At 51.3% G+C, this 138,795-nt stretch overlaps 6 protein-coding genes and 2 long non-coding RNA genes across 15 annotated transcripts in view; 5 read left to right on the top strand and 3 right to left on the bottom strand.

The window, feature by feature from the left end:
* Positions 1 to 15,849, top strand: part of TEF (TEF transcription factor, PAR bZIP family member) — a 23,306-nt gene extending 7,457 nt beyond the window's left edge. Inside the window, exons 1-4 of one of the 5 annotated variants that reach the window (XM_040490718.1) lie at positions 1,721 to 1,904; positions 5,892 to 6,209; positions 10,724 to 10,944; positions 12,158 to 15,849. In XM_040490718.1, the coding sequence (XP_040346652.1) occupies positions 1,760 to 1,904; positions 5,892 to 6,209; positions 10,724 to 10,944; positions 12,158 to 12,373 (900 nt within the window). In that variant the 5' untranslated portion in view covers positions 1,721 to 1,759 and the 3' untranslated portion in view covers positions 12,374 to 15,849. Of the gene's footprint in view, positions 1 to 1,720; positions 1,905 to 2,224; positions 2,411 to 5,876; positions 6,210 to 10,723; positions 10,945 to 12,157 lie in introns of those variants that run through there. The other 4 variants (XM_040490717.1, XM_040490716.1, XM_040490719.1 and 1 more) reach the window with 4 other exon arrangements.
* Positions 15,850 to 17,318: 1,469 nt separating this feature from the next.
* Positions 17,319 to 21,146, top strand: LOC121040276 (uncharacterized). Its single transcript, XR_005795220.1, has 2 exons — positions 17,319 to 18,299; positions 20,979 to 21,146. It is a non-coding gene; the product is annotated as an uncharacterized LOC121040276 (long non-coding RNA).
* Positions 21,147 to 40,738: 19,592 nt separating this feature from the next.
* On the bottom strand, positions 40,739 to 49,607 carry TOB2 (transducer of ERBB2, 2). The gene is made up of 2 exons (XM_040490714.1): positions 49,092 to 49,607; positions 40,739 to 42,091 (listed from the first exon to the last, which is right to left on the bottom strand). The coding sequence occupies exon 2, from the start codon at positions 41,988 to 41,990 to the stop codon at positions 40,983 to 40,985; it is 1,008 nt and encodes a 335-aa protein (XP_040346648.1). The 5' UTR covers positions 41,991 to 42,091; positions 49,092 to 49,607; the 3' UTR covers positions 40,739 to 40,982.
* A 1,490-nt stretch (positions 49,608 to 51,097) lies between these two features.
* On the top strand, positions 51,098 to 63,878 carry LOC121040273 (uncharacterized). The gene is made up of 4 exons (XR_005795219.1): positions 51,098 to 51,557; positions 52,773 to 52,880; positions 61,333 to 61,434; positions 63,701 to 63,878. It is a non-coding gene; the product is annotated as an uncharacterized LOC121040273 (long non-coding RNA).
* On the bottom strand, positions 58,206 to 67,084 carry PHF5A (PHD finger protein 5A). Its single transcript, XM_040490713.1, has 4 exons — positions 66,913 to 67,084; positions 66,492 to 66,515; positions 65,815 to 65,981; positions 58,206 to 58,862 (listed from the first exon to the last, which is right to left on the bottom strand). Exons 1-4 carry the CDS (start codon positions 66,962 to 66,964, stop codon positions 58,773 to 58,775), a joined length of 333 nt encoding a protein of 110 aa, XP_040346647.1. The 5' UTR covers positions 66,965 to 67,084; the 3' UTR covers positions 58,206 to 58,772.
* Positions 67,085 to 67,354: 270 nt separating this feature from the next.
* On the top strand, positions 67,355 to 106,878 carry ACO2 (aconitase 2). 2 transcript variants are annotated; one of them, XM_040490709.1, is made up of 18 exons: positions 67,355 to 67,504; positions 84,351 to 84,487; positions 88,512 to 88,770; positions 92,021 to 92,113; positions 95,578 to 95,736; positions 95,960 to 96,110; positions 97,344 to 97,448; positions 98,438 to 98,529; positions 99,542 to 99,647; positions 101,068 to 101,225; positions 101,450 to 101,523; positions 101,991 to 102,102; positions 103,165 to 103,287; positions 103,529 to 103,684; positions 104,624 to 104,815; positions 105,256 to 105,388; positions 105,866 to 105,987; positions 106,414 to 106,878. In XM_040490709.1, the coding sequence occupies exons 1-18, from the start codon at positions 67,469 to 67,471 to the stop codon at positions 106,549 to 106,551; spliced, it is 2,346 nt and encodes a 781-aa protein (XP_040346643.1). In that variant the 5' UTR covers positions 67,355 to 67,468; the 3' UTR covers positions 106,552 to 106,878. The 2 variants fall into 2 exon arrangements, with proteins under 2 accessions (XP_040346643.1, XP_040346644.1); XM_040490710.1 differs by lacking the exon at positions 92,021 to 92,113.
* On the bottom strand, positions 106,830 to 120,658 carry POLR3H (RNA polymerase III subunit H). Of its 2 annotated transcripts, none has more exons than XM_040490711.1 (7): positions 120,551 to 120,658; positions 120,156 to 120,285; positions 117,450 to 117,546; positions 111,472 to 111,558; positions 110,976 to 111,039; positions 109,264 to 109,465; positions 106,830 to 108,297 (listed from the first exon to the last, which is right to left on the bottom strand). In XM_040490711.1, the coding sequence occupies exons 2-7, from the start codon at positions 120,264 to 120,266 to the stop codon at positions 108,244 to 108,246; spliced, it is 615 nt and encodes a 204-aa protein (XP_040346645.1). In that variant the 5' UTR covers positions 120,267 to 120,285; positions 120,551 to 120,658; the 3' UTR covers positions 106,830 to 108,243. The 2 variants fall into 2 exon arrangements, with proteins under 2 accessions (XP_040346645.1, XP_040346646.1); XM_040490712.1 differs by having other exon boundaries at positions 120,156 to 120,450; positions 120,551 to 120,572.
* Positions 120,659 to 131,747: 11,089 nt separating this feature from the next.
* Positions 131,748 to 138,795, top strand: part of CSDC2 (cold shock domain containing C2) — a 13,101-nt gene continuing 6,053 nt past the window's right edge. Inside the window, exon 1 of one of the 2 annotated variants that reach the window (XM_040490707.1) lies at positions 131,748 to 131,922. The gene's annotated coding sequence lies outside the window, so the exon portion shown is untranslated. Of the gene's footprint in view, positions 131,923 to 137,643; positions 137,761 to 138,795 lie in introns of those variants that run through there. The other variant, XM_040490708.1, reaches the window with a different exon arrangement.

Raw genomic sequence — 138,795 nt, 5'->3', positions numbered from 1 at the left:
TTATTTTTAAGGATTTTATTTGTAAGTAATCTATACACCCAACCTGGAGTTTACAATCCTGACATTAAGAGTCCCATGCTCCACCAACTGAGCCAGCTGGGTGCCCCCTAAAGATTCCTTTGCTCGGCCACACTCAGAACTCTCACGAAAAAGTCTCCAACACAACAGATTTTCTGTGCACAATTTTGGTATTTCTACTAAACAGAGAATCACATGGGCATACATCAAGCAGTAGAGTTGTACCCAAGAGTTTTAGTAAAATTACGAAAAATACCAGTTGTTGCAGGGTTACAGTTGTGCTAGTGCATTGGCTTATGGAAACCCCACAAGGTAGATCCTGTCCTATCTCCATTTGATATATTAGGAAAGGAGGCCTGGCGAGGTGAAGCAATTGGCTGGAGGTATGAGCCAGAAAGTGACCGAAGTCTAATGAGCATGGCAGTCAGAACTTGAATTTGGAGTCAAATTCCATCACCCTGTCCCAACCATCCCCCAGAGGCCCTTCAAACCTCCTGCTTTCCAGGCCTGCTCAGGGGCCCAACTTCTTTCCTCAACTCCCAGCAAAATTCTGATTGCATCAGCTTGACAGCTTTCAGCTAGCTGAGTGTTGCTCCTACACCTAGCCCCAAGGACTGCAAGCTGCCATTCCCCAGCCTGACTACTGGAAGGCCCAGGCTCACTGGTGAGAAACGGGATAAACGGGCCAAAGCACCCCCTCCCCACCCACTCCTACCCGGCTCTGGGAGTTTAGACAGGGAGAGTGTAGTACTGTTTGGGTGCAAAGCAGAGCATCATTTACACTTTCATGAGATGCAAAGTTCCTGGGCGCTGTATAGGAGCAGCTTCCTCTACCGCCTCCACACTTTGTGGACCCTCTCACATATTACATTTTTACGTGTTTCCGGAAGAAGTCCCGGGGAGTTTTTGTGTTTTAAGGGGGGAAAAAAAGGAGGTTCTCCCACAAAGCGTGTAACCGGTACCCTGTGTAAAAGAATATTGTTTTGCTTCGCTTTTCCCCAGGAAAAGGAAGGAAAGGTCCTGCAGAGGAACAGAATTTCAGAGCTGTATAGGATTTTACAGATTAGCCCAACTCCTGAATTGTATGGATGAGGAAACAGGCTCTGAGTGAAGCCACGCGACTTTCCCAAGGTCATAAGCTAGTAAGTGGGAGGGCGGAAGCGTGTACCCGGGCCCCGGCTCGGGGCCGGCCCTTTCTCTCCACCCGCGGGCCTCAAGAATGCTCCCTCCACGCTAGTGTTTATCTGGCCGCCACACCCGCACCAGAAACCCGGATCAGCGGGGAACCTGACACCTCCCCCGCCCCAACCCCCCAGCAGCGGCCAAGCTAGCTCTGGCCAACCGTACGGGCAGGGCAGGTCGCCGTCTGCGGCCCTGCCCTCAGCCAACCTCTGGGTCGCGGGGGAGGAGGGGGTGCCACCGCGCTGGTTTTGCGTTCTTATCCCACGACCCTGGGCAGAGTCCCCGGAACAAAAAAGCCCGCCCCTCCCCTCCGGGCCGCAGCCCCGCACGTGCTGCGCCTCGTGCAACGCCCCGGACCCCGCCCCCGCCCTCCATTGGCTGCTCGGTGCCTTCCTCTTCTTTCCCCTCCCCCCACTAGACTAGGGCTGCGGCTCCACGTGACCCGCGGGGGGACGGCCGTGCGGCCCGAGCGGGCGATTTGATAGGCTCCCTCGGCCGGCCTGGCCACTCCCAGCCCAGCCTGTCTTCAGTGGCGCGTCGGGAAGGTGGCGAGATTGCGATGAGAGTGAAGGGGAAACGATTACGGTGGTCTAGGAGGAGAGCGGGGGTTATGAAGAGGGAGGCGATGGTGAAACCACTGGTAGAGGGTAAGGGGCTGCGGCGGAAGAGGGCACGTGACACCGACTCCGGCAGGCGCCAATCAGGTGACACGGGCGGACGGGGCGGGGCCTCCGGCGTTACTCCTCACCTGGCCCCACACGTGCCTCGCTTACCCCGGCGGCCTAACCAATCACGGCCCAGAAGGCTACGCCTGCCCTCCTCACAGGGTGGACCAATCCAAAGCTGCGATCCGGGGATGCTGGCCTGGCCTCATGAATAATTAATGTGCTAGAGCCAGTCTGCAGGCGGGGTCGGGATGGAGGGAGGTGGGGGTGCCGCTGGGCGCCTGCGCAGTAGGTGCCCGTGTCGGCAGCTGCGGCGGGTCGCACGGCTCCGGCCCATCTCGGGGGGCGGGCGGGGGAGGCGAGGCGCGCGAGCAGAGCGCGGGGCACGATGTCGGACGCGGGCGGTGGAAAGAAGCCGCCTGTGGAGCCGCAGGCGGGGCCGGGACCGGGACCGGGGCGCACCACTGGAGAAAGGGGCCTGCCGGGCTCCTTCCCACTGGTCCTGAAGAAGCTGATGGAGAACCCCCCGCGAGAGGCGCGCCTCGGTGAGGGGAGGGGGTCCGCGCGCGCCTGGGGGCGGGGTTTCCGCAGGGGCGGGGCCCTGTGAGGGCGGGACCGGGAGGTCGGAGGTCAGGTCCTAGCTGTTCTGCGGAGGGGGCCTGGAGGGCGAGGCAAGGGGGTTGGGAAGAGAAGGTCGGGGTGAGTCGAGAGAGGCTAGGGCAGATGGGGGTTGGCGGGGAAGGGGCAGGAGGGAGAGGGTGGGGTGGGGGTCACGGTGAGGAGGTTCATTCGGGCAGCCTCACGGCGCGCGACGTGGAAGGGTTACTGAGAAGGCTGATGGGGGTCGTAGCAGCCACTTAAAGGACGCTCCAGGGCGCCTTCCCTGAGGATGCCTGCACCAGAATCAGTTGGGATGCTAGTTTAAAATGCTGGTTCCGGGGCCCCACCCATCGCCCACCCAATCTGTGGCTGTTGGGACAGGAATCTGCATTTGAAGGAGCACCCCACCTCTGTGATTCCAAAGTCCACTAAAGTTTGAGAAGCGCCAATTGTCTTTGTGTATGGACTTCCCCGATCCTGGGAGCAGGACCTTACTTCGTCCCTGCGTGTGCCTATCCCCGGCTACTAGGTACACGCGGGAGCTTTTCTGATGCTGAGGTGGGGGAGGGGTGTCAGGAGAGGGGATGCGAGGCGCTCTCCCAGGGGGAGAATGGGGCCAGGCAGGAGGCAGGTAGAGGGACGAGGGTCAGAATGAGGCCACTGTGGCCCTTCACCTGGTTGTTTGGGGCTGAGTCTAGACTTCAGGGCCACTATAGCAGGGCTGGGCTTCTTCTGGTTTCCTAGGCCACAAAGGTCCCTGGGGCCTGTGTGGAAAGCAGGTTTGGCCCTGTTTTTCGGCCTGAGAACAGGAGGTTCAAGGCACAGAAGGAGTGCCACCTATTGTGAGGTTTTAGGGGCACTGAGGTATGCTTTCTATCTGAGATCTTTCCATTTCTAAGAACCATCAGTGTAGTTCAAGAATTTGGGAAGGAAAATAAGCCCTCTGTGAATGACCTGTCTTGAGTTTATTTTCTTCTTAAAAATGCCATTTCTCTTGTTTTTCTGGGTGTGTTCTGAGGCTCCCATCTCTATGGCTGTCATTGTTGGGTTATAAATAGATTCAGCACATCAGGTAAAGCCAGGCTCCCCCCTCCTGCTTTGGAACCTCATATGCACAGACCCTTTTCTTTGTTTTGAAGGCACTGCATTATCCCGGATGTGAGGATGAGACAGGCTGCTGGAACAGGTGTACACATCTCTCAGGTTCTTATTCAAGATTACCAAGTAACAATCATCCATAACAATAATTCTGTCTTACATTTGTATAATGCTTACAAAGCACTTTGACATAATCTTACTTAGTCTAACATACTAGTCCTGTAAGGTATTATCCCCACTTCCCAGATGAGGAAAGCTGAGGCTCAGAAGTGAGGCTGCTTCCTCAAGGTCACCTAGCTAGGCCTTACAACTCGCAGTCTGGCCTGGTGCTTTTTACTGTATCACTGGCAATCAGTGATGTCAATCCCTGTGACCTGAGTGATGGGCCTAGTTCTTTATTATCTCTTATAATTAAAAGTCCATCTTATAAAAACACTGATTAAAAGTATCCTTGGGGCTCCTGGCTGGCTCAGTCAGTGGAGCATGCAACTCTTGATAGTGGGGTCCTGAGTTCAAGCCTCACGTTGGGCACAGAGCTTACGTAACAATAAATTTAAAAATAAATAAACTTAAAAAGTAAAAACTGAAAAAGGTATCTATTCGTAATTGCTTAGGCCAGGTAAAACCTCGAATTTATTGTTACTTGTCCTTCAGTATAGCTGTTTTTCTACTTCTTTCCTTTTCCTACCTCCTTTGATCCCCATGATCCCACCCAGCACTGGTCACAGTTATTTCTGAACAGAATGTAGAGTCAGGATTTCAGAGGAGGAGAACAGGGAGGCCATCTGGCCCACCCAGCCCACCAAAGCTTGGCTTTCTTACTTCCCATTTGGTTTTAAACCAAAGCTTGGTACAGAAGGCAGTTGCAACAATTCACGTTAGAAACCATGACCAAATTCTGTTTGTTAAAACCTCCACCTTTTTAACACACTGGGTGTGTCCATTTTTATTGGACCAACAGGCTGCTTTTTGACTGACTGTGGCCTAGGAGTCCATGCATGACTGCTTTATTTCCAACATAATCATATTTGATTTCTCTTTTTCACTTCAGAATCCAGAGTTCAAAGTTGTCTCCCTCAATTTGAAAGCCCATTATGAACTTGTCATGATTTTATCTCCTACTTCCCTGATTAGCCTCCCTGTCACTTTGATTTCCTTCTAACCTTGTCATGTTTCTTTCATCTTTTTTTCTTAATTTGCCCTTTCTTGGATATCTACGTGCATAACTTTTGGGCTGAGACAATTAGGTGGGATCCGGTCTCCACTAATTGATTAGCTTTGTTTTGAATGGAAACAAGCTTTTCTTCTTCAGCTCCAGCCTCTCCTCCTTCCCAGAAAACCTGCCTTCAGTCTTCTCAGCTTATTCAGGGATAGAGGTCTCTTGAAACGGTTGCTCTGAAAAAGGTCCTGAAAAGACAGCTCTAGGCTCTCTCTATCCAATAAACCTAAAGGGAGGCAGGCAGTTCGCAAACCCAGCATTTTTCATTCAGTATGCTCATTTTCCCTCCGCTTGCTCCTGTAGTGGCCCTTGAGATCTAGAAACGAGTCAGACATAGTTCCTGCCCTCAATGAGCTCACAGTAATAGCAGATGCCTGCTGTGTGCCGGGAGCCCTACAGGACACATATCTCTAGGGGCACCTGGCTGTCTCAGTCGATGGAGCATGCAACTCTTGATCTTGGGGTTGTAAGTTCAAGCCCTACATTGGGTGGAGAGACTACTTAAAAACCAAAACCTTAAAAAAAAAAAAAGTTACCTCTAGTCTTCACCAAAGAGTCTGCTTTATCCTTACCGTGGAGTCCACTGAGGCCAGGAGAGGTTCGGTAACATGGCTAAAATCACACATCATAGCAAGTGGGTGGCAGAGCTGGGATTCAAGCCCTATTCTGGGTTGCTGTGGAGAAGAATAGCTGGAGGGGACAGGACAGGAGAACACAAAAGTTCTTGGCCTGAAGAATCCTAAAATATCCTTTCCTAAAATATCACTAAGATACCAGAAACTCCCATTTTTTTCCCTGAAACCTGTCCCCTGCAGATGCCAGTCCCACAGCCTATTCTGAATTAAACCTGGGACCACATCAGGCCCTGGAACTTGTGAACATTCTGGCAAGCCCAAGCATGGATGAGGTCATGCAGCCATCTCTAAAGGAGGCCAGTGGGCCTGGGTCAAACAACAGGTTATAACTAGAAGGCAGAGGGGGCTCTTGAAATTGATGGGATGGATCAGGGCTCTGAGAGAGAGGAGTCAGCCCAGGGAGGCCCACTGCTTGCCTCCTGGGATTGAGTTACCCTCTTGTGTGGTGTCTCATCACAGATTCTGTGTCTGCAGATAAAGAAAAAGGGAAGGAAAAGCTGGAGGAAGATGAGGCTGCAGCAGCCAGCACCATGGCCGTCTCAGCCTCCCTCATGCCGCCCATCTGGGACAAGACCATTCCGTACGATGGCGAGTCTTTCCACCTGGAGTACATGGACCTGGATGAGTTCCTGCTGGAGAACGGCATCCCCGCCAGCCCCACCCACCTGGCCCAGAACCTGCTGCTGCCCGTGGCCGAGCTAGAAGGGAAGGAGTCAGCCAGCTCTTCCACAGCATCCCCACCATCCTCCTCCACTGCTGTCTTTCAGCCTTCTGAAACCGCGTCCAGCACAGGTTAGTGCCTGGCCACCTGTCCCAGCCCAAGAAGCCCAGTTCCCACTGAGGGCTGCTCAAGTCCACACACCCAGGGAGGCCTTTCTCTCAGAGCAGGTCCTAGGGGGCTTGCCGTGTGGAGAAATCCTCTGCTCCCCACCCTTCAGCGCAGTCCGCTAAGGCTGGGGATAAAAATAGAAGTTCCTCAGCGCAGTTGCTGCCTTTCTGTTGGTTGGTGTGCTGCAGATGGTTAGGACAGTGGAGTGAGCCCTTCCAGTCTGAGCCTTACAAGACACAGACCCCATCCTGCATCTCCTTAGCACTGCTCTTTACCTCTGCGTGCACTTGGCCACAGCTTATTGGGAAGCTCAGGCAGGAGTAATAATAGTAGTAGTTGTAACACTGGTAATAACAACAACAAGATCAACAACAACAACAACATCAACTAACATTTATTTACCACTTACTCTGTACCAGGCATTAACACATAATTCTCACAAGAACCTTAAGAGATTGATACTCTAAAACCTGTGTTTTTAGGTGAGGAAACCAAGAAGTTAACTAACTTGCCCAAGGTCACACAGTTGGTAGGCAGCGGAGGCAAATACTTAAAGCCAGGATGCCTGACTCCATAGCCACGTACTGCTTAGGCCCTGGCACAAGGAAGGCATTCCTGCTGCCAGGACAGACATCACCTTCAGGACTCCTCCTTTATCCTCTTGTCCTTTTTCTGTTTTACCTCTGGGGATGGGTGGGTTGGTGGGTTGGTTGGTTGGTTTGTTTTCATGATACTTGGACATGAACCCTTCACAAGAGACATGGTCCCTGCCCCAGGGAGCCCTACAAAGGCATACAGACTAGTGGATCCCGGGAAGGATCCCAGGAGCCAGTATGGAACCCAGGGGACCCACACCCAAGGAAGTCTCATGCTCTATATTTATTTACTTTATTTTTTTACTTTTTATTACGGAAAAATTTTCAAATACAAAAGAGACAACTATAATGAACCTTCATGTAACCATCATTTGGCTTTCATAATTCTTAACTCATAATCAGTCTTGTTTTCTATAGCCTCTTCCATTCTCTCACCTGATGATTTAAAGTCAGATCCTAGATACTATATCATTTCACCTGTAAATATTTCAATATATATGTAAAATGTAAGGGTTCTTTCAAAAAACATAACAAAAATACCCGTTTTCCATATAAAATTGACCATAAATCCATCAGCATTCAAATTTCCAAAAAGTTGTCTCATAAATGTTACTGTTTTGCAGTTTGTCTGAATCAGGATCCAAACAAGACCCACACGTTTCATTTAGTTATGTCTCTAATCTTCTGTAATCTACAGGGTCCCCTCTCCTTTTTTTCTTGGCAATTTATTTGTTGAAGAAACTCAATCATTGGTCCTGTAGAGTTTTACACGTGCTAGATTTCTCTGACTGTATCCCCATAGTGCCATTTAACATGTTCCTCTGCCCCTTGTTTTTCTCCTGTAAAATTAGATCTAGAGGCTTCAGCTGATTGCAGCTGAATTCTTGCCTGAAGGCAGCTTATTTTGTGCTCCTCAGGTTATCCTGGAAGGCTGGGTCCGTGAGTGGGGAGGGGCAGATCTGTAAATGAGCCCACATTTTATACCGTAGGCAATCTAGGTAGCGAAGCATTTGCCTTTGTTTTGTTTTTAAGTTATCCTTCTTAACGAAATACGGCATACAGAAATGCCCATATCACAGCTCGGTGCATCTTCACAAAGTCAACCCACCCACGTAATTACCACACAGATCAGGTTATAGAGCACTGTTGGTATCCAAGAAATGTCTTGTGGCCCCATTCAGTCATTACTACCCAGAGATAATCACTGTCCTTATTTCCATCACCAAAGATGCATGGAATTGTGTATATCATACATGGAATTGTACATTAATGGAATATATGTGTATATTATATGTTATGTTTGTTTTTACCTATTATAAGTCAATTATGTTTATATTCTGGCATTTATAGGTGCTTATAGCTAGCTTGATAATACACATACAAATTATGTGGGCATCAAAATCTTTTTTTTTTTTAAGCTTTATTTATTTTGAGAGAGAGCATGAGCAGGGGAGGGGAAGAGAGAGGGAGAAAGAGAATCCCAAGTAGGCTCCGCGCTCTCAGCACATAGCCCAAGGCAGGGCTCAAACTCACCAACCGTGAGATCGTGACCTGATTCGAAATCAGGAGTCGGATGCTTTACCGACTGAGCCACCCAGACACCTCAGAGGTTTTTTTTTTTATTTTATCTATTATTTTTTGAGAGAGAGGATCCCAAATAGGCTCCATGCTGTCAGCATGGCATCCAGCATGGGAATCAAACTCACAAACCATGAGATCATGACCTGAGCCAAAATCAAGAGTCTGACACTTGACCAACTAACTCACCCAGGTGCCCCCAGAATCTCTTTACACTAACAAAATATATTTACAAAACATGCTTATGGAATAGCTCTGTGGCAGAAGAAAACCACAATACAGGTAAAGTAAGATTGATATTGAAGAATTGTACACGTGGTAGAAATGAAAGTAGCATTTCCTCTTCTGATTTTTCAGTTCCTTCTGTTAAAAGACATCAGTGGTATGTGTGCTCTGTCTCGCTTCTTTTCTCAGATTTGTGAGAATCGTGCCTATGGCAGTTTGTTCATTTTCATTGCTTGGATGATATTCCATTGTATGATCACACCACAGCTTATCCATTTTGAGGCTGATGGACATTGGAGGTGTTCCTAGTTTTAGGTTATGCGTGGCACTGCTGTGAACATTTATGTGTGTGTCTTTTGATAAATACATCTGTGCATCTCTGTGGGGCATTTACCTAGGAGTGGTATGGCCGGGTCATCAGACATGTATACTTTCAGCTTTTGTAGATCCCTCCAAATAGTGTACAAAGTGGTTGTAGCCATGTCTGCTCCTCCCAGCAGGGAGTGGGAGTTCTAGTTGTTAGTCTTTGGCACCTTGGCTCTTTGTTTTACAGGTGTAGAATTTGAGGGCTGCACTATTCTCATAGTTACCACATTGGTCCCTGGTCATTTCACTCTCCTGATTACAATTCTTTGTAATTAACTTCCTCTAATAGGATCCAGTGAGTACATGATCTGGTGAAAACCTATCATGTGACACCTCCGCTCAGAACCCTCCAGTGGCTTCTCCCATCTCAGGACAAAAGTCAGAATCACTGGCACTATTGACATTTGGACCAGATAATTTTTTGTTGTTGTTGGGGGAGGGGGAGGGGGAGGGACTGTCCTGTGCATTATAGATGTTTAGCAGCATCCTTGGCTTCTACCCACTGGATGCCAGTAGAACACCCCCCCCCCCCTTCTTTTATGTGGACAGAATCGTCCCTGTTGAAAACCACTGCTTTATTGGGATTAAAAGCCCTATATTTTATGTTTTGGACCAGTCGTGTCAGTCTGTCCTCTCACCCTTTCGCTTCAGCCACATTGGCTTCCCTTCTGTTTCTTGAACATACCAGTGCTTGCCTGCGCACATCCTGGTACACTTGATGTTCATTCTTTCTGAAATGTTCTCCTTCCAAATAGCCACATGGCATCCAACACTTTTATAGATATTTTTAATTTATCTTGTGTAATGTCAGCCTTCCCCCGCTAGAATAACATTCCACGAAGGCAAGGATTTTTACTTGTTTTGTTCACTGGTTTGTCTTTGCAAGGACGGTACCTGGCATATGGTAGATATTTAACAAATATCTACTGACTGAATATTTTGTGTATTCCTATCAGTAGCATTGAATGAGCAAGCCAAAGATACAGTTTTTTTGTATATAACTTATTTCTAATAATACACAACTTTTGAATTCTGAAAGTGCCTTTAATCCAATGTCCACTCTAAAATGGTAGCCAGAAAGGGCAGAGAACAGGATTCAGAGTCAGCTAGACCTGGACCCAAATTGTAGTTGGGTCACCTACCTCTGTGTGACCCTGGGAAAACCAGGTTGTTTCTCTGAACCTCAGTTTCTTCATCTGTAAGATAAGGTTAACACTTGTTTGTCTTTCAGAGTTGTCCAAAGACTAAATGAGCACAGTGACTGATAATGTCTCAAGGGACTCAAAAATGGAAGCCATTTCATTGTTCAGTCTGTGTCCTTAGCTCATAGTATTTCACAGAGAAATTCGGCTGTTTCTCATTATTTGAGAACTTGAAACCACAGGAAGTAAAGGGGGTATAATGATTTAATGTTTTGCTTAACATTTCTGGGGGGGGAAACACAATCGGAAAGTCCTGTCTTTTTTGAGAACCTCTGTTTCCTTTTGAGCATTTTGTTCCTAAAGGAAAGAATTCTTTCCATATTTGTGTTGTTGAATTGAATCACTTCTGCCAGTCTGGCTTGGGAGTTGATGCTGCTGTGGTTTTTCTTCACTCCAAGTGGCAGTGGCTGGTGCAACCTTGAGATTCAAGCAGGTGTCTGGGTGTGTGACATGAGTGAGTCTTTCTGTCCAGCGGGCTGCTCTGGGAACCCCTGCCTCTGTGTCTTTCAGAATCCTCCCTGGAAAAGGAGAGGGAGACACCCAGTCCCATTGACCCCAACTGTGTGGAGGTGGATGTGAACTTCAATCCTGACCCAGCTGACCTGGTCCTCTCCAGTGTTCCCGGTGGGGAGCTCTTCAACCCTCGGAAGCACAAGTTTGCAGAGGAGGACCTGAAGCCCCAGCCCATGATCAAAAAGGCCAAGAAGGTCTTTGTCCCCGATGAGCAGAAGGTAACCTGATATCTGTTATAAATGAAGGTACAGTGTTGGTTCAGGAGCCCAGGGGCTGTGTTTCTTCCCATTTGATTTTATGTGGAGAACCCTCTCTCCTCGCAGATACTATTTACAAAGGCATGAGTTCAGAGCATAGAGTCATATCCTGCAGCAGTTGGTAGAAAGAAAGGGAGTCAGGTAGCATTTGGCCCAGTGCGACTCCCTGTACCTTCTGTCTTTTCTTACCGGCCACCACTGTGTTGATGTTCCCACTTCCCTGGCTTTAGCCCAGCCTTCGGGCAAGAGCTCACCAGGCCACAGGAACTGGGGTTGAACGAGCCCTTGCTTTGAAGGACAAAAGATAGTTGTATGTTGCCATCCCCAGGGAGGAGCAAGCAGCTTTCAAGCTGATGCTTTTGTAGGAACTCAGAGAGGGGGAGAGAGAGGAGGATTTTGTAGTCTTTCCATCCTTTTTTATGAAAAACTCAAAGGAACGTATTTCATCCCAGGTTTGGAATCAGGCAGACCTAGGTTCAAACTCTACTTTGCCACCTAAGCCTAACTGAGTCTCAGAGTTCCATCTGTAAAATGGGAATAACCATACCTGTCTCTCAGGTTTCTGAGGCTTTAATAATAATGACAATGAAAATGGTAAACATTTGTATATATTTACCTTCTATGTTATGTAAACCTTACTATAAGCCAGGGACTGTTGTAAGCACCTTGTACATGTTAACTCATTTAATCCTCAAACAACTCAGTGAGGTAGTTACTGTTCTTATCCCCCATTGTAAAGATGAAGGACAGGAGACATTGAGAGGTTAAGGAACTCAAACAGTTCCACCACTGATAAGAGGCAGAGCCAAGATTTAAATTCAGGGGACCAGATGCAGGGATGCAGGCCCTTAGCCATAACCAAAATGCAAGGCAAGTGCGCATACAGCCAGTGCCTTACGTTGAAGTAGCACAGAGCAGGCTACCAGTGAACCCCCTTCCCTCCACCACATATCCTACCCAAGGACTTCTGTTTGTTATTCCACCTTCCTGGGGAAAGGTTAGGGCCCCTCCATGTCCTTGACACGTGCAACTCCTTCCCTGGGGTCCCAGCTTTCGTCTGGCCGCACCAGATGTGTTTTATGAGGAGCATGGAGCGTGGGGTGCGGCAGGAGGGGAAAGGTTGGGTTCCCTCCTGGGGAAAGAGGAGAGACCCACAGAGAACACTTTCCCACAGGATGAAAAGTACTGGACGAGACGCAAGAAGAACAATGTAGCAGCCAAACGGTCCCGGGATGCCCGGCGCCTGAAGGAGAACCAGATCACCATCCGGGCAGCCTTCCTGGAGAAGGAGAACACAGCGCTGCGGACGGAGGTGGCTGAGCTGCGCAAGGAAGTGGGCAAGTGCAAGACCATCGTGTCCAAGTATGAGACCAAGTACGGGCCCTTGTAACCCGTGCCCCTGCTTGGGCAGCACTGCCTGCACCTCAGACCTCTGCCTGGGGGCTCCCTGAAACCCCACACACGCGTGGAGACTTATGACTCGTCACGGTCGAATGGTGGCACACCTGCTCCAGGAGCGTTCACGTTCAAGCTTCATTATCACACGGCCAGCGCACGTGGCGACTTCTCTGGGGGGCCAGCCTCCTCACCAGTGGGGATGCGAGAGAATCTACGTAGACGGGTGAATCAGCCTTAGTTTCTATTCTTGGATGTCCCAGTTGAATCGGAAGGGGACCTCTGGGGTACAGATCTCCTTTCACAGGGCGCTCAGGCTTCCCTGACTCTCCCTCAGTCTCCGGCCTAGGCCATCGAGCCTTTCTCCACAGAATGAGTCGTGACCCTTGTCGCCCGATGTCTTCTCAGGTAGCAGGGCGCATTTCCAGGTGGGGTGTGTCTGTCATCCACCTCACCCTCCCCAGAAAGTCGTTGAGAAAGGCATCCGTTCCCATCCCCCTCAGAGGTAGAAAGACACAGCAGCTCCTCCATAGTGTCCACATGGGTGCCAGGCCACAGGAGCAGGGTCTCTGCACAACCTGGGATGGGGTGTGGGTCTGGGGCCTGCAACACAAGTGCACCCAGCTATTCTTAGCTCCCACACCCCTTTTCTCCTGTGGCTCTGAGGCCTGGAAGCCAGGGAGGAGGCCCTGGTGATGGTCTCTCTCCACTTTCCATTTGCTTTGGAGGAGGGACTCCCTGGGCGGCTGGTCTTTGAGTCTTGACCACAGTGCAGAGGGAGGCCTTCTCATTTCCTCTTCTCCAGGTCGGTCACTCATGGAGGCCACCTGAAACTTCTTTGTCCCACTACACTGGGCCTCTGGGCCTGCTGTTTCTTTTCACCCAGTGACCACGCTCAGATCTTGGATTTAAAAGGAAAACCCCCCTCGCCTAGGAAGCTTAACTTCCTGGAGCCAGGATGCACCTTCCGCATGGTGTTTAGAAAACCGGCCTCCATAGCCCCTTACACTGTGGGCGGAGAGCTGGGGCATGTTTCTCAAGAAGTTCCTGTTTTTTCTTGCTCTGCTCTCCAGTATGGGCCAGGCCAGAGTCCATTTTCCCTAAAAACAGAAGAGGGCTTCCCAGTTCTTGCTTCAGGACCCCTCCCCCGTGCTAGCTGCCCGGCGTGTCAGCCGGCAGGACCTGGTGAGGGATCACCAGGAGCACAGCTCAGCTCTTGCACGGAATAGCAGCCTCTTGGGCCGTGCAGTTGGGCTAGGGTCCCTTCTGTCTGCATCCCAGGAGACACGGGCCACCCACACAGGCCTGGCTGTGGTGTGGAGGGGAGGGGTCTTCGCAGCTGTGGCTCTGCTACCTCACAGCTGCTCCTTTCTCTTGTGTCGGCGGACTCAAGTCATCCTTTTTCTGTACCTGGAAGATTGAGGAAAGCCGTGGAACCCTCTGCTCACTGTGGTCAGCAGGGGTACCTGGAGATGGGTGTATTTATTTGCTCAGGGCGGGCAGCCTGTGGTAAAGAGGGGTCAGAGGTGAGAGGCGCACCTTGTCGTGCTTAACCACTGGCTTTATTTAAAGTGGTGGCCCCGAGTCCAGGCCCTGACCCTAAAAGACTTTTCATAACAGATGTTAAGACCAGGGGAAACCATGCACTGGCCATGGGCCACACCCCAGGAGAATGCCACGGCCCTCTGGGGACCTGCACACCTGCCCTTCCAGGGTACTTGACAAGGGTCCCCGAGGCCAAGGGAGGCCGTCCCCTCCCTCTTGATTTTTACTTTGTGGTTCTATAAAAACCGTGTTCACTTTCACTGTATTGTAACCACAACAGGGCCGTTGCATCCGGCATGTCCGTGTCCTGCCCCGGGCAGCTCGCCCGCCCGGGCACTCTCTCTCTGGTCTGGCTACCCACCAAGAGGGCAGTTCTCACTTTGTAATTGGTAGAAGAGCCTCCAGCTTAAAAGCTCTTCATTTTCTTTGGCCAGAAAGTATATGGCTCGTGTTTGTTTTGTTTTGTTTTGTATTTTTAAGGATGGACATTTAATCTCCGGATGGTGTCCATGTTCCGACCCCAGCGGGTGGAATGATGGCCTGGTGTCTCTCCTCTTTGTCTCACCTTCTGCCTGTTAATTGCCCTCCCTTTCTTCCCCGCCAGGCAGTGGGTGTCTGGTTCCTTCCCAAAGTGCTTACTTGGAAAGAGTGTGGCTGCTGACCTCTTTTAGAAGAGCTCCTTTGAGTTGGGAGCCTGGCAGGGACAAGAAGGAAGGGTCCACAGAGGTTGACATTTTGAGGAAGAGGAGTGCTCAGGTAAAGCATGTATCCTTCCCAGGCCTAAAAATCGGGTGCTTGGAGCAGGAGAGGCCTGCTGCCTGCTCAGTATCCCGTCAGGAATTGAGAGTCTCCTTGACTCTCTCCTGGACCCTTTCCGTCTTGGGGCTGACAGCCAAAGAGTGAGGCTCCTGTGCTCAGACCTTTGACGTCTTTTAAGAAGCACTGGAGGCTAGGGAAGCCAGCTAAACGGCTTTCCTTGGGTTTATGATAGCTTGGGGAGTGCATGCCTTCCTAAGCTCCCTGTCTTCAGCTTCATGGCAGCCTCATTGCAACCTCAGAACAGACAAACCAAGAATGAGCTAGAATGTTGAAAGAATATACATATAATAAATGTATATCTAGATATAGAAATATATATATATAAATATAAATATATATATATATTTATTTATATATATATATTTAGAGAGAGAGCTTTCATGATGGCTAGCACCTTGTGGAGGACCTGGGTAACTCGTACCCTTGGCCAAAGGAAGAGGTTTGCCTGTCCGGGTCCTGAGGTTGGGGAGGGCACTTGGCAGTGACCCTGGACTCTGGGTAAGCATTGCCCTGTGAAGGGGGCTGCTGTGGCCCCAGGCAGGCAGCTCATACAGTCCTCTAGCCTGAGGCGGGGTAGCAGGCCTGGGAACCAGCAGGGGAGAGCCCCTTCGTGCTGGGCAGCTCTCCATCCAGGCCCCTGGGGGCTCTGCTCCAGGTGACACAAAGGGCCAAGAACCCCTGGTTTTCGTGGCAGAGCCCCACCCCAGAGCTCCTTTGACATCTGTTAATTAAGTGCAATAAATTTTTCTAGAAAATGGCAAAGATGACTTCCAGGTGGATATTGCTATCATATGGTGTTGGGATGCCAGAACACCACTTGGTTTTATTTTTCTAAGTGCATGTGACAGAGTGTGTGGGGCTCTGCACCCTCCCCTGGGAACTGGCATTCCAGCGGGCCCCTCGCCCCTTTACCTTTGGTGGGGGAAGGAGGCAAGGAGAAAACCCCTTCTTCCCAGTTGGAGAGGGCAGAAGCAGACTGTAGCCCATTGGCCTTATGTGCGTGTGTGCGTGCGAATGTGTCAGTGCTGGTGGGCCGGAGTGATGTGGCAGGGAGGGAAGCCGGGAATGTATCCTTTTCCAAACAAAATTAAATATTTTGAGATGAGAGTTGTGGGGCTGTCTCTTCTGTCCTCCTCCCTTCCCATGTTTCCTCTGGGTGCATTTCAGCCTAGGAACCTGAGGGACGTCCAGGCACCCATGTGTCACCAGCTGGGTACTCTCGGCCAGGTCACCCAACCACGCTGTGCCTCAGTTTCCTCATCTGTCAGATGGGAGTAATTCTGCCTGCTTACCTCACAGTTCATTGAGGAACAACAAATACCAGATAAGAAGCAGTTTGAACAAGTAAAAGTGCCGTACACATACTAGAAAGACAGGGAACTGCTCAGGAAGACTGCTCAGGGAGCAGTGGGCAGCAGCTCGGTAAAAAGGAAAAAAGCATAAAGACTGAGAGTTGGGTCCTGATGGTGGGATTCTGGGCGGTTTCCTTTTCTCCTCTTGCTGAATATTCTGTCTGTGGCCATCAGACCATCACAATTAAAAGGTAAGTTTATAGGGGCATCTGGGTGTCTCAGTTGGTTAAGCGTCCAACTTGTGATCTCAACTCAGGTCATGATCTTAGGGTCAGGGTCACTGAGCACTGTGCTCCGTGCTGGGTGTGGAGTATACTTAGAAAAGAAAGAAAAAGTAAACACAAGGGTGCAGCCACTTGGGACCCTTGTTGTCACCACTGATTTGCTCAGCATTGGTGTCCCCAGGTCCACATCCCCTGCTCAGGGCTGGCCTGGGGTCCCTGGGGGCCTTCATCGGGGGCGGGGGCAGAATAGGGTGCACCATCCAACTCAGAGCCTGCTGCAACTTCCCATCCTCCTCCTGCATCTCCGCCCTGTCCTTGCCCTTCTCCCTCGACCCCCTCTGTGCGCAGAGCTGGTGGCGCCTGCTTCCCCCAGGAGGCCTGCAGCTGCCTGTTTAAAACCAAGACTGTTCTGCCTTCTGCCTCCCCATGCTGCATGGTAGAAGTGCTGAGGGTCGCTGTGTCTTGAGGGACCAGGAACCAGCCCTAATTTTGTTTCTGAGGGGGAAAAGTTTGCATTTAGAGTTTGGAGACGGCAAGGTGGACTTTTAAAAATGGCCATTTTACAAATAGAAAAGCAAAGTGATATGCCCCAAATAATAGCAGTGGAGCTGAAATTCAAACCCAGAGTGGGTTTCAAATTTTCAAGTTCAAATTCCCTGAACAGTAAAGGGAGGCAGACTGTTGTTGGCCCTGGGGTCAGGGCAGTACCATATATCCTGTCTTTTAACCAACTGCACCCGTGGGTCTTCCTGCCTCCGCACAGCTTACAAAGGCCTTACAGCCCAGCCTCCTGCTCATGCCAGCTCCCAATATCTTGAGTATCTTCTAGTATCTTCTTTTAAACATTTTTTTAAATGTTTATTTTTGAGAGAGACAGAGTGTGAGCCAGGGGAAGGGCAGAGAGAGAGGGAGACACAGAATCCAAAGCAGGCTCCAGGCTCTGAGCTATCAGCACAGAGCTCAACATGGGGCTCGAACTCATGAACTGTGAGATCATGACCTGAGCTGAAGTTGGACACTCAACCAACTGAGCCACCCAGGTGCCCCACTTCTATAGCCTCAGCCAGGGCTTGGTGTTCTGAGATACTATCTTGTCTGAACTTCACTGGGGGTGGGAGGAATGTTCACCCCATTGTACAGAAGGGGAAACCAAAATTTAGAGAAACTTCATCCAACAAATATCTATTAAGTGTCTATTCTGTGTCAGCTCCCCTCCTGCCCTCACAGTCTGTTAGGAAAGACAAACATTCCACAGACGAAAATAGGGAATGATGGATTGTACTAAGTGATGTGGCTGTAAAGACTGGGGAACTATGAGAGAAACCAGTCCTACTGGAAGGGGTCAGGGAAGACCTGTCTGCAGGCAGCATTTAAGCTGAGACCAGAAGGGTGAATGGATGTGACTTGCCCTTAAGACTCACAAGTTGGGCACAGCTGAGTCCTGTGGGTGGTTTCTGACCTCTGTCTGTATGCCTGTTTCCTGGGCAGACACGGCCATCCTGCTGTCTAGAGGGGTGAGGCACAAAGAGACCAGTTAGGAGAAGACCCAAGGTGAGTGGAACCTTGACGCTCCCACCCTCTTGTCATTGAGGTTGGGAATGGGACACCAAGAAGCCTGGGAAAGCAGATGTAACTTAAACCGAAGCTCGGGTCCAGCGGCAGAATCCTCAGGCAAAGGCATTGTGTTGGCCTTTCCCCACCGCCTGAGCCACCTTGGGGTCTTCAGGGGGCTGCTACATGGTTACTGACCCAGCCCTGGACACAGTTCATTGGTCAACGAGTAAACATGTGACTAAACCGGGCCTATAGGGTAGTTCCCTGAAATCTGTTTCTCCCTGAAGGTGACCTGCCCTAACCCACTACTCTGTGCTCTCATAGGGATGCTCCCACCCAAAGCAGAGGTTTGTGCAGCCTTGGGAGTATAGGGGATTCGGGCTCAAAATATGGCAAAGCTACAAGATCTCTGCTGAGCATGTGGCAGGTAAGAACACAGGCTTTGGAGTTAGTCCTGGGCTCAAACCTTGCCTCCACCACCAATTCAGGGTGTGATCTTGGGCAAGTCACTGCCCCTGTCTGGGCTTCTGTTGTTTTGTTTTGTTTGCCTTCTTTCTTTTTCGGTTTCTTTTTTTTTGTCTTTTTTCAGCGCCCACAGGGGGGGGAGAGGCAGGGGGGGGGGGGGCAGAGGATCCAAAGTGGGCTCTGCATGCTGACAGGCTGACAAGCACTGGGCTTCTGGTTTTTTTTTTATCTGTAGAGTGGGACACCAGCTTCACAGGCACCTGGGAAGTGCTGACGCCACTGTAGCAATGGTATAGAAGGTGCGACACGGACCAGGCCTAGCAGCTGGTCAGTGTGGGATGCAGCCAGGCTCAGACCAGCTGTGTGGCCTGGGGTGAGTTATTCCACCTCCCCAGGTGATTTCTCTGTCTGCACAAGGTGAATGTGCTACACAGAGAATGTGTGAGTGCCTAACACCATGCATTTCTCCCTCCCACCTCACCGGAGGACAAACTTCCAAAGCTGGACACACACCCCCTTCCTTAACTGTACCCAACTACCAGACAGCCCTGGTACATCTCCCAAGGCTATGCCAGGCCAGCCCTGCTGGCAGCTCCTGACATCAGCTGCTAATCCGGGAAAGCTGCCAGCCAGAGGTAGGGGTGAACAGCAAAGGAAGTCAGAAACAGGTTAGAAGGTGGGTGCCCCCAGCCCCTGGCCCCCAGCCAGCCCTTCCTGTGCTCTCATCAGCTTCTTACTTCAGCAAACCCTCCCAGCCTCACAGACTGATGCCCGGACATGGTGGAGCAAGGGCCTCTTATCGTGAGCCACCGGCTCTGAGGCTGCAAGTATCTCCAAGCTGGGTAGGGGGCATTCTTTTTGGCCTGGGTTCCAGGCTGACTCTAGCTGGTGCCATGTGGGCTGCAGAGAAAGCAGAGGAAGGAGGAATCTCACCCAGTTCTCTGAGCCTAAGCCAGGGACACCATCCCTCATGCTCTCCTGTCATCTCAGCCTCACACCACCCAGGATGTGCATCGTTTTACAGAGGAGGACGCACTGAGGCTCAGCCAAGTCCTATGTGACTTGCGCAAGATCTCATAGCTACTAAGTATCAGAGCGAGATTCTAACCCAGACCAGGTGGTTCCTGAGTCCAAGCTCTTCCTCCGTCCCAGCCATCTCCTGGCCAAGGTGCACCTCCCTCGGGCCGGCGGAAGTCAGTCAGCCAAAGCAGCCAGACCAAGGCCTGGTCTGACATCTTCCCATGGACTGTCCAAGCCATCCTGGCCAGCAGTAGGGAGGCCAGGCCCAGCTACTGGTGAGGGGGAGGAAAGACTAATGTTTGTCCCACACGCTGGGCCAGGACCTTCACAGTGTCCCCCATTGGACAAATGTGGAAACCAGTTTGGAGAGGGGAAGTGACTTCCCTGAGGCGATTCTGCTTCTCCTCCCCACCCTCCTCCCAACCTCTTCCTTGGTCCTCACCCCCCGCCCCGCCCCAGACCAATGTATTTCCTTCTCCTTCCCTTACAGTATGTCCTCTCCTCCTCGGTGCCAGGGCCAGAGGCTCTGGACCACAAGGACCTTAGAAGTTATCCTATCCAGGCCCTCCTTGAATGGATGGGCGAGGGACCCAGAGAGAGAGAGAGAGGAGCTACCCAAGGCCCCAGAACAAAATGAGATTTGGGCTAAGGGATCTTGCATCTCCATGTTTCCTATCTCCCTGAGATCACATCGAAGCTGGTGACCCTTCACTCAGGAGGGCACTGGCTGTCCCTACTCGTACCCAACCACAAGGTGGTCACAAAAACCTGGGCTCACATGGAACCAGCCTCATCCCAGGTCCATCTCCAGCTTGCTGTGTGCCCTCCTGCAAGCCACATCCCTCTCTGAGCCCCTTCTTCATCAGTGCCATGGGATCAGAATCCCCTGTCCTGCTCACCTATCAGGGTTGCCATGAGGATCCTATGAGGTGCTGGATAGAAGCCCCTTGTAAATGGCAAGGGATGGGACATAGGACAGTGTCCCATCCCAACACATTTGGGACCCAGAATATGATAGATGCCTCACTCCACCCTTACCCCCACCTCACACACAAATCACTTCCCCATAGACTTGCCAACGTAGGCTAGTCCACCATTAGAAAAGCTGTCTGGAGGGCAGAGACAGGTAGGTAGAGGCAGGAGATAAGGCTGGAAATCAGCAGGGCCAGGCCACTCAGGGCTAAAGACCATGGCTGTCCTCCTGAGTCTGAGTCCACAACTGCTTTAACCACATCTGTGGCAGGCTAGGCTATACCCCCAAGCCTGTTACTCTGAGAAGCTGCTGGACTGAACTCAAATCACCTTGAAATCCTATCCTAGAACTTTGCTGAGGCCCCAAGTGCAAGCCTCAGGGGTGTGACCAGAGCAAGTGGAAGCACCCAAAGCTGGGACTGGAGTCCTGGGCCAGGAGCCAGTTCCCAGCCTACCAGTTACTCACTGAGGCCCTCCTTGCTCTGGGTGTCAGTTTCTCCATGTGCCCAAGGATACTGGAACTGTGGGTCTCAGCACTGATGTTCAGATTCTGCAATATAGCATCACCAGGCCTTTGTCCATACTTGGGCAAGCCCAGCCTTCCCTTCTGCCTTTTCTCTGCCTCACAAATTCCTACTCATCCCTCCAGGTCCCAGTCAGCAGTCACCTCCACCAGGAAGTCTTCACCAACACCCCTGGGGACAAGCTGCCCCTCCTGCATGATTCCACACCTTCTTCGGCAGGCCTCCAGTCAGACCCAGTCCTGCCCTCAGACTTGAGGTGAGGCTCCAATTAATTAAAACACATGAAATCTGAAGAGCCTGGTTACTTCCGTAGCTTAAGTGTCTGACTCTTGATTTCAGCTCAGGTCATCATCTCACAGATTTGTGAGTTCAAGCCCCAAGTCGGGCTCTGACAGCACAGAGATTGCTTGGGATTCTCTCTCTCTCTCTCTCTCTCTCTGTCTCCCTCGCTCCCTCTCTGCCCCTTCCCTGCTAATGTGCACACATGCACTCCTTCCCTCTCTCAAAATAAATAAACTTAAAAAACTAGACATGAAATCCTTAGAATAGAGTAACACAGAGCAAGCAGCCATACAGATCATCTATACCCCAGCAACCTGCCCTGTGTACCTCCACCCACATCCTCTCCCCTAAGCTCCACACACTAATCTGGCACCTCCATGTGGTCGTCTCACAGACATTTCCCCTTAGCCTGCCCAGAGGCTCCTGGTCTCCCCCAAACCTGCTCCTCCTATGTCTTCCCTTCAAAGTAAAGGGCCCACTGTTCCCCAGGTGCTTAGACCAAAACCTAATTCCCTGCTTTATCTCACAGCCCCATTCAATCCATCCACAAGTCCTATCAGCTCTAGAATCCAGTGGCTCCGTACTATCCCCACTGCCACCCCTGGTGTCTGAGCTGCTTCTGTGTCCTACCTGGATGGTGGCAGCACTCCCTCCCCCCAACTTCCTCTTTTTTCACTGCCCAGTTTGTCCCTCTCATGGCACCTTTCAACTATCCACCATATCCCATGGCTCCCATCACACTCAGAAACAAATCCCAACTCCTCACCACAGCCTGAAGGTCTCTGTGACACCTGCCTGTGACTCTTTCTTTCCTCCCCCTCCAGCTCCAGCACCAGGCTCCAGCCACTTTGCCCTTGGGCTCCTCCTGGGTCATGCCCAGCTCCTTCCCATCTCAGAGATAGTGCACTTGCTGTCCTGTGTGTTGGAGTGCCGTCCCCCAGATCTTCTGGGCCTGGTCTCATTCTCGTGCCTGGCCTGCCCAGTCCTTGGCACACGGCAGCTGCTCACTGAACGTCTGCCAAACCTACAGGGGATAGGGGACAGGAACAGGGCTGGCCCAGCAGGGCCGGGTGTCGGCTGGAGTGTGGTGTCACCACCAGGTGGCGCTGCAGACACATCTCCGGGCTGTGACCTGGGGTCCAGCCTCCAGATTTATTCTCTCAGCAAAGCCTCTGGGCCTCCTGTGCCAGGCGTGCCAGGCGGTGCTGTCGGGCACCAGCTGACTCGGCCCCCGCCCTGCCCGTCCTCCAGTGGCTGGCTACTGTCGGATGTGGTCCAGGGGTGTCCACAGAAGGCTGGGAGGAAGAGAGGGAGGGCTGGCTGCCCCCAGCTTCCTCATCTGTCAGCAGGGACAAGATGGGACCCAGGACTGAAACCCTGTGGCAGGGAGCCGAGGTGGGCTGCTCTAACACAATGAGGCTGAGGGGCTTTCTGAGGGGGCCTCCCCAATGATGCGTGAGTGGGTGGTGTGTGCATCTGGGGAAAAGGCAGGTGGACAGGAAACCAGCCGCCCCTGGGGCCTCACCCTCCTGCTGCATCAAACAGGGAAAGTCTCTAGGGCCTCCCCTGCCATGAGCCCTGTGACCTGAAGAGTGGGTGTGTGTGTATGAGAGAGAGAGAGAGAGAGAGAGAGAGAGCACGAGCGTCAGAGTCCCCAGATGTATGTGTTTGTCTATGCGTGTGTTTAAGCGAGTGAGTGTATGTCTGTGTGTGTCCACACCTAGGAGCCCCTGGGTGATGATGGGCTGCCTCTCACCTTGGCAGAGGAGGATCAGGGATTCCAGGGAACCAGGGGCTATCATCTCCCTGCCAAGAGGGGCCCTCAGGGCCTGGAGCACCTGCTCAGTCAGTACCAGGGCACCCGCTTCTGTTCCAGCCCCCAAGCACCTGGTAACTGAACCTTCTCTCTCCATTGTTCCCCAAGAGCACCTATGCTGCCTGATTTGCATGCATTTGCATTCAGACCCCCCCACCCCCGGTCCCCACTCTCAATCCTGTCAGCGCAGTCAAGGAGGCTGTAGACTTCCCGTGGGTGAGGAGCCCGGGGTGAAGTTGGAGAGGCCTGCCCCTAGCCTGCCCAGACCCAGAGAGTCAGCCTGGCTCTTTCCCTTCTCAAGAGATACAATGATTAAGCACGTACTGTGCCGAAGTAGGCCACCAGATACTTTATTCACCTATCCATTACATCTTCACAGCAGCCCTGGAGGGTATCTTTATGCCCATTTCACAGAGGAGAAAATTGAGGTTCAGAGAAATGAAGTGACTTGGCTAAGATCCCACGGTAAAAGGCATTGGAGCCCAGCCCTGGCAGACTTTCTGCCGGCACACTGGGGTGTGCGTATGGGAAGGGGGGGCACGGGCTCTCTTTCTTGGCTGAGGACTGGTGACAAGCCATCTGCCTGGCCACCTGGCTCTTACTACTTTTCACTCCAGTGACCCCCTGGGGAGATGAGGGTGGTGGTGGTGGTAGTGATGACAGAAGACAAAGGGGCTGCTGAGGTTTTGGGGGTTCCTGAGCTGATTCTGGCCTCCCTCCACACACCCACCCAGGTCCAGCCAGAAGGTTTTCTCTACAATTCTTCCTCCCAGACCAGCTGAGCTAGCTGTCCCCCAGCTCCTGGTGGCCCTGCCCAGACGCTGTCTGAAGAGTCCAACCTTTCAGGCCCAGCTTCGAGGTGAAGATTCAGTGACCATTTGCTTAGGAATAATAATAATGATGATAATAATAATAATAATAATAATAATATCTGCTGTCAGTTGAGTACTCACTAAGCATCCAGCCTTGTGCCCAGTGCTTTTCAGGCAGTCTCTCAAAGCAATATTTCACACAACTAGAATTGCATCATATTATTATCCACATTTTTCAGGGGAGGAAATAAGGCACAGAGAGGTGAAGTGACTTGCCCAAGATCACACAGCTAAGAAATACCATAAGCAGGTTTCAAACTGAGACTCCTTGGGTCCAGAGTCTGTGTTGCACTGAAGTGAACAGCCAAGAAATGGATATTCTATGGGCCTGTCCTGGCTAGTCACTGTGGGCTGCAGGGGTGTCTTAGACCACTGACTCTAGGCTGGGCTTTGTTGGGCAAAGTAGGCTCGCCTCACCTCATGTGAGCTAGAGGACAGAAGCTCCCTGGATTCCAGCCACTGCACAAGTCACTTTTCCCCTTCCAGCTTGGTTTTCCCCTTTGCTAAAGGAGGCCTCCGACCTTGCCCAGCCTCCCAGGGTAGCTGTGAGGATAGAGTCGTCAAAGCTGCCATTGTCAAATGGATTTTTCCAGTAGAATCTCATTTTCAACCACAATCTTACCCAGAAGGCCAACATATGGAACTGATAAAAAGGATGGTTCATCAGCATAAATTTCTAAGCTCAGGGTCCTGACAGATCCTTAGTCTAAAGTCACTCGAGGGGTGCCTTGGTGGCTCAGTCAGTTAAGTGTCCGACTTCAGCTTAGGTCATGATCTCGCCATTTGTGAGTTTGAGCCCCGCATAAGACTCTGTGCTGACCACTCGGAGCCCGGAGCCTGCTTTGGATTTTGTGTCTCCCTCTCTCTCTCTGCCCCTCCCCCACTTGTGCTCTGTCTCTCTCTCTCAAATAAATAAACATAAAAAAACACACTAAAGGGGCACCTGGGTGGCTCAGTCGGTTAAGCGGCCGACTTCAGCTCAGGTCATGATCTCATGGTCCGTGAGTTCGAGCCCCGCGTCAGGCTCTCTGCTGACAGCTCAGAGCCTGGAGCCTGTTTCAGATTCTGTGTCTCCCTCTCTCTCTGACCCTCCCCCGTTCATGCTCTGTCTCTCTGTCTCAAAAATAAATAAATGTTTAAAAAAAAAATCACATTGGGGCGCCTGGGTGGCGCAGTCGGTTAAGCGTCCGACTTCAGCCAGGTCACGATCTTGCGGTCCGGGAGTTCGAGCCCCGCGTCGGGCTCTGGGCTGATGGCTCAGAGCCTGGAGCCTGTTTCTGATTCTGTGTCTCCCTCTCTCTCTGCCCCTCCCCCGTTCATGCTCTGTCTCTCTCTGTCCCAAAAAAATAAATAAACGTTAAAAAAAAAATTAAAAAAAAAATCACATTAAAGTCACTTGAGAGGGTAAATGCGTGATGGACACACATCCTGCTTGGGGTGTTGGTGAGTGCCATGGTGCCAGGAGCTACCCCAGCACTCAGTCTATTCCTGCAGCTTGTCTGAGCTACATGGCATCGTTTTTAAAAAATGATAGCTCCGAGCCACCAGCACAGAACCTGACGCAGAGCTCGAACTCGTGAACCGTGAGATCATGACCTGAGCCAAAGTTGGCCACTCAACTGAGCCACCCGGGCGCCCCTAAACAATGAATTTAAATCAAGCTCTGGTGGCAGCTGTATGATCCAGCCAGGGGTTCCAGGTGTCTACGGAGCCCATCTGATGACTCCCAGCTCCAGCCGTGGCACCCCGGGCAAGTCTCTTGCCCCCTTTGGGCTTCAGGAGGTAAAGGAGGCTGGGGTCCACCTTCAGTGGCCCATCTGTTTACCTCAGCAGGTCTGAATTTGGCGATCAGAGACACTTGGCAGATGACCTGGCTCCCCACATCCCCTCAGAAGCCCAGTGGGTGCAGAAACAGAGTGTGTGGAGAAACCCTTCAAGGAGTGGCCTGGGGGCTCAGCTGGGATATGGGAGACAGCTAGGTGGGGTAAGGTGGGGTGGGATGGGGAGGGGACAGGGAGCTGACCTTGCTGAGAGTTTAAAAATAAATCCTGAGTGCTGTTAGCTCCAGCCAGCCCAGGCTCCCAGGGCCTGGTGACATCACCAGGGCACAGGATGTCCTTGGCAGGGCCTGGGGTGGCAGAGAGGAGGGCAGAGGGGGTCCCAAATTGCCCTTTCTGCTCTTTGTGTTTGGGGAGAGCCAGCCTGGGTTGTCTTGGGCAAGAGGGGCTGCCAGGGGTCCCTCCTCGCCCAACATTTGGGAGCATTCCATTTTGCACCTAAGAAAACTGAGGCTCCAACTTTAAGAGATTTGGCAGCTCCAGAACTTGAGGCCAGCAGTGCTAGCTCTCAGGTAGTGGTTCTTGAAGTCCGGTGGGCAAGGGATGAGGGAGCATTTGGGGAGAAGTCTCACCTGGATGGAGGGCAGGCGGAGGCACCAAATGAGCAAATGCTTAGCATTGTGCTTGACACTGCTCAAAATAAACACCCTCTTCCTGACCATCCTTTGCCTCTGCATCTCACTCTGACCCTGAGGAGAGACTGGCAGGGATTCATGCTGGCCCCATTTTATAGATGAGGAAACTGAGATCCAGGGAGACAGAATCACCTCCTCTAGTCCTCACAGCCAGCGTTACCATGCCCAGGTAGGATAGGGTCCAGTATCCCCTGGCAGTCCCCAGCTTGAGCTGCTGACAGAGAGCTAAGGTGAAGCCAGAGTGTGAGGGCTGGGGGACAGAAGGGCTGCCGCGAGGATACAGGGAGGGTCTGGAAAGGAGACCTCGCCACCTCTGTTCCCACCATTCGGTGGGCCTCCCTCCCATCCCTCCTCTACGGACTTCCTGGCCCCCTGCACTCAGGACAGTCAGGCCTCCTTGCCTGGTCAAGGCTTTTCCCGCACATCCAGCCTCATCAGCTTCGTACCTGATGTGCTCTAAGCCTCAGCCTCAAACCGCTCATAGATTCCTACAGCGATTGCTATTTCGGGCCTCTAGCCGTTGAACAAGCTGTTCTTGCTGCCTGGAATGCCCCCTCGTGTATCTTCCTGGGAAACTCCTATTCATCCTTCACAGTTCAGCTCTGAGCTGTCAGTGCTCATCAGACCACGACTGTGATCTTGATTGATTGCTGTGGTTGCTGCCCACCTCTCTTCTGGAGGGACAGCTCTTATAGGGCAGGAGCTGTATCGTATTCCCCTTTCTGTGCCAGTGCCTAGCTAGTGCTTGGATGAAGGAATTCAACTGGTCCTGACCCTGCTCATTTCTTGCCATGGACCTTATCCAAGTCACATCCCCTCTCTGAGCCTTGTCAAGTGGGGACGAGGCCCACTTTGCAAGGTTGCTGGAGAATGGTGGAAACTACTGTACCCCTTAGTAGGCATTAAAGGGCTTTACCGGTGTGTGGGGGCCACAATTCAGACAGTATCTGGCCACAGACCCTAGTCTAACCTCCCCCCAGAGTAGGCCCCTCACTTGCTCTGCCCTATCTTTGCATCCTGCTCATCAAATCAAAGCAGGGCAGTCCCAACTTGCCACCCTCCTGCTGTTTGCTCGCTCCCTCCCCGAAAAGCAAGCCTTAAGAAGCCCAAGATTCTCCTAGCGAGCCCGTTTCAAATGCTGATTCCCAGGCCTCGTCACCAGAAGGCCCACTCAGAGGGGACTGGTGTGGAATCCCAGAAGCAGCATTGTTAAGCAGCCGCCCAGTGACCACGATCCTGTTTTAGGAGCCTCCTGGATGCAGCATGGAAGTCCGAGATGACGCCCTGACCTGGGGCAGGGAGGGACAGCCAGTGCCATCCCGGAGGGGCCGTAGCTGCCCACAGCTGCCCGCAGCCTTTCCTCCTTTTCCCAGGCGGAGGCGAGCAGGCTAGGCTAGGGGCTTTGGCAAGGGGCTCCCTCCGTCTGCTGGCCAAAGGCGGACCCCTGGCCCGCCGGCATTTGCTGCACACGGCAGGCGTGCGGGCCCCCAGGCCGGCCCCGCTGTCGCCTCCCGTCACAGCCGTCTGCTGGGGAGCCAGACGCGGATATAAATAACAGCGAGGCCAGGCCGGATGAAGTAAGTGCGAGCGGAGGGAGGCGGGAACCGCCGCCGGGGAGCGGGGGAGGCAGACGCGCTCGGCGGGGAAGGGGCGGCGCGGGCCCGGAGGTCCCGTGGGTCCCGGGTGACCTTGGAGGAGGAGGGCGGGGGCTCCGGGCCGCGAGGTGTGACGTCACCTGACCCGCGGGAGCGCAGAAGGGCTGCGGGAGCCGGGACTTGGGAAGGAGGCTCGGGGCGCCGAACGCCGGTCCCGGGGAGCCAGCGGGGACCTCTGGGCTGGGAGGCTCGCCCGCCGGGGAGCAGCCTCGGCCCCTGCGCACGCGCCGCCGGCTCCCAGCCACGCTCTCCCCAGGTGTCCGCTCGTCCCCCGCCCCCACGCGCAGCACGCGCGGGCTGGACGGGCGCGGAGGGGGCTGTTCTGGTGACTGAGGACGGAACAGCCAGGCTATTCCTAGGAGGGGCCACCCCCATTGGCTGCCCTTCCCCGCCCCGCCCCCCGCGCCGCCCGTTACGTAACCCTCTCCCCTCCCCCTCCCGCCTCCGCTGGGGTTGGGGGCCAAGAAACCAGAGGCCCCGGTCCCTCCCTGGGTGCGGTCCTGCGTGGCCCCGCAACCTTCCCTTCTGCTCAAGGTCCAAGGGTAAACTGAGGCCGCTGTCTGGCGGGGCCCAGCGGAGTGGGTGCCTGCGGGGATGGGGGTGACCGAGCTGGCTAGGATCCTTGGGCTTACGGGGGAGTCCAGACTGTGTGGGAGGCGGTGACCTCCTCCTCTGTAAGGTTCTCTCCCTGGCCAGGGCTTTAGGGGCCCTGGAGGTGCCCTGCCCTTGGAGTCTTCCACAGCTGCTCCCCCCACTCCACTGTGCCTGGGCCACAATGTATCTTGAATTCTAAAGTCAGGCAATGGTACCTAATGGTGACTGGTTCCTCCCCCTACCCTCTGGGTGACCTTGGGTAGACTTCACATCTTAGAGCCTCAGTAATCCCACCTGTAAACTGGGGCTGCTCATGGGCCCTCCTTCTAGTGTTGTAGGGGAGGATGGAGGCATGTCAGCACCTGCTGAGTACTTAGCAAAGTAACTGTAAACTGTCCCAGTCCTCCCCTAATCCCCAAGACCTGGTTCAGTGCAGGACCTGAACCTAGCCTTGGGCTTCTAGGCAGTGCCCCACTGGGCCAGTCAGCTCCCTGTGGACCTTGGCATTTGTCCGGGGAACACATGGTCCATGCCTGCCCTCTGGCCTGGCCCACAGCTGCAGGCAGGACTGGTCCTGGAGGGCGGTGCAGCTCAGGGGGCCTTTTCTGGTACCTTCTAAGGTCAGACTTTGGGACAAGAGAAGTATCTGCCCAGGCCTCCTGTGTGCTGCTCAGATTCAGTGGGAGCCTCAGTCCCTTCATCTGCAAAACGGAGATGATCACACTTCCCTCCTTCGCCTCCCGCCTGGACTGTGGGTCCACGTCATTATGCTCATTTTACCTTCCAGCAGGTGAGAATTGGTGTCCTTTTACAGTTGAGGAAACCAGGAGGTGGAGTAAACTCTTCCAGGTAGGGTGACCCAACTGTCCTGGTTTGCCCTGAACAGAGGGGTTTCCTGGGACACAGCACTTTCATTGGGAAAACTGGGAGTCACCATACCTATAGGACACACACCTCACAGGTTATGTTATCTGAGTCCAAAGTCTGGCAGTCGGTCCAGACTGTATTTCCCTCTATCAATATTTGCTAAATGAATGAATACATCCCTCCCCACAACTGTCCTTTGCTGGGCATCTTGGCTCATATATCTGGACGTAGTTTGGACTCTGCCAAAGTGAGCATGGTCTCTGGGTTCAGCTGCTGAGTTCCTAGAACCCCCTCAGGCCCTCCCTGCTTCAGCTTGGCCTGAGGGATTTCCCATGGGTTTACTCATTGGACTCTTACCCTTTTTCCCACAGGGGTGGGGAGCTACTTACTCCTAATATCAGCTTGTGTTCCTTTGCTTCTTAAAGCTCAGTTTTCTCACATATAAAATGAGGGTGATAGGGCCGCCTGGGTGGCTCAGTCAGTTAAGCTCCCAACTTCAGCTTAGGTCATGATCTAGAAGTTCGTGAGTTCGAGCCCCGCGTTGGGCTCTGTGTTGACAGCTCAGAGCCTGGAGCCTGCTTCGGATTCTGTGTGTGTGTGTCTCTCTCTCTCCTCCTCCCGGGCTCGCGCTCTTTCTCTCTCAAAAATAGATAAGCATTAAAAAATAAAAAACTAAAATGAGGGTGATAAAACCTGCCTTCAGGGTTGCTGCAGGGTTCGGGGGAAATGTAGGTAAAGTTCCTGGCACACAGGAAGCCCTCAATACATAAAGGTTGTTATTGTAGCTTATTAATGTAATTGTAGCCAACTATTCCATCAAGTGCTTCTCTGTGAGGCATGAGGGTCACCATCCTAAATGCTCTCCCTGCGTTCCAGCCCAAAGAAGTAAGTGCCATTTTTTCAGGTGAAAATCTGAGTCTCAGAGAGGTGGTAACTGCCTGAGGTCACGGCAGGAAGGGGCAGGGCCAGCATTCCGCAGGGTTCTGTACTTAGGTAGGACTTAGTTCAAGTGATGGCAGCTGGGAATGGTGTGGGGAAACTAAGGCACGCGGTGGGGAAGGATGGCTGAGGTCCTCAACAGGGCACTGGGCCCCCGTGTCTCTCTCACAGACAAGCTGGTCCTCTCCTTGCCCAAGGTGGCAGGTCAGGTTGTATGAAGAAGCCCTTTGCTCAGGCCAGGCTGTTCCCCACCCCCAGTCGGCCGGCTGCCCGTACCCTCTGCCAGCTACTGTTCCCTGTCGGCCAGCCAAGTTGTGGAGCAGTCCAGGACATTGTGTCCAGAGAGAGGGCCAAGCAGGCCCCCCTACCGGTGGCTGATGACCTCCCGCCCTGCCCCTCTGGGCCTCAGGCCAACCTGGCCTGTCCTCCGCCCTGGCAGAAGCAAGAGGCCAGACCTGTCCTCCCAAAGGCCAGGACAGTGCCTCACCTCCTCCCGCCACCCCGCGAGCCCTGCTTGAGAGGGGTGCCCCCTGTTGCAACCCACGCCCTCTCTCCAAAAAGCAACCCTAAATCCAGAGGGGTGGGCCCTCCAGGGTGTCTATCAGGAGAAGCCAGCTGGGCTCCTGAGAAACCTGTTTTCCTACCATTGGCATTTCTCCTCTGCCTGTCTCCAAATCCGGCTGAGCCAACGCGAGAGGCCCCCTTGGGCAGGGCACTGACTGTGGGGGGGCTCAACCCTGTTTCCACACTTTATGGCTAAGAGAGCTGAGCTGCAGAGAGAGGCCTGGATTCTGGCAAAGCTGCACAACCCAGCTGAGGCTGCGCCATGCGGAGCAGGAAGGGGCTGGAGGGCAGCGACTGGGAGGGGCAGTCTCCGAGGGGCGGGGGCGCACAAGAGACAAGAGGGACCCCTCCAGTCTTAGTTTAACTGCCTTCTGCTCAGAGCCCCCTTCTCTCACTTCCCCCCACCTAGTGTTCCTGCCTTGTCGCCCGTTCTGTTTCCCTGAGGATATTTCTCCACATGGCTTCTGTTTGTTTATCAGGTTTATTGTGGGTCTTGCCCACCAGAACGTGAGCCTTGGTGAGGGCAGGGACTGTGTTGTCCCTGCTGCATCTCCAGTGCCAAGAACACAGGGTTTTGCGCACAGTAGGTCAATATATGTTTGTGGAGCAAGCAATTGAATATTGGCTGTGCCTTTTAGTCACCAGAAGCAAGATCATGAACATATCCATCGCCCCCAAGAGTTTTCTTGTTGCCGTTTTTAATCCCTTTCTCCTGTCTCTTTCCCTCTTCCTCTCCTGTCTCAGGCAACCACTAATCTGCTTTCTGTCACTACATGATTAGGTTCGCATTTTGTAGAATTTTCTACAAATGGATTCAAACAATATGTGGGTTTCTTTTTTTGGATCTTTCACCCATTTTAATAGTTTGAGGTTCATTCACGTTGTTGCATGCATCAGAAGTTCATTTCTTGGGGCGCCTGGACGGCTCAGTCGGTTAAGCGTCCGACCCTTGGTTTTGGCTCAGGTCATGATCTCGTGGTTTTGTGAGTTCGAACCCCGCATTTGTCTCTGCTGGCGTGCGGAGCCTGCTTGGGATTCTCTCTACCTCTCTGCCTGCCCCTTCCCCACTCATGCTATCTCTGTCTCTCTCAAAAATAACGAAAAACTTAACACCAAAAAAAGTTCGTTTCTTTTTATTGTTGTGGAGTATTACGTAGTGTGGTGTACTGGAGTTTGTTCACCATTTACCCCTTAAAGGACATCTGGGTCGGACAAATCCAATCTGGGGCTAACACATCAAGTGGCTGTGAACATTTGTGTACAAGTCTTTGTCCTGACATTCATCCCCTTTTCTTATGGGTAAATACTTAGGAACGGAATGGCTGGATCCCATTGTAGGAGTGTGTTTAACTTCTAAAGAAGCTTCCAAATTATTCTTCAAAGGGGTTGTACCATTTTACATGCCCACCAGCAGTGTATGAAAGTTACTGGTTCCTCCACATCTTCACTAACACTTGCTATCATCTTTTAAGTGTTAGCTGCTTTAGCAGGTGTGTTTATTATGGCTGTAGTTTGCATTTTTGTAATGACCAATGATGCTGAACAGCTTTTCATGTGTTTATTCACCATTCATGTATCTTCTTTGTAAAGTGCCTATTCAGATATTTTGCCCAATTTTTACTAGGGTTTTTTTTTAATTTTTAAATTAAAAAATTTTAATTTAATATAATTTTTTAAAAAGTAATCTCTACACTTGGGGTCCCTGGGTGGCTCAGTCTGTTAAGTGTCAGACTTTGGCTTAGGTCATGATCTCATGTTTTGTGGGTTCAAGCCCCACATTGAGCTCTCTGCTGTCAGTAAGGAGTCTGCTTTGAAACTTTGGTCTCCCTTGCTCTCTGCCCCTCCCCAACTCTCTTTCTCTCTTAAAAATAAACATTTGAAAAAAAATAATAAAGTGATCTCTACACCGAACATGGTCTCAAACTCATGACCCTGAGATCAAGAGTCACATGCTCTTCTGACTGAGCCAGCCAGGAACCCCTTGTTTGTTTTCTTATAATGGGGTTTTTTTTTCTTTTTTTTGAGATATAATTGACTTATAACATTATATTAGTTTCAGGTGTATGACATGATTAGATATTGGTATATATTGCAAAATGATATAATTGAGTTTTGAAAGTTTTTTATGGATTCTGTATAAAACATTTTTGGCATATACATATAATTTGCAAATATTTTCTCCCAGTCTGAGGCTTGTCTTTTTATTCTCTTACTAGTGTCTATGGAAAGTGTTTTGTTTTTTTTTAAATAAAGTCAATTTATCAGTTTTTTCTTTTATGGATCTTTTTTTTTTTTTTGGAGTCATATCTAAGAACTTTGGTCTAACTCGAGATCATGAAAATTTTGTTTTCTTTTAGAGGTCTTTAGTTTTAGTTTTATATTTCTGCCTTTGGGATACCTCTGTGGCCTTTTTCTTTTGAGAGAGAGAGAGTGCAAGCAGGGGAGGGGCAGAGAGAGGGAAACACAAGACTCCGAAGCAGGCTCCAGGCTCCGAGCTGTCAGCACAGAGCCCGACGCGGGACTTGAACCATCAAACCGAAAGATCACGACCTGAGCTGAAGTCAGACGCTTAACCGATTGGGCCACCCAGGCGCCCCTCTCTGTGGCTCCTTGAATGGGCCATCTTCATTTGCTGTGCCCGTGGCTTCACCTATCACCCATCTACTCCTGAGACCTGTCCTCTCCTCGCCTTGCCACCGACTGCCTGGAGCCCCCGGTTCTTAGTCTGGGTGTCATCTTACCAGCCCCCGCTGGAGCCCTTGGCCTGTGTTCTGTGCCGTAGCTCCTCACTCACTAGCTTCTGTCAGCCCTCTGAAGAGCCTTCCTGCTCTGGGTGGTAGCCTTCTCTGGGCACTTGTGGCTCCCTCTGCTTTCTTCTGTCGTGGACCTGACCAAGGTGTTGAAGTCATAATGACCTGGGTCTGTCTTCCACCACCAGACTTATCCACACTTCCTCTAGGAGGCCCACATGCCAGGCCTTTGTGTCCAGGTCAGGGCCTGGCACAAGGGAGGGGCTCTGGGAAGGTTCATCGACTGTGTGAGAGAGCAGGGTCTTACTCTGTCTGTCGCTGGCTACAGATGGGGCAACCTGGGGGTGAGAGACTTCAATCTAACATTTAAGATAAAATCCCAATTCCTCCTCTGGGCCACAGGGCCCATGATGTGGCCCTGAGGACTTCTTTGGCCTGAGCATACCACGCTTGTTCCCACCTTGCCCTTGGAAGTGGTTGACCCCTCTGCTGCTCCCTCTGCTAATTCTCTCGTAGTTCAGATCGTAAGTTGAGAGTCCCCCTCCTTGGGAAAGCCCCTTCTTCCCCTGACCAAGCTAAGGGAGCCACTTGGTAACTAGCTACCATCACTGGTTGCGATTGTCTTAACGGCTCATCCTCGATGTCTGACATTTTCTCATTTGTTTGTGGTTAATAGAACATCATCTTTATTTTTTTTTAATGTTTATTTATTTTTGAGAGAGAGAGAGAGAGAGAGAGAGACACGGAACACACGTGGGGGAGGGGCAGACAGGGAGAGGGAGACACGGGATCCGAAACAGGGTCCGGGCTCCGAGCAGTCAGCACAGAGCCCGATGCTTCGCCCGAACTCACAGACTGCAAGATCATGACCTGAGCCGAAGGCGGACACCTAACCAGCTGAGCTACTCAGGTGCCCCTAGAACATCACCTTTAGAAGAGCAGGGATTTTTTTCTGCTGTTTGCCCTTATTTTCCTCATGCCTGGAACAGTGTCCAGGACTTACGGAGGTTCCATGGTGTACGGTGAATATTACATGTTGAGTAGAGCGAGTCAGGGTCGAGCTAGCCAGAGGACGCAGCTGTTTGGGTGCCTGGGCCAGGTCTCTGCTCCACAGCCCTTCTCTTTACTCAGCCCTGACACCACCCAGCGGCGTTCTTATGTCCTTGTGCCTGCGAGCGGTGTGTGTCTCAGCCAGGAGCCATGCGGTCCTGCCCAGTACTCAGTCTATTCGTCTTCCCTCCCTCCCTGGGAAACATGCTATGGCATGGGGCCCTCCCTCGGGTCTTGGGAGCCACCGAGGCAGGAAGAAGAAGTGTTGACCCAGGGACCAGCCTGAGTGGCCTAAGTGGCCAGGGGCCTCGCTTTGCTATCCTTTGTTGTTGTTGTTAATTTTTTTTGCATTTATTTTTGAGAGAGAGAGACAGAGACAGAGACAGAGCACAAGTGGGGGAGGGGCAGAGAGAGAGGGAGACACAGAATCGGAAGCAGGCTCCAGGCTCCGAGCTGTCAGCACAGAGCCTGACGCAGGGCTTGAACCCACGAACCGTGAGATCATGACCTGAGCCGAAGTCAGTTGCTTAACTGACTGAGCCACCCAGGCGCCCCTTGCTATCCCTTGTTGTACAAGTGGGACAGCCGTCAAGAGGGAAGAGAGGTGTTCAAGGTTAAAAGGAAAGTGAGCAGCTGTGAGGTCTGAGAGCCCACTTCTCTTGCTGGCAGTGAAATTCCCCAAATTAAAAACCAGTGGATCAGTAGGTTGCTGTTGCCCAGAGGCTTGGAGACTTCCTGGCTGGTCCCAGCCTGTCTTAGGCCCTGCCCAGGCAGGACTTGGCCAAACTGGCCAGGCCCGGGGGCGGGGGGAGGGAGCGGGGGAGGGGGGGAGTGTGCCCCTCTGCCCCTGACTCACTCGGGGAGGTGGCAGTCGCGAGGACCAGACAGTGGCATCCCCTTGGCCTATGGGCGGGCACTGACTCAGGCAGGCAGTGACCAACAGAGCAGAGTTCTCCTGCCGCCATGACTCACACCCACCCGCCCATCTGTTCTCCAGAGAGAAACTCCCAGGAGGTTTCGGGATGCAGGTCAAAGGCCCGTCGCAGCCCAAGGCTGAAGGCTGGGTCCCCGGAGAGGATGAGGGGCAGTCAGCGTACTTTGTAGTATGGGGGAGAGGGACATCGCCAGGAGACAAGCAGCTTCCCACCTTGGCAGAGGGCAGAGCAGGGGCCGGCCTAGCCTCTGCTCCAAGGATGGAGTTTCCTTTTGTGCCCGAGCTGCCGGGTCCTGCTGCTGGCGGGGTTGGGTTCTGGCCTGTTTGCTGATGCAAAGAAGCCTCCGGGACTGGGCTGGCTGGCTGTGTTCGAGGATGGACAGTAATGGCCCCGATGGAGAAAGTGACACTTGCCATTTAGTCTGGGCCAGCCACTGTGCTTAGCATTTTCCACTCATTATTTCATTTAATTTTCACGGGTAGTATGATTATTATCCCCATTTTAGAAGTGAGGGAACTGAGGAGCCAGAGGAGGTGAAATGGTTTGGCTGGAGGTCCACCAGCGAGCGAGAAGCGCGGGCGGGAGTAGAACTTGCGTCTTCTAAAAGGGAGTAGAGGTGACTCTGCCCAGATGGTTCCCTGGGGAGGGGCCTGGCCTTGCTTTTCTCCTTCCTGGCTAACTTGTGCTTTCTTCGCCTCCTGATCCCTCAGCTCTCACCCACCCTGGGCTCACCTGTCCTGTAACTGTCTCACCTGTGCTCCCGGGGTGGACAGTGTGTGTTCACGGAAGGTTTGTCACGTGAATAAATGTGCCTTCTTTCCGAGGAGCTGAGTGTACCAGAATGAATGCTTTTTCTTTCTCTGTGGTAGGGCAGGGACCCCAGGCAGCCCTTTCCCCGCACTCCACCCCTCAAGAGCCAGTGAGCATTTAGTGAATAAATGAAGGCATGAATGTATGAAGAAATCCTTTCTTTGCCCGTGCCGTGGAGAATTTGGGGGGTTGTGTGAATCTGGAATTACCATTCTCTCGACCCAGAAGGCGGTCTCAGCACTGAGCCGGGGCTCCCTCAGGCAGGTCAGCTCTGGCACATGCGCAGGGAATGGAAATGGGGACCACGGGTACCTGCTATGGCAAGACCTGTGCTAGATGCTTTTTATCAGCATAAATAGAAATGAGTGTGCAAGGGGCCCCGGGGCCCCCAGGTAGATGGGTAGCCTGTACACAGGGTCAGAGGGAGAGGCTGGGCTTCTCCCAGCAGGAAAGTGGGACCCCTGGGAGTGGACTTCCGGCTGGCAAAGGCCTGGGCATCCTGAGCAGGGGCCTCCCTCTGCCTGACAGGCTCTGTGGAAAAGTGGCCCGTGAAGGGGCCAGACAGCAAGAGCTCCTGGGACCCCGTGTAGAGATTCGGGGTCTGGCCCGAGAGCTTCTAGGCCTAGTTCACACACTCAGGGAGGGATCAGTGCTGGCCAGTTTGGGAAGCAGGGCACCGGAGGAGACACCCATCCCACTGATGCCCCAGAACTGCCCGCCCCCGTCCCAGCCTTGAAGTGGCAAGGTCCACCCTCCTGTCCCCTCTACCAGTGTTACACTTCTATAGCAGTTCTCACGACTCTACGTGAAAATGTTACACACTATTCCAGCTTCCCATTGTACTAGTCTCGTGAATTGCGCAGGTAATCCACCTCGGAGCCCTGTTTTCAGTTGTACTGTGGAGGTAACACCTCTATCCCCAGGTTGCTATGAGGGTCAAAGATTCATTGAATACCTGGATGCCCTCTTCAACTTGGGGGCCACGGCCGGCCAGGGAGGTACCCAAAGGAAGTGGTTTCCCCGGTGATGCACGGCATTATATAGGCCGGCCCTGCGGCGGGGAGGTGGCTGAGTTCTTCCCCAGCCCCAGGCTCTGGAACTGCCCAGCCAAGAGAAGGGCCAGAATCCAAGAACCAGGTTTTTGGACAGAACCAGACTTAGGTGGCTCTTCTCATCCTTACCCACCTCTAAGGGTCTAGCGGTCTGAGGTCGGCAAATACTAGATCTAGAGCAGGCTGGAGGCCGATCCCTCCTTCGGCCTCCGAGGAATAGGCCATTCCTAAAAAAGCCACGAAGTTATCCTGTTCTCAGGGCTCTGTTGCCAGTACTGGCTCCGCAACCTATCAGCAGAGGGAGCCTGGGCAGTTCCCAACCTCGGGGAGCCTACTTCCAGTGGAAAAGAACCCTTGGAAGTGGGGACTCCACATCCTGGGTTGATGGGACAGGTGGTCAAAAGGGGCCTGTGGCACGTGGGCCCTCCTAAGGGGTCAGGTCAGGAGGACCAACGGTCTCTTGAAGCCAACGGAGGCTGGGTTGCTCCCACGTTCTCCATCCTAAGAGGGGCCCCCAAATAAAACAAGCCAGGAGCAAGCAGAAGGCTATTATATATCATGCTTTTAATACAAACTTAAAAAAATCTGGAACAATATAAACTGTACAGATTTGATCAATCTTTTTGTTTTGTTTTTAAACTAAATCTCTAAACACACCAATGTCCCATTCCAAAATATTGCACAACATTCTGAATACAAAACGCTTGATTGTATTCCTCCTTCACTAAAGAAAACAAGTTCATTACCCTGCTCCCCCAAGCTCCTCTCCACGTTGCCTCAATGCCCTCCTTCCCATCCCTAGGGGTCAAACTAGAGAATCTATAGCTCACTGCATCGAGAAAAATACATCATTCTGGACTAAGAGTTTACATTCTTTACAAGACGATCCACCTTTTGATTTATTCCTGGGAAAGAGGGACAGACAGAGAGAGGATGGGGAAAGGGGAGAAATAGGTTTAATTCTCCTCTTTTTTTATTTTAAAGTTTGTTTTTCCTGAAAAAATATCGTTTCTCTCCTCTTAAGAAAAAATCTTGAAAAGAAAAAAATTACGTTTTTTACGTTAGAAATATACATATATTAGATATACCTCTTACATTTTACAAATGTAGCAAATTATTCAATACAAACGGACACCAAAAAATGTAAAAAATAAAAAAAAAGTTTTCCTACGAAACCAGGTAAATTAGTGCAGAGTTTTGTTTTTGTTTCCTTAAAAAAAATAAAATTGAAGCAAAAATGCCTAGATTTGAGACGAGACAGACTGAACCGGGCCCAAGAGTCCAGCACTGGAGCCATGCTCCTGAACAAACATTTTTCTTCGTATTTCAAAAGACACTAAGGGGTCGGTCTCCCCCTCTCCCTAGATGTGGTGAGAAACAAGCTGACTGGGGGGTGGTAGGTACCTGTGCACGTGAGTGAGGGAAAGGGGGCTGGAAGAGGGCATAAATAAGGCAGCATCCAACCTTTCCCAGAGAGCAGCGATCTGCCTGGGCCTGTCACTTGCGCGGGAGCTGAGGGTGGAGGAGGGAGAGAGGGTGGCCCGGATGGGGCTGGCCCCTGAGAAGCATAGGGGACAGAGGATACCGGGCTGAGGAGCCAGGGCATTGCCCCGCTGGGGGAGGTAGAGCTGGTGCCCACTGCAAGGAGGGGAGGCTGGCAGTGTCTGTCTGGGCCGGACCCACTGCCACAGCGGTTGCCCACTTGGGGGGTCACTGAGGAGGTGGGGGTGGGGTGGGGTGCCAAGGGCTTTGGTACTTTTTGGTGACGGGGGCCCTGCCGCCATGTGGCCCACCAGCCAAAGCATCAGCGCATGAAAGCTGGTTCACTAGGGTTGGGTGGGAGAAACATCTCCTCTTCTGGCAGAGGCAGGAGCTGGTGCTCTCTTATAATCCACACACACCGCCTGCCATAGTCAAATGCCTGTCCAACCTGGCCTGCCCGGGAAACCACTCCTCACGGCATCAAGGCCAAATGGGACCGGGTCAGCCAGTAAGAGGGGATGCCAAGAGGTACCAAGAAGTTCTCATGCAGGCAGGGGCAGAAACATACTAAAATAACATCTACAACCAAAAGACTAATTAGTCTCAATTGAAGGCTCAGGACTGCCCACTGTAGGCACTGACCCAAACTCCCACCCCCCCTCCAGGGTGCTCAGGTGAGCGGCTCCCACCCTGGGTTAAGGTCACCAAATAGGAGGATCTGAGTCCAGGGACTTCTCTTAGGCATCAGGGGCTGGTATTCCCTCAGCCCCTCACAGCTAACCCTTTTTTTTCTTTCTTTTCTTTTTTTTTCTTTTTTCTTTTTTTTTTTTTTGGTCAAAAACAAAAGTGCAGATCCCTCCGCAGTCTGGAAACCAGTTCCTTCTGCAGTATTTTCCCCTGGGAGTGTCTTAGGCTCAGCCGCAGTCTCACCCCACCACATGACCCACCCTACAAAAGGACTGACCACCCGCCCGGCCCATTCCCCAACCTCCTACATAAATAAGCACTTGCTGCAACCTGGAATCATGTCGGGGGGGGGGGGGGGGGGGGGGGGTTATACAAAGGGTGAGGGACAAATAAAAAAAACCCCCAACCCTGGACCCGGGCGGGGGGCCCACCCCCACCCCCCCCCCCCCCCCCCCCCCCCATTACCCACAACCTCAGGCCCCAGGAACAAGGGGCTGCATGAAGAGCCACATGTGTCAACGGATGGGTCTCCAGGGCCACGATGATAGTCCGAGCCAGATGGGGATGGTGGCGTGGGAACACGGGACAGAGATGAAAGCAGTTCCACCAGACAGAGTGCTACCTGGAGTCACAGACATCAGCTCTAGTGGGAGGGTGTCAAGTCGCCAGTCAGCAGCTCCCCGTGTCTCAGGCCTGAGAGGCAGGGGGGCTGGGTGCTGGGGTCAGACCTATTTGGGTGGCAGGGCCCAAGAAGGCCCTCTGAGGTTGGATGGCTTTGAGTAAAAGGATAGCTGGGTGACAGAGGCAGTGACACAAGGCAGCCTCTCCCTGCTCTGGGCAGGGTCAGGCCCCAGCTGCGCCTCTTCCGGCTCTTCCTTCCCTGTGAGAGAGGACACTCGATCCTCAACAGTGTGAGGGAGGGAGGGAGGGAGGGAACAGGGAGCAGCAATTCACATCTGGACCATTCTTAGCACAGGAAGCCACTAATTAAAGATGTTATATAGAAAACTACATGTAAAAAAAAAAAAAAAAAAAAAAAAAAAAAAAGAAAAAATATAAAACCCAAACCAATCAAATAAATCAGAGGCAGGCAGGAAAGCAGCAGGGAGTTGAGTTAAACAGATTCGGTGCTTCAGGAGCCCCCTCCCACTCCATGCCTGGACCGGATCTTTTTTCTAGAAGCCAGAGTGCGAAGACTGGAAATCTTTTTGTGTATTTTTCTTTTCCTCTTTTTTTGGCCTTTCTTTTCCTTTCTCTTTTCTGTGGTCTTGGGCGCTCCTGGCCCCATGGCGGGTGGGCGGTCAGTTGGCCAGCACAACCGGCTGGAAGGGCTGGCTGGGGTACTGCATGGTGCTCAGGTTGTAGCTGAGGCCTTCCACGAAGGGGGTCTTCTCCAGGAAGAGGCTGTTGGTGCCGCCTCCAAATACCTGGGCCACGTCGAAGCCGCTGCTGTTGCACGTGCCGGCCCCACTGCCCCCGCCATCGGCCCCGTCAAAGAAGAGGCTGGGAGAGCCCCCGTTGTACACGAACTCCTTGGCATTGGGGGAGAGCTGGGACTGAGGGGCCGGGTTGGCCGCAATGAAGTTCAGCGAGTGCAGAGACAAAGAGAGGCTCTTGTGCTTCAGCAGGTTGTTGGTGGGAGAGCGGGCCATGCGGGGCTGCTGCTGGGGAGGCTGCTGGCCACTTGCCCCGCCGCTGGCCATGCCCCCGCCGTTTGCTGCCGCACCCCCCTTCTTCATCTTGGTGGAGCCAAACTTGGTGGCAGCGAAGGAGGCAGTGGTGAAGGTGATGGGCTGGGCGGAGCGGGGGATGAAAGTGGGGCTGGGTGACTGGCCGAAGGATGGTGACGGGGAGTTGGAAAGGGAGCTGTCCTGGCTGCCGATGGGCACGAAGACCTGGGCATCAGGGTTGAAACTGCTCTTGAACTCCTTGTCCAGCTCTGGTGCAACACAGCCCTCGCTGTCATCCAGGTACAGCACTTTCACTGCCCCCTTCTCACCGATCTGGTAGGACACCTCGAAAGGGTCGATCCAGACGCTCAGCTCTTCAGGCACATTGGCCCGCACATCCTCCACTGCCAGGCCGCTCCGCTTGGCGGCCAGCTCCACCACGGGGTCCACGATCTCCCCGATGTGAACACAGCGGAAGCCAGAGCCCTTCAGTGGCTTGTCAGGGTACCAGTGGCCTTCATATTTCTTTTTCAAGAGCCGCTCAAGCTCCTCCCCAAATAGGTCTGCCCGGCGCCGGGGCAGCTTATTATACAAGTAGGAGATGATAAAGTTCAGGGCCACTTTGATCTCCAGCTGCATGGTCCTTGCTCTCCTAGGTGGCGAGTCAGCTCACGGCAAGAGTGCAAACCAAGGGCAGTGGCAGGTGACGTAAGATAGGCAGCCTTGGGCTCCAGAGAGCTCTGAGAAATGAGAACAAAGGGCATCATGAGTAGATTATGCAGAAAGCCCAGAGGGTAGGGGGTTCAATGGCAAAAGGCACAAAAGCACCAGCTTCGGGCCACATATACTCAGGGTCCCATTTTCTGCTCCACCAGTGACCAGCTTGATTGTGTGACTGAGAGCGAGCCACTTTTTTTCTCAGCCTTAGTTTCATCGGTAACATAAGGTCATCATGGAGATGAAGTTAGCTCAAAGATGTCAACTGTCTTATGCCGAACCTGGTAGCTAGTAAAGACTTGATAAAATGAGCTACTGTTTTTCAAGTAATTCTAAAGAAATTCTAAAGGAATTCAAGTAATTTTAAAGGAGTGCTGTGGCTTCCACTATTTTGAGAAGCTGGGTCACACTATACAACTGCTATTTAAAAAAAAAAAAAAAGGAGCCCCTAATTCAGCTGGAGAAAAGAAGGCTCTTGCTAATGTTTCTCTGTAACATCTTGGTGAAGTCGTGCTCCCAAACTGTCACAGGCCAAGATATAAGTGTAAAAATCCTTAGTTTTTCTCCTTAAATGGAAAGGGATACAGATCACTGAACAGGAAGCAGCACTGCCAACTTTTCAGTGGGGGCTTGGACTCCAGTCACATCCAATTTGTCATCCTGGGCTCCCTGAGTATGTACGCTTTCTGGCTCACTCTGGGTTTGCAGAACTGATGTAAGAACGCCACAGCGAAACCAAAGGGTGCATTTCCGTGTAGGCCGTCTCCAAGAATGGAGACGAGAACATGATCCCTAGGAAGAAGTCAAGACCTGCATTAACCAGAGGTGTGGACCAACAAGGGAACGCTGACGAGGGGGCCGTCCCAGGGAAGCAGAGGAAATGAGAGGGAAGCAAAGCCCTGTAGGCCAAAAAATCCTTAAGAACAGCACTGGTGTGGCCTGAGGGAATCTCTACACTTCTGGCTGGAGTGCAGGTGACGAGGGCAGCAAAGAGAAGAAATTTTCCATCACCCTGCAGTCTCCAGCTGGGGACCCATCATCACTCAGTCTCCTGGGGACTGTCTGACCACCTGTCCTTGGCATCGGATTGGATTTATCAAGTGTTTGGAGATCCCCGGAGAGGAGATAGCCCAAGATAAACACTCAGATTGTTATTTTGGGATTCTCTCACAGCCAGCTCCCACAGAGGTCAAAAAGGTTTATTTCTGAGGTCTGGGCCAGCCTCGTGTCTCAGGAAGATGATCTGTAAAGTCCCGAGAGCCAGTGATCCTAGTCCCACTTTCTCCACAATGGCAGCTCCAGGCTCATGCCGTGAGAAGACTGAAAAGGACCACCTTCGAGGTTCAGCAGGGCCAGAACATGTTTCTAGCCAAGCCTCTGGGTGAGAATGTGCTGCTGAGCTCAGCACAGAGACAAGACTAATCCATGATCCATCAAGGGCATTTTTGCCCTGTGATAGATGTGGGGCTAGATTTTGATTAAAATCCCTTCTGGTGGTGACTGGTGGCTCAGCTGATTAAGTGTCTCACTCTTGATCTCAGCTCAGGTCTTGATATCAGGGTCATGAGTTTGAGCCCCACTTTGGGCTCCATGTGCAGCTTGGAGCCTACTTAAAATAGTAAGTAAATAGGGGCGCCTGCATGGCTCAGCAGAGTGTTCAACTTCGGCTCATTTCATGATCTCACGGTTCGTGAGTTTGAGCCCCGCGTCAGGTTCACTGCTGTCAGTGCGAGCCTGCTTCAGATCCTCTGTCCCCTTCTCTCTCTGCCCCTCCCCCACTCATGCTCTCTCTCTCTCAATAATAAACATTTAAAAAAATTAAAAGAGTCGCTCTTAAAAATTTTTTTTAAGTAAATAAATAAATATAAATCCCTTCTGGGTCCAGCAGAGAATAATCAGTTGCTAATTCTTCATTTGAGGATCCTAAGTTTTCTGAACACCTGCCCCGGCTTACTTCCTTGTAATTCTCAGGACTGGGGCCATGGCTCCTAGGGGTATTGTTAGGACTGGATCCTCAGGCAAAAGCTCTCTGGGGTGAGTATCAGAGAAGCAGCACTGGATCAATCTGGAGCATCACATAACACTGGCTACGAGTCTATCCCACCCTCATTTCAGGTCTGAGCAGAGGGTCACATGCCAAGTCAACAGAGTCCTTCTAGGTTAAAAGAGGGAAAAAAAATGGTAACAGTAGAGGGTTTTCTGTTGATAAGGATTGCGTTCATCACCAGATGCAAGGCTAGCCCCCAGGAATGGAAGTCTATAAGGGCCATAGCAGCCACCAGAGGTGTCGTACATGGAGGAGATTACAAAGGTGTGAAGAAAGTTGGCACTAGTTCCCAAGAATAGGCCTGGAGTTAAAGACAATGTTTTCAAAGTGTTTTTAAAAATAAAACAGACTTAAATATGACGTGACTCTTCTCCCAAAGCACCACATGGCCTCTTGGTATAGCAGACCAAGGGGCCTCCTACACCTCTCTGGCCTCCTCAAACTTTACTGCATATGTAACTTCCAAGTTAACTTCCCCTTAAAAGTTCATCTTCACAATGGGACCATTTTGTTTTACTTTTAAAAATATTTTTATTTATGTATTAAGTTTATTTATTTATTTATTTTGAGAGAGAGAGAGAGAGAGAGAGAGAGAGAGAGAGAGAGAGAGCACGAGCAGGAGAGGGGCAGAAAAAGGGGACAGAGAGAGAATCCCTTTGCTGACAGCGCAGAGCCTGACGTGGGGCTTCAACTCATGAACCATGAGATCATGACCTAAGCCAAAATCAAGAGTCGACACTTAACTGACTGAGCCACCCAGGCACCCCAAATGGGAGCATTAAAAAATTTTTTGGGGGGTGCTTGGGTGGCTCAGTCAGTTAACTGTCCAATTTCGGCTCAGGTCATGATCTCACCACTTGTGGGTTCAAGCCCCATGTCGGACTCTGTGCTGACAGCTCGGAGCCTGGAGCCTGCTTCAGATTGTGTGTCTCTCTCTCCTTCTTTCTCTCTGCCCCTCCCCTGCTAGTGCTCTCTCTCTCTCTCTCTCTCTCTCTCTCAAAAATAAACTAAAAAAAAAAAAGGGGGGGTGTGCGCCTGGGTGGTTCAGTCGGTTAAGCGTCCAACTTTAGCTCAGGTCATGATCTCACAGCCTGTGAGTTTGAGTCCCGCGTTGGGCTCTGTGCTGACAGCTCAGAGCCTGGAGCCTGCTTTGGATTCTGTGACTCCTTCTAGCTCTGCCCCTCTGCCTCTCATGCTCTGTCTCTCAAAAATAAGTAAACATTAAAAAAAACCAATTTTATTGTTTATTTATTTTGGGGGGAGAGAGAGACAGCATGAGCATGTGCTGACAGCTCCTGACGTGGGGCTCAAACTCAGGAACCGCGAAATCATGACCTGAGCTGAAGTCAGACGCTTAACCGACTGAGCCACCCAGGTGCCCCAAAATGGGAGCATTTTAAATGCAGGCCAAAGTCATTGGGAAATAAGCCTCCCACCCCAAAATACAATAGAACCACTGTCATCAGCCCTGCCTAGCTAACCATTTTCTGCAGCATAAGCAACTAAAGCTGCACACCAATTTATACCTCAGTGATGCTGCTACACAAATAAGGAAGTACATAATGCCGTCTTTGCCTCTTTAATTGGAGAACAGGCCAGGCCAGATGGCTGTGGGGTGGAACCTTTCAAAAATGCTGGACAACCAGAATGAGATTTTCTGCTCTATCAGCTCAGGCTCTAATTTTGACTTCAAGAAGCTTATGGAACACAGGATTAAAGCACTGATGCTGTCTTGTCTTTAAAGATAAGAATGACCAACCAGATGAGTTTGTTCATTTTTTTTTTTTTTAAGGCTCTGGGCAAATTTTAGAGCTTATATATAAAATATTCATAAAAATGTGGTAAGATTAGAAAGCTTGGCAATAACTACTCTTCGACACAAGGAACAAGTAGATTTAGGAGGCAAGGAAGGACTTGAAGATCTCCTCCAACCCTCACTCACGTGCAAAAGGACAGAAAGGTGGCAAAAAGTAAAAGTAAAAACAAACCCAAGCAAACACCCCCCCCCAAATCCAATGCTAAGTATTTAACAATAGCAAAATCTATCTTTTGTTAATATATTAGAAAGTTGAAAACGTGAGAGTAAATTCTGTCCAAATTCAGTTAGAATCTTATTCTCCTTCACTTTTTATTTCCAACAGCAAAATTAATCTCTGGTTCAGATCCCTTGTGCTGACTTGTGTTTTAAAGAGTGCTTAAGGACAAAAATGAAGTAAGAAAGGCGGCTGCTGCAGTCAGTGATGTGGTAATGGTGATTCCAGAAAGAACTTACGACAAATATGCTATGGAGGATTTTTATGAAGAAAAGCAGCTACGTTTAAAGAGGAAAAGGAGGGATAATGGTGACAGAAATCCTCAGGTCCCTAAACCACGAGAACCTATAAAAATATCCAGGCACCTTGGGCACCTGGGTGGCTCAGTCTGTTAAATGTCCAACTTGGGCTCAGGTCATGATCTCAGGCTTCTTGGGTTAGAGCCTCGAGTTGGGCTCTGCTCTGACAGCTCAGAGCCCGGAGCCTGCTTCAGATTCTGTGTCTCCCTCTCTCTCTCTGCCCCTCCCCGGCTTGTACTCTCTCTCTCTGTCTCTCAAAAATCAATAAACATTAAAAAAAAAAAAAAAAAAAATCCAGGCACCTCAAGCCCTAACATCGGAATAGTCCTACAACTGAAGCGCTATCAGATTCAAAAGAGTCTGAAAAGAGTCTGGAGAGAGGAGTCAGGGAGAAGGGGCCCTCAGTTTTGACAAGGCCAGCAGGTGCCACAAACCGGATGCCCAGGAGAGCCGGCTCAGTGGGACTGCCCGGCCCCACCCCGCAATGACAGGACCGGCGGGTATGGTTGAAGGGCTTCCAGGACTTGGGCTGACTGACCGCAACACCCCAGCCAGAGTCTCCACCATGTCCCTCAAACATGGACTGTGCAAGCCCAACTCTTCAGACTAAGAAGGCCCTTTCTGGGGCACTCCATAACTCCGAAGCCAGGAAGATTTCACTGTAACTCCAACGTAGGCCGGCAGCGAAGGCGCGCTCTGTACCCTGGGAATTGTAGTCCTCAGAAACCTCATACTCACGTTGGAGCAAGTGACCTACTTTCTGTGTACACTACACTTCCCTGCGTGCTTTGCAAAGGTTCAGCCAGCTAATCACGCATGCCCGGTAAGGGGAGCTGGCCGAGGTCCCGAGAACCAAGGAAAAGTTTCCGATGCACATGCGCGCTGTGGCGGACCCCCCCCCCCACCCCGCCCACCGCCTAATACATTTTATATAAATTCTACCCATAAGGCCTACTCCTCGTATTGTACCACCCCACTGAATTCGCGTCTTGGCCTCAAGTAAGGCTGAATTCTCCCCACCCCTTCCTCTTTTTCTTCACTGCCTCTCATGACTGTTGAATTAAAGATCTCCTAGTGAGTTTTTTTCTGGGTGAAGGCGGTGGGTGGGACAGATAAAGGTCACCCCTCCCGGGGCCGGCGGCCCGGCCCCCCCCCGCGCCTCACCCAACACTGCCACTTAATCTGTATTCCTTGGGCTGGGTGGTCTCCTTCTGGAGTTGCTGTAGGGACAGTGAATTCAAAAAGAAAAAAAAAAGCCTTTTCACTTAATGCCCAGCGGGCTCAGCTCCAGGACCTCCAGAGCCAGGGAAGGCAGGAACTAAACCCAGTTCTCCCGTCCTCTCAGCCAAAGAAATTCCCAGTTAAGCTGCGGGGAGGAGCCGGGCCGACAATCAAAAGGCCCCAAGCCAGCAGGGCCCAAGCCTCACCCCTCTTTTAATCCAACTCAGAGTAACTAGACCCAGCTAGGGAAATGGGAAAAGGTTCCTGGGCAGGAAAGGAAAAACCGTACATCTGACACTTGAACAACATATTCTAATACTTGAAATTGTTTGTGAGTCCCCTCCCATTGCAAGGCCTGCTCTATGACCAGACTTACCAGATCCTCGGCAAAGCTCCCCAACAGTGTTAAACCTCCCTAATCCTCCCTCCCACACAAGCTTCTTTCTCCCACTGCTTAAGAGGGGGATGGGGCAGGCGCCCAAGAAAGAAATAGCAGTGCTTTTCTGCTGGAAAATCAAAGATGAGGGACTCACTCCCAGGGTAGGGTGGACAGGAAGGAGAAAAAGAAAGGTTAAGATACTGAGCAGGCACCCAAGAACCCCTTCGCTGGTCCAACCTGAAGCCTACTTTGTAGGGTTCTGGTTCTTCTGCGGGGTGGGAAAAGCCCTGCCAGCTGCCCCTCCTCCCCCCACCTCTCTGTTCAAGGGCACAGTCCATCCTCTGGACACGAGGGGAAGGAGCTTAAAAGTAGGGCTCTTCCTCCCAGGTTCCTCACCAGGATCAATCAGAATCCACTCACTTGGTATTGCTGTAAAGGTACTTACCCCCTCCCTGCACAGTTTTCCCTTAAAACACTAAAGAGGATAAAGAGCTCAGGCCAAAATGGTGAATTCTGGTTCAGCGGCCAGGAGAGTCACCACTGACCGGTCCAAAAGGGGATGTCCACCTTCCACCTCTCGGCTCCACAGGCCCAGAAATAAACCCTATTAATTATGACCACCCCCTTCCCCACACACGGGACAAGAAGCAGAAAAACAAGGCCTGGGTCCCCTTCTTTCCTGATTCATTTAATGGTGGCGGAAGTTGTTTGGGGGGGGGGGGGAGATCAAGGAAAAATCTACCGCGTCTCTACGATATGAAGAACTGAGGGAGGCGGAGAGGGGAGGAAATGCACCCCACCCAGGAGGGGGCCACACTCCGAACCTAGAGAACCTAGAGAGGAGCACCGGGGGAAACGGGGCGGGGGGGGGGGGGAGGTGGTTCTACAGGGGAGGTGGAAGGAGAAAGGAAAATGTTGGCCAGTCGTCAGGGTGGGGGCGCGACAGCAACGTGCAGCGTCCAGCAAAGCGAAGAGCGGAGTGGGACCGAGGTGAAGGAAGGCGTCTCGAGGGTTCCCCCGCCCGCACGCCCCCCACGCACTCACTCGGGTCTCCGCGGCGGCGGGGCGGTTCAGGGTGGATTCTCCCTTCCAGGGTAGTCCGGGGCGCGGTACGGTGGTCGTTCTTTCTTCCTTCCCGGGCGCCGCCGGGCCGGAGGCTGATGGGTCTTTTTCTTCGTTGAAGGTTGGGAGCAAGGAAGGGAGTTTGGGGCTATGATTCGCAATAATAATTCTTTCAGCTTTTTGGAGGTCAGGCTCGGCCAAGGGGGGAAGGAAGGCGGGCGGGCCGGCCGGCGGCGACGGCGCGGGGATGTCGGACCGAAGGGCGGCTCGTGTCGCAGGGCGGAGGACGGTCCGGGCTCTGGCCAGCGGGCGGTCCTGCCCTTCTGGCCCCGCGTCGCCCGAGCCACTCGCTTCTCTCCGGCAACGACCCGCACCTTCCCGCGCCCCGGCCCGAAGTGAGCAAAGTCAATGAAAAGTTTCACCCTTAGCAACCCTGCGCATGGATCCGGCTTCCCCACCCCTGCGTGATGCGTCCCTCCGCCCTGCAGGGGCGGGGCCGGGCGCCGAGCCGGGACTACTTCTCAGCACGCCGGGAGGCCTAACCCCTCGCGCAGCGCGGTCCGAAGCTCCGTGTGCCACCCGGGGGTCCTCCGCGACCCCCTTTCGCCCGCCGTCCCGTGGCCGGCCTCTTCTCACTCAGATCCCAGCCCAGACGCCAGCAAAGCTGCCTTTGGCCGGCCTGTAACGCTGTCCGCTTCCCCACCCCATCACAGCGCCGTGCCACAGTTATTTTCTTCATGCCCCAGATCACTTTGAAAGTGTGCTTATTGGGTACAGTGTTTCTCCCCAGGTAGACAGCGAGCTCCGGGAGGGCAGGGGCCTGAACTGGAACCAAGTTGTTCACTTCAGACGTGTTGGATGAATGGATGTCGCGGGGAGGGGTAACTCTCTCCCCCCAACTTCCGTGGCTTGGGCCCTACACCTGCCCAGGCGCTGACGGTCGCCCGACCCGTTACTCCAGAGCACCTTGACGAGTCCCTCCGGGTCTGGGCGTCTAACCGTCCGACCACCCCCCACGGCTCTCGCACCGTCCCAGTTACTGTCCTTTGACGGGACTGCGCGAGCTTTAGAAACGTTTTGCTCCTACATTCGGGCTGGCTTGAGTCTTCCCAGCGCCTCGGGCCTCGTCGGGGGATGCTAATGTCGAAGGGAGGGCGAAGGGGAAACCGGGGCCAAGGCACACTGAGCAGGAGGCAGGGGAGGCGAGGGAGCCTAGCGCCACGTTAACCTTCCACTTGCCGCCTCTGGCCCCCAATTACCTCGCGACCGGAGAAGGCCAACACCGGCTCCGCGCAGGCGCGCGAGCACGTCCCCGGCCCGCCCCGGGCGGGGCTCGGCCCTTGTGGGGATCCTCCCGTTTGCTTTCTCCCGGCCGGTGACCCTTGTACTGGGCACTAGAGAGAGCCACATTTCTTCTATTAAGAGCTCCCGCCGGCGGGGCTTGGAGCCTGCCCATGTTAGGGGTGCCGGGGTCCCCAACTCGACGGTCCCTTAGGCTGCAAGACCTAGCTGGGCTTCCTGGCCCTGGATGGGGTGCGCCAGGCCCGCGCGCTCGGCTACTTTGTGACTGCGGGGCGTGGAGTTGGGGGTAGGGAGGCTGTGCCCAGGTGAGGTCACAGGCGGACTGGACTGCCAGGTGGCGAGATCCGGGGCCTCTGGAAGCTTGCGCGTTGTCGTCTCCCCAATCGCCCATTCCCCAATTTTCTCCCCTCCCCCCAACCTTTATTCTCATTCGAGACGGTTCCAGCCCAACGGCAGTCACCGAACCCACGTGGGGTGGCGGAATCCAAAAGTTTCCAGCTACGAACAGTTTGCATTTGTTTGTTCCTTGATCACTTTTTTTTGGCAAGGGCAGAGACCAAGGTAGCGTGGGGGGGTTAAAACCGCTTTCCTTGACTGCAGCAGGAAGACGCCGGACTGGAGGGCAAACTCCAAGGGGACAGGGAGGCGGGAGGGAGCCTGAGCCCGAAATCGCCCCTCCTCCCCCTCCCCCAGCGCTTCAGCCCCTGGGGCACCTCCAGGGACTACTTGCCTCGTGCGTCAGCGAGTGGCAGAGCGTCACATATACGCCCCCCTCCGTTTTGCCCTACTCCACTCCTCCCCTTCTTTTTCCTCCCTCTCCACCTCCCTCCCTCCCCATCTCTTCCCACTCCTCCCTCGCTCTCCCCTAGCGTGTTCCACGCGAGCAGAGGGACCCGGCGGACCCACAGGGCTCCAGAGCACCGAAGAGCTAAAAATATAACGGGTGTGCTAGCAACAGCCTTCCGATTGGTCGGGGAGCAGGGAGAGGCGGTATCTGATTGGGTTTCCTTTCCAACAGCTAGGATTAAGAATGCGGGCCAAGAACGGAGGCGCTCGGCCCAAGGGGACAGTGTGCGTTTGCGCAGTGAGGCATTGCAAGGGATGCTGGTATTTGAAGTTATTCATTAGAGGCAACCTTGGAAATAGGTGGGTTTGAATCCCAGTTCTGTCTGTCCAGCAACCTTGTTAAACTTGATTTAATGGCAGCAAGTCTGTTTACATCATCAAACCTGCTTTCTTGTTCTTAAAATGGGGATCGTGTGGAGATTAAATATGATACAGTGTATAAAGCTTGGCTCAAATAGTTGGTATACTTAATTTAGAGGTAACTGTTCAGGGGGGACCTAGGTGGCTCAGTGAGTTAAGCCTCTGACTTTGGCTCAGGTCATGATCTCACATTTGTGAGTTGGAGCCCTGCGTTGGTCTCTGTGCTGACGGTTCAGAGCCTGCAGCCTGCTTCGGATTCTGTGTCTCCTTCTCTTTCTGTCCCTCTCCTGCTCACGCTCTGTGTCTCTCTCTCTCTCAAAAATAAATAAACATTAAAGGTAACTGTTCAGGCCAAACTGCATCCTACATATCCTGTTCACAGTTAGATGTGCATTCCCCAACAAGAAACCCTACTATACAGAATGAAGAGAAAAAAAGGTTAGGGTGAGCCGAAATGAACAGTCCTAGGGAATCTCAGAAAGGAGAGATGGAGTCCATATTAGCAGATTAAAGGTAGACGTCTCCTAACATTTAAGTGCAGGCTGAGGAAGGGCACAGTGAATCCCTGGACAGAAGGCGTTACTTTCTGCGTGTTCCAGCTTTTATTCTAATCTCCCCTGCAGTGCTGGAAACACACCAGGCCTGAGCAATTTAAGTGAACAAAACTGAGAAATCCAGCCTCCTTGACAATTGAGAGCCCTGGGTAAAAAGGGTTGGCATATAAATAGGAAGAAATAAAATAGAGGAGCAAAAGGTAATCACCATTCTTTACTGCTGATGGCTCCATTTGTCGTGTGAGTTGGAGGAGAGAAGGACTTTTTCTCTCCTCAACGTGTGATTTCATCTTGCCAGGGCTTAATTGTGAGCTTAATTCCTACTCAAGCATTCCACAGTCCCCTCCCATTTTGAATAATCATACGTTGCAAGGTACACACCACGGTTTCAAAATGGTGAGCTTCAGACGCAACCCCCTGGTCTGAGAGTAAGCAAGTTATACCAGATGTTTTGTTGCCTTGGCAAGTCAGGCTGGTTAATAATTAACCCCAATTAACTCTCAGGGGTGAGTCACTCTCTCGTACACACATGCTAGGGTGAGAAATTTTGTAGTTACTTTTATGTTACCTAAGAAAATATTTCCTTAATTTGATTTTTCAGATCCACTGCTCCAGCTGGGCAGGAACAAAGACAACCACAACAAAACTGACTTTGGAGAAGTGATTGGATGCAGGACAAAATGATTTGCTATTTATTCACCACCAATACGTGAGTGAACAAACCTGGCCTTTGCTAAGACACTAAAAATTCAGAGTTCAAAGAAAGTAACATTTTAGTCTTGGTGGTAACAGGCCACTCCGGATGGAGTTGATGAGCAACCAAATAGCTGGGAAAAGATGGGAATTGGAATCCTTTTCTTAAGGCAAGAACATTTCTATCAAGGCAAATAATCTTTCACCTTTATACCTAACTTCAAACTACAACTAAAAACCTGCAGGTCAGAATAGAGTGACACAGTTTTTCTGAAATGTAGACAGTTCAGTTTGATTCCCTGGAAACTTTTTCTTTTTTATTTCCAGTATAGTTAACATACTGAAGTTAATCTTCTTAATTTAGAAGCTGCTAATTGGCAGGCCAAGGTCCACATCTGGTGGATATATTGTCTTGGTGTGTACTGACACATTAAAATTTTTAAAATGAGTTGACATTTAATGGGCAGCTGGGTGGCTCAGTCAGTTAAGGGTCTAACTTCAGCTCAGGTCATGATCTCCAGGTTCGTAGGTACAGAGCCTGGATCCTGTTTCAGATTCTGTGTCTCCCTCCCTCTCTGCCCCTCCCCCGTTTGCTCTTTCTTTCCCTCTTTCTCTCTCTCAAAAATAAACATTAAAAAAAATTATGAGTTGACATTTAAAAATTGGGAGATGGCACAAAGATTTTTTAATTTGCCATTTGTCCTAAATTCAAAGGATCTGGGCATTCCAGGTGGAAATTGTCCGGAGTTGAATAGCAGCTATCTCTTTTAAATTTTTTTTTTTTTCAACGTTTATTTATTTTTGGGACAGAGAGAGACAGAGCATGAACGGGGGAGGGGCAGAGAGAGAGGGAGACACAGAATCGGAAACAGGCTCCAGGCTCCGAGCCATCAGCCCAGAGCCTGACGCGGGGCTCGAACTCACGGACCGCGAGATCGTGACCTGGCTGAAGTCGGACGCCTAACCGACTGCGCCACCCAGGCGCCCCCAGCTATCTCTTTTAGACATGTCCTGTTCTCTGGTCTCCCCCCAGATTCCCCACACTGAGGCCAAGTGTCATAAATCATTTATCACCCTGTTTGGGCTATTCTTCTCACACCCCTCTTTTTTCAATCAATTATATTGCTTACTCAGACTCTTGAATTTGTGACCCATTTTTCAGTTCAATGTAATAAATAATTGAGTGATTGCCCTGCAGTGGAGGGAGAGGCAAAAGGAGTTCAAGGATTTTACCTAGTTCATTGTTGTGAACTTCTGGATTGGGATTCACGATCCATAAGTACGGTCATGCAATCACTTGGTTTAGTGGGTTTCAGGCAGAAGTTTTAGAATAGAATAGAATAAAATGAAAATATTGGAGCGTGTTTACACAGTAAACGCTTCATGAAACTTTTCTATGTATATAGTAGGCATGAATAGTCCAAGTGGGAGAGATTGTTGTGGGGTATGGTGTATCTAGAAGCATTCATGAGATGCCAGGAACTTAGAAGGAAGAGGTACCCAGTTGGATGGCTAATGTGAACGTGGAAAGGTATTTTGAACAAAGGAAATAGAGTCAAGAAGACAGGATATGTGCAAGGAATGTTCCTTTAACTGCCTGATGAAGTGCACAGAGAGAAGCAAATAGAGGAAAATCTTGGGGGTAGGGAAGAGGGAACCATTTTGAGGTCCTTCCATGCCAAGACTTAAATGTTTATCGATGAAAAAGTAGGATCCCACTGTAAAAGACCTACCATTTATATAAAGACTTCCCGGTAAGGGTAAGGAACTTACAAGGTCAAATTTCATCCTTACAATCTGAAGAGGTAGGCATTATTGTCCTTATTTAACAGATAAGAAAAAAGAAGCAAATAGAGGTTAAATGACTCACCAGAAGTCAAGAGCAGAGCACAATTCAAATACAGGTCTAATTATAAAGCCCACTTTATATTTCTATTTACACTTATTTCTAATTACACTTTTTTTTTTTTTTTTTAAGTAAGAGCACATGTAATAAGTGCAATGTTTAAAGGTGATTAAATTACCATGTGTAGGGGCGCCTGGGTGGCGCAGTCGGTTAAGCGTCCGACTTCAGCCAGGTCACGATCTCGCGGTCTGTGAGTTCGAGCCCCGCGTCGGGCTCTGGGCTGATGGCTCAGAGCCTGGAGCCTGTTTCCGATTCTGTGTCTCCCTCTCTCTCTCTGCCCCTCCCCTGTTCATGCTCTGTCTCTCTCTGTCCCAAAAATAAATAAACGTTGAAAAAAAAATTAAAAAAAAAATTACCATGTGTGTACAGTGTACTTGAGAAACTGGAAGACACCCATCCTTTCTAGAGCCTGGAATGAATATCAAATACTGAATAGATAATAGTAATGCTCATAAATCCAGGAAAGGGCACCACTTTCTCAGGCTGACCATGATGAGTTCTATTATTTCAACCAGACCTATGTAGGCAATGCTTATTTATTGATCTATTTTTTAGTTAGTACTTATTTAACGATGGAAACACTCAATTTTTAAGACCATTTTGATTCTTTGTGGACATACACAGTTGGCTGAGATCATTTTCTAGTTCTCGCCACAGAACTCTATGTTGTTAGAGGTTAAAATTCAGTTTGTAAGTGATGTTTTCCCAACAGAGAATTTGGTGCTAGCTATTATCCTAATTTTTAAAACTGAAAAGGATTTAGGGGCGCCTCGGTGGTTCAGTCGGTTAAGCGTCTGATAACTGGATTTCGGCTCAGGTCATGATTTTGCGGTTCATAGGATGGAGCCCTGCATGGGGCTCCATGCCGACAGCACGGAGCCTGTTTGGGATTCTCTGTCTCTCTCTCTTTTGCAAAATAAATAAATAAACTAAGAACTTTTTTTTAATTGAAAAGGACTTAATTAAGTCCAAAATAGACAGTAATTTAAGGATTCCAGCTCCAGGGCCATTTACTTTATCTCTGGTGTTCTTAACTCATTAATTGTATTGTTCTCTTGGCCTCTGAGAGGAAACAAACCAAGCATGGGATTATGGAACTAGGTGACAGAGAGGAACAGAGTTCAGCAGAATTCACTGGGCTAAGGTTGAACTTGCTCCATTCAGCAGTGGAGCATGGAGGGGGTATGCCCTTGAAATCCTTTGGGTGTTAATTGTAAACTTGCTTGCCATACCTCTCAGAGGCACACTTGCTGAGGCTGAAGGAGCACAGTTCAAGTGGTGTTTTGCTCAAATTAAGTAGCTTTTGATACATTTGTAGATGCAAGATGTTACGTGGACTGGAGTGGTTAATAAGCAAGTTTAAAAGGTTGGTTTTTTATCCAAAATATTTTAAACTTCTATTACACATTAAAACTAAAGGGACTATAGAATCAATACCCATTCTAATTATAATCTGAAAATGATCTAGTCTCTACAATGTTGACACACTGTAATCCCCCCCAATTATGTTTAGAACTGCTCAGAGAGCTCCCCAAGCACACTGCCCATTCAGATTGTTTCGCCAATACAGATGTACGTATCCACGGACCCCACCCCCTTTGCCTGTTAAGTTCCAATATATCCTTCAAAGCCCAGTTTATCATCTGGTTTAACTTTAACTATTCATGTAATACTGAGTACCTGCTACCTGCTGAGCCAGACAGACTTGGTTACTGCCATCAGGGAACCAGCCTAAAGGAGGACTGTCAATAATTACTAGACACTGTAATCATAATAATAGGGTGCTATGTGGGCATATTAACAAGAGGAACTGATTTAGATTGGGGGTCGGGAGGCATCTTTTGAGGAAATATTATCTAAGGTCTGAAGGATGTGTAACAGCTGAGCAAAAGGGGGACTGAGCATTAGGAAGCTTAATAGGTAAAAAGCAGAGGCAGGAAGGAAACCAGCAGAGGAACTGAAAGGAGGCCCAGGGGCTGGAGTGTGAACAGAGTGGCAGGAGGAGATGGGGAAACCCTTCAAGATTATTACCCCTGAGGTGCCCCCAACCTAGGCCAAGGACCCTTCCTTTGTGCACCCTCTCTGGGTTATTCTAAACTGTTTCTGGCAGCTTCCCTTATTAAATTCTCTGAAGGTAGAGATTATATTTTAATTCAATTTTTGACCCTTGATAGATCACAATTAATCAAGAGTTTTGTTGATCTAAATCAAAGCTTTGACAAGTAGTCAGAAGACTATCATATCTTTCCTTGTCTTTGCCACTAAATTTCAGTGTAACTTTGGGCGAAGCCCCTGCATTCCTAAGGACTCAAAACCAGTTTCAAATCCATGGTGTCAGGGGTGCCTGGGTGGCTCAGTTGGTTAAGCATCTGACTTTGGTTCAGGTCATTATCTCATGGCTAGTGAGTTTGAGGCCGGTGTTGGGCTCTGTACTAACAGCTGAGCCTGGAGCCTGCTTCAGATTGTGTATTTCCCTCTTTCTCTGCCCCTCCCCTGCTCAAGCTCTCTCTCAGAAATGAAGAAAACGGGCGCCTGGGTGGCTCAGTCGGTCAGGTGGCTGACTTCGGCTCACGTCATGATCTCGCGGTCCGTGGGTTCGGGCCCCGCGTCGGGCTCTGTGCTGATGGCTCAGAGCCTGGAGCCTGTTTTGGATTCTGTGTCTCCCTCTCTCTCTGACCCTCCCCCGTTCATGCTCTGTCTCTCTCTGTCTCAAAAATAAACAAACATTAAAAAAAAAAAGAAATGAAGAAAACATTAAAAATTCAAATCCATGGCATCAAAGAACACTTGACTGGAAGTCTCAAGTTATGATTGTGCCTTCATTTTTTTTTTAAAGTTTTTGAGTGAGTGTGAGGAGAGGGGAGAGGCAGAGGATTGGAAGTAGGCTGTGTGCTGACAGCAGAGAGCCAGACACAGGGCTTGAACTCACAAACCAATGAAATCAAGATGAGAGCTGAAGTCAAATGCTTAACTGACTGAGCCATCCAGGTGCCCCAGTGACTGTGCCTCTTTAGGATAACCTGCTGATTACCTCTAGCAGGCAGAAACACCTCTAGTCTTGTTAGGGTGAAGGATGCGTCTGAATTTCCCCTTATTCTGTTTATTTACTTAAAAAAAAAAAAAAGGAAACATATCCTTGATGTGAGTATATGTGGACTTTATGAAATAAATCAACCCTGTTCAGTTCTCTGAACTTATCAACTTGAACACATTTTGCTGGAAGCCATTTCTTCAGTTCAAGTTAAACAGGAAGAAAAATAAGTTTCTAAAAACAACTTTGATTTGCCTATAATGAAGGGAGTCAATGGTTTAGAATTCCTTCTGGTAGTAATAAGAGAACAAGGTGCTTCATGAATCCCCATGCATCTACCCTGAACTACAAATTCCTAGGTGACTAAAATAAATTCCTAGAGTCAAATTGGGACTGTGACTGAATACCAGAAAAGAAACACCTGTTTTATTAATACAACAGCAACAGAAAGGGTTTCCAAGTTCTTAGAAGAATAACATGAACAGGCACCACCTGCTAAGCGTTACAAGATTAAATGCCCACACTGATTGTGGTGAGAGCTCCCCACCACACTGCAGATGCCTCATCGACGGCAGCTGCCATCAGAGCTGCTGCCCAGAACAGGTTCCTCACTGCGCTAGCTTCGTGGGCAATTCCTCAAACAAAAGACTGAAATGATGCGATTCCTGTTTCAGAAGCTCTTGGTGTAGAGACAAGATATCAATTTGGAAACCAGAGGCTTGTTTCTCGAGTTCAAGAAAAATCACGGACCAATCTATCAATTTTTCTTTGCTATCGTCTGCCAGAGTGCTCTGTGAAGATTTCTTTCCCATTCCCACCACGTGTCTGGGTAAGAGGAGAGGTGGAGAGGTGCCATTGTACTAACAGGCACTCAGGTGGTGCTCTGTGCTCCGCTCACTCTCTGCTGGTGGTAGTAGGTGTCTTTTCTGGCAGCTGCAGCAGCTTGGTGGGAGGAAAAGGCCACCCACTGATCACCTCTTCTTGAAGCCGTATTTTTTGCGTTCATAGAAGAGATCTGTCTTAGAGCTCCCCAAATTGACAATCTTTGGGCAGCCATCTCTCTGGAAAACAGAATAGAGAAGTTGTTAAAAGTCTTTGAGTCTGAACTGAACCGTTTGGTTCAGTAGGTTTAGCCATTAACCTTACCTGTTCAGTTATCCTATTCAATCTATCATCAAGAATTTATTAAATGTGCCCAGGGCCTGTCCACTCTCTACCTAGGGTGGCCTGCACTTACAATATTGGACTCTCAGGGAGCGTGGAGCCTGCTTTGGATTCTGTATCTCCCTCTCTCAAAAATAAACATTAAAAAAAAGAATGTTGGATTCTCAGCCCACTTCTGTTGCTAATCTGATACAGCTGAGGTAGAATTTAACTCTTAAGATATCCAAAGGGTTTTCAAGTGAGAAGACACAGTATTAATCATCTACAGATCAAGCTCTCTAGCTCTCCTCCCCTAGCTCAAGAAAGGGAAGAATACCACCAAGGAAAAAAAAAAACCTGAAGGCTTTAGGAAATAGTACTTTACATGTTAAATACAGTAGGAGAAAACTGGGCTTGATGTGTCCTTATGAATTCACTGCATTTGACACATGGTCTTGGGGGAAGAGTGTTCCTGTGCTAGAGATGGCTGTTGAAGCTCTATAATCTGATTTGTAATGACATGTTCCCCTGGCCATTTTGTGAGCTTGAGTGGTTTCAGTGAAGCCTCCGGGAAGCTGTGTTCTGCAGAAATGAGGACTCCATCAGTTGATCTGGGATGATGGGTAAGAAAACTGGGGGAGGCGTTAATAGAGAAAACCTTCACAGGTCTGATTTTATTAAACCCCTACATTAAAGGAGGTTGCTCCCTGTGACGATGGGCTTTAGAATGAATGAATTAATCAAGTCCTTAGACATCTCATTTCTAATTTAGTTGGTTTCTTTTTTTGGGGATCGATATAATATTGTACAAAAACCTCTAGGGGCGCCTGGGTAGCTCAGTTAAAGCATCTGACTCTTGATCTCAGCTCAGGTCATGATCTTGTGGTTCATGAGACTGAGCTCTGCACTGGGTTCCGTGCTGACGGCTAAGAGCCTGCTTGGGATTCTCTTTCTGCCCCTCCATCCTCTCAAAATAAACAAACATTAAAAAAAAAAAAAACAAAAAAAACTCTAAACATGCAAAGGCAACACTAACATCTGATTACTTTCTAAAAACTACATAGCATATATTACCCTTAAGAACTACCATCTGGGGGGTGCCTGGGTGGCTCAGTCGGTTAAGCCTCTGACTTCGGCTCAGGTCGAAGTTTCCCTCTCTCTCTGCCCCTTCCCTGCTCATGCTCTGTCTCTCTCTCAAAATAAACATTAAAAAAAAATTAAACAACAACAACAAAACTATCATCTGAGTAGCTTGTGTGTTGAGGGAGCCTGGGAGGGGGCTCAGCCCCACCAACAGTTCCCTAGGTGAACTCAAGCTATGTAATCCGTATTCAAAGTCCTTGTACAAATGAAGGAACAGCTGCCCCTCACGGCTGAAGGTCTGGTATTACATAGGATAGTGCTCTAAGCTATCTTTAGAGATGCTATGACGACAGCCTGGTTAGGCTTACTGTGCCTAAATGATTTGCATGACTGTGGGCAAGTCACTTCTCTTTGGAGTTGTATTCCCCAACTGTAAAATAAGTGGGCCAGAGCAGTTTACAAACTGCTTTACAAACTGTTTACAAACTACAGAGAGCCCCAGAGAGTCCTGAGAGGTGATATAAGAATCCATCCTCCAAACTGGGTAGCTCCATTCTCACTTGTAGTTTAGGTCAAGATAGTAGGCTCTGGAGCCAGGCTACCTGAGTTTTGGTAAGTTACTAAGTATATAATCAGCCCTTGATAAATCCTAAGAAACTGCCAAAAACAACTATCAACAATTTCACTATGGTTCAACCTAACACACACACACACACACACACACACACACACACACACACACTCTCTCTCTCTCTCTCTCTCTCTCTCTCTCTCTCTCTCTCTCTCTCGGCTTCTGTGTAGGATACTTAAAAAGATTTTTTTTTTTTTATTTTTAAGTAATCTTTATATCCAATGTGGGGCTCAAACTTACAACCCTGCTATCAAGAGTTGTATGCTTTACTGACTGAGCCAGCTAGGTACCCCTGTGTAAGATACTTTTAGAAGATAGGACTCTATGTATTAAAAAACAGTTGGAGGGGCACGTGGGTGGCTCAGTTGGTTGAGCGTCCTACTTCAGCTCAGGTCATAATCTTAGGATATGTAGGTTCGAGCCCCGCATCGGGCTCTGTGCTGACAGTGCCGAGCCCGCTTAGGATTCTCTCTCTCTTCCTCACTCTCTGCCCCTCCCTTGTTCACGCTCTCTCTCAAAACAAAACCTTAAAAAAAAAATTTAATAAAAGTTGGAAAACCAATGTACTAGATTAAGAGATCTTTGATTTTTATGGACTTCTCTTCACAGACCCACAGGTTTCCTGTTTTGTTGCCTAAGCACTCCTGCCTTTTATTTTCTATACATCTCCCAAGGGTCTAAATGTTGTGTGAGATGAGGATGTGCTCTCTGTAACTGGCTGGCTTTTGCTGAGTATGCTGTGAATGAACAGCATGAAGAGGAAGATGGAAGGACTGGTAAGAAACCTTAGAGGTTGAAACAGTATTTGTTTTGTGTATGTGTATGTGTGTGTGTGTGTGTATAAAATATTTATTTATTTTTGGAAGAGCGCAAGCAGGGGAGGAGCAGAGAGAGGGGGACAGAGGATCTGAAGTGGGCTCTGTGCTGACAGGCTGACAGTAGCAGGCTTGATGTGGGGCTTGAACTCACGAACAGTGAGATCATGACCTGAGCCAAAGCTGGATACTTACCTGACTGAGCCACCCAGGTGCTCCTACAAGTATTTGTGAGCTGAGCTAGAAGGTATTTTAAAAATACCTGCAAAAGTCTGCCAGTAGCTCTTTTAGCAACCGCATGTCTAAATACTAAAAATTTCACCCTTTTTCAGCCCTTCCAGAGGATTGGCAGATTTCCCCATTCTTAGCATAGGGAACTTTTAATTTTAGGCAGCTGTAGCTTGAATCGTAAATACGTCTTATGGCCATTTAATTTCTAAAATTTCATTAAAAATCTTGGGGCGCCTGGGTGGCTCAGTCGGTTGGGCGTCTGACTTCAGCTCAGGTCATAATCTCACCGTCCGTGAATTCAGGCCCCGTGTCAGGCTCTGTGCTGACAGTTTAGAGCCTGGAACCCTCTTTAGATTCTGTGTCTCCCTCTCTCTCTCTATGCCCCTCCCCTGCTCATGCTCTGTCTCAAAAATAAATTAAAAAAATAAAAATAAAAACTTAATGGGGCGAGGGTCAGAGGGAGAGAGAGAATCCCAAGCAGGCTCCATGCTCAGCACAGACCCCAGGATCATGACCTGAACTGAAACCAAGAGCTGGATGCTCAACCAAGCCACCCAAGTGCATTTTTAGATTTTATTTTTAAGTAATCTCTACACCCAATGTGGGGCTCACGCTTACAACCCTAAGATCAAGAGTCGCATGTTCTACTGACTGAGCCAGGCAGGTGCCTGTTTTTTTGTTTTTGTTTAAGTAAACTCTACTGCCCAACGTGGAGCTCAAACTCAGGACTCCAAGATCCAGAGTCTGCATGCTTTACCAACTGAGTTGGCCAGGCACCACAAATGCTGTTCATTCTTTTGACAATTGTTTAGTCAATACCATGTAAAAAGCAGACTGTACATTGGTTTGGGACCTTAACGATAGTGTCATGTTTTCCTTCGGAAAGACCTTCAATCTCTCAATAAATGTATCCATGAGGTAATAAGGATTATTACTTCCTTTTTGGAGAATTCCACAAAGTCATCCACATTTGTAGCAAAGACTTGAATATGGGCTTTCTGTCTCTTAGTATGGTGTTTTCACTACTAGGGTTTCCCAGAGGCAACAAACCCAAAACTTTCCCATGTTTAAGAAGTTGTAAGGAAGTAAATTTATGAATTAACTTTGAAAAATATCAACTATTTTTAATCAGTCTAATGGGCTCTGCTGTTCAGTAAGCGGAACAGAGAATAGTAGAAATAGTGAGAGGAAGAGGCATCCTTAACCACACTGAGAAGAGTAATGCAGTGAGGTGGTTTGAGTGAATGCTTTGAGTTTGACTATCCATTCTCAAAGGGGATGAAAGCATCTTCGATATTTACCAGGGTTTGTGATTTAAAGTTCATCCTCAGCCAACAAAATCTCACTTCTCTTTTTAGGAAAAAAATCATAATTTGAATTTTAACTTTTCTCTTTAGGGGAGCAATAATGAAACAAAAAACATGAGAAACATGGAGTCAGATAACCTGGGTTCTAGTCCTACGTCTGCCATTGATTAGCCATGTGACCTTGGGCCAAGTTGCTTAACATCTGGAAGCCTTACTTTTTCTTGTTTTTATCACAAAGAACTTTTGGAAAAGAATGTTTAGCATAGTTTGGGGCACACAGGAGGAGCTCTACGAATGTTAGCAGCTATTCTTATCTTCTGGTTGGGAAAGCTGAAGAAAATGGTTAAGCAAAAGGAGCAAAGAAATTGAGGGTTAAGCAGGGATCAGATCAGCATGATGCCGTATTATAAGAGGCTACAAATTAGTCCCCTGGCAGCAGTACCCACAGATATTCTCCCTAACTCCTGCCTATTCTTGAAGCTGAAAAACTAAGTGAGAAGAACCTGTCTAGTTTACTGGTCTAATTCGCTTATAAATTATGAAAACAGCAGGAAGAGGAGTATAATAACTGGGGTTGCTTTGGTTACAGAAGGATTTCTGCATAGGAAAAAGTCTTAGGCACTTATCTACACAATGATCTGAAAGGCTGAGAGGCTGGATCATGTCACTGGACTGCTTTGTGTTCCTAGGAAACTACTGCCGAGTATATGTAAGCTAGGCGCTATCTCAAGCATCCTCAGAACATTCCTGTACGGTATGAAGTAGGCGAAGTGATGTCTACAATAATCCTCAGGAACAGAATGAAGCATGAAGATCCAAAGGTATCGATCAGTTAACATACCACATGCAGAGAAGTCAGACAGTAATTAACATTTATTAGGCACTCTGGTTACACTAGCTACAACAATGCAAAAGTTCAGGAAAATGTTGTCCTTAAGGACTCTGTAGCTAGTTTAAGAGCTGTTCATACTGTCTCTTCACTGCTGTTGCCTTTCCATGGTTTTACTGTTTATAAATTACAAATAATTACCAAACACCTACTATATACAGACACAGAGCACTCCTATGAATGACTTACAAGGGAAGCACCAAAAACATGGACGATGCTTATAATATATATCAAGCACTGTACCAAGAACTCAAGGCAAAAGATAGATAAATACCTAAACCAAGGTCCTTTCTTTAAAGCAGTACAACCTAGCTGGTGCATCAGATCGATAAGGATATGCTTTGAGAGTCAAAGGTAAATGCAAATCAGTTTAGGACAGGACACCAACTGAAATTATATTTTTGGTATTTTATCTATGACCTTTCTCATCTCCCTAAAAAATCAGAAGACATAATGATAAAAGGAACAGTCTTATCTGGCCAGGTATGTTCCACTTCCTGGGAGTAGACAGGATCCAAATATGTAGACTGCCGGGGAGGCTGGATGTTTCTACTCAAAATAGGCACATCCTACCAGAAGGACTTACAAAAGGATGACAAGGTATAATGGGGACATCACTGGGTTTAGTCAGATAGGCTGTTTGTCACTTATTGTCCGAGTTAGAGACTGTAAAATGGGGATAATAACAATCCCTACTTAACAAAGTTGTTGTGAAGAATAAAGAATGACAGGGGAGCTTGGGTGGCTCTATCAGTTAAGTGTTCGACTTTCGATTTCAGCTCAGGTCATGATCTCATGGTCTTGAGATGGAGCTCTGTTTGGCTCTGAGCTTGGTGTGAAGCCTGCTTAAGATTTTCTCTCCCTCCCTCTGCCCCTCCCCTGCTGTCTCTCTCTCAAAAAAAAAAATGAATGACATCTATAACTACCTATTCTTTGCACGTGTGAACATTAAGAATCATGGTATCTTTTGCTTTACCCTAAATTAGGTATCCAGCTACCTTCTATTAGCTTAATGGTACTATTATCACACCTTTTCACTGTGCCGTAAGAAGAAAACAAGCTAATGCACAGTCCCCCATCCCCCTAAGAAGCCTTCTGCCTCCAACCTCAACAAAAAGAGTAAAACTTGCCTTTAGTATAGATCTACAAGCCCTCTATCCTAGCATTTGGCTAAAGAAATTGAATGTCCACTGCCACCACACAATGTCAAGGGGCAAACATGTCACAAGACTGAATGACAATTCTGTAATAACCAAAGGCATTCTTTAGCCAGTTAAAGTGGAAATCAACACGAGTTGTCCCAAATTCAACTGTCACCACATCCACTCTAATAATTTTTTCAACGTTTATTTATTTTTGGGACAGAGAGAGACAGAGCATGAACGGGGGAGGGGCAGAGAGAGAGGGAGACACAGAATCGGAAACAGGCTCTAGGCTCTGAGCCATCGGCCCAGAGCCCGACGCGGGGCTCGAACTCCCGGACCGCGAGATCGTGACCTGGCTGAAGTCGGACGCTTAACCGACTGCGCCACCCAGGCGCCCCAAATTTTTAATGACAGTAAAGAGAATTACTTAGTATATTACACACTATGTACTGTGCCAGGACTCACAAAGCGCAGGATGTTGTTTCTGAATAAGAATAATCAGAGAGAGACATCAAAGGAGTAGAGAGAGGGCTCTCCAAATTGCTGACGTTGACAAAGACTTGCTTCTTTTGCATTTTAGCCCTTGATGCAAAATAACTGCCTTTTATTGGACTACAGCTAGCTCAGCTCCCAGAACTTAATGAAATTATAACCTACGTGACCAGCTCAACATAGTAATCCCAACAGACCACAGGTGTTTGCCATCGTTGTCAAAGAGTTACTAAATAAAAGCAGCAAAGATCAGATGAAAATCTTGGTATACACTCACATCCTTCTCTTGGATGGTGCACTCCTTACAGTAATATGCATCAGACACTCCAGGGCCTCCACAGATCACACAGCGCCCTTGGTAAGAGCCATAATTGCACTCATCACATATGCGCACCAGAGTGCAGGGACGCACGTAGGAGTCACAGATCACACACTTGCCATCACCTGTGAGAAGAGAGAATGGAATTATGCTCACTTGCAAGTACCTCCTCAGGTCTACTGCCCTCCTCCTGCTGTGGGGATATACACTAGTATCCACCTGAGAGTGACTTTAGGACCCTCTATTTTGGCCAACTCACAACTCAGTGTCCACCTCAATCCCCTCAACACAGAAATTCACCAACCAATATATAACGAACTTAGAACATCACTTGGTAGACGGTAAGTCTGTATGACTCCTGGTAAAGAACCATGTGTGTGTTGGGACGGGGTCAGGCTATCTCCTGTCCAAAGTCAAAGATTTTTCTCAAGACCTAACCCTGTTTAAAACGCGCGAATTAGAGTGGTGAGGTGGAGAGGGCCTTCGGTTGCAGCCTAGCTTTCAGTGTTCACATACTTCCAGGCACATCTACTCAAAGCCCTCTTTGTGGCACTGATGGAAATGCCCACTGGCTGGCTCTACACAAACTGTGAGGGGGGAGGAGTGGGGTGTTTAGGAGGGCGTGTTCCACTCACATTTCTCACACAGTCTTCCGATAGCTGCAAAGGCAAAGATGGTACAGTTAGAATTGGCTTGGACGAAGAGGGGAAAGACATCTTCGAGCAAGGGCTGCAGTGAGCCCCGAGGGACCTTAACCATCTTACTCTCATAAGCTTCCATCCGAAGCACACCCACACCCTCCTGAGGCCGCTCCCAGGACCTAGGCAATCTGAGTTTCTCCTGACCTCACCTCGGCCGTCCGCCTCTGGCTCCCAGCACGCGCGCGCCGCCCTCTTTTGAAGAGGCGGCAAATCGGCGCGCTCTCACGCTACCGACCGTGAGGCGGAAAACGTGGCGCCTCCGAGGCAAAACCCTAAGAATGAGATGGCAACCTCCGACCCCCGGGCTCTTAATACTGTCCCCACCCAGACACCCGGGGGCCAGAAGCCGCCTCACCAACACCAGCCTGCTTGCGGCAAAAGATCAAATCCGGATGATGTTTAGCCATAACTCCGACACCAGCAGGCCACCGGAAGTTTAAGGAACTTCCGTCCGCCCTTTAACCTCCATTTTCCAGCCTCCCGGTTGCTGTGATTGGTCCTCCAGGCTTCACCAAGTTCCGCCCGCTCTCGCGCGATCAAAACCCTTCCGTTAAACAGGAGTCTCCGTCGTAGTTGGCGAGCCAGGTCCTGGCAGGGACGTAAAAGTGTTTTGAAAAAAAAAATGCCTTTCCCAGATATGGATGGAAGAGACAAGTGAAGTTTGTCCTTCCATAATACATCTTTGTGGCCAGCATTTACTGCCGCCAGTGTTTTTCTGCAGCTGTTTTCCTTTCAGGCCTTCGTCTCTAACGGGAGCTCCGCCCACTGCGCTCCCCGGGCTCTGGCACCTCCACAGAGGCCCCACCTTCACCGTTGCGAGTTTCTCTTCAAGCCACGCCCCTTGCCGAAAGCTTTAAATACGCAGTATTGTAAGTCATTTTCATGCGACCTCATCTTTGTCAGTGCACAAAATGGCGCCTTACAGTCTACTGGTGACCCGGCTGCAGGTGAGCCAACTCAGGGACCTCTGGGTTCACGAGGGCGGGGTACCTCCTACTGTGCCTGCGGCTGTGGGCGAGGCAAGGCGAGGCGGGCCCGACCTCCCGCCGACTTTTCCTGTACCCGTCCCGGCCGCGGGCCCAGCGCCGGTGCCCGCTCCTCCCGCGCCCGAGGTCAAGGCTTCCCCGGCTCAGCTCTCCCAGCCCTGGGAAGCGCCCGGTGGGAAGCGTAGGTCTCAGAAACGGCGGCCACGTGAAGAGTGGAGGCACCCCTTTCTGAGGACTTCACTCCTCTCTCGTAGGGTTTCTTTCCGTTCCTCAAGGTGAGGACAAGGTGACTGGGGGGCGCGGTCGTTGTTGAGTCCACTAGGCCCGGGGTCTGAAAGGCCTCACTTCTCATCTTCCGGCAGCAGAGACTTGTTAGCCGGCTGCATCTACGATTGTCCGGCCTGGAGTCTGGAGAAGAGATTAGTATTCTGTTCCTTTTAAGAGTGTCTTGCGGAACATATAGCCGAGAAGGCGAGGGGACCTTCCGGGCCCAGACTTAGTAAATAGTAATAACAAGATACTTTCTTCTTTGCAAGATTGCCAAGACTGTTTTCATTCCTCATGTTATTTGATTCATATAATCATCTGGTGAGATGATGATTCTCATTCCATAGGTGGCGAAACTGCTAGAAAGTAGGTGAAAGTTTCTGCTCTTTTGAGTGTCACCGAAGTGTTGTGGCCTGAGCATCTGCCCATCTTACCCTTTGGTTCTTGTTCTTGTCAGCCTGCCTTCACAGAACTTCTCTGGGCCAGAGTATGATCCTTCAGCTAATACTTGTACTTGTGAGAGTACCTGTATAGAATATTTTGAGCTCACAGTTAGTTGCTTCTCAATTACAAGGTGGGAGGATAAAGAGACTCAACGGTTTGACCTTGACTCTTCTGTTATGAACCATCTAGAAAATTGACTGTGATGCCAGATTTTTTTTCCCCCTTGTAACTTGACAGCACCAGGAAGGAGTTATATGCAAGGTTTCAATATCAAGCATGTGTTTTGTTAATAACAATCAAACAATAAAGTAGACATTCTCTGACAACCTTTACATTTTAACTTTGTGAATCTACTTTGAATCAAGTGGCACAACTTTGATGATAAAATTAAAGAAGTTATGTGCTGTACTCTCTCGGGAAGCATTGTGTTACTAGGGTTGTTATTGTTTTTGTTTAAGTCACGTTGCTGAAATTTAGACCATATGGTTTAAAGTGAAATCATCATTTATCTTAAATACTTCTGATCTCTCAATTCTGGGCAAGGACAAGGGGTTTGCTCTAATTGTTTTTTTCAGATTTTTTGATTCCCGAGGTTAACGTTATAGAAATACAGGTGGTTGTTTTTTCCTGATCCTGCTGTCTCATAATGTAATGATGTCAGGCAATATTATTTGAGGGTTAAATAATTACGGATTTAGTGGTCTTGGAAGAGAGGATCAATATCATGGGATTTCTGAACTGAAAAAAGATCTTGGAAAGCATGAGTGTTAGGCTGGTATAGAAGGAGATCTGGGCCATAGTTCATATTCTGTCCTAACCCTGTGACCTTGAGCAAATTACTTCTGAATTCTGGTTTCCTCATCTGTCAGTTTGGGATGATCTTCATTGACAAATGTTTATTGAATACTTGGTAATAAGCTTCCATTCAGATTGTTATGAAGATATAAGAAAATGTGACATTTTTGTTTGTGATCATCATATAGTTCTACTTCCTCTTTTACAGATGGATAATCCAAGACCTTGAGAGCCTAGGTGACTTACAGTAGCAGAGTGAGGATTAAAATCCAGGTGTCCTTGTTTGTTCATTCACCTAAGATGAGTGAACAACATTATATACCGCACTGCCTCTCAATAGCCAGGCTGTCTTAAGTAATGGCTAGTTAACACTGTCCTCTGAGAGCCTTGTAAATTTACCTCTTTTGTGTTTAGCTACATTTGAGAGGTGATGGTGCTACCTTAGTTGTTGTGTCTGCAGGACCCTGTCCATGCATTCAGTTTATTCCTACCTCATTCACTGCATATTTATTGATACCCACTACTTGCTTCGGATACAATGATAGGCGAAGCAGGCAGTTCCCCTTTTCATGGAACTTCTGTATTCTAATGTATTTTACTGCAGATGGCCTTGGAGGTCTTTCTCAGCCAAAATATTTTTCTTCTGTCCTTGGCTGGACCAAAGGTGAAAGTAAATAATAGAATAATGGCAATTACTACCACTACTAAGAGTAGATAAACGTTTACCCTACTTGTGTGCCAGTCATCTCACATGATCCTGTGAGATAAGACAGACCTGTTGAAACAGGACTAGAGAAGAAACACAGTATAATGGTTAAGAACATAGTTTCTGGCATCACACTATCTGGTCTTGAATGCTGACTTGAATGCTTTGGGCAGGTTACTTCACTTTGTGTGCGTGTTTCCTCACCTGTAAGGTACAGATAATGATAGTACATCTGGCTTGTCTAGTTATCATACCATAGTTGCAAAGTATTTAGACCCTTGCCTGTATCTAGTAAGTGCTGTGTAATTAATTATTAAGTAAGATGAAATAAACTTGCCTTATCGCCAGTCCACAGCAGGTGTGATTTGAATTTGTACCTTTCTGATTCCCGAGCTGAAGTCCTAGCACCTGCACTGTACTGCTTCCCTTTGACATCAAGACTCAGCTTGTCAACCAGGGTAACATTAATGCTTCGTAACCCGAGAACAGATCTCCTTAAGTTGAGAGTGTTCTACTATTTAACGGTGCCTGCCACCAGGTAGTAGGGTTAGAAGCAGTGAGGAAAACAGAGGTGAAGATTTTGAAAAGCCACATTAACTCTCTGGTGTTTATTTTTTATTCTTGTGCCCATGACTATGGATGGTAAATAAAAGGGGTTGGGCACTTGCAAATACATTTTCTAGGTCTTTGGTTTTGCCTTGAGGTACTAGGGTGCTGAGTTCTCATCATGTGACCTTGAGGAAGTCCTATAACCTCTCGCATGTAAATCTGAGATGGCAGTTAACTATAGAAGAGTTTGCCATATTTAGCAGAAGTTAAGTTCTCAATAAAGTGCCGTGTTAAGAAAAAAAAACCTTGGGAATTATGAAACAGGTCATTCTAAGTTATATGTCACTGTAGTATCATCTTGGGTGTCCTGTCCTGCAGTCACCTGTTGATTTGAGTAGAGTAAATGGATGAATGATTGAATGGATGAGTAAACAAATTTCCAATCTCCAATTTGGGCAGAAGGAATAGAGTAATCATCTTGAGAACTGGGAAAGCACACTGTGGACTTTTGAGCCAGCTGTGTCCAAAATGTTTATTGAACGTATACCTAGACACTGGGAGTGTAATAGTGAACAAGAAGAGTGGAGCTTATTTTGTACTTTTGGGGAGACAGAAAAAAACCAAGTAGACAAAAAAATGTAGCTACTAAGTGCTCCCAGGAAGGCAAGTAGGATTGTGTGGTAGAGAGGGTAAGGGTGGGGATGTGACATGGCTTTAACTGGGGTAGTTGGGGAAGGCCCTCAGAAGAGGTGACATTTGAGCCGATACTTAGATGATAAGAAGGCAGCCCTTCAGTATTTTGGGAGGAGAGATTTCAAGCCTGAGCAGCATGTGCAAAGCACCTGATGTATATATGAACTTGGTGTGTTGATAAGAAATAAGGCGAGGGGCGCCTGGATGGCTCAGTCGGTTAAGCGTCCGACTTCACTCAGGTCATGATCTCACGGTCCGTGAGTTTGAGCCCCGCGTCAGGCTCTGGGCTGACGGCTCGGAGCCTGGAGCCTGTTTCCGATTCTGTCTCCCTCTTTCTCTGACCCTCCCCTATTCATGCTCTCTCTCTCTCTCTCTCTGTCTCAAAAAGAAATAAATGTTAAAAAAAAATAAAAAAGAAATAAGGCGAGTGTTGGGGTCCCTTGCTGGCCTGTTGGTGGAGGGTGTGACTTTTGATCTCGGGCTTGTGGGCTTGAGCCTCACGTTGGGTGTAGAGATTACTTAAAAATAAAAATTTTTTTTTTTTAATGTCTGTTTACTTTTGAGAGAGAGAGAGAGTGAGCGAGAAAGAGAGAGTGCATGTGCGTGGGGGAGGGATGGAGAGAGAGACACACACAGAATCCGAAGCAGGCTCCAGGCTCTGAGCTGTCAGCACAGAACCCGATGCGGGGCTCAAACTCACATATGGTGAGATCATGACCTGAGCTGAAGTCGGACGCTTAACTGACTGAGCCACCCATGCACCCCTAAAAATCTTAAAAAATAAGGCCAGTGTGGCTGAGGTGTTGAGAGGAGAGGAAGGCCTGAGCAAGAGATGGGGGCAAGGTCATGTAGGCTTTGGTTTTACTCCCAAGTGGAATGAAAATCCGCTGAAAGGTTTTGTTCCCCCACGCTCCCCACCCCACACACACAAAGGTTTGAAGCCAGGGAGTGACAGGATCTGATTTATGGTTGAAGAAAGTCATTTGGATTGTTGAATGGATGGTGGACCACAGAGGGACAAAGAGGAGGCAGGGAGACCAGTGCAGGCTGTTGGAATCATCCAGGGAGTGGTGATGGTGTCTGGGACTAGGGTTCTGGTAGTGGAGATATTTTGGAGGCAGATGGATTGGAAGTGGCATGTGAGGGATAGGAATAATGAAGGATGACTCCTAGGTTTGTGGTCTAAGCACCTGAGGGTAGTTGAATTTGTTGGTCACGTGTTTGCATAGTCCTTGTAACATGGCTAAAGCTTGTTTACAAATTTTCGATCCTTCCATCAGCTCTCAACAGTACCTGAATTTCACAGGTGAGGAAGCTGGATGGGGTCAAGTGTCTTGTCCAGGGTCCCTCACTTGAGTATGAGCATCATTTCTGAAGTGAGCCCTGTTCTATTTCTGGCCTTTTTCTGGTGCCTCGTGTCTCCCAGAGGGCTATCTGGTTCATACTTCCAAGTGAGTGTTGATGCTTGAACCGCCTCTTTGTTGGCTCTAGCTTTCTTTGACTTGTTTTTCCCTGCACCTGTTTAGAAAGGTAGTGGTAGGCTTTGGGCCTTTGTGTATGAAAGAGGGGAGGGACCACATGGAGGCTACTTGCACTTTTGAAAAAGCTTTGCAAGGAATATCAGGAACCTGAGAGAGACTTCCTCTGCGACAGACTTATCTATCCTTATCTATCATATCTTCAGGCAGGGTTTCAGCCCTCTGTGGCCCTCAGGTTACACATCTGCAAAATGGGGCTATCGGGGACCCCTGGATGGCTGAGTTAGTTAAGCGTCCAACTTTGGCTCAAGTCGTTATCTCATGGTTCGTGAGTTCGATCCCTGCATCGTGCTCAGGCTTGCTACTGTCAGCGTAGAGCCCACTACAGATCCTCTGTCCCCCTCTCTTTCTGCCCCTCCCCTGCTCACACTCTCTCTCAAAAATGAATAAACATTAAAAAAAATGGGACTCTTAATAGCTACCCTCCCATTAAGAAGGGTTCAGAAGGCCAACTCTGATACACTGTAAAAATTTGTGAATAGTTTCCGTTGTTGTAGGAATAGGCCCTTAAATTCTTTTTTTTTTTTTTTTTTTTTTACTTATTTTTGTCTTTATTTTTTAAGGAATAGGCCCTTTCTAACATTGAGGATAGGGGCAGAATTTTTCCTCACGTTGTTTCTGAATGAACCTGTAGACTCTGTTCTTTATTTTGGGGCCCTAAAAAGCATGGATAATGGTTTTCTTGGGTTCATTCTGCAAAATTTGGGTCAAAAGAAAGGGCACCAATTTTGGAGCCTGGTCTGGAATTCCACCTTTGCTGTGAGACCATGGACAAGATAATTAACATACTAGAGCCTCAGTTTCCTCATCTGTAAAATGGGCATAGTACCTTCTGCCTCTCAGGATAATTGTGAATATTAAGTAGGACTGTGTGTATGTTTACTTATTTTTTTAAATTTACATCCAAATTAGTTAGCATGTAGTGCAACAATGATTTCAGGAGTAGATTCCTTAATGCCCTTTACACATTTAGTCCATCCCCCCTCCCACACCCCTCTAGTAACCCTCTGTTCTCCATATTTATGAGTCTCATGGGGCGCCTGGGTGGCGCAGTCGGTTAAGCGTCCGACTTCAGCCAGGTCACGATCTCGCGGTCCGTGAGTTCGAGCCCCGCGTGGGGCTCTGGGCTGATGGATCAGAGCCTGGAGCCTGTTTCCGATTCTGTGTCTCCCTCTCTCTCTGCCCCTCCCCCGTTCATGCTCTGTCTCTCTCTGTCCCAAAAATAAATAAAAAACGTTGAAAAAATAAAATAAAATAAAATAGGAAGAGTAAGCAGTTTGGCCTGTCAGGGGCTAATAAGCAGGTAGTGTTCTGAATCTAGTGCGCCCTCTGTGGCACCACACTGGGGTGCATTTTACGTGTGCATGTATGCATAGCACTGTGTCCTCGCCTGTGTGTAAACGAAGGCAAAGGCCATGGCTAATTCAGAAAAGCCTAAGCTCAGGGAGTTTTCTTCCCTGGAGCAGATAAATCTGTTCTGACATTGCTACATTTTCCTCCGGTCCTTTGGGGAACTACAAGTTTATCTGAGAGCCTGTTTGCTGGGGAGGAATATTTATAGACTCTCTGAGCTGGAAAGAACTGGAGGACATCTAGTCCAGTGGTTCCCAGACATAGAAGTATCAAGAGTGACCTCGCAGTCTTTATCGATGCTTAGGCTCCATTCCAGGTGGTTCTGATTGAGAGGTCTGGGCATGGTAGGGCCTAGAAGCTGAGTGTTTATGAAACCTCTCAGGTGGTTTTGATGCAGCTGGAATGATCCACTTCTCCCATGTCGTAGAAATGGGAAGGGGCGCACAGAAAGGCTGGATTACTTTACTATAAGGGTACCTAGTGACTGAGCTGGGAGGCCAGATCTGTGGACTCCCATGCCCTAAATGTTCCCTCTTGTCACATGGGGGCTTTCACTGTTGAATGTGCACATGGGGAAGTGGCCCATGGGGTACACATACCCTGGCTCTTTGGGTGTCTGAGTGTGCTGTCTTCACCAGAATGTTGGATTGCAAAATTGACTTTCAAGGACAAAAATACAGTGACACTAGGGGACTCCAGCTCTCTCTACACCAGCTGAAAACAGCTTGCTGTCAACTCTTTTCAACCACACATCACCTTAATACAAATTAGGGGAATTATAGGAGAAAATGATTTTCCATCTTAACCCGTTTTCTTAAAGTTCATCTAATTTTTTTGAGAGAGAGTGAGCATCTGCCTGTGGTGGAGGGCCAGAGAGAGAGAAGGAGAGAGAGGATCCTAAGCAGGCTCCGTGCTGACAGCGTGGAGCCCTACATGGGGGTTGATCCCACGAACCTCGAGATTGTGACCTGAGCTGAACTCAAGAGTCAGATGCTTAACTGACAGAGCCAGCCAGGCACCCCTTAACCCAAACATTTTCTTTTTTTTTCAACTTTTTTTTTTTTTTTTTTGGGACAGAGAGAGACAGAGCATGAACGGGGGAGGGGCAGAGAGAGAGGGAGACACAGAATCGGAAACAGGCTCCAGGCTCTGAGCCATCAGCCCAGAGCTTGACGCGGGGCTCGAACTCACGGACCGTGAGATCGTGACCTGGCTGAAGTCGGACGCTTAACCGACTGCGCCACCCAGGCGCCCCCAAACATTTTCTATGATGTTAGTGTATTTCCTTTTGGTCTGTGAACATTCGTTTTATAGCATTGTAGTCAGTGTGTATGTAACTTATAACCTGCTTTTTCACATACTATTACAGACAATTTCCTATTGCTATTTGGTGCTTAAAACCATCATTCCTACTGAGTGGAAATTATACATGTTAAGTTGCTTTCAGTTTTAGCAGCTATAAGTAGTAATGCACTGAACTATTTGATGCATATAGTATCATTTTCATATTTAGAATTCTTTCTCAAGGATAAAATTTCAGATATGGAATTGCTGGGTCAGAGGATATGGATGTTCCTGTGGGTTTCGTATTGACAAGCTGCTTTACCAAAAGATCAATTTCCTTTTACTCCACAGCAAGGAGTCTGCAAGAATGTTTATCTTTGGTTTTGAGCATTTAATTTTTTTTTAACGTTTATTCTTTTTTTGAGAGACAGAGATAGAGCGCGAGTGGGGGAGGGCCAGAGAGAGAGGGAGACACAGAATCCAAAGCAGGCTCCAGGCTCTGAGATGTCAGCTCAGAGCCTGATGCGGGGGCTGGAACCCACCAACTACGATATCGTGACCTGAAGTCGGACACTTAACTGAGCCACCAGGTGCCCCCCCACTTTTTTTTTTTTTTTTTTTAAGTAAGCCCTACCCCTAACCTGGGGCTCGAACTCATGACCCCATAATTAAGCATCACATGCTCCATTGACTGAGCCAGCCAGGCACTCCAACAAGAATTCTTCATAGGTGATGCTTTCCCATCAGGGGCATGAGTGTCAGGTAGTCTTGCTGTTGGTGATGCTAAGTTTGATCTGTGGCTTAAGATAATGGCGGTAACCAGGGGTGCCTGGGTGGCTCAGTTGATTAACCATCAAACTTCGGCTCAGGTCATGATCTCACGGTTTGTGAATTCAAGCACCGGGTTGGGCTCTGTGCTGACAGCTCAGAGCCTGGAGCCCGCTTCAGATTCTGTGTCTCCTTCTCTCTTTACCCCTCCACTGCTCGTACTCTGTCTCTCTCACCAAAATAAATAAAAACATTAAAAAAAAAGAAAAAGATAATGGTGGTAACCAGGTCCCTCTAGTAGAAAGATACATTTTTTTCCATTTTCCTTATTAATGATAAATTCCTGTAAATTAACTTGCTGAAATGAAGAGTTTGCACCATTGGGGAGGAAAAACCAAACAAACCCAGAGCACTGTTGATTGTCAAATTGCCAGTAAATGATTGTGCTCGACCACTACACAGCCACCATGCTTTCTGCACATACCTTGTTCGTTCTTTTTTCCTGGTTACAAAAGGAACTTAACATTTAAAAGTTACAGAAATACTTGGCGTAGAAAGTAAACGTGTCCAAAATTCTAATCCCTAGAGATAACTGCTATGCACAGTTAATCCCTGTCATTTCATTTTTAAATATATTTATACATTTACATGTGTGAACTATTAATTATTATATAGAAATAAGCTCATAATGCTATCTTACTACTTACTGTTTTCACTGAATGTGCCACGGAAGTTTTGCTCCGCCAGTAATGTTAGATCTACCCTCTTTTTTTTTTTTTAATTATGGTAAAATATATGTAACATGTTGACATTTTAACCATTTTTCAGTGTTCAATTCAGTGGCATTAATTGCATTAACAGTGTTGTGGGACCACTACCTCTATCTAATTTTTTTTTTTTTAAGTTTTCATTTATTTAAGTAATCTCTACACCTACCATGGAGCTTGAATTCAAGCATCTGAGATCAAGAGTCAGACGTTCTTTCATCTAAGCCTGCCTTTTAAAAATGTTTTATATATTTTTTAATGTTTATTTTTGAGAGACAGAGCACAAGCATGGAAGGAGCAGAGAGAGGGAGACACAGAATCTGAAGCAGGCTCCAGGCTCTGAGCTGTCAGCACAGAGCCCAACACAGGGGCTTGAACCCACCAACCGTGAGATTATAACCTGAGCCAAAGTCAGATGCTGAACCCACTGAGCCACCCAGACGCCTCTGAGCCAGTCTTGTTGTTGGTTTTTTTTTTTTTTTTAATGTTTATTTACTTTTTAAATGTTTATTTTAGAGACAGAGTGCAAGCGGGGGAGGGGCAGAGAGAGAAGGCAACACAGAATCCAAAGCAGGCTCCAGACTCCAAGCTGTCAGCACAGAGCCCAACACAGGGCTTGAACTCATGAACCGCGAGACCATAACCTGAGCCAAAGTCAGGTGCTCAACTAAGCCACCCAGGTGCCCCCTTAGCAAACCTTTTTAAACAGCTGTAAGATGGCATTCCTTGGTGGATGAGCCAGAATTTATTCAGTCACTGCCCTATTTTTGGACAATAGGGTTGTTCTCTTAAAAACAGTGCTGCAGAGAACGTCCTTGCCTGTGTCAGTGCTTGTTTATGTGAGCATTTTTGTGAGCCAGCTTCCTGGAAGCAGGAAAGCTGGTTAGAGTGTACAGACATTTTACATTTTAATAGGTATTGCCTAATTGTCTTTCAAAAATGTTGAACCTGTTTATACTGTAACCAAAAGCATCTGAGACTGGTAAATTATTGATTTGTCTTGTTAACTGTTTGCTCTCACAAAGTTAACCCAACCTGCTCTGTATTTACCCCTCCTCAATACAGAAGGGCTAGTTAGTCAAGCAGAGGCAATATTCGTTGGTTTAATTGATATTTATGTAGCACCTCCTATGTATCAGACCTAGTGTTCAGGAATGGGGAATTTGTTATGAATAGACACAATCCCTCCTTAGTGGAACTGCCAAACTAGTGGAGACAGATACCATCTCACAAATGAATGTCAAGAAGTAGTAAGTGGGCATAAATAATAGGAGGCTTTGGCTGGGCTGGGAGTTCAGGAAGAATTCCCTGTTTATTTGGAACTTTGAAGGATCAATGGGAGTGACCTAGACAAAGAGCAGATTGGGAATGAGGGTAGGCAGAGAACCTTCTGAGCAGAATAAACAGCATGTGCAAAGGCCCTGTGGCTGATACCTTTAGAAGTTTTACTGCCCAGCAAAGTTCAACATGTTTGGTACCTTTGAGGAAGGCAAATTTTGAATTATTGAGAGACCAAATAGATGATATCCCACTGCCAGGACCCCATAAGCAGGAAGGATTTCAGAGGGATGAAATGCTTTCCTAGATAAATTCTAACAAATTGCAAGTCCCCTGAAGGAGAGAAGGAAGATCTGCACCTAAAGACATCAGCTTAGATTTTTAGAATAAGTTGGTCATAGTTTGAGGGCAAATAACCAAGGAGAAATTCTACCACCACTGGGATACATCAGAAGAGGGTCTGGAATGCTAAAGGCTCAGATGAGCTAAGTCTTCTGAAAAATGTTCATCAACGAAAAGAGTCTTTAAAGCTGTGTTTGTAGTAAGCAAAAGAAGAGACCCGTTGCTTCTGCCAGTGTCCAGAGAAGGAACACAACGTGGCATCTAATTTCTTCTGTCTCCTCTACGAAGGAAAATAATACGTGAATCATGTATTATGTGATTATGTGCATTATGTGAACAGGCTCTGTGCCAATTGATGTAGATTATTTTATTTCATAATAACACTGTGAAGTTTTATTTTCTCTATGGAGAAACTAAGGCTTGAGAAGGCTAAAGAACTTGTCCAGGGCTGTAGCCGCATAGTGGTGGTGCAGGGTTGAGCAATCTGAGTACAGAACTTCAATCCGAACAAACCAGCACACCACGCCACCTTCAGTGAGAACGGGTGGGCTATGAGAGGCGACAGAGTAGCAGAATCCAGGGGAACTGACCCATCTCGAAAAGAGAGACCTGAAGTTGCGTCCCGGATTCACTGCTTACACTTAGCAGTATGTGACTTCTGTGATCTTTGGTTCCCACATCTGTGAGACCGGAATAACAATTACCTGGCACTGTTGTTACAGGAATTCAAAATTAGGCACAAAACGTGCTTGGCACAGAGCAGGTGCTTAATAAGTAACAGCTGTTTTTGTTCTCATTGGAGGGGGGGTGGTCACCCTTGGCCTAATCTTCATTTTACATATGAGATTTGTGGGGCTCATGAATGAGTTATACATGACGTCCTTGCCTTTGAAGTCAGCCTCTGGGATCAGCGTATTAAGGTGGCTGGGCTCTCCAGAGTTTACATGTGACATTTCATGCACGTCAGCCTCTCCCAGCCCTGCTGTGAAGCAGGGAGCAAGGCTGAGATTTCAGGTTCTATGTGAATACCTAAGGCCTGGAGGGATGAAGTGAATTGTGTAAGGTCTCACAGCAAATCGAACATCTTTCACTTTTTGTTGGGATTAGCAGATAGATTGGTGTGAGCGAGTACTGATTTCTGCAGGGAATTCAACAGGTCAGCCAGGCTGTCTCTAACTACAAAACAAGCAAGGCCTTAGTGACAGTTCGCCTACTTGGGTATTGGGGCGCCTGACTGGCTCAATTGGTGGACAGGTGACTTAATCTCCAGTCATGAGTTCAAGCCCCACATGGGGCGTGGAGTCTACTTAAAAAAACATATATATATAGTTGGGTGACTGTTGCAGTTGAGGAAGGACCTGCACCTCAGGAGTGTTGTTAAATAGACCACTGTTGACCTGACCAAACATGTGTCCTGGGGAGCCTGGCCTGGAATGGGTCACACTGGTGTTGAGGCTTGGATGAGCAACCTGGGAATTGTGCTGTGTTTGTGGCTGACACACTCTGGGAGGGCCAGCCTGTCAGGACACGGGGTGACTGACCAGGACTCCTGTAGACTGCAGGGGCTAGAGGCGGACAGAAACTGATGATGAAATTAAATCAAGATTGGGGTAGAGCTTTGCACAGAAAACCAAGTCTGTAGGGGCACCTGGGTGGCTCAGTTAAACATCTGATTTCGGCTGTCTGCTGTCAGCCCAGAGCCCGCTTGGGATCCTCTGTCCCCTCTCTCTTTGCCCCTCCCTCACCTACATTCTCTCTCTCAAAAATAAATAAACATGAAAAAGAAAAAACCAAGTCTACAAGTGCAGCATGGCTGAAGAGCAGTCAATGAGGAAGACGGCTGTTGAGGTGTTAGGGTGTCTGGAAGTGATATGTGTGTCAGCAGTGAGGTGGGCTGTCCTGGGCTGATAACAGCCTTCAGCAAAGGAGGTGATGAGCCCTTTGCTCTCAGCACAGGATATGGTTGGGCTGTTGCAGAATTTGGAAACTTGCCATGGAAAGGATCAGTTGAAAAAACTCTGGGCTGCCCTTGGCCAAGGTGAGATTTTAGAGAAGATGACAGGGCATGGCCGACTTCAAGTAGGTGAGGGACCCCACCCCTGGAGACTGAGTCATTGATGTGGGAAGGGTTTAGGATTATGTATTTTTAACAGACTCAGGAGGTTCTGATGCATCTGAGGCTTGGGAGCTGTCCTGAGGAAGAGAGGTTGGGTCCCCAAGGGTGGACCCCAGCCGAAAAGCAGACTGTGCAGGGAGGCTGAGTGTGCAGGAGAATATTCTGAAATTATTCAGAAATGGGTTGGGTGGTTGTACAGGATGATGCACTGGTGTGGGGAGGTGTATGGGGGTGGTGCTCCGAACTTAAAAGCGTAAGAGTGCCTTTATAGAAAAAGGGTCTTGGAGCGCCTGAGTGGCTGTCGGTCGAGTGTCCGACTCTTGATTTCGGCTCAGGTCATGATCCCAGGGTCGTGGGATTGAGCCCTGCATTGGGCTCCGTGCTGAGCTTAAGATTCTCTCTCTCTTCTCCCTCTGCTTTTCTCCCCCACTTGTGCTTTCCCTCTCTCTTTCTAAAATAAAATAAATAATAAGGGGTGCCTTGGTGGCTCAGTTGGTTGAGCGTCCAACTCTTGGTTTCGGCTCTCAGGTCATGATTCAGGGTTGTGGGATCAGGCCCTGCATCAGGCTCTGCGCTGATCATGGAGCCTGCTTGAGATTCTCTCTCTCTCCCCCTCTGCCCCTTCCCTCCCCAATAAATTAAATTTAATTTAAAAAATAAATAATGAAAAAAGAAAAAATGGCACCTGGATGACTCAGTCGGTTGAGCATCTGACTCTTGATTTTGGCTCAGGTCATGATCTCACAGTTTGTGGGGTTGAGCCGCGCATCAGGCTCTGCGCTGACAGCATGGAGCCAGCTTGGGATTCTGTCTCCTTCTCTCTCTGCCCCACTTTTTTCTCAAAACAATAAATAAACATTTCAAATAAATAAGTAAAATTCTTTAAAGCGGGGGAGCTTAACGAACATGTAAGTTGTTGGGGGCTTCCTAAAAATGTTTTCCCTTCTTATTAGTGTCTAAACCTGAGCCATACCATGTAGCAACTTCATTTTAAGTTAAAATGGAATAACATTAAAAACTCCACTCCTCACCACACTTCACGTGCTCCGCAGCCACATGGCTAGTGGCCAGTGTATTGGTTGTGTGGATCTAAAACATGTCTGTCGTGGCACGAAGTCCTGTTGGCCGTTGCTGGCTGTTGTGCACAGATGTTTGGAAAGCACAGCACTTCGTGATCAAGGATTGAGCACGCAATATTTCATCTGTTATGAACAACAGAGTTTATCTGCATTTTGGAGGGAAGGCTTAGGGAGTTATATAACTTGCCTGGGGCCACGGCAGGTAAGTGGGTCAGTCAGACTGGATTCGAGTCCTACTTGCTATGCTGTGGCCTTGGTCGCTTCTTGCAAGCCTCAATTTCCTCACTTGGAAAATGGACTAATCACAGGAGCCACTTCACTGGATGGCTGTGAGGCTGAGGTGATGTAACACAACGCAAAGTGCAGCACAGTGCTGGCATCACTGGGCGTCAATAAATGTTTTTCTCTTACCCATAAGTTGTATTCTGTATGAGAGCATACTACGTTGTCCTTTCTCCCCCCGGTCAGCATTTTTCTTAAACCTGTTTTTTATTTATTTTTATTTTTTAGTTGTTTTATATTTTTGAGAGACTGAATGGGGGAGGGGAGAGGACAGAGGATCCAAAGTGGGCTCTGTGAGCCCAATGTGGGGCTCGAACCCACAAACTGCAAGATGGTGACCTGAGCTGAAGTTGGATGCTCTTTTTCAGATATTGATGTACATCCGTGGATTGCTTAAGTGTTCCCTTGCTATAGAGAATTTAGGACTTTACCTTTTCTCTACACTATGATTACAGCTAATTGTTTTGCCTACTGGGCCAGACGCTGGCTGTTGTTACATTTATTTTTTAATTTATTTTTTAAAGTTTATTTATTTTGAGAGAGAGAGAGTGTGTGCACACGCACAAGCAGGGGAGGGGCACAAAGGGAGAGATGGAATCCCAAGCATACTATGCTGTCAATGCAGAGCCTGACTTGGGGCTCAGTCGCGCAAACCGTGGGATCATGACCTGAGCCAAAATCAAGAGTTAGACTCTTAACCGACTGAGCCATCCAGGCGCCCATCTTATTACATTTATTTTTATTTCTAGGGAAACTTAAGCTTAAGATAGTTAGTTTACAAAAAGATCTGTATACGGACATTGGAAAGACGTGTAAGGTGTATTGGTAAATAGGAAAAGCAAGTTGCAGAGCAGCTTGTATGGTTTCTCTTACAAGGGGTAATAGAAACTGTGCCAAGTACTTTATGTAACCTCTCCTAATCCCCACAATAGCTCTGTGAGGAAGCAAGTGCTTAGGGTAAATTGACCGAGGTGACAAGGTGATAAGGTGACCGAGGTGACAAGGCGAGGGTGATAGTAAGTGGCCACCTGACTGAGGCTCTGGTTTCCCCATCCTCCCGCCTTGCACTGGGGCCCCCGCTGTCGTAGCTGTGGTCAGAGCTGTGGCCGCGGTATGCCATTCATCCCAGGCCCTGGCTGTTGAAAGTCCTTTGATGTGTCATCGGTTACCGCGTGGGGCAGATCGTGAGGATCCCCTGCTGGAGGGCAAGGGTGGGCAGGTGGGTGGTGGTTGGGGTGCTGTTGGCTGTCATTAATGAGTGGCTTGAGCTGTGCCCTTGTACTGGTTCAGGTGCCGGGGTTGGTAGAGTTTGGATTTCAAGATTTTGGTGACACAAAGAAAGGGGGCCTCGGGTAGTGGCTTGAGTTTTGCCTTGGTATGATCCTCTGCTCTAGACAGGGAGCATCACCTGGAAAGGAAGCAGCCATTCCTTTCCTTGTGTCATTTTTTTTGGTTCCTTTATTCTCCTCTGATCACAGTGTACCCTGTGAAGGTTGTCACAGTTTAAAATTAACAGACCCCAGCATAACAGATTTATCTTGTTACTGCAGAACAGATTGCCTCTACACTTAAAGGCTTAGAACAACAATAAACATTCTCTCTCACAATTTCTGTGGACCAGGAATTTGGGAGTGGCTTGTCAGGGTGGTTCTAGCTTGGGGTCACTCAAGAAATTGCAATCCAGACTTTGGTCAGGGCCGCAGTTACCTGAAGGCATGGCCTTGGGCTACAGCACTCTCGTGGGAGATGGTGTTGGTTATTGGCAAGAAGCCTCAAATCCTCTCTAAGTGGGCCTCTCCCAGCACTGTTTCAGTGTCTTAACGACATGGTAACTGTCTTTTCCTAAAGCAACCAGAGAGAGGGCTAGGCAGAAGCTGTCTTTTTATGACCAGTCTTGGAGGCCACATAGCCTCACTTATGCCCCATTCTGGCCATTAGAAGGAAGTCAGTCCTCTGCACATTCAAGGGGACCACCTTTTGAAGGGATAAGGAAACATCCGAAGCTCATGCACAGGGTTTTCCTCATTTTTCCATCCATTCGATAATTACTCATCGAATCTCTGTTATGTGTCAAGTATAGTCCAGACACAGAAATAAATAAGACAAATAGGTTTGACCCCAACCCTCGAGGAACGTATTGTTCAGGTAGAGTAATAGCTATGATTTGGACAGTGCTTTACAGCCTCGTTAGGACTTTCACATACGTTCATATCTAACCATCCCGGTAGCCCTGTGTGATCACCGTGGCCAGTTACAGCCCCAGTGCCCGTCTCCTCTGGGGCTCAGATGATGGGGGATTTTCTTAAGTTGATTGAACTTGACTTTGATCCCAGCAATTCTGACTGCAAATCCCTTGCACTCTCTCCTGCCACGGGCTGTGTTCCCGTGGCTGCTGTATCATCCTCTGTCTCAGAGGAGGACATGGAGGCCACAGTCACTGGTGAGCTCTTGATACTTCCTTGCTCTCTTCACCACACTGAGCTGTCCTCTGGGGCGGGCCACCCTAAATACTCCATTGACAGTTGCTCTTGTCTTTCTTCTTGCAGAAAGCCCTGGGTGTGCGGCAGTACCATGTGGCCTCAGTCTTGTGCCAACGGGCCAAGGTGGCCATGAGCCACTTTGAGCCCAATGAGTACATCCGCTATGACCTGCTAGAGAAGAACATTGACATTGTTCGCAAAAGGTAAGGCTGCGGGGGGTGGGATGGGGGAGCTGTAGAGACCGCCACAGGGCTGTTTGTGCTTCTTGCCCCTTTCAGGCAGCACAGGAGGTGCTTGGCAATGGACGGTCGGTGATGGTGGTAGGATCAAGGCCTTTAGGGTACGAAGTTCCCTGCTGGGGAAAGGCATTGCAGATTGGTGGTGGGCCTTGGCCTTCTCTGCCAAGGAAAGATCTCTTACCAGAAGCCTGGTGATTTGGGCCACAGGGAAGGTCTCAGACACTCTATGGTATTGTGGCCTGAACTTCCCAGCCACCTTTTCCAAGATGGACTGCTGACCCTGAGCTGGCCCTCTGGGATCCACCAGGCCCAGAGTCTGGCTAAATATCTGTATTTCCTCTTCAGTGTGTAGTCCTAGAGGAGAGCTCAGGCTTGAGACCCAGAAGAAAGCTCAGGGAGGGTCTTGAGCGTATCTTTTTTTCTGGGCCTCTCTTTCCTTGTTTGGTAAAATGGCAGCCATTTTCGCACTGCTGTCCTGTGTGCCAGGTCCTGGGCCAGATGCTGGTGCTGGAAGGATGATGCCACGAGAGGATGGGGAGTGGGGCTGGTAGTACATAGCAACCAGCACTGCCCCTGGAGCTTGAACGACTGTAGTTAGGGCTGGGCGCTCGCCCACCTGGTGACCATGACCCTGGGAGTAAGAGAGAACAGATATGAATATACCCCTTTATAGCCGAGGAACAGGCTCAGGTGGAGAAGCAGCTTGCCCAGGGTCACACAGTGAGTCTCCCTGCCCTCAGCCCATGCTCTAACTGTACTCCCACACTCCCTCTCTGCTGCCACTTTGCTTCCTCTTTACTGGTATCCTCACTTTGGTTTTAAGGGTAGGGACTGTCATAGTCTTTATCTCCAGCAGCCTCCCGCATGGCATCACCTAATTATAGTAAGAACTGATTAATGGTCATCAAGGATAACTATAATAATAGTGGCTGCCTGAGTGTGCAATTTGTTCTAGGCACTTCATATACGTTTCTTTTCTTCTCAACAACCCCTACAGGTTGTTATTATATCCATCTCCCCATTTTGCAGATAAGGAAATCGAGTGTCGGGGAAATACCCGGTCTGAGGTCATACATCTATTGAGTGGTTGGACCCAAACTCAAGCCAGGTCTGTCTGGCTCTGTTGCCTCCCAGTGTTTGTTCTAGCATTCTTGTGGGTTTTGTCTAGGCTGCGCATTAGAATCATCTTGGAAGCTTTTATTTATTTATTTTTTAAAGATTTTATTTTTAAGTAACCTCTACGCCAAACGTGGGGCTTGAGCCCACAGTCCCGAGATCAAGAGTCACACTCCACCGACTGAGCCAGCCGGGCTCCCCGCTTTGGAAGCTTTTAAAACTACCAACACCTGGGCCCTGATTCCCTCCAATGGTGTGGGCCCTGTTCCTCAAAATGTGGTCTGTGAGTCAGCAGCATCAGCATCACCTGGGAGCTTATTAGAAATGAGGCTATTCAAAACAGAGATCAGTGGATGAAAATGTAAGAATGTTTTAGAAGGCCAGGGGACTTGGGGCGCCTGGGTGGCTCAGTCGGTTAAGCTTCCAACTTCAGATCAGGTCATGATCTTGGGGTTCGTGAGTTCGAGTCCCACATCAGGCTCTGTGCTGACAGCTTGGAGCCTAGAGCCCGCTTCGGATTCTGTGTCTGTCTGTCTCTGTTTCTCTCTCTCTCTCTATGTCTCAAAAATAAATAAACATATAAAAAAAATTTAGAAGGCCGGGGGCTTGCAGAGGAACTCTTTCTCCACCCTGTGTTCGTGACAGAAGGAGCTCAATTCTGTTCTCGAGAAACTAGGTCTTTGTCATCCAGTATGGCAGAGGGACAGATGGACGTAGAGGACCCACTTTGCCATCCTCAGTTAATCCTTAAGGAAATGTGGTGCGGAACATGTCCTTAGGTTTTTGTCGCTGTCAGGCTTTTTTGTACAACTTTGGGCTTTTGCTGTCAAGGTCTTTGGTTTTAAAGCCCATGTGCTATTTTTCATCTCCCCTGGGGCCCAGAAAGAGGGGCTGTGCTCTGCGCAGCGAGTCACTGCCCGTACACCAGCCTCGGAGATGCTGCCACAAAACGGGGCAGGCTGTACCTCAGGCCAGTGCTATTTTTATTCAAGGTTCTCATGACAGCAGAACCATAGAGGTTTTCAGAATTGCCACTTGCTCTGCCGTTGCCCACAGAGCCAGCCCCTTAGGGAGCTCTTGCTCTTGAGGGTTAGATACATGGGGGTCTAGAACCCAGGCCATCGGAAGGAAGTTGCTCTGCTTTCCCAGCAGAGTCCTAGTGGCAGTAATGATAGAACTCGAACACTTCCTGTAGGCTGGGCCCTGTTCTGAGTTTCCGGGCGTTAGTTACAGAGGGACGGTATAGGGCAATGTAAGGAGTGTGGACGTGGCGCCTGGCTGGCTCAGTCAGTGGAGTGAGTGACCCTTGAACTTGAGGTTGTGAGTTCAAGCCCCATGTTGGGTGTAGAGATTAGGTTAAAAAAAAAAAAATCTATGTAAATAAAGAGCTCAGACGTCAGAGCCACACGGCTTGGCTCCTCGCGGTCTGGCTCTGCTGCTCGCCAGCACGCGACCCGAGGCAGGTTGCTTCACCTCGCTGGGCTTCGGTGCCCTCGTCCGTGTTACGAGGCTGCGACGTGTTGCATCCATTGAGGTGCTTAGAGCCGAGCTGAGGGAAGAGGAAGTTCTGTGAGAAAATGAGTCTGTGGTGACAGAAAGCAGGTCACTGGCTGCTTGGGAGACGTGTTCAGTGTCTTGACTGTGGTGACAGTTTCACAGGTGTGTAGCTATGTACTGTGTCAAGACTTACCAAATTGTGTCCTTTAAATGTGCGTGGCTTATGACAGGCCGGTTACACCTCAGTGAGGCTGTTTAAAAACAAGCGCCGAATGAGCGCTGTTACCTCGGTCCAGGCCGGGCCCTGGACTTCGGAGGTGGGGTGGCGAGCCCTTTGAGAAGAGCGGTGGCTTTTCTGGTTACACAGTGGGTTTAGTACTGGGGTCAGGACTAAACCCAGGGCCTCTGACTCCTTAGTCTGATACTTTTTTTCTTTCCTGGCTCGTGGGGTGTGAGTGCAACTGCACCCCTTCCCTGAAAGGGAACGCTAACCGCCTTCCCTGGAGGCCTCTGGTCTGGGAGGCAGAGTGTGAGGTCTAGCCAGGGCAGCTGTGGCGGGCAGAGGGGAGGCTGCTCTGCGGCACGGGGCAGCCAGGTTGTGTGGGTGTCAGCAGGGAGCCTCAGGGTGGGCGGTTGAGGGCTGACCTGCACCGAGCTCAGTCGGCCTCGGGGGAGGCTGGTGAGGAGGAGGCCGCCTGAGGCCTGGCAGGGGCCGCCCAGGAGCCAGGGTCGGACTGCCACTTTGGCCCCAACGGGGAAGGGAGGGGTGGGACCTCCAGGGAGAGGGGGTCTAGGAAGAGGGTCTAGTGAGGGGCTGGGGACAGCGACTGGGTGTGCGTTGTTGAGAGCTGATAGCCGTGCTGGCTGAATGGGGTGAGAGCAAGGGGGGCTAATGGGAAGGGCTTCAGCCCAGCAGTGTAAACAGCAGGGGGTTGTGGGTTGTGTGGGATGCTGGTGGGATCCTCTGTGTCTTAGTGGGGTTGAGAGCACAGAAGAAGTGGCTGGGGACAGAGAGAATTAGAGGCTCGCAAGCAAGACCCTGACTGAGCTGGAGCGATCACCGCCACTCTGCTGAGCCTCCCTTCCCTCTTGCCCGTCTTATCAGATGACAGGGATACAATGAGGAGTGAATAGTGAGACACACATGTAATAGGGGTTCATCAGATAGTAGTGATCAATATGCCGGAAGAGCAGATATCCTCTGTGAAAAAGCAACCTGCCCACCTCTCATGATGCTGTCAGTCACTTAAGTAATTTTGGAGCACCGAGTGAGTGCTGAGTGTCAGAGGGACTGATTCGTGCCCACCCCTCATGGTTGCCACAGCTGTGGGCAGGCAGGGCATTGTGCAGCCGGCACCTCTCCCTCTCTCCGCAGATTGAACCGGCCTCTGACCCTCTCAGAGAAGATTGTATATGGACACCTGGATGACCCAGCCAAGCAGGAGATCGAGCGGGGCAAGACGTACCTGCGGCTGCGGCCCGACCGTGTGGCCATGCAGGATGCCACAGCCCAGATGGCCATGTTGCAGTTCATCAGCAGTGGGCTGCCCAAGGTGGCTGTGCCGTCCACCATCCACTGCGATCACCTGATTGAGGCCCAGCTCGGGGGTGAGAAAGACCTGCGTCGGGCCAAGGTGAGCTGAAGGTGGCATTGGGGGACGGTGGGTGTGACATGGGACGAGAGAGGCAAAGCCCTTGAGCTAAGGCATCGCTTTGCAATTCTAACAGGTTCTTTGGTTTAGTCTTTTTTAAAACATCTTTGCTCTTTACTAACTCTGAAGATACCATTTGCTTATTGTGAAGATGTTAGAGAATGCCTAAAAACCAACAAAACCCAAATCATCCTTAATCTTACCACGTTGTTCTTGTGTGGTCATTGTTCTGGCACATTAGAAACAGCAGGCTATGACACAGATCGCCGGTCGCTCTGCAGAGGGTAGTTTGCTCCTTCCTCTCCGCCGGCGTCACACGTGCGCTCACCCAGGCGCTCGGCCGAGCCCCGAGGACCCCGCCAGGGAAGCGGGCAGGCGGTGCTGCTCGTTGTCCATCCGAGGCGGCCAGGGCCCTGTGCGGTGAGGTACCTCGGCTGCGTGGGCACGTGGTTAGGACCAGTGCCGTGTCCCGAGCGCCCTCTTACTGACTGGCCTCCTTTGGGGGCTTTCTTCTGGGAGTTTGCTTAAGGACATAGCAGGGGCCGTGTGCCACAATGAGTAGTTTTTTCCTTGAATTCCTCGCACCCTTCCTCATGAAATCCCGTTCCTGCTCCTCCCCCCAGGCTCTGCTTGTGGCCCCTCTGCGTGTGCCTCTGCCAGCTCTGGCCCTCCACCCTTTCCACACCCTCTCCCAGCCCCCCCGCAGTGGAAGGGGCGCCCTCCTGGGGGGCCTCTGGCAGGAGCTGAATGCTGGCAGGGCTGCCATTGAAAGTGCTCCAGCTTCAGGGTCAGCGGAGCTTCGAGCGCCTCTCAGGCCCATGGGAAGCACTCAGCTTTCCCACTGGAGCCCTTTCTTCCCACCCTGCCCTGCCACTTTTTGTCCTGGTTGCCGGTGGTTGTTTTTCTACTCGGCTGAAAGCCCAGCCTGCTGGCCAGAGGTTTCCATGTTAGCAGCAGTGGGGGTGGTAGCGGTACAGGGGCTCCTGCGGTGCCAGGAGCTGGGTTTGGCCGGGAACCGCCCTGGGATGACTGCCCACAGCAGGGCCACCACCGCCTTCGGGGTCTGGCCCTCGCTTTGCTTTATGGATTCAGAATCTGCCTTCTGGAGATGAGATTCACAGAATCAAGGATTTCAGGGCTCACTCATTTATTTGACCAGTGTTTATTGAACATTAATTGTATGCCAGGCACTGTGCTAGATGCTGGGGTTTCTGTGTGAACAAGACAGGAGCCCTGCCTTCATGAACAAGGAGGGAGACCCACGTTAAACCATCACACAAATAGGTAATTGCCAGTTTGTATATATGTTATGAAGGGAAGACATAGGACTGTGAGAGTGTAAGAAAGCCATTCAGTTTAGACTCTGGGGGAACGGGACAGCCTCTTGAGGACGTGATACGTAAGCTGAAACCTGTGTAGATAAGCTGATACTGACTTGAGGAAGAACTTTGTAGACAGAACAGTGTATATAAAGACCCCAAGGCAGGAAGCAACTGGATGCTTTGTGGAGTTGAAAGAGGGCCATGGGGCTGGAGCTGTGTGTGGAAGAGAGGGTGGTATGAGTGGGTGGGGGCAGGCTCCGAAAGGGCCTTGAGGGCCATGGGCACCATCCTAGGGGTCCCTGAAGGGCTTAAGCAAGGAGGGGTGTGACCAGATTGACGTATATTTGTAAATAAAGAGTCCCTCTGGCCAGGGACCGGAGAGGCTGAGTGACCTATCCAGGGTCGCATAGCCAGAGAAGACTCTCGGCTGAGTTCAGACCGAGGCTCTGCTGCCCAGCTCTGTCCCCTGCCACCCCTGTCTCTTTACCACCACTTACACAGATACGAGGACACGCACCCAGAACACAGCTACTGCCTCCTGCCCTTGGTACCCTTGTTATAAGTGACGGATTTGAAGGAAAAAGCTGGCATATTCATTTCATTATTAACCAGAGAGAGACGGCTCTGGGGGCCCAAGTTTTTTGTGTGCTATTCTTTTGCCTGGGGGTACGAAATGGGCCTCAGAAGGGTGTGTGTGGTTGGTCTGGAGTTTAGGTGAAGGAGGTTGCATGGTCTTGAGGGTGTTTTATTGAGGGTCCAGGGAGCTGACAGTGAGTCCCTCTGCCTTGGGGCATGAGTCTCCTGTGCCGAGGCCAGCAGATCTCACTGCCTCGTTCCTCCTTGCAGGGGGGAGTCTTTGCAGTCCGCCTGGTCCCATCCCTTCCATCACTGAGTCTCCCCTGCCCAGGAGCGTGCCATGTCTTCCTGATAAACCCTGGCCTCACATTAGCTGTCCTGGGAAGCCTTCCATGCCCCCTGAGGAGGTCACCTTCAAATTCTAGGCAGAGTGGGCCTGGCCCAGCCTTGTTTTGTTGAAATCTGCATTTCAGAACATGGTCCATTTGACAGTCTCATTTGGGGCCCATCAAACCAACAAGTATGGAACGCCTACAGCATGACGGACGCTGGTGTTCTGAGATGCCCTCTTTGCTATAAGGGGAGGTAGCTTTATTTTATATTAGAATGTCGCTCTCAGGCTATGTGGTTGCACAGGCCTGGTTTCAAACCCTGGGATTTACTTTGGGGATCTCCAGCAAGTTATTTCACCTTTGAGCCTCGGTTTTTGCGTCTGTAAAATGGCCTTGGTGACAGTGCCTTCCCTGTTTCTTGGGATGGATTGTGAGGGTGTTCAGTGCAGTGGGCATTCAGTAAATGTCAGCTAGGATTCTGACCTTGCCTCGAATGAGGCCTCTGAGGTTAACAACACCTTGCCTGAGCTACATTGGAACTGGAATGTCCACTCGATGCCACTGTTTCCCTTTGACGGCTCCCTTCCCCCAACACCATATCCCAGTTAGATGGTCCTGTTGGATGTGTCCCCCACTGCTGGCCTTGACTGAAGACCTGAGTGCCAGAGGGATCCTTGGAGATGATGTAATTGAGTTCCTTCTGCAAATAAGGAAACTGAGAACAGGGTAGGGAAGGGACTTGCTCCAGAACCGCTCCCTGGCCAGGTGTCACGAAACTGAGGCTCCATCCCCGCTTCCTTGCTTTTCTCCCCAGACTGGCCAGCTGAGACTGGGCCAACATCCAAGTCCTTTTGGAATTATTTGTAGAAGACCTCCAGGAGAGGGCCTGACTTCACAGTGCCAGCATTTCAGAGTCGTGGGAGGGTGGGGGGGAGATGAGCAGGAGTCGTCCCAGACGCAAACCGTGTTACTCATGCTCTGGTTATTGATTTGTCTCAATAGGACATAAACCAGGAAGTGTATAATTTCCTGGCAACTGCAGGTGCCAAGTATGGCGTGGGCTTCTGGAAGCCTGGCTCTGGAATCATTCACCAGGTAAAGCAGGGCTTGGCCTGCCTTTCTGGGGGAGGGGACCTTAGGGAACCAGAGAGCATCTCCTGGCCTGCGGGACAGAAGGCCAGAGGCTCGGGAGGGCAGAGGGGTGTTGTATTATTTTTTTGTCTTGCTTTTTTCCACAAACGTTATTCCTTTTTGTGTGGATACCTAACATTTGATGGGCACATTCTGTGTGCCAGGCACTAGACTTCGCACTCGACAGATACTAACTTACTCATTGTTCACCACAACTCTGTGAGGTAGGTGGTTTCATGATCTACGCTGTGTAGGTGAAGTAACTGAGGCGCGAAGGAGTTAATCCACTTGCCCAGGGACAGCTGGCTGATCCAAGAGTCTGGCCCCACAGCCAGTGCTCCGCCCCGCGTGCTGCTGGTATGCCTCCTGTCACACCAAGGCTTCTCCCCTCCTCGGCGCACATAGCGCTCCTTGGGGTCTTCTTGGCCCCTTCGTGGTATTGTGTGGGATGGAGGTACCGTAGGTCACGTGGCGGTGTCAGCCAGTTCTTCTGGGCTCTCCCGAAGGATGGATTTTCTTTTGATGGGCGATTTTGTGTGCACGCGTGTTTCTGGGAGATAGGTGCTCAGCTTTCATCCAGGGTGACTGGCTTGTGGGGAGCGCTAGCTTGTACTGGCTGTTTGCCATCCATCCTGTATGTGCCTCTTCGCGTCTTCCCAAGGTGACCCTTCTCCCCACCTCCATCCCAGCCCTCCTTCAGGGTGAGCTGAGTCAGGCTGTAATACGACCCTGCGTGGGCTCCCGGCACTGCCCCACTCTGAAACCAGAGCCCATGGGTCACTGCTCTGCCCTTTAAAAATATTGCCCTCACCAAGAAGGGACTGCCTGCAAATGGCAGGTCACGTCAGTCTGCAGGGGCTAGGAAGCTTCTCCCCACAGCAGGGCTAGGGAGTCGGGTAGATCCAGCTTTGGACTTTCGTCAAGAACGGCTCCCCAGTCCCAAGTGTCTCCCTTCCCACCTCATTCCAACCCCCGGGCGTCTTTGGCGGCTCATGGCCAAAGTTCAGGGCTATGAGTGATGGCAGCTCACACCTGCCTCTGGCCACCAGCTAAGTGTATAGCCTGGTAGATTTGTTCCTTTAAAAAGAAAATTCCCAGGAAGCATGTGATCTCTGTACAGCTTTGCTTTTCTCTCCCCCTTGATGTCAGGCCATCGGCAGCTTTAATCTACCAAACCAAACCTAACCCCTTTCCCTCCACCCTGAACGTCCTGTGCCTGGCCCGGCACATCCTTCCTCCTCCACATCTCTGCCTTTTGGTCACCTCTGTGAAGCCCCCGCCCCCAGTCCTCCCTGGTGCTGGGCATTGGAGCCCCCTTGTGTGATCCTCTGTGGGACCCTTCACATAATGACCCCAGGATGTGCCAGGTGCTTCCCCTACCGCACCACACGCTCTGGGGACAGAGACTGTGGTTTATTTATTCCTCTCTGGCGCTGGGCCTGGAGCCAGGTAGGTGCAGAATGAGGCCTCGGTGTACACGTGTTGTGCAGATGGAGGCTGAATTTTTTTTTTTCTGTAAGATTTTATTCTTTTAAGTAGTCTCTGCACCCAACATGGGGCTCAAACTTAACCCTGAGATCGAGAGTCGCATGCTATACCGACTGAGCCAGCCAAGAGCACCCCGGGGGTGGCTGAATTTCCAGATTTATGTTCTAGGTGTTAGTCCAGACTAAAGTACACTGATCCCCCATCCACGCAGCCATATCCCGCTGACTGCGGAGGTCACTGTACAGCCAGCTTCACTGTGACTCTTTCCTTAGTTCAGACCCAAGGTCCCTCTCCCTTTTGAACATGGGCCATATTCATGGTCTATACTGTGTAGACCACACTGAATTCTGTGTCTGGTCTTCATGGATCAAACTTTTAGAACCTTGAAGAGCCTTAGAGATTAACTAGTTTTATTTTATTTTATTTTGTTATTTTTAAACGTTTATTTATTTTATTGAGAAGAGAGACAGAGACAGAGACAGAGTGTGAGCGGGGGAGGGGCAGATAGGGAGACACAGAATCCGAAGCAGGCTGCAGGCTCTGAGCTGTTAGCACAGAGCCCCATGTGGGGCTCAAACCCACAAACCATGAGGTCATGACCTGAGCCAGAGTCGGATGCCCAACCGACTGAGACACCCAGGCGCCTCGAGATTAACTAGTTTTAAATCTTTGTGGCTGGGGCACGGAGGACAGAAAAATTAAACAGTTGAGCAGCGAGTGTCCTGTCCAACAGTTGTTTGTTCAGGATTTCCTCTGTGTTGGCCTTTTCTCCCAGCCAGCTGCCACCCTCCTGGGAAGAGACCAGGTCTTCTAACTGCATTCCGACAGGCAAGATCACTCACACCTTGCTGAGTGTGCTGGGAGTGTGCCCTGTCCCAGGGCAGGGGCCATGGGGTTTCCATAATAGTGCACGGAGCCTGCTCACCATTTAGTCAGGCCTGACCGTTCATGGAGCCTTTCTTGTCTCTGACCTCCTTTGCTCTTCCTAACATCCCAGTGTGTGCTACAGAATAAGTAAAAAGAAGGCCTCTCCCAGGTACTCTTACAGCTTAATATACATGTTCTCATGGCGTTATCGCTGTGATTCGATGAGGTGAGCAGAACTGGCTACTTTTACCCATGAGGAAACAGGCCTGGGAGGTGAAGTAACTTGCCCGACGTCCCACAACTACTCGTAGGCAGTGGGGCCGGAGCTCAGACTGGGGCCCCTTGGCCAGGGCTTTCCCATGGGGTGCTGCAGCCTCAGGTGCCTGGGTAGGGTCAGGGCCGCACTACGATAGCCATGCCTCTGCAATCAAATGTTTTGGAGAAATGCTCATGGTCGGGGCCTTTCCGGCTGGGAGTCCCTCGATGAAGGAGCCACAGTAAAACAGGAAAGGTGAGGAGGCAGGGTGCCATCTTCACGTGCAAGTCACTTCAGTTCTCTAAGCCCCTCCAGGCCTCTGGGGGTGGGGAGGCATCGTCTGTACTTCCTTTCAGATCAGCAGCAGAAGAGCTCGTGGCCTGTGCTCCTGCTGGCTTCCCAGTGCTTGCTTGCGGAGACTGGAGCCAGGTCCTGAAGGAATTGTCCACCCTATGAAGCCCAGTAGGCAGTCACACTTGTCCCAGGACACATTCCCGTATCCCAGTTCATCTGCTTCCCACCACGGTTCTCGGCTCAGTGTGGTGCATGTGTTCTTGTTACCGTGCCGCAAACACGGACACTGAGGTGCAAGAAGGCACTCGCGAGCCCAAGTCAGACAGTCCAGGACTGTCGGAGCTGTTTGGGAGCCCAAGCCACCTGTCTCCCAAGCCCCTGGCCCTTCCAGCCACACCTGAGAGGCCCTCTCCTGGAGGGGTGCCTAGAAATGACCCAGGGGGCGTTTTGCAGACCCCTCTTGGTCCCCACCTCCATTCCCTGATGAGGGCTGGTAAGCTGAAGATCTTGGGTTCTTTTTCAGATCATTCTGGAAAACTATGCATATCCTGGGGTTCTCCTGATTGGCACTGATTCCCACACCCCCAATGGCGGTGGCCTGGGGGGCATCTGCATCGGAGTCGGGGGTGCTGATGCAGTGGATGTCATGGCTGGGATCCCCTGGGAGCTAAAGTGCCCCAAGGTGAGGAGTGGGGAAACGCTCTTTCAGGGGTGTTTTTGGTGGGGACGAATGGGAGTCTGTGAAACCCAAAAGGGATGAGGGAATATTTCAGACTCCAGTCTCTTTGGGGGAGAGCCAGGGGTAAATAAGCAGAAATGGGAATCCCAGCAGGCAGATGCTTTGGCTTCGTGGTTGGAGCATGGTACACGGTGCCTGTAATTGCTGTCTCGCCCCTCCTGTTCAGGTGATTGGTGTGAAGCTGACGGGCTCCCTCTCTGGCTGGACCTCCCCCAAAGACGTGATCCTAAAGGTGGCGGGTATCCTCACAGTGAAAGGTGGCACGGGCGCCATCGTGGAGTACCACGGGCCGGGCGTGGACTCCATCTCCTGCACCGGTGAGGAGGGCGGCCATGTGATGCGCCCCGCGGCCTGTGTTGGGCCTGATGGGGCCAGTAGTTGATCCATGGAAGCAGTGAATGGCCTTCCCCTGAGTATCCATCCAGTTTGGGGACATGATGGACAGCTAGAGGTGTGGGGGGGGATTAGTCTAGGTTCCTCTAGTCTAAGAGATGGTGGCCTCTTCCGGGGGGGGTGGGTGGGTACCTCCCTGTGGCCACGCAGCGTTAGGGACCAAGCCAACCCCGCCTGCCCTGGCACTGTGCTGCCTTGGGTGATCCAGAAAGGGAATCCCAGAGAGAATGGAGGTGGTAGTGGAATGGGGAGCCAGAGCCAGGGCTTCATTCACAGAGCAGCCCCGTCCCCACATCTTCCTTGGAGCCTCACTCACTTTACTTGGATTAGATTTATCACCTATGAGGCTCTAAGACCAAGTAGGAGCGGGCCCCTTCTACTCATCACTCCGGGTGACCTGGCCTCAATGCCTAGGCCCTCAGGAATGCAGGGAGACTTGGAACAAGCCTTATGGATGGTCCAGCCCAGACTTCCCCCGGTGCCTGCCTCAGCTCCACAGCAGCCCCACGGGGCTCCTGTTCAGCTGCCCTTGCACCCCTCCAGAGACCAGGGCTCACTCTTACAGGTAGTGCTTATTACCATTGGACAGCTCAGTTCCGAAGTTGATAACAAGCCTGGTCCCATGTCCCAGCAACCCCATGAAACAGGATATCTGTAAGTCTCACCTGTTCTGCGTGAGGCTCTGTGGTCGGGACAGTGCACTTCATTCCAGTCTTATTGCTGGAAAACCTGAGACCCAGAAACACTTCCACACAGCACCGTGGTGTGACTGAAAGAGAGCAGGTCCGGGCGCTAGGCAGGTGGGCCTAGACCTGAATGCCAGCACCTGCATTTGCTTTATGGCATGACTTTGGACCTCTTTGAGCCAGTTCCCTCACCTGCAAGATGGGCACAGTAATGGCGAGGCAGTCTGGCCAGGATAGCCAGGCCCAGAACTAGAACCCAGCTGGTAGGGGCTGAATTTTGTGTTTTCTTTGGCCCTGGTTTTAACTGTGGGTCATGGGGGACGAGTGTGCCTGCTGCCACTAGATGGCTGCGTGAGCGAGGGAAGAAGTGACCCCAGCTCCCTGGCGTGAAGATGTGTGCGCACACCCGATAGGTGTATGGGGCCCGTGTCCAGCTGCTAGGCCAGCTTCACCAGCTCTGTTTCTCTCCAGGCATGGCGACAATCTGCAACATGGGCGCAGAGATCGGGGCCACCACGTCAGTGTTCCCTTACAACCACAGGATGAAGAAGTACCTGAGCAAGACAGGCCGGGAGGGTGAGCTGGCGGGGGCAGGGCGGTCCGCAGAGCAGTCATATTGCATGGAGACCCTTGAGCTACACCTTTCCCTTTAGGGCAGGGGTCTTTAATCTCATGTTTCTAGATTGGCTTTAGAGGCCCTGAGAAGCCCCCAGAGGGGTATGAAGTTATATGTGTTATTGTTTCTGAGTAGCATGTCTGCAACTCCAACAGCTTGTCAAAGGGCCTGGCATCTAAGTTTGAGATCCCCCTGCCTTGAGATTGGAGTTTAGTTTCACCTGAAAGGAGGGCCAAGTCTGGGGTCTTTTGGTCTGGTCCCTGGTGCCCCCTACAGGAAGCTCCAGAAATGACAGGGATCTGTTCATGATTCCTGTCCTGGAGAAGGAAAAAAACATCTGGAACCAGAACCATTCCCGGCCTCCCCCCCGTTTGCCTGAGGTTCTAGCTTGACTTCTTTGAAGCTCAGAGGAAGAAATCGGGCCTGTGGGAGGGATTGTTGGAGCCTCTGAAGGGAGATGAGCAAGGGTGATTGGTGGAAGCAGAGGCCAGGGGTCATGGGGAGAGCTTGTCCAATTGTGTCCATGTGCTGAGCACATGAAGTCCTACCTGGAAGTCCCATCCCTCTCTTTCATTATCAAGTAACTTCTTCAAAACTCAACACTTCTCATCTCTAGGAAGCCTTCCTTGACTTTGAACCTTGGTTGGTGCTTCTGTGTCCCTATGTGTCTCTGTTGTATCATATCATTCCAGTTCATTGATAGCTCCTTCATTAGATTGCATGCTCCTTGAGAGCAGGGACTGTGTGTCCTGTGCTGTTTTCATTGTTCCTTTGTTTGCTTAGTCAGTGTCCAGGGCCCAGTTTAACAGGTGCCAGGTAACTGGCTTGGATGGATGGATGGATGGATGGATGGATGGATGGATGGATGGGTGGGTAGTCAGTCAGTTGGTCTGTCTCTTGACCATTTCCTGTTCCACATGGTTTAATCTTCTTCCCTTATTGATTTCAGACATTGCCAAACTAGCTGATGAATATAAGGATCACTTGGTACCTGACCCTGGCTGCCATTATGACCAACTAATTGAAATTAACCTCAATGAGGTGAGGAAGGGAGGGGAGACCAAGGAATTTCTGAGGCTGGGGTGTTCAGGCCTCATCTGGGACCCCTAGTGGGCCCTGTCTGCACACCCAGGAAGGTGTGGGGGCCTTTGGTTCCCCAGTGCCCCTGTACACTGCCGCCCACATCAGGCTGTGGTTGGCAGGAGATGTGGCTGTGGCTGGTGATTCAGAAACTGGCTCAGTTTGCCTCCACCTCACCATTAGCTGAAGCCATGATTTTGCCCTGGAGTTTTGTCAGAGTGCTAGAGGTCAAGGCCCAAGATTCCCAGGCCTGTGCAAGGTTTGGCACCCTGAGACCTGCAGGCCAGAGTGAGCATCTGGAAGGCCAGGGGAAAGGCAGACTGGAGGAACGGAAGCAGCCAAGTAGAGTGGTTGAGGGTTTAGCCCTGAAGCCCGTCTCCATGAATTTAAGTCCTAATTCCTGACTCTGCCACTTAATCCTGTGACCCTGAACAAGTTACTCAACCTCTGTGGGCCCTACTTTATCATGTGTAAAATCTCAGGTGGCCATGGAATTGAATGCGCCAATTCACATAGTCATAATTGGGAACGTTTATTGAGAGCTGTGTGTGCCAGGCACTTTGCCAAGCGTTTGCATTTTTTGGTAAGTATTATCACAAAGCACCTGGCTTGAAGTCTATTTTTGTCATAAGGTTACACAAGCATCACACTGTAGGGGATAATGGACTTATGAAGTTGACCTCCTTGATTTATTCCATGCCTTTGCCATCTCCTAGCTCTGTGACCTTGAGCAAGGCATGCCATCGCCTTCATTGGCAGAATGGAGATAATACCAGCTTCACGGGGTTGGAGGGATCCTGGAGCTGGTGCATGTATAGAGCCTGCTGCTCGGGTGTTTCCTGGGTTGAATTTCTGAGCCGTAAGTCGGCCTTCTGGGTCCTCGACTTGGTTGAGTGGGAGTCAGGCAGCCTCTGAAGAACAGAGACTGCCCACACTGCAAGATTTGTTCTCTCCCCTTTCTCTGTTTCTTCAGCTGAAGCCGCATATCAATGGGCCCTTCACCCCCGACCTGGCTCACCCTGTGGCAGAGGTCGGCACTGTGGCAGAGAAGGAAGGATGGCCTCTGGACATCCGAGTGGGTGAGTCCCTTCCACCCTGTGGGTTTAACAGGCCTCTGGGCCGGTGGGTTACCATTGTGCTTACCACAGAGCGCTTCCTAAAGGTACCAGGCACTTTTTGAAATAGTTGGTTTCTTCTTTATGGGTTTTAAAAAAAAATTACCTGGGGCGCCTGGGTGGCGCAGTCGGTTGAGCGTCCGACTTCAGCCAGGTCACGATCTCGCGGTCTGTGAGTTCGAGCCCCGCGTCGGGCTCTGGGCTGATGGCTCGGAGCCTGGAGCCTGTAGCCTGTTTCCGATTCTGTGTCTCCCTCTCTCTCTCTGCCCCTCCCCTGTTCATGCTCTGTCTCTCTCTGTCCCAAAAATAAATAAACTTTGAAAAAAAAAAATTAAAAAAAAAAAGTATTATAAAAAAAAATTACCTTTTCTTGGTATAAAAGAAACACATGCTCATTGTAGAGCATATTGACAGACAAAACGAATTTTAAAGACTCCTAATCTTAACCCCCAACCAGAAACCAGCTCAGAAGCTCCTTGAGGTATACCGTTTCCATGTGTGTGTACATATTGATGTGTGTCTGTTTTTGCTTTACAAACATTTCATCATCCCAACCTTGTTGCCTGATTTCACTTTACGTGCTTTACATGGAAGATACACTAGCATGTTGGGATGACGGGCACCTGCTCTTGTCACAGTACAGTGTGACCGGAGCATGGACCCTTGCTTTGAATAAGCTTCCAGGGCTACATCGTTGGGTGACTCTGAGCAAGTTTCTTGACCTACCTGTGCCTTGGTCCCTTGTCTGGAAAATGAGGGTGATACTGTATTTCCCCGTTAATGTTGTTGGGAGAGGTGAGGAGTTAAATGTGTGCAAAGAACTTTCTTCAGTGTCTGGCACAAAACAAGTGCCGTGTAATTTGTTCGCCCTTAGCAGATTAAATACATTTTTTAAAACTTTGGTGATCTAATTGGAAATAAATTGCTGAACTGGTAAGAGAGATTGTTTTGATATCTGTAAACAATATGTGATGTCATCCAGTCTTTACTGACTTTTTGAATAACCATCATAGACTTTTAAAAAATAATTCTTTTTCTTCCTGATTATAAAGCATTTAAAAAACAGAGAATACTTGAAAGTAGAAGAAGAAAATTAGCATTTCTTGTAAGCCCTCATCCAGCCGTGGTCACTGTCAATATTCTGGAGTGAGCCCTCTGACTCAGTGTTCATGTCACTTCACTGGCACCTCGTCTTCCCTTGAGTGGCTGGGCCACGGCGCAGCCTGTCCTTTATTATTAGACAGTTGGATTGCTTCCAGGTTGTCTCCGTTTAGGATAGCCCCAGCCCAGCACAGTTGGTGAACTCTTGACCAGGTCTGGATACTTGAGGTTAGGTGGAGACCTCTGATCTTGACCCCTGGCCTCACTATCCACAATGCACCAGGTCTGATCGGCAGCTGCACCAACTCCAGCTATGAGGACATGGGGCGCTCGGCAGCCGTGGCCAAGCAGGCACTGGCCCATGGACTTAAGTGCAAGTCCCAATTCACCATCACACCAGGCTCTGAGCAGATCCGTGCCACCATTGAGCGGGATGGCTATGTGAGTGCCTACACCCCCTGCCCCTGGCTCCCTCTCCCCACTGCTGAGCAGTGTGGCTTCGGGCAGGACAGGCCACAGCCCTGTTAGCCGGGGCGGGTACAGGTGCCCCGCAGCTGCCCCGGGGTTCGGATACAGCTCTTCAGCACTCAGGCTGCCCACCCAGCGTTTCCTGTCAGCCATTAGCCTGCCCCTGACAGTTCCCCATCCTGCTCTCTCCTCTGCAGGCACAAATCCTAAGGGAAGTAGGCGGCATCGTTCTGGCCAATGCTTGTGGCCCCTGCATTGGCCAGTGGGACAGGTGAGAGGCGCACCTTTGTTAAGACAACCCCTTGTGTCCTGGGGTCCGAGTGCCAGATGCTGAAGGGAAACATTACTGGGTGGAGAAAAGAGACTCAGGCCTCTAGCTTCAGGGGCTATTGCACACTAGGAGACTTTTCTAGGCAGGACTAGAAGGCTGGTCTGGAAGCAAGAGGAAGAGCCCTGCCACGAGACTGACTGGCCACCTGGCTGAAGCCAGATGCAGCCAGGAGCCCGGATGGAAGCATTTGGAAGGCAATGGCCCCAGGTCAGGAAACTCAGGCCTTGGTCTGGGCTCTCCCTGTCTTAGGTGTGGTCTCAGGCAAACCGCCACGATCTCCCAGGTTCCCTCCTGCTCTGTATGCGTGAGTCCCAGGGAGAAGGTGACTATTCCAGGGTCTTTTCGTTTCCTCTCCTGCGTCATAAGGCAGGCAGACACGCTTAACCCTGTCTCTTCTGACCTGGCAGAAAGGACATCAAGAAGGGGGAGAAGAACACAATCGTCACCTCCTACAACAGGAACTTCACAGGCCGCAATGATGCAAACCCTGAGACCCATGCCTTCGTCACGTCCCCAGAGGTGAGACTGTGCAGCCCAGCCATAGCCTGGGACTGCCTCTGGGGACCTACCCCTGGCTGGTCAGTGGGGAAAATGGAGCCTGCAACAAGGCGTCTGACCCTGTGGGGCTGCTGAGGGAGGGTTGGCATCACAGAGCAAGAGGTTGTCTGGGCGCAAACCAAGAGCCACAGGCCCCAAGCATCCTGCTCCCTCAGTGCTCCCTGCTTGGCCCCCTCAGGTCTCAGAAGCCCCAAGTGCTTGCTTGGCCCAGTTATGGTCATATGACTGCCCAGGACCAACGCCTGCCCTGCCTCTTCCTGGCCAGATGAGTTTGTCCGAGTCACTTTCCTTCTCTGTGCCCCGGGGTCCTGTCACCATTCCATGAGCAAGTCTAGAAAGCACTTGCACTGTCTTCAAGCTGGGAAGGTGGCCTCTTGTTATGACGGACATCAACTGAGCCGAGTGCTCCCGGCCTCAGCCATTGTCTGAGCACAGCCAGTCTTTCTTGTCTCTTTAAAGGAGTGTTCCAGAAATACTTTTGCTTGCTAAAAATGAGTGCAAAGGTGGTGCCTTCCATTGTTTCAGCTCCCCCCCACCTTTTTTAATGTTAAATTATTTTTGAGAAAAAGAGACCGAGTGTAAGAGGGGGAAAGGCAGAGAGAGAGGGAGACACAGAATCTGAAGCAGGCTCCAGGCTCTGAGCTGTCAGCACAGAACCTGACGTGGGGCTCGAACTCACAAACCGTGAGATCATGACCGGAGCTGAAACCAGACACTTAACTGAGCCACCCAGGTGCCCCTTCAGCTGCCCATTTAGGAACATTCTTGTCACAGCATCGTTCCTGTGCCAGGGCTCATGCCCCTGAGGGGAGAGACTATCCCTGAGGAGGGCGCTGAGGTCCAGGCCCAGTAGCCCACATTCTCAGAGATGACGTTGCAGTTTTGGCCTCTGTCGGGAGGACTTGACTGTGGAGATCTTAGATATACGTGGGCTCCATTCTCAGTTTATGTCTGGGCTCCCGCTAGGGTGGGGGATGGGAGTGGTGTTTGGTACTAAGCAGCAGTGGGCCACCTCTATTACAGATTGTCACAGCCCTGGCCATTGCGGGCACCCTCAAGTTCAACCCAGAGACCGACTTCCTGACAGGCAAGGATGGCAAGAAATTCAAGCTGGAGGCCCCAGATGCAGACGAGCTTCCCCGAGCGGTGAGCAGGCACTGCCACCTGGTGCTGTTAGCCGCTGTAGGCCTGCCTCGGGCCCCTGCCGGTTGCTCTGTGGCCAAGACACTCCTTCCCAGCATGCCAGCATCCTGGGCAGGCAGGATGGCACAGTTAGCAAGAATGAGGCAGCTCTGTGCACTGGAGGGGAAGGTGTGGGGCCTACAAGAGCCTGTCTGCTTGAGGATGGAGAATTAGGCACCCAGCACGTCCCTGCCTCCTCCTGCAGGAGTTTGACCCTGGGCAGGACACCTACCAGCACCCTCCCAAGGACAGCAGCGGGCAGCGAGTGGACGTGAGCCCCACCAGCCAGCGCCTGCAGCTCCTGGAGCCTTTTGACAAGTGGGATGGCAAAGACCTGGAGGACCTGCAAATCCTCATCAAGGTCAGCGACATGGGGCAGGGATCGGGGGAGAACAGCCCCAGCCTGGCAGGGGCCCTCCCCTTGGCAGCAGGAAGGGCTGTGAAACCACGTGTTCTCCCTGGGCCCCAGGGAGGAAGGTCAGGACTAGGGTGGGGGCAGGGAGAGAGAGAGGTGTGGCTGCGGAGAGAGGAGCCGGGGCATCCGCAGTTCTGTGTCTCCTTCTCCACTGCCCCCGTGCCAGGCCGAGCTGGATCTGGCCAGCTGTGTCCAGGGCTCGCAGCCATCGGCTGCAGCTGGTGAGGGCCACCTCTGGCAGCCACGGGCAGTGGATGCAGCAAGAAGGCACGTGTGACCTTGCACAGCAGGTCTCCACGCCTCTAGCTTGACCTGGTAGGCTCCAAAAGCCATCGACTCCTCAGTTCCCACACTTGGGCATCAGTTGGTATGGCCTGTGTTTGGGAGCTGGGCAGACACAAGGCTTCATGGTGTGGCTAGAGGCCTTAGGCCTGTGTCAGACATGAATTCATCCTGTTTACTAAGAGTCGCCAGGCAGTGACACAGCCAGTATTAAGCCCACATGATAGATAAAACTGGTCACCAGCCAGGAGCAGGACACATCCTCGGGCTCCTCTGTGTCCAGCATGAGGTCAGTAGTTTTTTCCAGCCTGGGCATCTGAAGGGTGAGTGAGCAGAGACATTCCTGTCCTGCCTGTCCAGCCTCTGTCCCTGTGAGTGCCCTGTCCTGGACAAGCCCCTGAGCAGCACAGGGCCTTCGAGGGGTGGGTGACGGTCTTGCCTGAGCCCCATGGACAAAGTGTGGCAGCACCAGGGCTGCAGACCCGCTGTTCTTGTCCCCCTTCCCGGGTCCAGCCAGTGGCCTCTAGGAGGGCTTCTCCCTTCATCCACCTCTCACGCATGCACCATGCCCTGACCTTAGTCCTCTCTTGTCCCCCACCCAAGGTCAAAGGGAAGTGTACCACTGACCACATCTCTGCTGCCGGCCCCTGGCTCAAGTTCCGTGGGCACCTGGACAACATCTCCAATAATCTGCTCATTGGTGCCATCAACATTGAAAATGGCAAGGCCAACTCCGTGCGCAATGCTGTCACCCAGGAGTTTGGCCCTGTCCCTGACACTGCCCGCTACTACAAGGTGGGTCCCAGTCCGTAGGGGCAGGGGTGGGGGTGCAGGGAAGGGGGGTGCTCTCCAGGACTCCACACCAATAGCTCTGCAGTTGAAGGACGCCCTGGTGCCATGGGGTGGTCCTGTGTCATTCTCACCATATACGCCTGCTCTGGGCTCCAATCCCATACCGCGGCCTTCCCCCAAAAGCCCGCCTCTATGCTGGGCACTGATGGGTAGGTCGCGCCACCTCCCCAGGCCCCTTGCAGATAGCCAGGGCCTGTGTCTGGTCACCTCTGTCCCCTCAGGGCCTGGTCTGGGCCTAATTCACCTCTGATTTCACCAGCCCTTCCTTGGGGAACAGGTAAGGAGGGGCCTCTCTAGCCTCTTGGCCTCTGAGCTTCAGGAAGCCCAGGGGCAGCAGCAAGGGACCACTGTCTTCCTCTCTCTCATACCCTCCTCACTGACAGAAACATGGTATCCGGTGGGTGGTGATCGGAGACGAGAACTACGGGGAGGGCTCGAGCCGGGAGCACGCAGCACTGGAGCCTCGCCACCTCGGGGGCCGGGCCATCATCACCAAGAGCTTCGCCAGGATCCATGGTAAGCTGGAGCCTGGGGTCTAGCCACGCCCGCTTCCCCTACTGGCAGCCCAAGGTCACCCAGCCTGCTGGTGGCTGAGTCAGGCCTGGAGCCACATGCCAGGTTACTGAGCCGTGTCCCCGGCTCCTGTTTTCCACCATAGTCTCTACCCCTTCTGAGTTGTGTTGAGAGTGATGCCCACAGCTTCCCCTCACGGGAAGCCCCAGTCTTGCTTCCAAACTTGCAGATCTAAGCAATTGAAATCCAGGGCACATGGTCAGAGGATTTTGCTGATTGTGAATGTCAGGAAGGCCAAGACACAAACCAGCACACCCGCAGAAGGTTCTCAAAGGACCCCAGATGGCAAGACTAGGGGCCTCTCCCAGAGCTGTCACTGGGCTTAGAAAAGGAAGCTCTCTTGGCTGGTGAGGTTCCCTGTGCAGAGGAACGGAGACTGGCTCTGCCATCTGTGGATTGAGTGTGCCCTCTGCCTTCTAGAAACCAACCTGAAGAAGCAGGGCCTGCTGCCCCTCACCTTTGCTGACCCGGCTGACTACAATAAGATTCACCCTGTGGACAAGCTGACCATCCAGGGCCTGAAAGACTTCGCTCCTGGCAAGGTCAGGGAGCCAGGAAAGGAGGGTGGGCCGGGGACAGCCACTTTGCTTTCCCTCCTTCTATGCCCACTTCTGACCCCCCTTTTTCCTCCCATGAGCCTTTGTTCCAGCTGGTAGGGCCCTTAAATTCTCCAAGCACCCCCCCTCCCCCCCCCCAGAAAGGAAGTGTCTCCTCAGAGACGAGGGTGGAGAAAGCTCAGGCCTCACTCATTAGCTCAGGTTTGGCAGTCAGAGGCCAACAGCCTGTGCTTGGCGGGGCTCGCTAGGCCCCGCGAGTTCTACCATCGGGTCTGACCACGGCCACCCCAGCTCAGACCTGGCCTAGACCTCGGTTTGCCTGCCGGTCCACTCTGGGGGCACCCTACCTTTCTGACCCTCCGGCAGAATCGAGGGTCATGTTCCTAACAGCCACTCCCCCTCCTCTTACAGCCCCTGAAATGCATCATCAAGCACCCCAACGGGACTCAGGAGACCATCCTCCTGAACCACACCTTCAACGAGACCCAGATCGAGTGGTTCCGTGCCGGCAGCGCCCTGAACAGGATGAAGGAGCTGCAGCAGCAGTAAGGTCCAGCCATGCCACCTGTCTGCCTACTCCTTGGACCCCGCTCCGGGGTCCCCGGAGCAGTCAGTGCGTCATCAGAACTGGATCTGCCCCCTTCCGGCCTTGGCTTCCTGCTCCAAGATGGTGTGGTCAGGCCTCCTGCCCTCCCTTCCCTCAGCCGGCCGAGGGACACACAGGTGGGTGGGTGAGTGGGGGGAGGGCTCTTGAAAGAATGTTCCGGCCCCCTGCCTTCCCATTTTTAGTCTAATTCAGATCTTGAACAACATGCATCTTGAACAACTCCATGTAACTGTATTTATTTTTGATGACAAGACTCCCATCTAAAGTTATTTCTCCCGCCTCATCATTTCACTGGTGGCTGAAAGATTTTAAAGAAACTTTTGCTCTCATGAGGAAAATAAGAATACGGACTCAGTGACTGTTCCAGTGTGTGAGTGGTGGTGTCTGGATCGTCCCCAACTCCAGGGCTCGGGCTGGGTCTTCGTGGCCAGTCGGCAGAGGCTCCCGCTAGCCACGCCATGGCACACCTGCCACTGCGGTGGAGGACACACGGGGTGGGAACTCGCGCTGCTTCTCAGCCCCGCCTCCCTGCCCTAACCCACTTCCGCCCACAGCGCGGCCTCCCCCACCTCCCCGTGTGCCAGGAGCCTCCGCTTCCCCTGGGTGTAAGAGTCAGCCCTGCAAACACCCCGAGGCGGGGCACAGCCCCCCTTCTTAGAGGCCACCTCGTCCGAGGTCACACAGCTGGTCCACTACGTGCTCTGTCCCCTCCCTGCCCCTCAGCCCCAGGTGGCGGCGGGCACCGTTCCGTGGCTGCTGCTGTCCCTGGGGTGACGTCCACCGGCAGTACCTCCGCCTCCATGCTCGGTGCCTGTGTGAGCTGAAAGACCAGAGCAGGAGGCAGGCCCCGCGGAGGTCCCTTCCTCAGCACAAGACTTGCCCGACAGAACAAGCGTGCGGTTTGTGCACGAGGGAGTGACAGGGCAGGGGGGACCTGCCAAAGCCATTTGGCTGAGTAAACGGTGTGGTGTCCGCCCTCGTCCAGGATCTGGCATCACCAGATGACACACAGGGTGTTCCTGGCGCGGCCAGGGTCTGGAAGTGACAGCTGTACCTCTGGTGGGAGGGACGACATGGATGGTCACCATCCCTGACCTTGGGCCAGCTAAGCCCAGGCCCCCACCTTCCAAATGCTGGTGGGAAAGAAGATGGTCGTCCCTGAAAGGTCAAGACTCTGACCAACAGCTGGCAGCTGCCCCAGGCCAGCCTCTCTTGGTGACCTTAGGAGCCACCGGGCTAGGCCGGCCCAGAGCCCATGAGGCCAATGATCTCTCACCACCACGTCCTGCCATCAGGGGGAGTTCTCCAGCAGCCATCCGGGGAGAGGAAGGACATGCTGTCCCAGCTGTGGCAACGCGGTGACCTTAGATCACGGAGACAAGGGCGGCTCCTCCCTGACTGATGCTGCCCTTATTTATTAAATGTCTTTGCTGTCACCAAGAGGCAGAAGTCCACAGGAACAGTGACTTCAGGGTAGCTCCAGAAACAGGGCCAGGATGGCGAGGGAGGGGACAGTCCGGTGGGGCACACACTCTGCTCCGTGGCACCTGCAGAAGCTGCTGTTGTCTCCATGGCCAGCGGCACCTCCTTCCCCGGACGGCGGGATGGGGGTGGGGGTCTGTCCAGCCCCAGGGCTAGCTGCTGGTCCACCAGGAGAGGAGGCCCAGGCCTGGCTCGCTAATGGATCCCTGCCAGGGGTAGACAGAGAACAGGCACATATCCACCTCAAGGGCTTGAACAAACACAGGAGGCAAAGGGGCCGTTCCTTCCGGGCGCCTGGCACCGGCAGAGGGAACGGTGGTGACACATGCACACACCGGCCGGGGGATGGGGAAACCCAGGAGCCACACCAGCGCCCCCAGCTGCCATACAGGAACACAGCCCATGCGCGCCCTTCCTGCCCCAGGGCCTCGGCTCAGTCAGGTACCCTTCCTCGCGCCAGGCCTGCCCAAACACGGGCACCGGCAGGCCAGTCCTGGACACGCGCTGAGTCCTGCCAGAAAGTCCCAGCCTCCAAATACACACAGAGGGGATGGCCTTGACAGAGAATGGCTACCCCTGAGCGAACAACCTGCAGCATACGTTAGACCAGAAAAGCCCCCTAGCAGGCCCCCAAAACGTGTCCCGCTTTGTCCTGCATCACAGTCTCACCCCATGAGGGAAGACGACAACCCAAGTCAGATCTGGCTGGTCGCAGCTCCCCTGCCACCTCACGTCTGTACAGGGTCTGGTACAGGCACAGCCCTGACTGAGGGTCACCCGTCCCTGACGCCCCACCTTTGGTTCGCTCCCAAACCCCTGCCCTGGTCTTTCTCCCTTGGCCTCGTCTTGCTGGGCAGCCTTGTCACCCAACTTGGGCCCTGTCCCTCCTGCGGTCAGGAGCCTGACCCCCCCCCCACCTTCCCCGACAGCCGTGGCAGCTTTGTCACCTCACGGGTGTTATGCCCTGGCCTGTGACCTGTGAAACAGACTCCCCAGGGAGAAGTGACCGCCTGACAACCAAACAGGGACCCGCACCCTGATCTGCGGGGAGAGGGGTTCGAGGCGGTGAACCCGGGGCGAACGCCCTCAGAAGCGGCTCCCCCGCCACCCCACCGCCTGGGTTGTCCCCACACCATCCCCATGGTTCTGGCAGCGGCATCAGGACATCTCACCACAAGCGTGTACGGAGCCTCCTTCTTTGGCAGCTCCTCACTGGAAGAGGTGGCCTCTGCCGAGCTGGGCCCCGTGGGGGACGTGTCCACAAAGCTCTCGTCCACCACCCGGAAGCGGATCTCCTCGCCGGTGTCCATGTACAAGTCGTGCGCTCCTTCCTCCGTCTCGTACTCCCACACCCACACCTGCTCTGCCTCGTCGCTGGGCGGGGTGCAGGGTCAAGGCAACAACCAGGCATGGGGGAGCCTGGGGGTGGGGGTGGGGGTTCCCCCCACAATACCCGCCCCCAGAAATATCCAATCCCAGAAGATCACCGTGGCTGGGAGGTCCAGGCAAAGCAAGCCCACACCATGTGCAGAAGGCAAGGCTGGGCCCGCCCTGGGCCCCACAGTGAAGAGCAGGAACGCTGGGGTACCAGGGCCCTGGCTGGGAACATACATCCTCAGGGCAGGAAGGAGGCTCAAGGGCAGAGCGGGTCCCCCGTCTCTTGAGGCAGGAAGGACGAGGGCCTCTTGCTGCCTGGGGTCCTCTCCCTGCCTGGGTGTCCTCTCGGTCCAACTGCCAAGTTCAGATCTCGGCTCTGCCAGCTGTGACCGGGGCCAGGCCCAAGCTCTGTGCCTCAGGTCCCCATCTGTAAAACAGGAATTGTAGCAAGGCCTGCCCTCACAGGGCCGTGGTGGAGGTAATAAAGTGCTTTCCCCAGGACCTGCACACTTGGTCCTGGAGTGCTGGCTGAAGCTGTCCTATGCCCTCTGTGCAGTGCGACTCCACACCCCTTCCCAACCATGCCGCGCGACCATGACCCACACACAGCACAAGGACTTTCCCAGTTTTCAGGAGGACAGACGTGGCAGATGGAAGGTCACGTGCCTGAGGGCCCGTGGCCGGCAAGAGGCCCAGCCGGGCAGGGCCAGGTTTTCTGACAAGCTCTGGAGTCACACACAGACCCTGCCCCTGGCCCGCAGAGGCCCAGGCAGAGCGGATCTGATGAACCATCCGGTGAGGGCAGCAGCACCCCCGAAATCCCTACAAAGCCCAACCCCTCCCTCAGTGCACACCGAGGGGCCACAGCGCCCTCTAGTGGCGATGCTGCAAAGGGTCCTGCCTTAACCCCTCTGTGTCAGGTCCCCCCCCCCCGCTAGGCACTGTGGACAGAGTCCTGACAAGACGGGGTCCCTTCCGGTGAGCAGTCTCTACGAGAACCCGCAGAAACACCACTCAGCGCAGCAGGGGAAGGGCTGGGGCACGGCGCTGGGGGAACCCAGCAGAGGGAAACAACCCGTCACAGGCCCAGGCAGTCGAGCCCTCAAATGTCAGCCAGTGGTATTGTCTGCATACCAGGGGAGGTGAGCCAAGCAGGGCAAACCTTTCCAGGGAGGGAAGCTTTGATATGCTTTGGGAGACGACACCCAAAGCAAAGTGAACCGGAAGTGAATAGCATGCCACCTACAGAGCACAACCTACCCAACCAGGCCCGACGGCCCAGACAGAAGCACAGGCGTGTGGACACCATGAGCACGGGAAGCACAGGCAGGCCAGCGCTTCCAGAGCACATGTGCAGGCCCTGGGGGGGGGGGGGGGGGGGGGGGGGGGGGGCGAGCAGGGAGGTCAGCAGTATCAGATCACAGGAGCCAGGGCCACCCCAAGGAGCGGGACTGTCCTCTGGAAACACCTGAGCCCCCTGTGACCCGCTTTAACCTTGGGAGGATACAACTTGGCTGGCTGCTGCAGCGACTCTGGGGGGATGAGAATGTCATCGAAGAACCCTAGAGAGACTGGAAGAAATGAAGAAAGTGACAGCATGGGACAGAGGCAGTTGTTGGCATGGAAATCTGAGTGCCTCCCCCACCTCAAAGCCCCACACCTCTGCTGATGCCACTTACACGGCCTGAGCAGCCACCAAAACCCATGGCGGACACCACACACAACGGGGACCAGGAGGCGCCTGGGACCCCAAGTCCCCTCCACCAGCTCCAGTGCCCAACCCGAGGTGCTGAGTTAGGGCCTCACAGGGAAGGTCCACAGCTGGCCAAGGTCTTCATGGTTACATGAGCACGACGGGGCTGTGTGTTCCCCTCACCCATGAGCTTTCCTGACCCCTCCCCTGACTGTGTGGCTCAGACAGAAGCTGAAGGGAGGCCTGCTGGCCTGGCCACTTGCCCCAATGCGCTCCCAGGCCTCGTGTGACGAGTCGGGGCCACCATTACCGTGAACTCCCTCCGGGCTGCAGCCTTTGATCTTGCCGATCAGAATCTCATCCAGGAATGGATGGAACACCACATAGCGAAAATGGACTGGAAATGAAAAAAGGATAAGGAGGTCGGTGACGAGCAAGCATGTGAGGGACAGCCGCTCTGGGGAGGCCCAGGCTTTCCAGTGTTGACCCCATTGGCCAGCCTGCTGACCTGGAGGCCCTCTGGCCACCCAGCAGTCTGCTGGGCAGTCCACACCCAGTGCCCCTGGACCCAGCCCCAGCCCCCTGCAAGGCCACAGTGTGGCCCCCATAACAGGCCAACAGCGGCAGCCCTGGAAGTGAGGGCTGGCCCCCAAACCCATTAGACAAACCTGGATTCTGGGCCACGGGTAACTCCAGAATCAATCCCACCCTTCCTCTAGACTCTCCCTTAAATTCTAAAAAGGGCGGAAGTAATTGGCAAAGGAAGCCAGGTTTGGAAACAAGTTCCCCATCTCCCTCTGATTGGAAAGTTTGCCCCAGGCATAGCTCTGACCTGGAACATGATGTTAAAAATGCCCTGAAACTGAGGGGGAGTGGGGGGAGGCAGAGGCAATAACCCAACAGAAATGCCCTCTGTGGGTTCTCAGGCCCTGCCCTAGTGCTCCCCACTCACCAGACCCCTAGGAAAACATCAGGTAGGGTCTGTGCCCACTATTACCTCATCACTCCTGCCCCTCAAAGCCCCAAAGGGGGTGACCACCACTGGCCTAAACACACTGCCGGAGCTAGAGAATAACCACGAGGCTACTTCCTGCTGGTCATGCCCGGCACAACGCATCCATATCAGCGTCATGCTTCCCCATTGTCAGGATGGAGAAGCAGCTCAGAGGGGCTGGGTAACATACTCATAGCCACACAGCTGTTCTGCCCTGTTGTGCCACAGAAGACTCCAAGTCCTCCTGGACCACCAGGCAGGGCCACAGGGTGGAATCTGCCTTCCTCGGACAGATTTCATCCCCAGACACACGCTTCTGCCACTAGCACCCTCAGATGCCTGGTCTCCAACACTGCACTGAGGACAGCAGGGCCTACTGGGCCCCCAGCTCGCTGCCAGGCTGCTTCTCCGTGGCCCCACCAGGCAGGAAGCATGGGAAAAGAGGAGGCAGCTGGTATCCCCTCCCCTCCTTGTGATGAGAGCCTCCTGCTGACCTTGCGGAGAGCAGCTGAGGGCAGCCAAGGGTCATCTAGCCACAGGATGGAAAAACCCTGTCCCCCATCTGACCCAACATTCAGTTCAGTTTAACAAATCCCCACAGAGCCTCTACCAAGTCTGTGCCAGGGCCTGTTTGGGCACTGGGCTTTGGGGGCAGAATTGCATGTGGTCTTGTGCCCAGGGCGCTCCAGTCTGGAACAACTACACCCAAAAGCATATGGTGGCCAACCCAAGTGTCCATCAGCAGATGAATGGATACACAAAATGTAGCCTATCCATATAATGGAATACTTCTCAGTATTAAAAAGCAATGGAGTATTGATACCTGCCATAACATGGACGAACCCTGAGGACATTATGCTACATGAAATGCGCCAGTCACAAAAGACCACATACTGTGTAATTCCATTTATGTGAAATGTCCAGAATAGGCAAATCCAGAGACAGTACATCAGCAGCTGCCAGGGGCTGGGGGAAGGGGGAGAATGAGGAGTGACTGCTGATGGGTACGGGTTTCTTTTTGAGGGGATGAAAATGTTCTGGAATTGGACAGTGGTGATGGTTGCACGGTCTGTGAATATCCTAAGCTTTCAAAGGGTGAATTTTACGATATGTGAATTAGATCTCAATTAAAAAGGAGGCCACAGACCAGCCGGAGGGGCAGTGCTCTTTCGAGCCGCCTCCCAAGAGCCCCACCTGAAGTTCCAGGGGTGTTCAGTGGGCAGGTGGGAAGCCTGGAAAGTCAGAAAGAGTGGGTCTGCGGGATCATTGAGAGGAAGACCTGTTGTCAGGTGCAGATTTGGGCAAAGTCTGTCCCAGGAGAAGCGGGGCTCCCTCGGGGTGCACGTGAGTTTCTGCAAAGGGCAGACACTGTGTGACTCCACTTATATGGGTACCTGGAATACTCAAATTCATAGAGACAAAGTACAGCGGTGGTTTCTGGGGCCTGGAGGAGCAGGGAATGGGGAGTGAATCCTTAATAGGGACAGAGTTTCAGTCTGGGAAGATGAAGAAGTTTGGTGATGGTCGCACAACAATGTGAATGTATTCAGTGCCACTGAACCGTGCACTAAAAATAGTTCAAATGGTCAATTTTATGTTATATGTATGTTATCACGACTTTAAAAAAAAGAAAAAGAAAAAAGAAATGGTGGCATGAAGTTAGGCTGCTCTGGAGCTCCCAGCGGGGCAGGGTGGTGGGGCAGGTCGAGAGAGGCTTCCCCAGGGAGGCCGGGTCCAGTCGGCTTGCGGGACATAGAGAACATGGGACTGGGGCCAGGTAAACGTACCCTAAGTGACAAGAGATGAGGCTAGACAACTGGGGCCAGTGTCACAAATCCCAAAGGCTGACATCTTGTACACACTTACTGTCGAGAGGGAAAGCAATCTGGCCTGGGGAGGAGGAGGAGGGAGATGAGGAGGAGGGAGATGAGGAGGAGGAGGGGGAAGAGGAGGGGGGAGGAAGAAGCAGAAGGCAGTGAGCAAAAAAGAGTCCTCCAGAGGCTCCAGGGTGGCTCAGCCGGTTATGCATCCAACTCTTGATTTCAGCTCAGGTCATGATCTCATGGTCTGTGGGTTCCATCCCTGAGTCCGGCTCTGCACGGACATCGAGGAGCCCACCTGGGATCCTCTCCCTCTTTCTCTCTCAGGATTAAGGGAAAAAAAAAAAAAAGAGTCCTCAAAGCAAAGGCTGAGGCCTCCTTCGGCACACCTGGCCACAGCCCAGGGGGAGGTAGTGGCCGGGGGGGGGGGAGGGGGTGCGCAGCAGAAATGGGGCAAGTCGAGAATCAGCCTTAAAGCATGGCAACCAATCCCCACCATAAAATGCCACCCTGCATGATGCCTGACGGACCGCAAGAAGCTTTATAGCTGCGAGTGTTAACCCATTTACATATGAGGAAGCCCAGGCCAAGAGAGGTGGAGAGATACGTGCCCAAGGTATGCAGGGGAGAGAGGGGTCAGAGCCAGAATTCAAAGCCAGGTCCATGTGACATGCCTAGCCCAGTGCCCTAATCCTCACACCTCATTCCCAAAGAACCAGGGGGTCCAGGGTGAACTGGGGGTGGGGGATAATGAAAACCCAAAGTGGAAATCTTACACTAAGTGGCAGAAACAACAAAATGAAAGAACAGAATTTCCTCAATTTTAACTTTTTTTCTCCCAGTTTTCCTTCAAGTTCTGGTGGCTCTTACCACCTGGACCACCAGCTAAAGGCAGAAACTGGGCTCAGCTTAAGGGCATCCTTCTTTGTAAACAGAGGCCCCTGGTTTTGTTTTATATCACCGTCTTATTTTTCTGCTAAATGCTTCTAGTCGGTACAAACGCAGCCCGTTTCTTAGGGCTGCCCACGGAGCAGTTAACATCTCTGTGAACTAATGAAGTCTCTGGATCCCAGACAGCATCAGGCAGCCTCATGGCACGTTCTAGAATGCTCGACACCTCTGTGCCCAGAGGCTGACCAGGATGGGCTAGGGCAGGGCTCCTCACACAGGGCCTGGTGGGAGAATCACCTGGCTACTTGCTAAAACAGCCTGCAGGCTCTCCCCCAGAGACTGTGATTCAGCAGGTCTGAGCCGCACGCAGACACTGATTAGCCCCGAACCACCTCAGTGGCCCCCTTGCCCTCTGCTTCTGATTTGGTGGGGTCCAGGGAGGAGAGTGAAGAATGCCCCACTCCCTCTCCGAGAGCTGTAGCCAAGGTGACCCTCCCGGTACACCTCCAGGTCTGGTAACCAACCTTCCCTTCCTAGGGTGCGTGCCCCTTTGCCATGTGACTCTGGCTCCTCCCAGCAAGAGGTGGCGGCTATTTTTCCATCCCCTGATGCCAGCCTCGGCCATGTGACCTGCTCTGGCCAATGGGATAGAAGCAGACACTGAAAAGTGGCTGGTGCCTGGGGGCTCCAGCTGCCCTATGGTGCCCAGTGTCCCCTAAGCAAAAATGAGACCACAGGCAGCAGAGATGTGCCATCCCTCCCCACCAACTAGCCTGCCAGCCGCCAGTCACATGAGGCCGCCCTACACCCTACTGGCCAAGCCAGTCCAGAAGAACCAAGGTCCTGTCCTACGATCTTTGCACATATGAAGTCAGTAGAATCATCACATCAGTACTGTAATATAAAATCTACTGTTAACTGCATTCTATTGGCAAGGAAGCAGAGGCACAGAAGTTATATATTCTGCATAGGATACATAGCAAATAAGCGGCAGAGACGGAATTCAAATGCAGAGGCCACGCTTAACCATTATGTCCTTAGTGCCCGTCAAAAGCCCCCCACCCTCAACCAGCCTCCTCCCCAGGAAACAGATGCACTCCCCTCTGCTCTCCACACTTTTTTTTTTTTTAATGTTTTTATTTATTTTTGAGACAGAGAGACAGAGCATGAGCAGGGGAGGGGCAGAGAGAGAGGGAGACACAGAATCTGAAGCAGGCTCCAGGCTCTGAGCTGTCAGCAGAGCCTGATGCGGGGCTCGAACTCATTGACTGCGAGATCATGACCTGAGCTGAAGTCAGATGCTTAACTGACTGAGCCACCCAGGCATCCCTCCACACTTTAAAAAAAAAAAAAAAACTCTTAAAATTTTATTTATTTATTTTTGCTTTATTTTTTTTTTAATGTTTATTTTTGAAAGACTGAGCAGGAGTGGGGGAGGGGCCCAGAGAGAGGGAGACACAGAATCCGAAGCAGGCTCCAGGCTCCGAGCTGTCAGCACAGAGCCCGATAAGGGGCTCAAACTCACAAACTGTGAGACCATGACCTCAACCAAAGTCAGACGCTTAACCAACTGAGCCACACAGGCGGCCCTATTTATTTACTTTTGAGAGAGAGAGAGAGAGTGAGAGCGAGCAAGGGGCAGGGAGAGAGGGAAAGGGAGGGAATCCCACAAAGTGCAGAGAGAGAGGGAGAGAGAGGGAGAGAGAGAGAAGGAGAGAGAGTGTGGAGCCCTGAGCGGGGCTCTAGCTCACCCGATGTGGGGCTTGAACTCACAGACTGTGAGATCATGACCTGAGTCGAGGTCGGATGTTTAACTGATTAAGCCACCCAGGTGCCTCTGAAGAGTTTTTTGTTTTTTTTTTTTTAATTATTTTTTTTAACGTTTATTTATTTTTTTTTTTAATTTTTTTTTCAATGTTTATTTTTGGGACAGAGAGAGACAGAGCATGAACGGGGGAGGGGCAGAGAGAGAGGGAGACACAGAATCGGAAACAGGCTCCAGGCTCTGAGCTGTCAGCACAGAGCCTGACGCGGGGCTCGAACTCACAGACCGTGAGATCATGACCTGAGCCGAAGTTGACGCTTAACCGACTGAGCCACCCAGGCACCCCTGAAGAGTTTATTTTTAAGTCATCTTTAAGCCCAACATGGGTCTCGAACTCACAACCCCGAGATCAAGAATTGCACAGTCTACTGACTGAGCCAGTCAGGCACCTCTGCTCTCCACACTTTTAACCCAGCGATGACTACTCCAAGTGTCCTCATCTCTGTCTGGCCACCCTCCACCAGACTGAGCAGCTAGAGGGCCAGGCAGAGCAGAGCTCAGTAATAAACAAGACCAAAGGGGGCACAGACACACAGCCACAATCTCAGAGCCAGAGAGGCCTCAAGAATTGCCCTGTGCACTGTTTCTTATAGATGAGGAAACCGAGGCCCAGACAGGGGAGGATTCTGCCCACTGTCACCCAGTCAATTCCTGGCAGTCAGGACTAGGCCTCAGGTCTCCCAATCCCTACACCAGGACTCCCACAGCCAAACCCCAAGCCCCAAGAAACCCAACACCGAGGAGGAAAGGGCACCCACCTTTGGTGTGTGACGCGCCGTCTCCTGGGAACACGTAGGCGTCCTCCAGCTTAGTGATGTCAAACAGGCAGATGCAGAGCCCCACGTTGTACACGACCTGTGTGCATCCGCATGCATACACACACACACACACACACACACACACAGTGACCCAGAGGCCCAGCTCCCCAGCATTCTCTCCTGAGACCCTCCCCACCCAGGGCAGGTAGGATTATCCCCATTTTATAGCTAGCAAGGAGTCGAGGCACAGTGTGAGGTAACCATGGGTAAGGAGCCTCAGAAGAATGTGGAGCTCTGGAAAGAGCAGGGCCTTTGGTGACAAGGCAGATCAAGGTTACAGTGACAGTTCCACCACCCACTGTGTGACCTCCAAGGTCACTTCTCCGAGCCTCAGTTTCCCCCATCTGCAAAAATGAACCTACCAGGCTGCAGGCTCGTTAAATAAAGAGACATATGGATGTGAAGCCCCTATGCCAGTGCCTGGCTCACATGCTGGAAATAATAACAGTCAACCCACAGATCACTATTATTGCCAGTGAGGAACACTGGGAGGGGACCCTGGTCAAAACTACACTTCCCAAAGTCTCCAGGTCTATACTAGAGCTCAGAGTGAGTGTCAGAGTCCTGGTTAATCCCCATTCTGCTCACAAAGTATCAGACATACACCAGTGGCCACAGGGACTGAGGCACGGCCAAGGCCCTGAGACTGGGCAGAGAGCATCCCATGCCCCCATCCCCACCCCATGGTGCTTCAAACCACTGAACCCCTTTGGTGTCAGCTTATCTGCCACCAGCGTCATCACCTCCCAGTTAGAGACCCTGAAGGACTGTTCAAGGAATACCAAGAAGCTCAGAGGGCTCAGAGTCCTGGCCAGACCTCACCACAATGAGGCATAGAGTCTGGCTGGCTTTGGCAGCACAAGATCTGTGCCCTTGGCTGGACCATGGACCTCTTTGTGCAGCCTCCGCTCAAATGACTCAAATACAGGGGCGCCTGGGTGGCGCAGTCGGTTAAGCGGCCGACTTCGGCTCAGGTCATGATCTCGCAGTCTGTGAGTTCGAGCCCTGCGTCGGGCTCTGTGCTGACAGCTCAGAGCCTGGAGCCTATTTCAGATTCTGTGTCTCCCTCTCTCTGACCCTCCCCTGTTCATGCTCTGTCTCTCCCTGTCTCAAAAATAAATAAAACGTTAAAAAAAAAATTAACAAATGACTCAAATACAGAAGACTTGTCTCAACAGGTCACTGAAGGACTTGTATCCCAAAGGGACTACATTCCCTTCTTGGGCTTTTCGCCCCTCTTCTCTCCATGATGCTCACACTTGGTCCCTCCACAGACCCCCTTGCCTTCTACCTCGCAAAGTAACCACAAGCCATCCACTAAGAACATCATGAGTTCTCTCCACCAACAGCTCCCCAGATCTGTCCACCTCCCTTCTATGACCTCGGCCTCTATCGAAGGGACTGGCCTCCTGTCTAAAGCCAGCCAACCTTCCTCTTGCTGACTCCTTCTCAGCCTATCACCTCCTGCTGTTCTAGGGATGAAGACCAGAACCACCATGATGTCCCTCAGGCTCTGTGTGCCTTGGCTCCTGCCACCTTCCCAGTCTGCCCTCTCCTCTCTCTCCCCCTCTGCCTAGGCCACACCAGGCTCCTCCATGTCATGATGGGTGAAATAGTCCCTCCTGCCACAGGGTCTTTGCACATACTATTTCCTTTGCCTGCCCAGCTCTTCTCTCTGCCCAGCCCTCTCCCACCCTCAAAAATAAATCCCCTAGTTAGTTCCTCTTCTCAGCATCAGATCTCAGCTCAAACTCAAGTACCACATCCCTAACAAAGCCTCTTTTGTCCCTCATCGTAGGCAGAGTTCTCCTTCATTCCACAGGCTCGCGAGTGCCTGTTCTTCACAGCGTCTACCTCAACTTGTCATCACATACTCAACTGTGGGACCCTCTCATTCATATCTGCTTTTCCCACCACACGACACAGCAGAACCTTGTCTGCTTCATTCATACAATCAACAGACAATTACAGAACATCTACTGTATGCCAAGCTCCAGCAAAATATGTGGGACACTGAGGAAAAAGACAAAAGTCCCTGGAAAAACGGTAACCAAGTAAACAAATAAGAAAATAGTGCTGACAAGTGCTAAGAAGGAAACAGTGATAATGACACAGAGTAACTGAGGGAGGGTTACTACAGAGAAGGCAGTGGGAAGGCCCCGCACTAGGTACTCACTAGCACTAAGGCATGCAAGCCTGGCACATAAAAGGTACACAAATACTTTTTCGCAGAAATGAACGGATAAACCTCCTGACAGTGAACTCTAAACCACTGTCCATCTCCACAAAAACAACGCATGGTTACACAGCCACCATGATTTCCATTTTACAAACGGAAACTGAGGCCCGGAGCAGGTAAGTGACCTGCCCAAGACTGCAAAGTAATATGGCAGTGTAGAGTCCAGCACCTCCCAGTTACAATGACCCTTTTCAATCCCAGTTCCCTTTTTGATCCCCTCTAACATCCCATGTGCAGGTGGATTACCCCCCATCCCATGTACAGGTGTAGAAACCGAGTTCCGACACGTTAAGCTACCTGCCCAAGGCCAAGGTTTGTCATGACCAAGTCGAGGCCTGCAGCGGGCAGGTGGGCAGTGCTGGGCCCTCCCGTGCCAAGGCCCGTCCACGACCCCGTCGGTCCAGTACCTTGTTGGCCAACTTTTTGTTCAGCTCTTCGGCAATGGAGTCGTTGAGCTTCCTCTCAAACTGCCACGGGGGGATCCGCACGGTGTCCACCATCTCCACCAGGACGAACATCCCGGCCCGCGCGGGGGTCCTGGGAATGGGAGCGTCAGTCAAGCACCGGGTGTGGGGCGGTGGGCACTCCCGAACCCCCTCGGTCCCGGCCCAGTTGCTGAGACTCCCCGCTCCCGTCAACCCAGGCCGGCAGTGGGGCGGCGCGGCAGGGCCCCAAGTAACCGGTGTGGGGCGCGCTCAGCCTCTGCAAAGAAAGGAAACTGAGGCTCAGCGCGAGGGACCCTCGCTCCAGTGGGAGGGGTGCGAGCGCCCGCCCCCCCGGACCACGCGCCAACGCTACGCACCGCGCTTCCACGCGCTGCCGACTTTGGGCGAGATTCCGAATCCCGTCGCTTCCGGAGAACAGACCAATAAGAAGCTTTCGCCCGCCCCCCGACGTGTCGTGAGGTGGGGCGGGGCCTCCCCTTCTGCCAGGGAGGAGCAGTCAAGGCTCCGACCGGGGTTTGCTGGTTGCTAGGCAACCTCGCTGCGCTTCAGCCTTCTCTCACCTGGCCTGTGTAGTACTCTCTCCTTGCTGGTCTCAGGCCTAGCTCTGAGCCGCCGCTGCAGCCAGAGGGGTCCTCTCAAGAGGCAGCATGATATGCTTAGACCCTTCAGTACCCTGGAGGCAGGAGAATTAACTGGAAAGGGGCAGGCAGGACCTTTCTGGGGTGATAGAAATGTTCTGTATCTTCTAAGGGGTGGGTTGCACAGGTGTATACAATTGTCAAAACTCATTGAACTCAACAGTTAAGATCTTTGCATGTAATTGTAGGCAGATTACATCTCAACTGAAAAGATAATAGATTGGGGCCAAAAAACAACCTCAGTAGCTTCCCACTGAACTAATTAATAAAGTCCAAAACCTTGAGGCATCTGGCTGGCTCAGTGGGTGGAGCTTTGGGATCTTGAACTCTAGATCGTGAGTTCAAGCCCCACCTTGGGTATAGAGATTACTTAATAAAATTAAAAAAAAAAAAAAAGTCCAAAAGCTTTATAGTACCTCACAAGACTCTGCAGAATCTTAACCACCACCCACACCTCCAGCCCCCTTTTGTTCTCTTGGCTGCCAAGGGTGCTATCCTCCTTCACCTTCATGTGATAGGTAACTTGGGCTAAGACAGTTCAGTAGCTTGGCCAAGATCACGGGCTGTTAAGTGGTTGAAGAGGGCCCATCTAAACCTCCACACTGCCTCTCAAAGTTGGTGGACTGTGGAAATGTACTGTAGTGTGTTTAAACCAAATAAAAATTGGAGAACTTAAAAAAAGCCTTGGGGTAGATGACAGGCACTCAGAAATGTATGGTGCTTCAATTTGCTGATTTTACACGTGTAGAGATATGAGGCTGTGATACTTAATTTGGCCTTCTCTGCATCCATATTTTTATTTTTAGGTCTGTCTGCCTCTCCTAAGATTTGAGCTACTTGAAGACAGCGTGGAAATGCTACTTCAGCTCTTTATTCCCACAATCCCCTAATATCATTTCTAAGAGGCATTCAGGAAAAGCATTCAGGAGATGATATTAAGTCTTTTTCTCAATCTCTCAAACCTCCCTCTTCATTCCATTCCCACTGCTACTGCTCTGGTTCAGGCCCTTCCTTTACTCCCCTGGAGCTTAGCCACATACCCCAGTTCCCGGCCTCAGTCTTTCCGGCAAGTGACCTCCACACTGTCACGAAAGCCTTCCCTTCTCTGCCCACGCAGAAAGGTCTGGACTGAACCCAGCCTTTCTTTCCAGTCTCACCTCCCTTCTGTTCTCCAAGCACTGGGATGGAGCAAGTTCTTTTACAGTCCTGCCTCAAACACTTCTTTACCTGGAAAACTCCTACTCATCCATCAGAACCCAAATGCAATGCCTATTTCATTCATTCATTCACTTAACATACTGTGTGCCCAGCTTTGGAGATCCAGTGGGGAAGAACTGGGGCCCAAGTCCAGCTTCAGCTCAGAGGGATTGCAGGGAAGAGAGAGAGAGAATTTGATGCTCTCTGGGAATCAAAAGTATTTTAGCTGGTTAATAGGGAGATAAGAACCAGTGAGATTGGAGAGCTCAGCAGGGTCCAGATCACAAGTGCCTTATCATTATAATATTCATTAACTTTTAATCTTTACAACAGCTATATAAAGTAGGGGTTATTATCTGATTTATCTCATTATCATTTATCATTCTCATTTATCATATTATTTTGCCTCCTCTAAGGCAGAGAGAGGTTAAGTAGGTCGTTCAAGGTCACACAGGTATTAAGTGGCAGAGCTGGGATTCAGGCTCCAGAGCCCATGATCCTAACTACTGGCCTGTGCCACCAGGACATTATTAGCCCAAGGACAGCAAAGGGAAGACTTAGATGGGTAGAACAGGGAAATGACACAGTGATACATTGGCTGGATGGACAGTGGATGGGAAGGGGCTGCGGTGGAAACAAGAAGACCGGGGAGGAAGTTACTGGGTAGCTCCTCTAAGAGAAGAACCGAGTAAGGCTGGTAGCCATGGAGAGAACAGTTGGGCAGAGTCCAGATGTCTTCAGGCGGTGGTCGTGGCGGCGATAGAGTGGGTGACCTAGGGACGGAAGTGGGAAGAGCCAAAGCAGGAGGGTTTTTGCACTAGCTGGGTGGTGGGCCTTTCACTGAGATGGGAAACTGGAGGAGAGCCAGGCTGAGGGGATGGGGCCAGCATTGCAGAGTTCAGTGTTTTGGGTTCCCAGGCTGTTACGGTATTCAGCTCACAGGACTGCAACAGTGATTTGTTGGCACGTTTGGTTTCCTCATTAGGAAAAACAGGGACCAGGCTCCTTTATTAATTCTCTGCGTTGTTCCGTGGAAGATTTGAGGTGGCTTACAAAAGCGCACAAAGACTTAGTAAGCTCTTGCCGGCAGAGGACTTCTCTGTTATGACCCTCCACATCCTCTGGGCCCAGCCCTGTGTCTGGCACGTGGTCAGGGCTTGTAAGTATGTGTTATTTGGATGAACAAAAGGATAGCGAAATAATTGCTAAAGGTGTCGGAGTGAGGGAGAAATAGGGTTGGAAGCTAATCCAGGAGGAGGAGGAGAGTCTAGTGAGTGGTTAAGGGCATGGAGTTCTCACGCCACAGCACGCTAGCTGAGCACCCACGGTGGAGCCCATGGACCTCTCAGGGCTCGGCTGCCTCTCTGGAAAGTGGAGATAATAATAGACCCGATCTCAGGTGGTTGTCTGTCAGTGGAGGACTGGATAAAAAATATATACGGTGTATCATAGAATGGAAGAATTTGAAGCCATTAAAAGAAGGATGAGGGTAGCTCCTGGCTGGCTCAGTCGGTGGAGCGTGGGACTCTTAGTCTCAGGGTTGTAAGTTTGAGCCCCACACTGGGTATAGGGATTACTTAAAATCTCACAGGGGCGCCTGGGTGGCTCAGTCGGTTAAGCATCCAACTTCAGCTCGGGTCATGATCTCACAGTTCGTGAGTTTGAGTCCTGCATCAGGCTCTGTGCTGACAGCTCAGACCCTGGGGCCTGCTTCGGATTCTGTGTGTGTCTCTCTCTCTGCCCCTTCCCTGCTCACACTCTGTCTCTCTCTCTCTCTCAAAAAAATTAACATTAAAGAAAAAAAGTTAAATGTTTGTTTATTATTTTGAGAGAGAGAGAGAGAGAGAGAGAGAGAGAGAGAGAGAGAGAACGTGAGTGGGGGAAGGGCAGAGAGAGAGGGAGACACAGAATCCAAAGCAGGCTCCAGGCTCTGAGCTGTCAGCACAGAGCCCGATGCGAGGCTCGAACTCATGAACTGCGAGGTTGTGACCTGAGCGGAAGTCAGATGCTTAGCTCAGGCACCCTAAGGTCTTTTATGTCTTAAAAAAAACCCCTCTCTTGGCCCTCCAGCTAGTGCCCTATTTTCTGCTCCTTTTACTGGCAAAACTGCTCGAAGGTGCCGTGGTCTCCAAATCCCCTCTTCTTGTCCTCCCCTCAACCTGTTCCAGTCAGGTTTTGGGCCCCACCACACAGCTCATACTGTGTTCTCGGGGTCACCAATGGCCTCCACGGCAGCGGTGATTGTCAGTCCTCAGAGACGGCGTTTGTCCCTAGCTGACCCTGCTTTGATCTTTGCACGTGCCTTCCACGTGGCTTCTAGGGGCCCACACTCACCCGGGACCTCCCCCACCTCTACATGTTGGTGGCCCCTGGGCTCACTTTTACCATCTAGAGCGCCAGGGATCTCGTGGTCTCAGGGCTGTGACCAGCACCTCTCCACTGAGGCTTCCTTGTGGCCCTGTCCCCAAGCATCCCCCTGCCCTCTCCACATCTCTGTTCAGCAACTCAAGCTTGATGTGGGCCAGAGTAGAACTCCTGGTCGTGCCTCTGCGGCCAACCTGCTCCCGCCACTGTCTTCCCATCTTGGAAAATGACTTCTCCGTTCTTCAGTTGCTCAGGCCAAAGCCCAGGAACTGCCTCTTCGTGGTCTCTCACGCCCCCCCCTCCACGTCTTTGAACAAATCCTGTTGTTTCTCCCTCCAGTGTATCCAGAACCCTGCCCTCCCCTTCACCTCTCCTGCAACTCTTGGGTCCCAGCCACCCTCACTCCTCACCCTTTACCTGGGCCTTTGCTGCAGCCTCCATTCTGGTTGCCTCATCCTGGCCTCATCCCCCACAGTCCCTGCTCAACACAGAAGCCAGAGAGACACGCTGGTAAAATGCCTGTCAGAAATCTCAATCCTCCCCTCCAGACCCTGCAAGTGCTCGCTCTCATCCAGCAGAAAAGCCAGGCCTCAGGACGTCCTTCACAGCCCTTAGGGTCCTCTGCCCCTCACCCCTGTGACCGCCTGCCCCACTGCTGTGCCCTGTGGCTGTTTCTGAAACCCCAGGCACACTCCCCACGCAGGGCCCCTGCTGGTGCCCTTCTGTCTCCCCAGAACATTCTCCCCTCCCGCCCTCCTGTCTTCATTCCTCATCTCCTCCAGACCCTCGTTTTAATGACACCCTTGTTTTAAAGCCTCGGTAAGGCTTTTCCTGACTTCCCGTCCCCCAACCAAGCCCCTCATTTTAAATTGCAAACCACCCAACCCCCGCCCCACATTCCCACTTACTAGTTTTCCCCAGCACAGGACCCGGTTTGTTAGGTTGTTTGATGACCCGTCTCCCTCTTCTTGACTGTAAAGCCCACGAAAGCAGGCATTTTGTCTCTTTTGTTCACTGTTGACTCCCCACTACCTAGAAAGGCACGCAAGAAGTTCAGGACAAATATTTGTCAGGTAATTGAATGAGAGAAGGAAGGAAAGAAAAAATCAGCCCTGGGACCACTGTGGTCTGGAAGGTTGCTGATGGTAGAGGGATTTGACTCCAAGCTTTCTAGCAGCCACAGCCAAGAGAAAAACATTTTCAATTACAATGTGGAAACTGACCAGGTGCCAACGAGGCCCAGATTGTCTTGATTCTGAGCCCCACAGGGCTCTCTCTGGGTTCTTAGGAATGTAAGCTCTGAGGAACAGGACAAGGCCCGTGACAGTCTGTCTGAACAGGCCCAGGAACAATTCTCATTTGGGAACTTTTTTTTTTTTTTTTTTTTTTTAATGTAAACTCTACACCCAATGTGGGGCTTAAACTCATGACCCAGAGATCAAGAATCAGATGCTCGGGAAGCCTAGGTGGCTCAGTCAGTTAAGTGATTGGCTTGCGCTCTGGTCATGATCTCACAGTTTGTGTTCTAGCCCCGCATCGGGTTCTATGCAGACAGCTCAGAGCCTGGAGCTGCTTTGGATTCTGTGTCTCCCTATCTCACTGCCCCTCCCCCACTCACACTCTGTCTCTCTCTCTCTCTCTCAAAAATAAATATTTCAAAAAAAAAAGAATCAGATGCTCTACCAACTAAGCCAGCCAGGCACCCCATCATTTGTGCACTTTTTTTTTAAATTTAATGTTTATTTATTTTTGAGAGACAGAGAGAGACAGAGCATGAGCAGGGAAGGGGCAGAGAGAGAAGGAGAGACAGAATCCAAAGCAGGCTCCAGGCTCCGAGCTGTCAGCACAGAGTCCGGCATGGGGCTCGAACTCACAGGCTGAGATCATGACCTGAGCCAAAGTCGGACGCCCAACCAACTGAGCCACCCAGGCACCCCTGTTTGTTTGTTTTTTTAATAGTTATTTATTTTTTGAGAGAGAGAGAGCGCACACACACAGGGGAGGGGCAGAGACAGAGGGAGAGAATCCTAAGCAGAGTCAACACAGAGCCCAAGGACGTGGAGCTCAATCCCATGAAGTGAACCATGAGATCATGACCTGAGCCAAAACCAACAGTCAGACGCTTCACCAACCACACAGGCGCCCCCCATTGGGCACTTCTAAAATGTCCTTCCGTGGAGGCCAAAAGCACAACCGAAGCACCAGTGGGAACAGAACAAAGCCTCCCTGGATGGTGCTCTCTGTTCTGGCTTGAGCCAAAAGCAAAGTGCAGAAACTCAATTGGTATTTGTTGGGACCACTGTCCATGAGGCCCTGGAGCTTGTGCTCCAGAGAGGGGCCCCAGTGGGAAACAGGAAACAGACGTGGAGGATCACTCCAGGCATTGCTATGGAGAAAGGTGTCACATGAATAATGTGACAGCCAGTGACTTGCATGCTGGTCTCCCAGGGCAGTCAGGGCCTGCCTCACTCAGAAGGTGTGGATGGAGGTGAGCCTAAAGGTTAAGAAGGCTGGAGGCCCGTGGCTCAGGGTGTTCAAGGGTGTGTGTGTGTGTGTGTGTGTGTGTGTGTGTACAGATGGGCAAAGGAGGCCTGGCTCACAGCTCATCTCATCCCTGGGTTAGCTGGGGGTCAGCCCGGCTGCTCCAACCCCAGGGGCTCAGAGCAAGGTGCAGAGGAGGCCAGCTCTTGGCAGGGACCCCTGCTCCCCATCACAGACAGCTCTTCCCAATGACTTGAGGGGATCTAAGCAGCTACATCACAAGGAGACCCTCACCCACAGCCCATAGGGTAATCTCCAGCCCTGGATCCCAGGGCCGGATGACCCCTCCATTTTCCTCAGTCTCTTGCCTGCCTCGATCATTCCAGACCCTGGAAGAGGCTATGAGGCTGCCAGAGACACTGTTTGGAGGCAGGAGCATGTCGTGGCTTCCCATCTCATTTCAGATGAGGAGCAGGCCTCTTGCCAGGCCCCCAAACCCTATGCAATATGACCCCTGCCCTCCTCTGACTTCCTGATCCAGCCACATCAGTGACCTTAAGGTCCTTGAACATGTAGAGTTCTTCCCTGCCTCTGGGAGTTCACCTATGCTGTTCCCTCATTAGGAAACACTCTTCCCTGTGTTTTACAAGGCTGACTCCTTCACACCCTTTGGGATCAGCTAACAAGGGCCCCTTCTCAAAGTGGCCTTTCTCAGTCTCTGTCTCAGCAGGTGGACTCAGTCCTGCCAGTCTCCTTCTCCCCACCCTGCTCGTTTGTCTTTATAATCTGTGACTATACATTTGTTTGCATACCCAGTACTATGTCTCTTCCTAGATAAGACATGGGACTTACAAACTCAAGGTGTATCTGTTTCATTCACTGCTGTATTCCAGCCTAGACCATCTGGCACAGAGTGAGTAGTCAATAAATATTCGTCAAATGTTTGAATTAATGAAAAATGACGTGGTCGGAGCTGCAGAGAAAGGTCTCTGGCAAAAGAGGAATAGTCAGATTGGAGAAGATGGCTGGGGGACAGGAAGAGAGGACGGAGAACCACTCTGAACCCCTGGGCAAAATCGTTAGAACAGACTGGAGAGGACTCCCATGGCCGAGGAGATGGGCATCTAGGGAACTGAAAAGATATTTCAAAGGCAGTGCGGTGTCGCAGAAAGAATGAGAGTGTGATGCGGTGCCTGAGTGGCTCAGTGGGCTAAGCATCCAACTCTTGATTTCAGCTCAGGTCATGTTCTCATGGTTTCATGGGTTCGAGCCCCACGTCGGGCTCTGCACCGACAGTGTGGAGCCTGCATGGGATTCTCTCTCTTCCATTCTTTCTGTCCCTACCTCTCTCTCAAAATAAATAAATATACTTTAAAAAAAAAAAGTATAATGAAGCCAGAACTCCTGAGGTTTTTTTTTTATTTTTTTTTAATGTTTATTTATTTTTGAGAGAGACAGAGACAGAATGCGAGTGGGTTGGGACAGAGAGAGAGGGAGACACAGAATCTGAAACAGGCTCCAGGCTCTGAGCTGTCAGCACAGAGCCCAACGCGGGGCTCGAACTCATGAGATCATGACCTGAGCTGAAGTTGGACGCTCAACCGACTGAGCCACCCAGGCGCCCCGAGAACTCCTGAGTTTTAATCCCAGCCCCATTACCAGCTGTGTGATGCTAGGCAAGTTCCTTAACCTCTCTGTGCCTGAGTTTCCACATCCATCTAGTGGCACCAACATCTTAGCGTATCTTAAAGCGGTATGTGGATTCAAGGCCAGGCAGGCCCAGGACTGGCCCCCGTTGGTGGGCTGATTGCAGGTAACAGGGTGGGAATTATGAGTTGGATGGAGTCAGTAGGACTCGGGGCTACTCTGCTCCTACCCACTTGTTTCAGCTTCTCTGAGGTGAGGAAGGCTTTCGAGGAGATGAGCTTTTGAATTCTCAGCTTTTCACAAAAATAGCCTCCCCGGCAGAGCCCCTGGTTTCCAGCAGACAATCTCTTTGTTGCTCAGCTGCTGGTGGGTGGGTGGGTGGTGCCACGGGCTGCTCATTTCCTGAATGAACAGCTGTGCCCTCTCCTCGTTGTCGAGAATAATCATAACATTACTTCAAGTCTCGGCCCAGCCTCCTTCATTCACGGCTGCCTGGCAGCCAGCCCTGCACGTGTTCGTCAGCCGGCAGGGAGGGGCCTCCGGGAAAAGCTAGATAAGAAGTGAGGGTCAGGCTCAGGCCCGTGGCCCTGGCCTTGGCCTTGTCCACAATGACCAGGCCTTGGGCTCTCACGAGTGGCCTTCCGGGCCCCGACTCCCGGCCTCCAGCGTCAGACTGTACCTCCTGCTTCCCTCACCCCCTCTGGCCGCACCAGCCTCCTTCCTGTTCCTGGGGCGCACCAACGCTCACACCCACCTGGGGACCTTCTGACCAACCATTCCCTCTTCCCACAGTGTCTTCTCTCTAGATTCGGGCGAGCCTGGCTCCTACTTGTCCCTTGGAGCTCCGCTAGAAATATCATTGCCTCAGAGAAGTCCTCTCTGGCCACTCCCCTCCGTTGGCCCGCTGTCTTGTAATCCATAGGCCACCAACAGCCCAAGGCCAAAGCTCTGCCAACTCAGGAGTCATGGGGAGAAGAGCCGACCTGGTCCTTGAATTTCTAGCTCAAGTCCTGACTCTGGTTCAGATGGGCCAGCCAGGGCCAGGGGTCCTGTGGCTTAGGAGAGCAGAGAGGGGATTCTCCACTGGAAAGCAGGGAGGCTGTTCCTTCCAGAAGGGACGGTGGGTGGTGGGCAGGGGAGATCACAGGCATCCACCCTGGCCCCAGCCCTTCTCTTGGGGCATGAGAACCATGGGCCCAGAGCCTGGGGCTCAGGCCTCTGTTCTGTCACTCTGCTGCTTCTCAGCCGGTGACTCAGTGAAGTCCCCAACTCTCCTGGCCTGCTTCCTCATCCAAATAAACCTCAGAGCTGCTGTGAGCAGCAGGTGAGCTGATGCCCTTGCGTGTACTTTGGAAACTATTATGGTCTTTGGAAGAGAGGAAACCAAGGAAAGCAGAGAAAGGTTTAAGCGGAAAGGTCCCCAGCCTAGTGGTGGAATAGAAACAGAACCCCAGGCCTCAGGTAATGATGCACAACATGTATCACCGTCTCTCAGGGGAATCAGAAACCTAGACTGTCTGAGCCTGATTCTGGAAGGGTGGGGATGTGTGGTGGCCTTGGACAGCGCTGGATTCAAATATCCTTCTAACCAGGTAATGAACACAGTCCATTCCATCCTGTCTGAGCCTCACGTCCTCGCCAGCAAGACAGGGATGATGATAATAAATGGCTGGCTTTTTGTGAGCCTTGAATGGTAGCAAAGCATGTTGCCTGGCACACGGCCCTCAGTGGGTCTTACGAGCTGTTGCTATTATTTGTATTTTTATGGATTGTTTTCTTTTAACACTCTCCTCTTTTTTATTTTAATAAGACTTCTTTTGAAAAAAAATTTTTAACCTTTATTTACTTTTTAGAGAGAGAGAGACAGAGACAGAAAGAGAGACAGAGACAGAGCATGAGCAGGGGAGGGGCAGAGGGAGAAGGAGACAGAATCCCAAGCAGGCTCCAGGTTCTGAGCTGTCAGCACAGAGCCTGACATGGGGCTCCAACTCACGGACCATGAGATCATGACCTGAGCCGAAGTTGGATGCCCAGGCGCCCCAATAAGACTTCTTTTGAAAGTGCCAGCCTGCCTCGGGAGGACTAAGGATATATACAGGAAAGTCTGCCTTCCTTCTAAGCCAAGGCTGAGGAAAGAGGATGGGAAGGAAGAGAAACCCCTTTGTGGAAGCCTCTTCAGTGGGGCTTATCTACGTACTGCACTGGCACCACCACCCTCTCAGAAAGGGCCTCTCTTCTCTACTTTACGGAAAGGCTGCGGAGGATCAGAATCAGTAAGTTTTTCCTAAGCGCACACAGCCTGAGGTGCTGGAGTGGAGATTCACACCCAGGGCCTCTCTGAAGTTAAAACTTGGGCCCTGGGAAGGGAGGGGGAGCCTGGGAAGGGAGGGGGAGCAGTACAGCCTGGAGTGTGGGTGTGTGTGTGTATGTGCCTGTAGCAAGCTTACTCTTCCCTTAGGGTCTTCTTCAATTCAATTCAATTCAATTCAATTCAATTCAATTCAATTCAATCCAAATGTCTTCTACTGGGGGCCAGAGAAACAGATGAGTTCTGTGACTTGCCAATGTTCATGTACCTTATTCACAAAGATTTCGGCCAAGTGAAGGACAGATCTGAGCACAGTGTCAGTGTTAATGGAGGACAGGGGACACTGAGGAACCAGAGGGTAGAGGAAGGTCTGAGAGACCCTGGAAACCTGGTTTATCGCACTCTTGTCTGGAGCATCCTCAGAGAGAGCTCCTCTCTGCTGCGACCTCAGTTCTCCCAGCCTCACCCCCCACGCCACAGCCCACACAGCGCGCGCACACACACACACACACACACACACACACACACACACACAAGCACTCCCACCCACTAGCTCTCTAATTGCCAGGAATGCAGGCTGCCCCAGCTACTCTCCCCCTGCATTCCTCAGCAGCTACTCCCACCTGGCAGGGCAAATTATACCCTGGCCTGGCAATAAAAGCCACTTTCCAAAAAAAGAAGCTTTAGGGCCCTGAGAGACGCAGCTAACTCTCTCGCCCAGCCTGAGCCTGACTCAGGAGGCGGTGTCTGGCCCAGAGGCAACAGGGCCCCATGTCCCTTTAAGCAGGGAGTACAAACTCCCAACCCAGTCCCTCCCTCTCGCTCTTCCTGACGTCAGGAGGAGGGCGTGTGTGAGTGAGTGAGTGAGGGGCTTGAGGTGCTGCATTCTCTCTCTCTCTCTCTCTCTCTCTCTCTCTCTCTCTCTCTCTCACACACACACACACACACACACACACACACACACACACACAGGCGTACACACAACACATCTTTCGGACCCTCCCCTGCTGGCCAGCTCCAAGCGCCCCGAGAGAGGCAGAGTGCTGAAGGCGGCGGCAGGAGGCAGTGCCTGGACCTCATCTGCCAGGGAGAGGTAAGGGGCTGGTTGGGGGAGGAGGGCACACCAGCTCCAGAAACTGGCTTTGGCAGGGGGAAGCAGGGAGGCACGAGGTGGCGGGCCGGGGAAGGTGGCTACCTCCCCTGAGACTGGCCCAGCCCAGTCCAGTTTACTCCGGGGACGTGGGAGGATGTGTAGATGAGCCCACCCTGTCCTCCCTCCTCCCCTGCCTCCCTCCCTCCTCTTGGCCCCCAAGGGAAGCTGAGGCTGTGTGGTTCCCTGTGAGAGAGTGTGTGTCTGTGTGTGTGTGTCTGGGACTTGTGTCTGGCTCAAGAGGCAGAGAAACAGCAGACACCTGCCAAGCCGCAGCCTCCTGTCTGAGAACCAGGGGAAGAGCCCTGACCGGGGAGATAATCGTGCTCCTGCCAAAATGAGAATGCAGCAGGGAGCATATGGGTCTTTCTCCCTGGAATTTGGGGCTGGGGCTTGGGAGGGACCATCTAGGGCAGGCAGACAGTTGGACCTGGAGCAGCTGTCTTGTCCTGACTCTATTTCTTCCCAGACGCGATGGGGATAATTGTGTTAATTGGCTTGGAGAGGTGGCTCCATGTAATTATTATCACCTCAGAGCCACCCCCACCCAGAGCTCTCCTCTCCTCTCCTGAGGCCACTCCTCTCCCCTGCTTGCAGGTCTGGCTTTGACCTCCACTCTTGCCAGGGTGCAGTCCCTGGAGAGCTAGGATGATAAGCCAGGGGCTGGCCCCCCCCCCCCCCCCCCCCCCCACTGTGGGACGCCCCGTCCCTGAGTGGCCTGCCCCCTGCCCCGGCACAGGGAGTCCAGGCAGAGATAAGGGGTGATGCTCGCACCCGCAAGGGAGACAGCAGGTTCCTGCCAAGCTGCCAGCCTGCAGGCTCTTCCCAGGGAGAGGGGAGGGGGACGCTGAGCGAGAGAACAATAATAAATACGGTGTGAACTGCTGCAGCGGCTGGGGCTGGGGGAGGGGAGGAGGAAAGCGTGCCCGGGTGGGGGGTGAGGGGTGGGCAACCTCTCTGAGAGCCTGGCACCATGCCCACCTGGATGTGCTCCAGCAGAGGCCTCTCGATGGGATGGGGCAGTCTCCAGCCCCCTGGAGGGTGGGGAGCCGGCTCCCCCAAACAGACTCCATCCCAGAGGCCTCTGGGCCCTCCAAATTCTGGATGTTTCCTTCACCCAGACTCCCTCCGCCTACCCGCACCGTTTCCTTGAAGTCCTTTCTAACATCTGTTTCCTGTATCTGCCCCCACCCCTCTGGATGTGTCTGCCCCCTACTCCAAAAAAATAGAAGGTCTAAGTAGGAACTGGTTGCACGAGGGCCTGGGAAAGGCCGAAGGACAGTTTGGGCCACAGAGTCCCCTCCCAGGCCTGGCTATGTTCACGGATGCCCACTGGCCGTGGAGGGGCTCAGGAGGGAGGAACAGGGGGGTCTTATACAGCCAGCCCGTGGAAAGGGGACACCCACAGGCTGGTCTGGAGGCAGGTCCCCTAGATTGGCACCAGCAGAGGGCGCTCAGGACTTGGCGGAGCTGGTCCCGTCTACGGGTCACCACCAGCACAGCCAAGTCCCAGAGCCTGGTGGGAAGGGGACTTGGGACAGTTCAGACCTTCGTCTGGGTGGTGCAGCAGGGTAGGGAGCGGAAAGTAGCAGGGGTGCTTTTCCCCTGCTCCAAAGCCGGTGGAATCGTGGTCACAGGGGTGGGGGCACGGCACGTTGGAAAGCTCTGGGCTTTGGGGTCATGCTGATTTGAATTCAGCTACCAGTGTGACTTTGACCAACCCCTTCCTCTGTCTAGGGGGGTTCAGAGTGGGGAAGTGACTCGCTCAGGGTCACACAGCCCGGCAGAGCTGGGATGTGAGCACGGCTCTTGCGCCGTCCATCTTGGCATACTCACCCCCACCGATGCCAAGGAAGCCCAAAGGCCTTCATCAGAACCGCCCCCCAGGGACGCAGGGGCACGTGACAAGGAGAGTTCAAAAGGCCTCGATGAAGCTCGAGTATTGGCTGGGGCAGCCCCTCACCCCCTTACACACACACTGTAGGAGGGGAAAGAATGAGGTTTAATTAGGTCACCTCCAGCTGCTGGAGCAGCTTTGGCACTGATGTATTTTAAGGAATGTCTGGTGGCTGGGGGGAGGGGGTGGCCGGGGAAGTGCTGGCTTCTGGCTCTTGGTCCTGAAGCCGTTTCCTCACCCTCCTGGGCCCACCATGGGCAAGACCCCAACGTTCAGAAAGCCTTCCCATCGCCGTCCTGTGTTCTCTGTCCTTCCCCTTTTTAGCCACTGTACCCTTTCCTCCCCCTGGCTGCTCCTCCATACCAGGGACTTGGGGCTGGGACACTTCTGTCGGGGGAGTTGTTTTTAAGCTTGCCAGAGTTGGCAAGTGATTCACCCAAGGTCATGGTCTGAGTCAGCACAAAGCCAGAAATAGAACCCCAAGCCCTGTCTCCCCAATTCTTCCGCGCCCCTGCTTTTCCTTCTCCAGGAGAGGGCAGGAAATGTCAGGGAGCTCCCCCCACCTCCCAGAGGTCTTTCTATAACGCGCCCCCCAACCTCTCCAGGTGCAGAAGCACAGCTCCTGACCTGCTGTGTGACCCCGCACTTCCCCTCTCTGGGCCTGCTTACTCTTCTAAAGAATGGGGATAATGTAATTATCACGTGGCAGGGGGTCGTGGGGTCTACCTGAGGAAATGGGGCCAAGGACTTGGCACACCACTGGCACGCGGCTAACAATCAGTACATGGTGGCCACGCCTCTTGTCATGTTAGGACTTCCCACGCTGTGTTCTGGTCAATCTGTTCCTCCCACTGGACTGGGGGCCCTCGAAGGGTGGGCCTGTCTCCTCTCGTGTCTGTTGTTCCGATGCCTGGCATTCAGTTTCCTTTCGGTTATACGTGGGTTTTTGACAATCTCAGAGGACAGCTGGACTGACCTTCAGTAGTCATCTGGACCAGTGATGATTTGAGTAGCTGAGGGGAAAAACGAGGCCCAGAGAGGGTTAAGTGCTTGCTCCAGATCACATAGCCCTGGGTGGTTGAGCTGGTTTGCTTTTCCTAATCTGCCCGGAACAAGAGGGATTCTCATGGTCAAGAGAGGACTCTGGTAGCCATTTCCTGCCCCCTTCTTTTTGGGGTACCTGAGACTTGGAGGAGCCCCAGCACCAGGATGGCGGTCACCTGCTGACAGGGCTGAGTCACTACGCACAGCCCCACGGCCCCATGACACCGTATCAGGGCCTCACCTCAGGTTACCTCTGAACAGCCCTGATGTTTGGCCTTTACCTCCCCTGGTCCTTCTGTCTGCATAATTGCTGGGGTTTGGCCTTCATGCAGGGAAATGAAGACAAGCTTGGCCGGGAGGATCAGAGCCAAAATGCGCGCACAGGGAGATGCCCTCTCACAGGTGGACCGTTGACACAGCAGCTCCTCAGCTCCTCCCACCAGCTCCTCCCACTCAGTGAAACTGAGGCTCGGAGAGAGAGAGGGTCACTGCAGACCTAGGGTTCCAACCCAGGCCGTCCGGGTCCTGACCTGCCCTCTGAATGTCCGTCGGCTCATCGTGAAGGGCATTGTTTCCATAAGAGATGCTCCCAGACATACCGAGTCCCTTGGGGGCTGGGCTTTAACTCTGTATCGAAACGAATGTTCTACAAACACATCTGTTTCTTTGCTTTTGGAGTTTATCTTCCCCTTTAGTTTCTCAGGGAAAGTTCTTCTGGTAAAACTCCAGCCGCGTTTTGGCTGAACCAGGAACAGAATTTAAGCTCACAGGAAGAAAACTGTTCGCCTTCAGACAAACCTGGGCTCTGTCACTTCCCTGCTGTGTGACCTTGGGCAAGTCACTTAGAGCCTCTCTAAGCCTCAGTTTCCTCATCTGTAAAATAGAAACAATTGTAATTCCAACCTTTCAGGGCAACTGGGAGATTTTGAAATGGAAAGCAGCCTCCTCAAAGACTTTTGCATGGTGTGCAGCACTCAAGACGATAAAAGCTGGGCCTTTGCCTGCCCCTTTCTGCCTCCTTTCTTCTGGAGGCACTGCACTGGAGGGTCTGCACTGGAGGCATACCCTTCTTTCCTTCTCCCTGGTCTGGCCCAGAGAGGGGAAGGCTGTCCAAGGTCGCACAGCCCCTCAGTAGCAATGCAGGGCCTGAACCCAGGATTCCTGACTTCCCACTGCAGGGCTCCAGAGCCAGACTACCTTGGTTCAAGTCCTGGCTCAGACATTAATTGCTGTGTGGCCTTGAGTGGGTGACTTAGTCTCTCTGAGCCTCAGTTTCTTCATCTGCAAAACATAGTAGTGATCGCAGCCGCCTTAACGGGCAGCTGCAGGAATTTAAGAAAAAGGAGAAGCAAGGCAGGCACCTGGTGGGTGGGCAATTCTCTGGGGAAGCGGGGAAGAGGAGAGTGAGGGTGGGCTTGGCTCAGCTCGGCTGGGTCTCTCCTTCTACCCACTCCTTCGTCCTAAGCCCAATTGAGCACCTCTGTCCGGGAGGAGCAAGCTCTTACCCGGCACCTACCCAGTTCTTCCCGCATCCCATCCCATCTCAGCCTCACGGTGTCCTCTGGAGGAGGCCTTCTTGTACTCCCCGTTTTCCAGAAGAGGAAGGAGGTGAGGGGAGACCGCAGAGCAGTGCTCTCTGCACTGTGGAGGCTGCCCGGTCACCACCCCCCAGCCCTAACTCCTGCTCTAAGGCCAACTGTGGCCAACTGGGGTGGGATGGGGTTCAAGGGTCAGGGAGCAGTCCCTGCCAGGCCTACAGAGCTGGAGGGCAGGAGCACCTGTCATTGCTTTTATTCCAACCACTTCTCTCCTGCTGCCTGGTCCATTATGGGGAACCCATTCTGGGGAGGGCCAGGAAGGGGGGGCTGCTGTCAACCCTAACCCTGAGTAATCAATGCATCTTTCCTGCTTCCCTGAAAGAGGCTTTGGGTTAGGAGGCCTGGCTGGCTGGCGGGAGCAGGGCCCAGCTCAGCTGTGTCTCCCTGGAAACCACTGTGGGCTGCCTGTGCCCCTCCCCCCCAAGACCTCCCAGCACCGGCTGTCACCGCCAAGCACAATACCAGCCCTGGGAAAACTGTGCAGTGGGTAGGCCCGCCCTGCGTCCTGGAGAGAAGGAAGCAGAACTTCTGTCCACCTGCCCTCCGTGCCCACATCTCGGGGGAGGGAGGCACCCTGGAGTGAGCTGTAGGGCCCGATGCCTCCTGCTTTCCCGGCGGTGGCATCTTGGGTAGATTTGCTGCCTGCTTTCCTTTTTGATAACAGCTTAATTGCAATATAATTCACATACCATATAATTCAACTGTTTAAGGTAGACAAGTCAGTGGTTTTTAGTATACTCAGAGTTGTGCAACAATGCCACAGTGGGTTTGAAGACATTTTCATCACCCTAGAAAGAAACTTGGCACCCATTAAAATTTACTCCCCTTTGGGGCACCGGGGTGACTCAGTCGGTTAAGTGTCTGACTTTGGATTTCAGCTCAGGTCATGATCCCATGGGTTCATGAGATCAAGCCCCGAGTCAGGCTCCAGGCTCACAGGATGAAACCTGCTTAGGATTCTCTCTCTCTCTCTGTGCCCCTCCCTCGCTTACACACACACACACACACACACACACACACACGCATGCGCTCTCTCTCAAAATAGATAAACATGAGAAAAAAAAGAATTTACTCCCCTTTATCCCTTCCCCCCCAGGCCTGGCAGCCACTAATGTGCTCTCTGTCTCTGTGGATCTGTCAGTTCTGGACATTTCACGTGGATGGAATCACGCAATGTGGCCTTTTGTGACTGGCTTCTTCCACGTAGCGTAATGGTTTCCAGTCTCGTCCGTGTTGGAGCGGGTATTGGCATTTCATTCCTTTTCATGGCTGAGTAATATTCCAATCTATGGCTATACTACATCGTGTTTCTCCATACATCTGTTGATGGACTTTTGGGTTGTTTCCACTTTGGGCCTATTATAAAAAATGCTGCTGTGAACATTCCTGTATACGTTTCTGCGTGATTGCTTTTCTTCTAAAAATGGAATAAGGGGCACCTGGGTGGTGCAGTCAGTTGGGCGTCTGACTTCGGCTCAGGTTGTGATCTCTTGCAGTTCGTGGGTTTGAGCCCTGCGACAGGCTCTGTGCTGACAGCTGGGAGCCTGGAGCCTGCTTCAGATTCTGTGTCTCCCTCTCTCTCCCTGCTCCTCTCCCGCTCATGCTCTGTCTCTCTCTCAAAAACAAATACATTAAAAAAAAGTTAAAAATGGGAATAAAAATGCCACACCTGGCCCTGCCTCCTGGAGCAGGCTCAGGAAGAAAAAGCCCACCTCCGCTTGAGCGGTCGTGAGGAGGTATGAGGGGCCTGAGAGGCGGTGGCCGCTCCCCTGCAGCTCTCCTGGCCGGAGGGGGATGGGGGCTGCTGGGCAGGAGGAGCATCTCCACCCCTAGGGACGGCAGAGACAGCTCATTATCCTGACCCAGAAAAATCCCGCTTGCTGTGTGACCTTGAACGGCGGCCAGGAGACCTGCCCCGCTGTTGGGTGATGTGAGTCCTCAGTCCTCCCAGAGCCCTGCCATGCCATGTTTTGGGGCTCCTTGGACTCTGGACTCCTAAGGAGCCTTAAACTCTTCCCTGGAAATTCTAGGCTGGGGTGGGGTGCAAGATGGAGGCCAGAAATAGGCTTGAGGCTCAGGGATTTACCTCTGGCACCAGGGCCTTTGGGTGAGGGGGTGAGGTAGTGAAGAACAGGGGTGAGGAAGTAGAGAACCTCGCCATCCTCCCTCCTACATGACTGTGGATTATGAGCACTTCTTTATATCCTCAGGCTTAGCCATGCCTGGCCATAGCCTGTGAGGGAGTGTGGTGGTGTTTATCAGATCCATTATACAGAT

This window comes from Herpailurus yagouaroundi, unplaced genomic scaffold (genome assembly GCF_014898765.1).
Source record: "Herpailurus yagouaroundi ecotype Mexico unplaced genomic scaffold, PumYag 182, whole genome shotgun sequence".
Taxonomy (NCBI): domain Eukaryota; kingdom Metazoa; phylum Chordata; class Mammalia; order Carnivora; family Felidae; genus Herpailurus; species Herpailurus yagouaroundi.
Note: the sequence above shows the minus strand (reverse complement) of the source record. Positions and strands in the feature narration are given on the sequence as shown.

What these genes read in the sequence shown, in the direction of transcription:
- TOB2 (XM_040490714.1), bottom strand. Translation starts at nt 41,990, where the DNA reads ATGCAGCTGGAGATCAAAGTGGCCCTGAACTTTATCATCTCCTACTTG.
- PHF5A (XM_040490713.1), bottom strand. Translation starts at nt 66,964, where the DNA reads ATGGCTAAACATCATCCGGATTTGATCTTTTGCCGCAAGCAGGCTGGT. An exon ending in CCGCAAGCAGGCTGGTGTTG is followed by an intron (nt 66,516 to 66,912) that starts GTGAGGCGGCTT and finishes TTGCCTTTGCAG; the next exon opens with CTATCGGAAGACTGTGTGAG. An exon ending in CGGAAGACTGTGTGAGAAAT is followed by an intron (nt 65,982 to 66,491) that starts GTGAGTGGAACA and finishes CTCTTCTCACAG; the next exon opens with GTGATGGCAAGTGTGTGATC.
- ACO2 (XM_040490709.1), top strand. Translation starts at nt 67,469, where the DNA reads ATGGCGCCTTACAGTCTACTGGTGACCCGGCTGCAG. An exon ending in ATTGACATTGTTCGCAAAAG is followed by an intron (nt 84,488 to 88,511) that starts GTAAGGCTGCGG and finishes CTCTCTCCGCAG; the next exon opens with ATTGAACCGGCCTCTGACCC. An exon ending in TGCATTGGCCAGTGGGACAG is followed by an intron (nt 101,524 to 101,990) that starts GTGAGAGGCGCA and finishes CTGACCTGGCAG; the next exon opens with AAAGGACATCAAGAAGGGGG.
- POLR3H (XM_040490711.1), bottom strand. Translation starts at nt 120,266, where the DNA reads ATGTTCGTCCTGGTGGAGATGGTGGACACCGTGCGGATCCCCCCGTGG. An exon ending in CGGCGCGTCACACACCAAAG is followed by an intron (nt 111,559 to 117,449) that starts GTGGGTGCCCTT and finishes TTTCATTTCCAG; the next exon opens with TCCATTTTCGCTATGTGGTG. An exon ending in CAGCCCGGAGGGAGTTCACG is followed by an intron (nt 111,040 to 111,471) that starts GTAATGGTGGCC and finishes CATTTCTTCCAG; the next exon opens with TCTCTCTAGGGTTCTTCGAT.